The sequence below is a fragment of the Triticum urartu genome, chromosome 1A, assembly GCF_056163025.1.
Source record: "Triticum urartu cultivar PI428250 chromosome 1A, HENAU_Tu73, whole genome shotgun sequence".
NCBI lineage: Eukaryota > Viridiplantae > Streptophyta > Magnoliopsida > Poales > Poaceae > Triticum > Triticum urartu.
In genome coordinates this window covers 485535675-485679853 of record NC_141873.1, presented here as the reverse complement: position 1 = coordinate 485679853, position 144179 = coordinate 485535675, and positions in this window count along the sequence as shown.

Genomic DNA, 144179 nt, shown 5'->3' with positions numbered 1-144179 from the left:
TCACAGAGGAACCACTTCTGAACTACGCCCAGCCCGGACTTGGTGCTGAAAATAGGGAATTTTACTTCCCACCCGCCACCCACTTCATAGCCACTGTCGAGGATCTAACCGACATGCTTGACTACGCCTCCGAAGACATCGACGGTATGGACGATGATGCCGGAGAAGAGCAGGCCCAAAACCCGCCGTTCACCAGACGTTGGACGGCCACTTCCTCATATGATGTGTACATGGTGGGCACACCTAAAGAAGGCGACGGCGATGATGAGAAGTGTCCAGTCGAGGACAAACCTCCTAAGATACCACCAAAGCGTCGACATCAGCGGCGCCGCTCTAAATCGCGTCACGGAAAGGACAGCAATAACAGCACCAGAGATGATGGGACTCCGGAAAACACCGAAGACCAAGAAGACCCCATCGAACCAACATCCAAACAGGATGATCGGGACGACGGGCAAGTCGACCCTGACGAGCAAGCAAGGAACGAAGACTCGGAGGATAGCAACTATCTACCACTCTCCAAGGATGACATGAGCCTCGGCAACAAAGATTTTATCATGCTAGAAGAACCCCTCGAACAAGAGCGCTTTAAGCGCAGACTAATAGCCATGGCAAGAAGCCTAAAGAAAAAGCAGCAGAAGCTTTAAGATGACCAAGATCTGCTCAACGACAGATGGACTAATGTCCTGGCAACCGAAGAATACGACCTCGAACGTCCAATAAAGAGTTACCCAAAGCGCAAACTGCTACCCCAATTCGACGATGAGGCGCTAGAGCCAATACCACCCACGCGCAACGCGGCTGACGGACCAGACCGACCACCACATGGCCGGGACAGAATGGCAACTCAAGCCGAATACCAGCCCGCACCACCTCGCCGTAAAAGCAAAGAAACAACAGCTCGGGGATACACTTATGACCTACGTCAGGACCTGGACAATAGAGTCGGCCTGACTAGGTCAATCTATGGATCAAGGGGGAGTGCTCTGGCGCGAGAGGACGGTTATCAATCCTGGCGCGACAAGCACAACCACGCTCGGGCTGAAAACCGCATACGGACGCCATCCGAACTGCGTCGTGACATGGCCTGATATAGAGGCGCCACACACCCCCTATGCTTCACCGATGAGGTAATGGAGCACCAGTTCCCACAAGGGTTTAAACTTGTGAACATTGAATCATACAACGGCACAACAGATCCCGCAGTATGGATTGAAGATTTTCTTCTCCACATTCACATGGCCTACCGTGACGATCTACACGCCATCAAATACTGCTACGTCTTGAGCTTGCGTTGGTTTTCCCCGAAGAGGAAGGAATGATGTAGCAGAGTAGCGTAAGTATTTCCCTCAGTTTTTTAGAACCAAGGTATCAATCCAGTAGGAGCCCACACTCAAGTCCCTCGTACCTGCACAAAGCAATAGATACTCGCAACCAACCCGATTAGGGGTTGTTAAGCCCTTCACGGTCACTTACGAGAGTGAGATCTGATAGATAGAATATTTTTTGGTATTTTTGATATAAAGATGCAAAGTAAAAAGTAAAGGCAAAGTAAATAGCAAAGCAATATAAAAGTAATGGAGATTGATATGATGAGAATAGACCCGGGGGCCATAGGTTTCACTAGTGGCTTCTCTCAAGAGCATAAGTATTCTACGGTGGGTGAAAAAATTACTGTTGAGCAATTGATAGAATTGTGCATAATTATGAGAATATCTAGGCATGATCATGTATATAGGCATCACGTCTGTGACAAGTAGATCGAAACGATTCTACATCTACTACTATTACTCCACTCATCGACCGGTATCCAGCATGCATCTAGAGTATTAAGTTAAAAACAGAGTAACGCCTTAAGCAAGATGACATGATGTAGAGAGATAAATTCATGCAATATGAAATAAACCCCATCTTGTTATCCTCAATGGCAATGATACAATACGTGCCTTGCTGCCCCTTCTGTCACTGGGTAAGGACACCGCAAGATCGAACCCAAAGCTAAGCACTTCTCCCATGGCAAGAACTACCAATCTAGTTGGCCAAACCAAACGGATAATTCGAAGAGACTTGCAAAGATAACCAATCATGCATAAAAGAATTCAGAGAAGATTCAAATATTATTCATAGATAGACTTGATCATAAACCCACAATTCATCGGTCTCAACAAACACACCGCAAAAGAAGATTACATCGAATAGATCTCCACAAGAGAGGGGGAGAACTTTCTATGAGATTCAAAGAGAGAGAAGAATCCATCTAGCTACTAACTATGGACCCGAAGGTCTGGGGTAAACAACTCACACTTCATCGGAGGGGCTAGGATGATGTAGAAGCCCTCCGTGATGACGGCCCTCTTCCGGCGGAGCTCCGGAACAGGCCCCATGATGGGATCTCGTGGATACAGAAAGTTGCGGCGGTGGAATTAGGGTTTTGGCTCCCGTTCTGATCGTTTGGGGGTACGTGTGTATATATAGGAGGAAGGAGTACGTCGGTGGAGCACCGAGGGGCCCACAAGGCAGGGGGCACGCCCTAGGGGGGTGCCCCCCACCCTCGTGACCACCTCTTTGATCCCTTGCAGTAGGGTCCAAGTCTCCTGGATCACGTTCGGCGAGAAAATCACGTTTCCGAAGATTTTATTCCGTTTGGACTCCGTTTGATATTATGTTTATCCGAAACACTGAAATAGGCAAAAAAACAGCAATTCTGGGCTGGGCCTCCGGTTAATAGGTTAGTCCCAAAAATAATATAAAAGTGGAAAATAAAGCCCAATATAGTCCAAAACAGTAGATAATATAGCATGGAGCAATAAAAAATTATAGATACGTTGGAGACGTATCAGGCATCCCCAAGCTTAATTCCTGCTCGTCCTCGAGTAGGTAAATGATAAAAAGAGAATTTTTGATGCGGAGTGCTACTTCGCATAATTTCAATGCAAATCTTCTTAATTGTGGTATGAATATTAAGATTAGAAAGATTCAAGACAAAAGTTTATATTGTCATAGAAAATAATAATACTTCAAGCATACTAACAAAGCAATTATGTCTTCTCAAAATAACATGGCCAAAGAAAGTTATCCCTACAAAATCATATAGTCTGGCTATGCTCCATCTTCCCCACACAAAGTATTTAAATCATGCACAACCCCGATGACGAGCCAAGCAATTGTTTCATGCTCTAACTTTTTCAAAAAAAAAATTCAATCTTCACGCAATACATGAGCGTGAGCCATGGATATAGCACTATAGGTGGAATAGAATGGTGGTTGTGGAGAAGACAAAAAGGAGAAGATAGTCTCACATCGACTAGGCGTATCAACGGGCTATGGAGCTGCCCATCAATATATATCAATGTGAGTGAGTAGGGATTGCCATGCAATGGATGCACTAGAGCTATAAATGTATGAAAGCTCAACAAAAGAAACTAGTGGGTGTGCATCCAACTCGCTTGCTCACGAAGACCTAGGGCAATTTGAGGAAGCCCATCATTGGAATATACAAGCCAAGTTCTATAACGTAAAATTCCCACTAGTATATGAAAGTGACAACATATGAGACTCTCTATATGAAGAACATGGTGCTACTTTGAAGCACAATATATGAGACTCGCTATGTCATGGTGCTACTTTGAAGCACAAGTGTGGAAAAAGGATAGTAGCATTGCCCCTTTATTTATTTATATTTTTTGGGGCCTTCTTTTTTTCTTTGGCCTTTCTCTTTTTTTGGGGGGACAATGCTCTATTGAATGATGATCATCACACTTCTATTTATTTACAACTCAATGATTACAACTCAATACTAAAACAAAGTACGACTCTATATGAATGCCTCCGGCGGTGTACCGGGATGTGCAATGAATCAAGAGTGACAATTATGAAAGAATTATGAACGGTGGCTTTGCCACAAATACTATGTCAACTACATGATCATGCTAAGCAATATGACAATGATGGATGTGTCATGATGAACTAGATGCTGGAAAGTTGCATGACAATATATCTTGGAATGGCTATGGAAATGCCATAATAGGTAGGTATGGTGGCTGTTTTGAGGAAGGTATATGGTAGGTGTATGATACCGGCAAAAGTTGCGCGGTATTAGAGAGGCTAGCAAGGGTGGAAGGGTGGGAGTGCATATAATCCATGGACTCAACATTAGTCATAAAGAACTCATATACTTATTGCAAAAATTTAGAAGTTATCAAAGCAAAGTATTACGCGCATGATCCTAGGGGGATAGATTGGTAGGAAAATACCATCGCTCATCCCCGACCGCCACTCATAAGGAAGAAAATCAATAAATAAATCATGCTCCGACATCATCACATAACGGTTCACCATACGTGCATGCTATGGGAATCACAAACTTCAACACAAGTATTCTTTAAATTCACAACTACTCAACTAGCATGACTTTAATATTATCACCTCCATATCTCAAAACAATTATCATGCTTCAATCTTTTCTTAGTATTCAACACACTCAAAAGAAAGTTTCACAAATCTTGAATACCAAGCATATTGTTATTAGGCAAATTACCATGCTATTAAGAGACTCTCAAATTAATTTAAGTGAAGCATGAGAGATCAATAGCTTCTTTAAAATGAATCCACCAGCATTCTCTAAAAGATCTAAGTGAAGCACATAGAGCAAAATTATCTAGCTCAAAAGATATAAGTGAAGCACATAGAGCAAAATTATCTAGCTCAAAAGATATAAGTGAAGCACATAGAGCATTCTGTTAAATTTTAATTCATGTATGGCTCTCTCAAAAGGTGTGTACAGCAAGGATGATTGTGGCATACTAACAAAAAAATACACAAATAATACAAGACACTCCAAGCAAAACACATATCATGTTGGTGAATAAAAATATAGCTCCAAGTAAATTACCGATGGAAGTGGACGAAAGAGGGGATGCCTTCCGGGGGCATCCCCAAGCTTTGACTTTTTGGTGTCCTTGGATTATCTTGGGGGTGCCATGGGAATCCCCAAGATTAGGCTCTTGTCACTCCTTGTTCCATGATCCATCAAAAGAATTCACCCAAAACTTGAAAACTTCACAACACAAAACACAAAATAGAAAACTCGTGAGCTCCGTTAGCGAAAGAAAACAAAAGACCACTTCAAGGTACTGTAATGAACTAATTCTGTATTTATACTGGTGTTAAAACTACTTTATTCCAACTTCTCTATGGATTATAAACTATTTTACTAGCCATAGATTCATCAAAATAAGCAAACAACACACGAAAAACAGAATCTGTCAAAAACAGAACAGTCTGTAGTAATCTGTATCTAGCGCAAGATCTGGAACCCCAAAAATTCTAAAATAAATTGCTGGACGTGAGGTATTTATCTGTTAATCATCTGCAAAAAGAATTAACTAAATATCACTCTTCAAATAAAAATGACAGCAGTTCTCGTGAGCGCTAAAGTTTCTGTTTTTTACAGCAAGTTCAACAAGACTTTCCCCAAGTCTTCCCAACGGTTCTACTTGGCACAAACACTAATTAAACACAAAAAACGCAACCAAAATAGAGGCTAAATAATTTATTTATTGAATAAAATCAAGAATAAATATTGGGTTGACTCCCAACAAGAGCTTTTCTTTAAAGCCTTATAGCTAGGCATTGATAATTTTAATGATGCTCACATGAAAGACAAGAATTGAAGCACAAAGAGGGCATCATAAAACATGTGACAAACACATATAAGTCTAACATACTTCCTATGCATAGGCATCTTATAGGCAAACAAATTGTCAAGGCAAGCAAAAACTAGCAGATGCAAGGAAGCGGAAAGAAACAATAGCAATCTCAACATAACGAGAGGTAATTTAGTAACACGAAGATTTCTACAACCTCCTCTCTCATAGTAATTACATGTAGGATCATAAGCAAATTCAACAAAATAGCTATCACATAAAATATTTTCAACATGATCCACATGCATGCAAAGTGGACACTCTTCCAAAATAGTGGGATTAACATTAACTAAAGTCATGACTTCTCCAAACCCACTTTTATCAAGATTTTCATAAGATTGAACATTCTCCAAATATGTGGGATCTAAAGTTGACACTCTTCCAAACCCACTTTAAGTAATATTGCAAACACTATTATCAATCTCATATTCATCATGGGGTTTAAATAAATTTTCAAGATCATAAGAAGAATCACCCCAATCATAATCATTGCGACAAGTAGTAGACATAGCAAAACTAGCATCCCCAAGCTTAGGGTTTTGCATCTTATTAGCACAATTAACATCAAGAGAATTTATAATAAAATCATTGCAATCATTCTTTTTATTCAAATATTTATCATGAGTCACTTCATAAAGCACTTCATCACGATTTTCAGATTTACGGATTTCAGGCAAAAGCTTATAAAGATAATCTAGTGCATCCAAATCACTAGGGAATGGTTCATCATAATTGGATCCCTTAAAAAGATTGGCAAGAAGATGAGGATCCATAGATCTTAAGTTCTCTGTTTAGTAATAAATAAACAACTATTCCAACCATACGAGCAAACAAGAAACGGGCAAAAGGAGGCAAATAGAGAAAGAGAGGGAGGATAGAGAGAGAGAGCGAATAAAACGGCAAGGGTGAATTGGGGGAGAGAAAACAAGAGGCAAATGGCAAATAAAGTAATGCGAGAGATAGGGATTGTGATGGGTACTTGGTATATTGACTTTTTGCATAGACTCCCCGGTAACGGCGCCAGAAATCCTTCTTGCTACGTCTTGAGCTTGCGTTAGTTTTCCCCGAAGAGGAAGGGATGATGCAGCAGAGTAGCGTAAGTATTTCCCTCAGTTTTTGAGAACCAAGGTATCAATCCAGTAGGAGCCCACACTCAAGTCCCTCGTACCTGCACAAAGCGATAGCTACTCGCAACCAACGCGATTAGGGGTTGTCAAGCCCTTCACGGTCACTTACGAGAGTGAGATCTGATAGATAGAATATTTTTTGGTATTTTTGATATAAAGATGCAAAGTAAAAAGTAAAGGCAAAGTAAATAGCAGAGCAATATAAAAGTAATGGAGATTGATATGATGAGAATAGACTCGGGGGCCATAGGTTTCACTAGTGGCTTCTCTCAAGAGCATAAGTATTCTATGGTGGGTGAACAAATTACTATTGAGAAATTGATAGACTTGTGCATAATTATGAGAATATCTAGGCATGATCATGTATATAGGCATCACGTCCGTGACAAGTAGATCGAAACGATTCTGCATCTACTACTATTACTCCACTCATCGACCGCTATCCAGCATGCATCTAGAGTATTAAGTTAAAAACAGAGTAACGCCTTAAACAAGATGACATGATGTAGAGAGATAAATTCATGCAATATGAAATAAACCCCATCTTGTTATCCTCGATGGCAACGATACAATACGTGCTTTGCTGCCCCTTCTGTCACTGGGTAAGGACGCCGCAAGATCGAACCCAAAGCTAAGCACTTCTCCCATGGAAAGAACTACCAATCTAGTTGGCCAAACCAAACGGATAATTCGAAGAGACTTGCAAAGATAACCAATCATGCATAAAAGAATTCAGAGAAGATTCAAATATTATTCATAGATAGACTTGATCATAAACCCACAATTCATCGGTCTCAACAAACACACCGCAAAAAGAAGATTACATCGAATAGATCTCCACAAGAGAGGGGGAGAACTTTGTATTGAGATTCAAAGAGAGAGAAGAAGCCATCTAGCTACTAACTATGGACCCGAAGGTCTGAGGTAAACTACTCACACTTCATCGGAGGGGCTAGGATGATGTAGAAGCCCTCCGTGATGACGGCCCTCTTCCGGCGGAGCTCCGGAACAGGCCCCAAGATGGGATCTCGTGGATACAGAAATTTGCAGCGGTGGAATTAGGGTTTTGGCTCCCGTTCTGATCGTTTGGGGGTACGTGTGTATATATAGGAGGAAGGAGTACGTCGGTGGAGCACCGAGGGGCCCACGAGGCAGGGGCGCGCCCCCACCCTCGTGACCACCTCTTTGATCCCTTGCAGTAGGGTCCAAGTCTCCTGGATCACGTTCGGCGAGAAAATCACGTTTCCGAAGATTTTATTCCATTTGGACTCCGTTTGATATTCTGTTTATCTGAAACACTGAAATAGGCAAAAAAATAGCAATTCTGGGCTGGGCCTCTAGTTAATAGGTTAGTCCCAAAAATAATATAAGTGCAAAATAAATCCCAATATAGTCCAAAACAGTATATAATATAGCATGGAGCAATAAAAAATTATAGATACGTTGGAGACGTATCAAATACCTCCCCCTAAACCTTAAGGGGCCAACTCGGCACTGGTTAAACAGCCTCCCAGAAAACTCTATCGGAAGCTGGGAAGACCTGGAGGACGCCTTTAGAGATAACTTCCAAGGCACCTACATCCGGCCTCCAGATGCTGATGACCTCAGTCATATTGTCCAACAGCCTGGAGAGTCCGCCCGAAAATTCTAGACTAGGTTCCTCATTAAAAAGAACCAGACTGTCGATTGTCCAGACGCCAAAGCCCTAGCGGCCTTTAAGCATAGCATTCGCGACGAATGGCTCGCCCGACACCTCGGCTAAGAGAAGCCGAAGTCCATGGCAGCCCTCACGTCACTCATGACCCGCTTTTGCGTGGGCGACGACAGTTGGCTAGTCCATAGCAGTAATACACAAGCGAGCCTGGCACTTCTGAAGCTAAGGATAACAACAGGAGGCCCCGACACAACAGACACGACAGTCAATGCCGGATTCAGCGGCTCCAAGCCCAATCAGCAGAAGAAGCCATTCAAAAGAAATAGAGAGGGTTCATCTAGCTTGGACCGAATACTCGATCGACCCTGCCAGATCCACGGCACCTCCGACAAGCCTGCCAATCATACCAACTAAAGTTGTTGGGTCTTTAAATAGGCGTAAAGTTAAATATCGAGCATAAGGAGAAAGGGTCGCTGAGCGAGGATGATGACGAGGAGCCTCGTCAACCACACACAGGGGGCAGACAAAATCCCCCCCCTCCCGAGGTCAAAACGGTAAATATGATATACGTCACTCATATTCCCAAGAGGGAGCGCAAGCGCGCGCTAAGGGACGTTTATGCGATAGAGCCAGTCGTCCCAAAATTCAACCCATGGTCGGCTTGTCCGATCACCTTCGACTGTAGGGACCATCCGACCAATATCCGTCACAGAGGTTCAACCGCACTGGTCCTTGGCCCAATCATTGACGAATTCCACCTTACGCGAGTCCTCATGGACGGCGGTAGCAGCCTTAACCTGCTCTATCAGAACACAGTTTGCAAGATAGGTATTGATCCGTCAAGAATCAAGCCTACCAAAACTACCTTTAAAGGAGTAATACCCGGTGTAGAGGCCCGTTGCACGAGCTCAATCACATTGGAGGTTTTCTTTGGTTCGCCAGACAATTTCCGAAGCAAAGACTTGATCTTCGACATCGTCCCCTTCCGCAGTGGCTACCATGCACTGCTCGGACGAACCGCGTCCGCCCGCTTCAATGCGGTCCCACACTATGCCTATCTCAAACTCAAGATGCCCGGACCACGCGGTGTGATAACGGTCAACAGAAACATGGAGTGCTCCCTCCGCACTAAGGAGTACACCGCGGCCCTGGCAGCAGAAGTACAGGGCGGCCCTATCAAGCCGACCATGACATCGGCGGCCAAGTCACCGGACACTGCCAAACGAGTCCGGACTACCCCACAGTACGACAGTCCAGCTCGTCGAGAGCTCAATTAGCACATCGGCCTCCATCTCAGTCCCTATAAAATTGTGGCATATGTACCACGCATGCATAATTACGAACTAAAGATACCATGGGAAAGGATGGAGGCATAATAAAGATAAAGTCCACAATACGGCTAGACCCTATCAGGACACTCATATTTCCTTCTTTATTGTTATTTTTTCAGGTTCCTTACAACCCATGTCGCCTTTTTGACGGTACCAAGGCCTCCTTTTGAGGCCTATCATGAAAACACCGATCGATGATCCTCTCGAAGGACAATACACCAAAGGGAAAAAGCAGCGTAGACGCGTGGCAGAGTACCTACAAGGTCTTTGAAGATCACCTAGTCCGTTTTCAAGACATATACACAACTTTCCCCTGTGCTTGGCATGTAAAATAGCCTTGTTGCTTACTGCACTACTTGTACCAATACGTTTTGACATATCAATTAGACTATAATGGAAACAGTTTCTAGCCCAACCTATGCGGTATTGGCCTATTTCTTAATCTGTGTCTCCCTGTTTTTGTCCGATTGTCATGTATACCTTGGTACGATCTAAATCGCCAGGGGCTCTATTGAGCCACGTACGTTATTTTCAAAACTAGACAAAGTCCGAACACTTTCACAATGCAATTCGGCGTCCTGAATATAGCATTATATGCATCGGCTCCGAATCATGTCTTTGGTCAATAGTTGGGTTGCCCGGCTCCTATGGTTACTACCTCCGTTCCACTTGTTCGGCTAGAGTAGTAAAGGGAGAACTACCGTGATTGTGTTTCCGATTCATCTGGACAGACACCTCAGTAGAGAAAGCCGAAAACTGACTGTCATGATGTGGAGAAAGCTGGTCAGCTATTCGGTGACTAAGTATAAATCTCTTGCGATTTTTCCCCATTACACGATAGGCCGACCTTCAATCGGCCGGGCACCCATAGCACTCAAGTTCGGATCACCGAACAATACTAGGGGTTGTGCCTATACTGCCATTGTAAAACTCCTATGGCGATAAAGCCATATAGTCTGATTGCCTGGTTCGCTGCACTAGCACCTCCTTCACGGACCAAGACACTGGGTCAAGTGTGTTTAGGTGCTATCCTGAACACCCCCATACTACCTACGTGGGGGCTGAAGCCGACGATTGGCCAACTCTCAGATATCGTAAACGGCCGCACAAGAGGACAATATTTTGAAATAAAGCAAGCAACATATCATACATAAGCCTTGTTTCATAATACAGGATCAGACAACATAGGACTCATTCATTCAAAAATGATGTCCTTCAAACACTGGCCCTCTATAATGCGGGATCCTTCCAGGACATCAGCAAAATACCGCTCCGGCGTGCGGTGCTCCTTGCCTGCGGGTGGTCCCTCGGTTGCGAGCTTGACGGCGTCCATCTTCGCCCACTGCATTTTAACACAGGCGAAGGCCATCCGCGCACCTTCGATGCAGACTGACCGCTTCATGGCATCAAGCCGAGGGCAGGCACTAACTAATCGCTTCACGAGCCCGAAGTAGCTGCTGGGTATGGGTTCGGCAGGCCACAAGCGGGTTATAAAATCCCTCATGGCCAATCCAGCCACCCTATGCAGTTCGGCCAACTGCTTCAGCTAATCGCTAAGGGGTACAGGATGTTCGGGCGCAAGGTACTATGACTAGAATAACTTTTCCATCGAGCTCCCCTCTTCAGCTCGGAAGAACTCCGCAGCATCAGCAACACTCCGGGGCAGGTCTGCAAACGCTCCTGGAGAACTCCAAACCCGGGTTAGTAAGATGTATTTTTTCTTCACAAATATGCTCTGCATGTTAAAGGCCTTACCAGCCGCAATTTGCTTCACCTCCTAGATCTCCCAGCAGGCGTTTTGGGCCTTGGTCCGGGCCTCCTGAGCACTTTGGAGGGCCTTTGCAAGCTCGGATTTTTGATCCGACACTTTATGCTCTAAGGACTCACATTTGCTTATAGCATCCTTGAGCTCTTGCTGGACTTCCTCCACCCTTGAATCATGTCTTAGGCGGGCGGCTCGTTCCTCCTCCGCCTCTTTCTTGGCCTCGGCCAGCGCGCTCTTGAGGGTATCGACCTCAGACGCGTTAGCTATGAGCAAAATTATAAGACTCATTCAGATGGCAAACTATTGCTTATATTATTTTAAAAGCATTTTTGGTTTCACATACCTTGCTTTTCCGCTAACTTCCACCTCAGCTCAGACGCTTCGACGGCCTGGGTAGCTGACGCCTGCGTCACAGCCTGATTGGTTCAAATAGATATGTGCGTTAAACTCCTGATTGAGACATTAGATCCTCTGTTCGGCCTTTCCTTGTGAATACCGAACAGAGTCTTGATACGTCTCCATCGTATCTATAATTTTTGAATATTCCATGCCAATATTATTCAACTTTCATATACTTTTTGGCAACTTTTTATATTATTTTTGGGACTAACATATTGATCCAGTGCCCAGTGCCAGTTCCTGTCTGTTGCATGTTTTTGGTTTCGCAGAATATCCATATCAAACGGAGTCCAAACGGGATAAAAACGGACGGAGCTTATTTTTGGAAAATATGGAAAATTCGGAAGGAAAATCAACGCGAACCAGTGCCCGAGGTGGTCACGAGGCAAGGGGGCGCCCCCCCTTAGGGCGCGCCCCCTACCCTCATGTGCCCACCATAAAGGCAGTTGATGCTCTTCTTTTGCCACAAGAAATCTAATATTCGGAAAAACAAAATCACGGCGAAGGTTTCAGGCCAATCGGAGTTACGGATCTCCATATATATACGAAACGGGGAAACAGAGCCAGAAGGAATGTAGAACCAGAGAGAAACAGATAGATAGATCCAATTTCAGAGGGGCTCTCGCCCCTCCCATGCCATGGAGGCCAAGGACCAGAGGGGAAACCCTTCTCCCATCTAGGGAGGAGGTCAAGGAATAAGAAGAAGAAGGGGGCCCTCTCCCCCTTGCTTCCGGTGGCGCCGGAGTGCTGCCGGGGCCATCATCATCACCGCCATCTTCACCAACAACTTCACCGCCATCATCACCAACTCTCCCCCCCTATGCAGCGGTGTAACCTCTCTCTTACCTGCTGTAATCTCTACTTAAACATGGTGCTCAACGCTATATATTATTTCCCAATGATGTATGGCTATCCTATGATGTTTGAGTAGATCTGTTTTGTCCTAATGGCTATTTTGATGATCGTGATTGGTTTCAGTTGTATGTTTTATTATTGGTGCTGTCCTATGGTGCTCTCCGTGTCGCGCAAGCATGAGGGATTCCCGCTGTAGGGTTTGCAATATGCTTATGATTTGCTTATGGTGGGTGGCGTGAGTGACAGAAGCACAGACCCGAGTAAGTAGGTTATTTGCGTATGGGATAAAGGGGACTTGATGCTTTAATGCTATGGTTGGGTTTTACCTTAATGAATCTTTAGTAGTTGCGGATGCTTGCTAGAGTTCCAATCATAAGTGCGTATGATCCAAGTAGAGAAAGTATTTTAGCTTATGCCTCTCCCTCAAATAAAATTGCAATAATGATTACTAGTCTAGTTATCGATTGCCTAGGGACAAATAACTTTCTTATTGACAAAAGCTCTTTACTAAAACTAATTTAGTTGTGTCTTTATCTAAACAGCCCCTAGCCTTTATTTGCGTGCTCTTTGCTTTCTTGCAAGCTTACCCAAAAACACCTACAAAGTACTTCTAGTATCATACTTGTTTCCGGTAAAGCGAATGTCAAGCGTGCGTAGAGTTGTATCGGTGGTCGATAGAACTTGAGGGAATATTTGTTCTACCTTTAGCTCCTCGTTGGGTTCGACACTCTTACTTATCGAAAGGGGCTACAATTGATCCCCTATACTTGTGGGTTATCAAGACCTTTTTCTGGCGCCGTTGCCGGGGAGCAATAGCGTGGGGTGAATATTCTCGTGTGTGCTTGTTTGCTTTATCACTAAGTAATTTTTATTTGCCGTTCTTAGTTGTTTTCTATCTTTAGTTATGGTTAGGAAACACAAAATACCAAAAAAATTAGTTGTATCTACTAAACCAATGGTTGAAGAACCACTCAAAATCTATCACACTGCTGAAGCTTATTACTTGGATCATCTTCGATCCCTATGTGCTCGTGCTGAAACCCCAACTAGCTTAGTTGAGGGAAAATCTTTAGATGAGCATGCTTGTTTTGTGCGACACCGAATATCTGAAACAGGGAAAACTTTACTGGATCAAATTCATCGTTTGCAATGCTATGCTTGGAATTTATGTGAAATATATGATTATACTTGTTGTTCTGAAGACCCTAAGAAACACCTTCCCTACCAATGTTTGTTTAGTGATAATGGAATCGTATCTTCGTATGCTAAGGGTGTTTATAGTTACTATGATGTTGAACAAATTGAAGAATTTGTTGCTTTTAAGGGTGCTTATGAAATTGCTTATTTGATTGAAAAGTATGATGCTACTCTTTACCAATCTGAAAATTTTTCCATACTTAAATATTGCGTTGATAATTATGCTTCTAATGCTTATGTTAAACCATATATTGAGGAATACTCCGATGTCCAAGAAGAGACTAATATTTTGCAGGAGTCTATGGAAGAAGAAATTGATGAAACTATGAGCTCATTGGATGAAAAAGATGAGGAAGAGAGCGAAGAACAAAAGGAGGAAGAGCAGATTAGCTACCAGTGCCCACCTTCTAATGAGAGTAACTCCTCAACTCATACATTGTTTAATTCCCCTTCGTGCTTACCGAAGGATGATTGCTATGATGATTGTTATGATCCCGTTGATTCTCTTGAAATATCCCTTTTTGATGATGCTTGCTATGCTTGTGGCCAAGATGCCAATATGAATTATGCTTATGGAGATGAACTTGCTATAGTTCCTTATGTTAAACATGAAATTGTTGCTATTGCACCCACACATGATAGTCCTATTATCTTTTTGAATTCTCCTGACTACACTATATCGGAGAAGTTTGCCCTTATTAAGGATTACATTGATGGGTTGCTTTTTACCTTTGCACATGATGATTTTGATGAATACAATATGCATGTGCTTTCTTCTCCTACTTGCAATTATTATGAGAGAGGAACTATATCTCCACCTCTCTATGTTTCCAATACGATAAAATTGCAAGAAACTGTTTGTACTATGCATTGGCCTTTACTTTGTGTGCCTGAATTGTTCTTTTATGACATGCCGATGCATAGGAAGAGAGTTAGACTTCGTTGTTATATGATATATGTTACCTTGTGCTCACCACTAAATTACAAATCATTGTTAATTAAAATTGGCTTTGATATACCTTAGGATCCTGGTGGATTCACTACTTGAGCACTATATGCCTAGCTTAATGGCTTTAAAGAAAGCGCTGCTTGGGAGACAACCCGGAAGTTTTAGATAGTCATTTATTTCTGTTGAGTGCTTTCATATAGTTTAAAAACAACAAAAATAAAGAGGGGAACCCAAAACTTTTTCAAAAAGGAAAGCGAAAGTGAGAAAGACAAGCATTGTTGAAGTCGGAGAGCTCCTTGAACTTTGTTCATGCTCACGGCAACTTTGTGAATCTTGATTACAGAAACTTTTCAATAAAAATAATTATCCCCTTGTACAATTCCATTGTATTATAAAAATAATGTGCCAAGGTTTGCCTTTAGGATGGTTACAATGCTTGTTGGTTTGTGCGGTGCAGGACAGAAACTTTGGCTGTAGTGCGTGAATTTTTTTACTGGAACGTCAAATGGTTCTGATTCTTTTTGCACTGTCTTGCTGTACAAATTGTTTATTTTTCCTAATTTTGGCAGAATTTTTCAACTATCAGAAGTATGGTGAATGTTCAGATTGCTACAGACTGTTCTGCTTTAGACAGATTCTGTTTTTGATGCATAGTTTGCTTATTTTGATGAAACTATCAATTTATATCAGTGGATTAAGCCATGGAAAAGTTATATTACAGTAGACACAATGCAAAAACAAAATACGAATTGGTTTGCAATAGTACTTAGAGTAGTGATTTGCTTTATTATACTAACGGATCTTACCGAGTTTTCTGTTGAAGTTTTGTGTGGATGAAGTGTTCGATGATTGAGAAGGTCTCGATGTGAGACTAAGGAAGAGAGGCAAGAGCTCAAGCTTGGGGATGCCCGAGGCACCCCGAGTAAATATTCAAGGAGACTCAAGCGTCTAAGCTTCGGGATGCTGGGGAGGCATCCCCTCTTTCTTCAACAAATATCGCTATGTTTTCAGATTCGTTTCGTTCATGCGATATGTGCAAGTCTTGGAGCGTCTTTTGCATTTAGGTTTTTATTTTTATTTTTATGCACCATGCTGGTATGAGATAGTCCTTGGTTGATTTATAGAATGCTCATTGCACTTCACTTATATCTTTTGAGTATGGCTTTATAGAATGCTTCATGTGCTTCACTTATATCATTTGAAGTTTGGATTGCATGTTTCTCTTCACTTAGACAGCCGCCATTTGTAGGATGCTCTTTTGCTTCACTTATATTTGTTAGAGCATGGGCATATCTTTTGTAGAAAGAATTAAACTCTCGTGCTTCACTTATATCTATTTAGAGAGATGACAGGAACTGGTCATTCACATGGTTAGTCATAAAATCCTACATAAACTTGTAGATCACTGAACATGATATGTTTGATTCCTTGCAATAGTTTTGCGATATAAAGATGGTGATATTAGAGTCATGCTAGTCAAGTAATGGTGAAACTGAGAAATACTTGTGTTGAGGTTTGCAAGTCCCGTAGCATGCACGTATGGTGAACCGTTATGTAACGAAGTCGGAGCACGAGGTGTTTATTGATTGTCTTCCTTATGAGTGGCGGTCGGGGACGAGCGATGGTCTTTTCCTACCAATCTATCCCCCTAGGAGCATGTGCGTAGTACTTTGTTTCGATGACTAATATATTTTTGCAATAAGTATGCGAGTTCTTTATGACTAATGTTGAGTCCATGGATTATACGCACTCTCACCCTTCCATCATTGCTAGCCTCTTCGGTACCGTGCATTGCCCTTTCTCACCTCGAGAGTTGGTGCAAACTTCGGCGGTGCATCCAAACCCCGTGATATGATACGCTCTGTCACACATAAGCCTCATTATATCTTCCTCAAAACAACCACCATACCTACCTATCATGGCATTTCCATAGCCATTCCGAGATATATTGCCATGCAACTTCCATCATCATCATATACATGACTTGAGCATTTATTGTCATATTGCTTTGCATGACCGTAAGATAGCTAGCATGATGTTTTCATGGCTTGTCCGTTTTTTGATGTCATTGCTATGCTAGATCATTGCACATCCCGGTACACCACTGGAGGCATTCATATAGAGTCATATCTTTGTTCTAGTATCGAGTTGTAATATTGAGTTGTAAGTAAATAAAAGTGTGATGATCATCATTATTAGAGCATTGCCCAAAAAAAAGAGGCCAAAGAAGCCTAAAAAGGGGGGCAAAGAAGCCCGCAAAAAAGGGGGCAATGTTACTATCCTTTTACCACACTTGTGCTTCAAAGTAGCACCATGTTCTTCATATAGAGAGTCTCTTGAGTTAACACTTTCATATACTAGTGGGAATTTTCATTATAGAACTTGGCTTGTATATTCCGATGATGGGCTTCCTCAAATGCCCGAGGTCCTCATGAGCAAGCAAGTTGGATGCACACCCACTTAGTTTCCAGTTTGAGCTTTCATAAACTTATAGCTCTTAGTGCATCCGTTGCATGGCAATCCCTACTCCTCACATTGATATCTATTAATGGGCATCTCCATAGCCCGTTAATATGCCTAGTTGATGTGAGACTTTATCCCTTTTCGTCTTCTCCACATAGCCCCCATCATCATATTCTATTCCACCTATAGTGCTATGCCCATGGCTCACGCTCATGTATTGCGTGAAAGTTGAAAAGGTTTGAGAACGTCAAAAGTATGAAATAATTGCTCGCTTGTCATCGGGGTTGTGCATGATGTGAATATTTTGTGTGGTGAAGATGGAGCATAGCCAGACTATATGATTTTGTAGGGATGAGCTTTCTTTGGCTATGTTAATTCAATAAGACATAATTGCTTGGTTGGTATGCTTGAAGTATTATTATTTTTATGTCAAAGGATAGACTATTGCTTTGAATCACTCGTGTCTTAATATTCATGCCATGATTAGACATATGATCAAGATTATGGTAGGTAGCATTCCACATCAAAAATTATCTTTTTTATCATTGACCTACTCGAGGACGAGCAGGAATTAAGCTTGGGGATGCTGATACGTCTCCGTTGTATCTATAATTTTTTATTGTTCCATGCCAATATTATTCAACTTTCATATACTTTTTGGCAACTTTTTATATTATTTTTGGGACTAACATATTGATCCAGTGCCCAGTGCCAGTTCCTGTCTGTTGCATGTTTTTGGTTTCGCAGAATATCCATATCAAACGGAGTCCAAACGGGATAAAAATGGACGGAGCTTATTTTTGGAAAATATGGAAAATTCAGAAGGAAAATCAATGCGAACCAGTGCCCGAGGTGGTCACGAGGCAGGGGGGCACCCCCCCTTAGGGCGTGCCGCCTACCCTTGTGAGCCCACCGTAAGGCGGTTGACGCTCTTCTTTTGCCGCAAGAAAGCTAATATTCGGAAAAAAAATCACAGCGAAGGTTTCAGGCCAATCGGAGTTACGGATCTCCATATATATACGAAACGGTGAAACAGAGCCAGAAGGAACGCAGAACCAGAGAGAAACAGATAGATAGATCCAATCTCGGAGGGGCTCTCGCCCCTCCCATGCCATGGAGGCCAAGGACCAGAGGGGACCTTCTCCCATCTTGGGAGGAGGTCAAGGAAGAAGAAGAAGAAGGGGGGCCCTCTCCCCCTTGCTTCCGGTGGCGCCGGAGCGCTGCCGGGGCCATCATCATCACTGCCATCTTCACCAACAACTTCACCGCCATCATCACCAACTGTTCCCCCCACTATGCAGCAGTGTAACCTCTCTCTTACCCGCTTTAATCTCTACTTAAACATGGTGCTCAATGCTATATATTATTTCCCAATGATGTATGGCTATCCTATGGTGTTTGAGTAGATCTGTTTTGTCCTAATGGCTATTTGATGATCGTGATTGGTTTCAGTTGTATGTTTTATTATTGGTGCTGTCCTATGGTGCTCTCCGTGTCGCGCAAGCGTGAGGGATTCCCGCTGTAGGGTTTGCAATATGCTTATGATTTGCTTATGGTGGGTGGCGTGAGTGACAGAAGCACAGACCCGAGTAAGTAGGTTGTTTGCGTATGGGATAAAGGGGACTTGATGCTTTAATGCTATGGTTGGGTTTTACCTCAATGAATCTTTAGTAGTTGCGGATGCTTGCTAGAGTTCCAATCATAAGTGCATATGATCCAAGTAGAGAAAGTATGTTAGCTTATGCCTCTCCCTCAAATAAAATTACAATAATGATTACCGGTCTAGTTATCGATTGCCTAGGGACAAATAACTTTCTTGTTGACAAAAGCTCTTTACTAAAACTAATTTAGTTGTGTCTTTATCTAAACAGCCCCTAGCCTTTATTTACGTGCTCTTTACTTTCTTGCAAGCTTACCCAAAAACACCTACAAAGTACTTCTAGTTTCATACTTGTTTCTGGTAAAGCGAACATCAAGCGAGCGTAGAGTTGTATGGGTGGTCGATAGAACTTGAGGGAATATTTGTTCTACCTTTAGCTCCTCGTTGGGTTCGACACTCTTACTTATCGAAAGAGGCTACAATTGATCCCCTATACTTGTGGGTTATCAAGTCTCAGGGGCTACTATCTATACATAGACACTTTTTCTCATATAGCCAAAAGGTATTATATTACATACCGCAAAGCCTCTCAAAAGGCTAGTATAGGCCTCATTCAATCCTCTTTTGGCGAACCGAACACTTACAATCACCGTACCCATAAGGGTACGATGTTCTTCTACAATGATGGCACTTTGAAGTGCTTCCATCAGGGTATCCGGCGCCTCTAGATTGACAGAGGTTGCCGGTGGGATTTGCGCACCCCTTCTTTCGAAGGAGGTTGCCCGCCTGATTCCGGAGCCATATAGGTCTCCGGAATAACATTCAGTTGGGGCCCGAATTGTACATGGCCCCCGCCATCAGTCTCCATGGGGGATGATTCCCCCGTGTTTCTGGTAGCAAGTATATCGCCCTCTGGCGCCGCCGTGGCAGCTCCCCGCACCTTCCCCTGGCCCGGAAGGGTCCTTCGGGACAACACTTCGGCGTTATCTGTAACTTTAGGGGAGGATGCCAGCGGAGGTGACCCACTGTCCATCACTTTCGGATCCAGCGAATTCCCCGAAGATGAGGATTGTTGGGGGAGGATGCGGGCCGGACTGCAGCACGTAATACAGTACATTAAGATCACAAAGCGGAAAGCCGGATAGATATATAAGTACAAGTGCCATTGGGGGTACTTACGATCCGGCCAGGGGCTTCGGCCTGGGCGCCATTCATCGGCGTCCGATTCGGAGTCATCCGTGAGGGAGATTCTCCCTTTCTTGGACGCCTCCGCCTCCAGATCCACAGGAGCCCCCCTTTTCTTCTTTCCCCCTTAAGGGGAGATTTACTCTCTTCCTACTCCCCTTCATCTTCGTCAGGGGAGGAGTGGGTCTCGGTGTCTTCTGACACTACGTCCGAAGCACCTTTACGGCGGATGCCACTTTTGGCCTCCTTGCCCTTCGTCTTGGCCAACTTTTCCGGCGTCTGGTATGGCGCCGGAACCAGCATCCTCATTAGAAGAGGGATGGTTGGGTCTTCGGGTAGCGGAGCCGGACAGTGAATCGGCTCCGCCTTCTTTGTCCAGCCCTGTGAGAAGAATGGAAAGCTTAGCGAGCCCCTTGGATTTGCAAATAATAAAGTCATCATAAAAACTCACGGGAGACGATGCATGGGTATAGTCGAGGCCGAGATCTTCGGTCGTTTCTGGCCACGTCTTTTGTGCCTTGAACAATAGCTTCCACATATCTTCGTGCTACGTGCTGAAGAATCACCGCAGGGTCCGGGGACCGGCCGGGTCAAACTCCCACATGTGCTGAGTCTAGTTTTGGCAGGGGAGAATTCGGCGAAAGAGCATAACCTGGATTACGCTGGCCAGTCTGGTATCCTTGTCTACCATACTCTTGATGCGCTTCTGCAACATCGTCACCTCATCGGATGACGCCCAGTCCAGGCCCTTGTTGAGCCAGGATGTCAGCCGCAGTGGAGGCCCAGACTTGAACTCGGGAGGATCGGCCCATGTGGAGTCGTAGGGTTCCGTGACATAGAACCACCCCTTCTGCCACCCCTTCACGGTCTCCACAAAGGTGCCTTTTGGCTAGGTGACGTTGGGAAGTTTGCTCACCATGGCGCCACCGCACTCCGCATGTTGACCATCCACCACTTTTGGCTTCACATTGAAGACCTTGAGCCATAGGCCGAAGTGGGGAGGGATGCGGAGGAATGCTTCACATACGACGATGAACGCCAAAATGTTGAGGAAGGAATTCGGAGCTAGATCATGGAAATCTAGCCCATAGTAAAACATAAGGCCACGGACGAAAGGATGGAGGGGAAACCCTAATCCGTGGAGGAAATGGGGGATAAATACTACCCTCTTATGGGGCTTCGGAGTAGGGACGATCTGCTATTTGGTCGGGAGACGGCGGGTGATTTCCTTAGCCAAGTGTCCCACTTCCCGGAGCCCCTTGATGTCCTCCTTGACGGAGGAGGCCATCCACTTGCCCTGTGCTTCCGATCCGGACATGACTCGAATGTTCTCTAGGGACGGAAGGAATCGAAGCTTGGGCTCTAGAGCTTGAGGGCGGATGGGCTGAGCAACAAGAAGGCGTGGGGTGAAAAGGTGGATTCTTATCTCCTTATAAAGGCAGTGAATACAGAGCGTCGCCCCATGAGCCTTAAAACTCGCCTATTTCCAAGGGGTCGTGCGGACGGCACGGTTGGATTACCCAAGCCCGTATTGATGGAGATCCTGTGATAAGGGGCACGATCTCTGTTTTGACAAGATGTGTCACTGGAGACTGTGTCTCGAAATGCGAAACAGGAGATTGAAAAGTGATTCAAAATAATAAAGAGGCCAGACATAACATCTCGCCAGCAAAAGCTGTCAGTAAAGACATATTGTGTTTTTTGGATTAACTATTATGCCCTTGCGGCCGCGATATTGTGACTGTTAACCCGCCTTGCGATGCCCAAGACAATTTGTGCGCCGGATACATCATCATTGAAGCCTGGTCCAGGGGCTACTGAGGGAGTCCTGGATTAGGGGGTCCTCGGGCGTCTGGGCTATCTAACATGGGCCGGACTAATGGGTGGATACAAGATAGAAGACTTTCTCCCGTATCCGGGTGGGACTCTCCTTTGCGTGGATGGCAAGCTTGGCATTCGGATATGAAGATTCGTTTCTCTGTAAACCGACTTTGTATAACCCTAGTCCCCTCCGGTGTCTATATAAACCGGAGGGTTTAGTCCATAGAGGCATTCATAATCATACAGGCTAGACATCTAGGGTTTAGCCATTACGATCTCGTGGTAGATCAACTCTTGTAACCCCTATACTCATCAAAGTCAATCAAGCAGGACGTAGGGTTTTACCTCCATCAAGAGGTCCCAAACCTGGGTAAACACCGTGTCCCTTGCCTCATGTTACCCTCGATCCTTGGACACACAGTTCGGGACCCCCTACTCGATATCTGCCGATATTGACACCGACAATGGGAAATTCAGAAAATAGACATAACATGGCATTTTATTTTATTTAACTAATAAAAATAGAGAATAAAAAGTAGGGACACAAGGTAGTGCTTACTAAATTCATCAACTTCATACCGCTCAAAAATGATCCATTAATAAGGTTGATCAAGTCTTATTAACAACCACTTTCGATTAGCATGAAACCAAAGAACTTTTGTAAATCACTAAGTTACCTCAATGGGGATTTGAATGTCCCCAACAATAAGCATTTCATATTTCTTTTTTACAGTAGGTAGAGGTATTTGAAAACTTCCAATAGTGATTGTCGGAGATTTTTCAATAACATCAATACCATTCACTCGGAATTGTTTCTTCAGAAAGTGCACTGTATGCTCATTACCATTGATATGAAAAGTGATCGTGCTTTTATTGCAATCGATAACATCCCCTGCAGTATTCAAGAAGGGTCTACCAAGCATAATCGACATGTTGTCGTCCTCGGGCATCTCAAGTATAACAAAGTTAGTCAAAATAGTAACATTAGCAACAACAACGGGCACATCTTCACAGATACTGATAGGTATGGCAGTTGATTTATCAGTCATTTGCAAAGATATTTCAGTAGGTATGAGTTTATTCAAATCAAGTCTTTTATATAAAGAGAAAGGCATAACACTAACACCAGCTCCTAAATCACACAAAGAAGTTTTCACATAAGTCTTTTTGATGGAGCAAGGTATAGTTGGAATTCTCGGATCTCCAAGTTTTTAGGCACTCCATCTTTGAAAGTATAATTAGCAAGCATAGTGGAGATTTCAGCTTCTGGTATTTTCTCTTATTTCTGATGATGTCTTTCATATACTTTGCATAAGGAGGCATTTTCAAGATGGCAGTCAAGCGAGTACGCAAAAAGACTGGCCTTAGCATTTCAGCAAAGCGTTCAAATTCTTTATCATCATTCTTTTTAGTTGCGCGGTTCTCTTTCTTTACCATGTTTTCTTGCAATGAAGTCTCTTTTATCATACCTTTTATTCTTAGGTTGTGGGTTATCAAGATCAACAAGTGGTTCTATCTCAACGTCATTGTCTCGTTCTTTATTATTTGGTTGAGAGTCTTCATGAACATCAGCATTATCTTTTTCATTATCACTAGGTGAGTGTTCATTACCATACTGAGTTTCAGCATCAGAGATAGAAACTTCATTATCTATGTCAGGAGGTTTCTCTATTTCAGGTTCACTAGGAGCATGTGAAGTCCTATCAGTCTTCTTTTTCTTTTTAGAATAACTAGGTGCACTAGTGTTGCTCTATGAATCTTGTTCAATTCTTTTAGGGTGTCCCTCGGGATAAAGTGGTTCCTGAGTCATTTTACCTCCTCTAGTTGCAACTCTAACAACAAATTCATGCATATTATTATTCATTTCCTCAAGCAACTCTCTTTGAGATTTAACAACTTGTACTAACTAGGTTTGAACCATAGAAGCATGCTTTCCAACACCTATAACATCATTTGATATTCTAAATAACAAGTCACTCAAGCGAGCAATCATATCAGAATTGTATTTCAATTGTTTCATAACATTTGCATTGAAATGATCTTGTTTTCTAATGTAGTTTTTGAAGGAAATATGCCCTAGATGCAATAATAACGTTGTTATTTATATTTCCTTATATCATGATAAATGTTTATTATTCGTGCTAGAATTGTATTAACTAGAAACTTAGTACATGTGTGAATACATAGTCAAACAGAGTGTCACTAGTATGCCTCTACTTGACTAGCTCGTTAATCAAAGATGGTTAAGTTTCCTAGCCATGGACAAGAGTTGTCATTTGATGAATGGGATCACATCATTAGAGAATTATGTGATTGACTTGACCCATCCGTTAGCTTAGCACTATGATCGTTTAGTTTATTACTATTGCTTTCTCCATAACTTATACATCTTCCTATGACTATGACATTATGCAACTCCCGAATACCGGAGGAACACTTAGTGTGCTATCAAACGTCACAACATAACTGGGTGATTATAAATATGCTCTACAGGTGTCTCCGATGGTGTTTGTTGAGTTGGAATAGATTGAGATTAGGATTTGTCACTCAGATTGTCGGAGAGGTATCTCAGGGCCCTCTCGGTAATGCACATCACTATAAGCCTTGCAAGCAATGTGACTAATGAGTTAGTTACAGGATGTTGCATTACGGAACGAGTAAAGAGACTTGCCGGTAACGAGATTGAACTAGGTATTGAGATACCGACGATCGAATCTCGGGCAAGTAACATACCGATGACAAAGGGACCAACATATGTTGTTATGCGGTTTGACCGATAAAGATCTTCGTAGAATATGTAGGAACCAATATGAGCATCCAGGTTCCGCTATTGGTTATTGAACGGAAGTGAGTCTCGGTCATGTCTACATAGTTCTCGAACCCGTAGGGTCCGCATGCTTAACGTTCGATGACGATTGGTATTACGAGTTTATGTGTTTTGATGTACCGAAGGTAGTTCGGAGTCCCATATGTGATCACGGACATGAAGAGGAGTTTCAAAATGGTCGAGACATAAATATCGATATATTGGAAGGCTATGTTTGGACATCGAAATGGTTCCGGATGAGTTCGGGCATTTACCGGAGTACCGGGGGGTTACCGGAACCCCCCGGGGAGTCAATCGGCCTTAATGGGCCCTAGTGGAGAAAGAGGGCAGCAGGCAAGTGGTGAGGCGCGCCCCCCTAGGCCCAAACCAAATTGGTTTAGGGTTTGGGGATGACCCCCCCCCCTTTCCTTCTCCTCTCCTCCTCCTTCCTCCTTCTCCTAGTAGGAATAGGAAGGGGGCAAACCTACTTGGAGTAGGATTGCCCCCCCTTGGGCGCGCCTCCTCCTAATCCGGCCCTCTCCTCCTCCCCCCTTTATATACGGGGGAGGGGGCACCCCATAGACACACAAGTTGATTGTTTAACCATGTGCGGTGCCCCCTCCACGGATTTCCACCTCAGTCATATTGTTGTAGTGCTTAGGCAAAGCCCTGCGTCGGTAACTTCATCATCACCGTAATCACGCCGCCGTGCTGACGAAACTCTCCCTCGACCTCATCTGGATCTAGAGTTCGTGGGACGTCACCGAGCTAAACGTGTGCAGAGGTGTCGTACCTTCGGTGCTAGGATCGGTCGGATCGTGAAGACATACGACTACATCAACCACGTTGTCATAACGCTTCCGCTTTTGGTCTACGAGGGTACGTGGACAACACTCTGTTGGAAATATTCCCTAGAGGCAATAATAAATTAGTTATTATTATATTTCCTTGTTCATAATAATCATTTATTATCCATGCTAGAATTGTATTGATAGGAAACTCAGATACATGTGTGGATACATAGACAACACCATGTCCCTAGTAAGCCTCTAGTTGACTAGCTCGTTGATCAATAGATGGTTACAGTTTCCTGACCATGGACATTGGATGTCGTTGATGACGGGATCACATCATTAGGAGAATGATGTGATGGACAAGACCCAATCCTAAGCCTAGCACAAGATCGTGTAGTTCGTATGCTAAAGCTTTTCTAATGTCAAGTATCATTTCATTAAACCATGAGATTGTGCAACTCCCGAATATAGTAGGAATGCTTTGGGTGTACCAAACGTCACAACGTAACTGGGTGGCTATAAAGGTGCACTGCGGGTATCTTCGAAAAGTGTCTGTTGGGTTGGCACGAATCGAGACTGGGATTTGTCACTCCGTGTAACGGAGAGGTATCTCTGGGCCCACTCGGTAGGACATCATCATAATGTGCACAATGTGACAAAGGAGTTGATCACGGGATGATGTGTTACGGAACGAGTAAAGAGACTTGCCGGTAACGAGATTGAACGAGGTATCGGGATACCGACGATCGAATCTCGGGCAAGTATCATACAGATAGACAAAGGGAATTGTATACGGGATTGATTAAATCCTCGACATCATGGTTCATCCGATGAGATCATCGTGGAACATGTGGGAGCCAACATGGGTATCCAGATCCCGTTGTTGGTTATTGACCGGAGAGTTATCTTGGTCATGTCTGCGTGTCTCCCGAACCCGTAGGGTCTACACACTTAAGTTTCGGTGACGCTAGGGTTGTAGAGATATTAGTATGCGGAAACCTGAAAGTTGTTCGGAGTCCCAGATGAGATCCTGGACGTCACGAGGAGTTCCGAAATGGTCCGGAGGTGAAGATTTATATATAGGAAGTCCAGTTTCGGCCATCGGGAAAGTTTCAGGGGTAATCGGTATTGTACCGGGACCACCGAAAGGGTCCCGGGGGTTCACCGGGTGGGGCCACCTATCCCGGAGGGCCCCATGGGCTGAAGTGGGAGGGGAACCAGCCCCTGGTGGGCTGGTGCGCCCCCCATGGGCCTCCCCCTGCGCCTAGGGTTGGAAACCCTAGGGGTGGGGGGCGCCCACCTGACTTGGGGGGCAAGTCCCCCCCTTGGCCGCCCCCCCCTTGGAGATTGGATCTCCTAGGGCCTGTGCCCCCCTAGGGGTCCTATATATAGTGGGGGAGGGAGGGCAGCTGCACCCAGGTCCTTGGTGCCTCCCTCTCCCTCTGTGACACCTCTCCCTCTTGTTGGTGCTTGGCGAAGCCCTGCCGAGCCCGCTGCTTCCACCACCACGCCGTCGTGCTGCTGGATCTCCATCAACCTCTCCTCTCCCCTTGCTGGATCAAGAAGGAGGAGACGTCTCTTCGTTCCGTACGTGTGTTGAACACGGAGGTGTCGTCCCTTCGGCGCTAGGATCATCCGTGATTTGGATCACGACGAGTACGACTCCATCAACCCTGTTCTCTTGAACGCTTCCACTTAGCGATCTTCAAGGGTATGAAGATGCACTCCCTCTCTCTCGTTGCTAGTATCTCCTAGATTAATCTTGGTGACATGTAGGAAAATTTTGAATTATTGCTACGTTCCCCAACAGTGGCATCATGAGCTAGGTCTATGCGTAGATTCTATGCACGAGCAGAACACAAAGTAGTTGTGGGCGATGATCTATGTCGTTACTAGTCTTATCTTGATTCGGCGGCATTGAGGGATGAAGCGGCCCGTACTGACCTTACACGTACACTTACGTGAGACAGGTTCCACCGACTGACATGCACTTGATGCATAAGGTGGCTGGCGGGTGTCTGTCTCTCCCACTTTAGTCGGATCGGATTCGATGAAAAGGGTCCTTATGAAGGGTAAATAGCAATTGGCATATCACCATTGTGGTTTTGTGTAGGTAAGAAACGTTCTTGCTAGAAACCCATAGCAGCCACGTAAAACATGCAACAACTATTAGAGGACGTCTAACTTGTTTTTGCAGGGTTTGATATGTGATGGGATATGGCCAAAAGGATGTGATGAATGATATATGTGATGTATGAGATTGATCATGTTCTTGTAATAGGAATCACGACTTGCATGTCCATGAGTATGACAACCGGCAGGAGCCATAGGAGTTGTCTTAATTTATTTATGACCTACGTGTCAATGAAAATGCCATGTAATTACTTTACTTTATTGCTAACCGTTAGCCATAGTAGTAGAAGTAATAGTTGGCGAGGCAACTTCATGAAGACACGATGATGGAGATCATGGTGTCATGCCAGTGACGATGGTGTTCATGCCGCGCCTCCAAGATGGAGATCAAAGGCGCAAGATGATATTGGCCATATCATGTCACTTTATGATTTGCATGTGATGTTTGTCATGTTTTTGCATCTTATTTTCTTAGAACGACGGTATCATAAATAAGATGATCCCTCATTAAAATTTCAAGAAAGTGTTCCCCCTAACTGTGCACCGTTGCAAAGGTTTGTTGTTTCGAAGCACCACGTGATGATCGGGTGTGATAGATTCTAACGTTCGAATACAACGAGTGTAAGCCAGATTTACACACACAATACACTTAGGTTGACTTGACAAGCCTAGCATGTACAGACATGGCCTCGGAACACGGAAGACCGAAAGGTCGAACATGAGTCGTATAGAAGATACGATCAACATGAAGATGTTCACCGATGATGACTAGTCCGTCTCACATGATGATCGGACACGACCTAGTTGACTCGGATCATGTATCACTTAGATGACTAGAGGGATGTCTATCTGAGTGGGAGTTCATTAAATAACTTGATTAGATGAACTTAATTATCATGAACATAGTCAAAAGGTCTTTGCAAATTATGTCGTAGCTCACGCTTTGGTTCTGCTGTTTTAGATATGTTCCTAGAGAAAATTTAGTTGAGAGTTGACAGTAGCAATTATGCGGACTGGGTCCATGAACTGAGGATTGTCCTCATTGCTGCACAGAAGGGTTATGTCCTTAATGCACCGCTCAGTGTGTTGAACCTCGAGCATTGTCTGTAGATGTTGGGAAACATCTGACATACACGTTTTGATGACTACGTGATAGTTCAGTGCGTAATACTAACGGTTTAGAATTGTGGCACCAAAGACGTTTTTGAAACGTCGCAGAACATATGAGATGTTCCAAAGACTGAAATTGGGATTTCAGACTAGTGCCCACGTCAAGAGGTATGAGACCTCTGACAGGTTTCATAAGCCTGCAAACTAAGGGAGAAAAGCTCAATCGTTGAGCATGTGCTCAGATTGTCTAAGTACTACAATCGCTTGAATCGAGTGGGAGTTAATCTTCCAGATGAGATAGTGATAGTTCTCCATAGTCACTGCCACCAAGCTATTAGAGCTTAGTGATGAACTATAAAATATCAGGGATAGACATGATGATCCTTGAGCAATTTGCGATGATTTACACCGTGAAAGTAGAAATCAGGTAGGAGCATCAATTGTTGATCGTTAGTAAAACCACTAGTTTCAAGAAGGGCAAGGGAAAGAAGGGATACTTCATGAGACGGCAAATCAGTTGCTGCTCTGGTGAAGAAACCCAAGGTTGAACCAAACCCGAGACTAAGTGCTTCTATAATGAGGGGAACGGTCACTGAAGCAGAACTACCCTAGATACTTGGTAGATGAGAAGGCTGGCAAGGTCGGCAGAAGTATTTTGAATATACAGTATATTATTGTGTACTTTACTAGTACTCCTAGTAGCACCAGGGTAATAAATACCGGTTCGGTTGCTAAGTGTTAGTAACTCGAAATAAAAGGCTACGGAGACTAGCTAAAGGTGAGATGACGATATGTTGGAAGTGTTTCCAAGGTTGATGTGACCAAACATCGCACGCTGCCTCTACCATCGAGATTGGTGTTAAACCTAAATAATTGTTATTTGGTGTTTGCGTTGAGCATAGACAAGATTGGATTATGTTTATCGCCATACGGTTATTCATTTAAGGAGAATAATGGTTACTCTGTTTATTTGAATAATACCTTCAATGGTCTTGCACCTAAAATGAATGGTTTATTGAATCTCAATCGTCGTGATACACATGTTCATGCCAAAAGATATAAGATAGTAATTATAGTACCACATACTTGTGGCACTGCCATTTGAGTCATGTTGGTATAAAACGCATAAAGAAGCTCCATGTTGATGGATCTTTGGACTCACTCGTTTTGAAAAGATTGAGACATGCGAACCATGTCTATTGGTAGACATGCATGAAGAAACTCCATACAGATGGATCGTTTGGACTCACTTGATTTTGAATCACTTGAGACATGCAAATCATACCACATGGGCAAGATGACTGAAAGGCCTCATTTTCAGTAAGATGGAACAAGAAAGCAACTTGTTGGAAGTAATACATCTTGATGTGTGCAGTCCAATGAGTGCTGAGGCACGCAGTGGATATTGTTATGTTCTTACTTCACAGATGATTTGAGTAGATGTTGAGTATATTTACTTGATGAAACACAAGTTTGAATTATTGGAAGGTTTAAGTAATTTCAGAGTGAAGTTGAAGATCATAGTGACAAGATGATAAAATGTCTATGATATGATCATAGAGATGAATATCTGAGTTACGAGTTTGGCACACAATTAAGACATTGTGGAAATTGTTTCACAACTAATACCGCCTGGACCACCATAGTGTGATGGTGTGTCTGAACATCATAACTACACCCTATTGGATATGGTGCATACCATGATGTCTCTTATCGAATTACCACTATCATTTATGGGTTAGGCATTAGAGACAACCGCATTCACTTTAAATAGGGCACCACACAATTCCGTTGAGACGACACCGGATGAACTATAGGTTTAGAGAAACCTAAGTTGTCGTTTCTTAAAAGTTTGGGGCTGCGACACTTATGTGAAAAGTTTCAGGCTGATAAGCTCGAACCCAAAGCAGATAAATGCATCTTCATAGAATACCCAAAAATAGTTGGGTATACCTCCTATTTCAAATCCGGAAGCAAAAGTGATTGTTTCTAGAAGCGGGTCCTTTCTCGAGGAAAAGTTTCTCTCGAAAGAATTGAGTGGGAGGATGGTGGAGACTTGATGAGGTTATTGAACCGTCACTTCAACTAGTGTGTAGCAGGGCACAGGAAGTTGTTCCTATGGCACCTACACCAATTGAATTGGAAGCTTATAATAATGATCATGAAACTTCGGATCAAGTCACTACCAAACATCATAGGTCGACAAGGATGTGTACTACTTCAGAGTGGTATGTAATCCTGTCTTGGAAGTCATGTTGCTAGACAACAATGAACCTACGAGCTCTGGAGAAGTGATGGTGGGCCCGGATTCCGACGAATGGCTCGAGGCCATAAAATCCAAAAGAGGATCCATGTATAAAAACAAAGTATAGACTTTGGAAGAACTACTTAATGGTCGTAAGGTTGTTGGGTGCAGATGGATTTTAAAAGGAAGACGTACAATGATGGTAAATGTCACCATTAAGAAAGCTCGACTTGTCGTTAAGATGTTTTCCGACAAGTTCAAAGGAGTTGACTACGATGAGACTTTCTCACTCGTGGCGATGCTAAGAGTCTGTTGGAATTATGTTAGCAGTTACTGCATTATTTATGAAATCTTGCAGATAGGATGTCAAAACATTGTTTCCTCGACGTTTTTCTTGAGGAAAGGTTGTATGTGATACAACAAGAAGGTTTTGTCAATCCTGAAAGATGCTAACAAGTATGCAAAGCTCCAGCAATCCTTCTAAGGACTGGAGTAAGCATCTCGGAATTGGAATGTATGCTTTGATGAGATGATCAAAGGTTTTGGGTTTATACAAAGTTTATGAGAAACTTGTATTTCCAAAGAAGTGAGTGGGAGCACTATAGAATTTTTGATGAGTATATGTTGTTAACATATTGTTGATCAGAAATGATGTAGAATTTCTGGAAAGCATATAGGGTTATTTGAAAAGTGGTTTTTAATGGAAAACCTGGATTAAGCTGCTTGAACATTGAGCATCAAGATCTATAAGGACAGATCAAAATTGCTTAATAGTACTTTCAAACGAACACATACCATGACAAAATTTTGAAGGAGTTCAAAATAGATCGGCAAAGAAGGAGTTCTTGGTTGTGTTATAAGGTATGAGTATTGAGTAAAACTCAAGACCTAACCACGGCAGAATAGAGAGAAAGGACGAAGGTCGTCCCCTATGCTTTAGACGTAGGCTCTAAAGTATGCAATGTTGTGTACCACACCTGAAGCGTGCTAAGCCTTGAGTCAGTCAAGGGGTACAAGTGTGATCTAGGAATGGATCACAGGACAACGGTCAAGGTTATCTTTAGTAACTAGTGGACTAAGGAATTTTCTCAATTATGGAGGTGGTAAAAGAGTTCATCGTAAAGGGTTACGCCGATGCTATCTTTGACACTAATCTGGATGATTCTGAGTAGTAAACTGGATTCGTATAGTAGAACAGTTATTTGGAATAGCTCCAAAAAGAGCGTGGTAGCTGCATCTACAAGATGACATAGAGATTTGTAAAGCACACACGGATCTGAAAGGTTCAGACCCGTTCACTATAACATCTCTCACAAGCATAACATGATCAAACCCAGAACTCATTGAGTGTTAATCACATGGTAATGTGAACTAGATTATTGACTCTAGTAAACTCTTTGGGTATTAGTCACATGGGGATGTGACCTTGAGTGTTAATCCCATAGCGATGTGAACTGGATTATTGACTCTAGTGCAAGTGGGAGACTGTTGGAAATATGCCCTAGAGGCAATAATAAATTAGTTATTATTATATTTCCTTGTTCATAATAATCGTTTATTATCCATGCTAGAATTGTATTGATAGGAAACTCAGATACATGTGTGGATACATAGACACCACCATCTCCCTAGTAAGCCTCTAGTTGACTAGCTCGTTGATCAATAGATGGTTACGGTTTCCTGACCATGGACATTGGATGTCGTTGATGATGGGATCACATCATTAGGAGAATGATGTGATGGACAAGACCCAATCCTAAGCCTAGCACAAGATCGTGTAGTTCGTATGCTAAAGCTTTTCTAATGTCAAGTATCATTTCCTTAGACCATGAGATTGTGCAACTCCCGGATACCGTAGGAATGCTTTGGGTGTACCAAACATCACAACGTAACTGGGTGGCTATAAAGGTGCACTGCGGGTATCTCCGAAAGTGTCTGTTGGGTTGGCACGAATCGAGACTGGGATTTGTCACTCCGTGTAATGGAGACGTATCTCTGGGCCCACTCGGTAGGACATCATCATAATGTGCACAATGTGACCTAGGAGTTGATCACGGGATGATGTGTTACGGAACGAGTAAAGAGACTTGCCGGTAACGAGATTGAACGAGGTATCGGGATACCGACGATCGAATCTCGGGCAAGTATCGTACCGATAGACAAAGGGAATTGTATACGGGATTGGTTAAATCCTCGACATCGTGGTTCATCCGATGAGATCATCGTGGAACATGTGGGAGCCAACATGGGTATCCAGATCCTGCTATTGGTTATTGACCGGAGAGTCATCTCGGTCATGTCTGCGTGTCTCCCGAACCCGTAGGGTCTACACACTTAAGTTTCGGTGACGCTAGGGTTGTAGAGATATTAGTATGCGGTAACCCGAAAGTTGTTCGGAGTCCCGGATGAGATCCCGGACGTCACGAGGAGTTCCGGAATGGTTCGGAGGTGAAGATTTATATATAGGAAGTCCAGTTTCGGCCATCGGGAAAGTTTCGGGGGTAATCGGTATTGTACCGGGACCACTAGAAGGGTCCCGGGGGTCCACCGGGTGGGGCCACCTATCCCGGAGGGCCCCATGGGCTGAAGTGGGAGGGGAACCAGCCCCTGGTGGGCTGGTGCACCCCCCATGGGCCTCCCCCTGCGCCTAGGGTTGGAAACCCTAGGGGTGGGGGCGCCCACCTGACTTGGGGGGCAAGTCCCTCCCTTGGCCGCCGCCCCCCCTTGGAGATTGGATCTCCTAGGGCCAGCGCCCCCTAGGGGTCCTATATATAGTGGGGGGAGGGAGGGCAGCCGCTCCCAAGTCCCTGGCGCCTCCCTCTCCCTCCGTGACACCTCTCCCTCTCGTTGGTGCTTAGCGACGCCCTGCCGAGATCCCGCTGCTTCCACCACCATGCCGTCGTGCTGCTGGATCTCCATCAACCTCTCCTCTCCCCTTGCTGGATCAAGAAGGAGGAGACGTCTCTCTGTTCCGTACGTGTTTTGAATGCGGAGGTGCCATCCGTTCGGCACTAGGATCATCGGTGATTTGGATCACGACGAGTACGACTCCATCAACCCCGTTCTCTTGAACGCTTCCGCTTAGAGATCTTCAAGGGTATGAAGATGCACTCCCTCTCTCTCGTTGCTAGTATCTCCTAGATTGATCTTGGTGACACATAGGAAAATTTTGAATTATTGCTACGTTCCCCAACACACTCTCCCATCTCGTTGCTATACATCACCAAGATAGATCTTGCGTGTGCGTAGGAATTTTTTTGAAATTACTGCGTTCCCCAATAGTGGCATCCGAGCCAGGTCTATGCATGTATGTTATATGCACGAGTAGAACACAAAGGAGTTGTGGGCGTGAGTATATACATATTTCTTGCCATCACTAGTTGATTCTTGATTCAGCGGTATTGTTGGATGAAGCGGCTCAGACCAACATTACGCGTACGCTTACGCGAGACTGGTTCTACCGATGTGCTTCGCACACAGGTGGCTAGTGGGTGTCTGTTTCTCCAACTTTAGTTGAATCGGTTTCAATGAAGAGGGTTCTTTCTAAAGATCAAAAAGCAATCACGATACTACGTTGTGGTTTTGATGCGTAGGTAAGAACGGTTCTTGCTAGAAGCCCATAGCAGCCACGTAAAACTTGCAACAACAAAGTAGCGGACGTCTAACTTGTTTTTGCAGGGCATGTTGTGATGTGATATGGTCAAGATGTGATTATATGAATTGTTGTATGAGATGATCATGTTTTGTAACACAGTTATCGTCAACTGGCATGAGCCATATGGTTGTCGCTTTATTGTATGAAATGCAATCACCATGCAATTCCTTTACTTTATCACTAAGCGGTAGCATTAGTCGTAGCAACAATAGCTGGCGAGACGACAACGATGCTTCGATGGAGATCAAGGTGTCCAGCCGGTGATGGTGGTGATCATGATGGTGCTTTGGAGATGGAGATCAAAGGCACAAGATGATGATGGCCATATCATATCACTTATATTTGATTGCATGTGATGTTTATCCTTTATGCATCTTATTTTGCTTAGTTCGGCGGTAGCATTATAAGATGATCTCTCACTGAATTTCAAGGTACAAGTGTTCTCCCTGAGTATGCACCGTTGCTATAGTTCATCGTGCCGAGACACCACATGATGATCGGGTGTGATAAGCTCTACGTTCACATACAACGGGTGGAAGCTAGTTTTGCACACGCAGAATACTCGGGTTAAACTTGACGAGCCTAGCATATGCAGATATGGCCTCGAAACACTGAGACGGAAAGGTCGAGCGTGAATCATATAGTAGATATGATCAACATAGTGATGTTGACCATTGAAAACTACTCCATCTCACGTGATGATCGGACATGGTTTAGTTGATATGGATCACGTGATCACTTAGATGATTAGAGGGATGTCTATCTAAGTGGGAGTTCTTAAGTAGTATGATTAATTGAAATTTAATTTCTCATGAACTTAGTACCCGATAGTATTTTTCATGTCTATGTTGTTGTAGATAGATGGCCCGTGCTGTTGTTCCATTGAATTTTAATGCGTTCCTAGAGAAAGCTAAGTTGAAAGATGATTGTAGAAACTACACGGACTGGGTCCATAACTTGAGGAGTATCCTCATTGCTGCACATAAGAATTACTTCCTGGAAGCACCGCTGGGTGACAAGCCTGCTGCAGATGCTGATGACGACGTTAAGAACGTCTGGCAAAGCAAAGCTGATGACTACTCAATAGTTCAGTGTGCCATGCTTTATGGCTTAGAACCGAGACTTCAACGATGTTTTGAACGTCATGGAGCATATGAGATGTTCCAGGAGTTGAATTTAATATTTCAAGCAAATGCCCGCATTGAGAGATATGAAGTCTCCAATAAGTTATACAGCTGCAAAATGGAGGAGAATAGTTCTGTCGGTGAACATATACTCAGAATGTATGGGTACCACAACTACTTGACTCAGCTAGGAGTTAATCTTCCCGATGATAGTGTCATTGACAGAGTTCTTCAATCACTGCCACCAAGCTACAAGAGCTTCATGATGAACTATAATATGCAAGGGGTGGATAAGACAATTCCCGAGGTCTTCACAATGCTAAAGGTCGCGGAGGAAATCAAGAAGGAGAATCACATGTTGATGGTCAACAAGACCACCAGTTTCAAGAAGAAGGGAAAAGGGAAGAAGGAGAATTTCAAGAAGAACAACAAACAAGTTGCTTCTCAAGTGAAGAAGCACAAGTCTAGACCTAAGCTTGAGACTGAGTGCTTCTACTACAAAGGGACTGGTCACTGGAAGCGGAACTGCCCCAAGTATTTGGCGGATAAGAAGGATGGCAAGGTGAACAAAGATATATGTGATATACATGTTATTGATGTGTACCTTACTAATGCTTGCAGTAGTACTTGGGTATTTGATACTGGTTCTGTTGCTAATATTTGCAACTCGAAACAAGGGCTACGGATTAAGAGAATATTGGCTAAGGACGAGGTGATGATGCGCATGGGAAATGGTTCCAAAGTCGATGTGATCGCCGTCGGCACGCTACCTCTACGTCTACCTTCAGGATTAGTATTAGACCTGAATAATTGTTATTTGGTGTCAGCGTTAAGCAGGAACATTATATCTGGATCTTGTTTGATGCGAGACGGTTATTCATTTAAATCATAGAATAATGGTTGTTCTATTTATATGAGTAATATCTTTTATGGTCATGCACCCTTGATGAGTGGTCTATTTTTACTAAATCTCAATAGTAGTGATACACATATTCATAGTATTGAAGCCAAAAGATATAAGTTTAATAATGATAGTGCAAATTATTTCAGAGTGAAGTGGAAAATCATCGTAACAAGAAAATTAAGTTTCTACGATCTGATCGTGGAGGTGAATATTTTAGTTATGAGTTTGGTCTTCATTTGAAACAATGCGGAATAGTTTCGCAACTCACGCCACCTAGAACACCACAGCGTAATGGTGTGTCCGAACGTTGTAACCGCACTTTATTAGATATGGTGCAATCTATGATGTCGCTTACTGATTTACCGCTATCATTTTGGGGTTATGCTTTAGAGACAGTTGCATTCACGTCAAATAGGGCACCATTGAAATACGTTGAAATGACACCTTATGAACTATGGTTTGGCAAGAAACCCAAGTTGTTGTTTCTTAAAGTTTGGGGCTGCGATGCTTATGTGAAAAAGCTTCAACCTGATAAGCTCGAACCCAAATCTGAGAAATGTGTCTTCATAGGATACCCAAAGGAGACTGTTGGGTACACCTTCTATCATAGATCCGAAGGCAAGATATTTGTTGCTAAGAATGGATCCTTTCTAGAGAAGGAGTTTCTCTCGAAAGAAGTGAGTTGGAGGAAAGTCGAACTTGATGAGTGAGGGAGTCCTGGATTAAGGGGTCCTCAGGCGTCCGACCTGTATGACATGGGTCGGACTAATGGGCTATGAAGATACAAGACAGAAGACTCTCTCCCGTGTCTGGATGGGACTCTCCTTGGCGTGGATGGCAAGCCTGGCGTTTGGATATGAAGATTCCTTCCTCTATAATCGACTTTGTACAACCCTAGTCCCCTCCGGTGTTTATATAAACCGAAGGGTTTAGTCCGTAGAGGCAATCATAATCTGACAGTGTGACAGCCTGGTTTTTGCCCTCTCTAATTTGCTTGATTTTCATTTGAAAATTTTCTGAAACTTGGAGTTCTTGAATCTTTTCATAAGGACTTAAACCCTTGGGCATCCTTGGTTTGCACCCAAGTGCTTCACTTCCCTCCTAAATCATCATTTTCACTTCTGATCCACCCCAAAATAATCTTTGGAATATTTTTCTTAAATGAAAAATATTCATTTTCTCTCAGAAACCCTAGCCAGATCTGTTTGCTTCAAAACAAACCTCATTTTTATGGCTCAAAAAAATCTGAGATAATTCACAAATATTCTGTGAACCCTAGGGCACCTTCCTGAACAAAATTATTTCATCACTTTTTGGAATATTTTTGCTATAGAAAATATTTTCTGTTCTAGACAGAAATGGTGGTTTCTACAGCAACTACCATTTTACTTGCTCCATTTGACCTGAACTTTCTTGTGCATCTTTACCTTAGTAACTTATAACTAGCCTCCAAATCACAGCCTCAATCTCCCAGCCGTTTGACCACAGTAACTGTTCAAAGTTACTGATCAGAAGCTTACTTGGCCTGTAAAAACCTCTCTACTGCACCTGGATCCAAACCAATTCGTGGTAACACTCAAAACTACCACGAACATCATGCCAGACATCAAGTTTGTGCTTAGGTCGGCCTGATGTCATAGTTCACGCGGTGACCACGTTCGTCCAGGGGTGTTGGCATGCGTGTCGACGTGCTCTGAGCGTCGCCGAGCGCTCTGTTCGCGCATGCTCGCTTCCCTCGCCTGCCCGAGCGTGCCAAACCGCACCACCATCTTCGTCTCCAAGCCCTTAACCTCCCTCTGGCGCTCGCCGCAGCGAGCACGGGCTGTTGGGGAACGTAGTAATTTCAAAATTTTCCTACGCACACGCAAGATCATGGTGATGCATAGCAACGAGAGGGGAGAGTGTTGTCCACGTACCCTCGTAGACCGAAAGCGGAAGCGTTAGCACAACGCGGTTGATGTAGTCATACGTCTTCACAATCCGACCGATCAAGTACCGAACGCACGGCACCTCCGAGTTCTGCACACGTTCAACTCGATGACGTCCCTCGAACTCCGATCCAGCCGATTGTTGAGGGAGAGTTTCGTCAGCACGACGGCATGGTGACGATGATGATGTTCTACCGACACAGGGCTTCGCCTAAGCACCGCTACGATATGATCGAGGTGGATTATGGTGGAGGGGGGCACCGCACACGGCTAAGAGATCAATTGTTGTGCCTTTGGGGTGCCCCCTGCCCCCGTATATAAAGGAGTGGAGGAGGGGAGGGGCGGCCCTCTCTATGGCGCGTCCTAGGGGAGTCCTACTCCCACCGGGAGTAGGATTCCCCCTTTCCTAGTAGAACTAGGAGCCCTTCCAAGTATTAGGAGTAGGAGGGAAGGAAAGGGAAGGGAAAAGGAGAAGGAAGGAAGGGGGAGCCCCCCCTCCCTAGTCCAATTCGGACCAGCCCATGGGGAGGGGTGCGGCCACCCTTTGAGGCCTTTCTCTTCTTTCCCGTATGGCCCATTAAGGCCCAATATGAATTCCCGTAACTCCCCGGTACTCCCAAAAATACCCGAATCACTCGGAACCTTTCCGATGTCCAAATATAGTCGTCCAATATATCGATTTTTACGTCTCGACCATTTCGAGACTCCTCGTCATGTCCCCGATCTCATCAGGGACTCTGAACTCCTTCGGTACATCAAAACACATAAACTCATAATATAACCGTCATCGAACTTTAAGCGTGCGGACCCTACGGGTTCGAGAACTATGTAGACATGACCGAGACACGTCTCTGGTCAATAACCAATAGCGGAACCTAGATGCTCATATTGGCTCCTACATATTCTACGAAGATCTTTATCGGTCAAACTGCATAACAACATACGTTGTTCCCTTTGTCATCGGTATGTTACTTGCCCGAGATTCGATCGTCGGTATCTCAATACCTATTTCAATCTCATTACCGACAAGTCTCTTTACTCATTCCGTAACACATCATCCCGCAACTAACTCATTAGTTGCAATGCTTGCAAGGCTTATAGTGATGTGCATTACCGAGTGGGCCCAGAGATACCTCTCCGACAATCGGAGTAACAAATCCTAATCTCGAAATACGCCAACCCAACAAGTACCTTCGGAGACACCTGTAGAGCACCTTTATAATCACCTAGTTACATTGTGACGTTTGGTAGCACACAAAGTGTTCCTTCGGTAAACGGGAGTTGCATAATCTCATAGTCATAGGAACATGTATAAGTCATGAAGAAAGCAATAGCAACAAACTAAACGATCAAGTGCTATGCTAAGGGAATGGGTCAAGTCAATCACATCATTCTCTAAAGATGTGACCCCGTTTAATCAAATGACAACTCATGTCTATGGCTAGGAAACTTAACCATCTTTGATTCAACGAGCTAGTCAAGTAGAGGCATACTAGTGACATACTGTTTGTCTATGTATTCACACATGTATTATGTTTCCGGTTAATACAATTCTAGCATGAATAATAAACATTTATCATGATATAAGGAAATAAATAATAACTTTATTATTGCCTCTAGGGCATATTTCCTTCAGTCTCCCACTTGCACTAGAGTCAATAATCTAGTTCACATCGCCATGTGATTTAACATCAATAGTTCACATTACCATGTGATTAACACCCATAGTTCACATCGTCATGTGACCAACACCCAAAGGGTTTACTAGAGTCAATAATCTAGTTCACATCGCTATGTGATTAATACCCAAAGAGTACAAAGGTGTGATCATGTTTTGCTTGTGAGGGAAGTTTAGTCAACGGGTCTGCCATATTCAGATCCGTATGTATTTTTGCAAATTTCTATGTCAACAATGCTCTACACGGAGATACTCTAGCTAATTGCTCCCACTTTCAATATGTATCCAGATTGAGACTTTGAGTCATCTGGATCAGTGTCAAAACTTGCATCGACGTAACCCTTTACGACGAACCTTTTGTCACCTCCATAATCGAGAAACATATCCTTATTCCACGAAGGATAATTTTGACCAATGTCCAGTGATCTACTCCTAGATCACTATTGTACTCCCTTGCCAAACTCAGGGCAGGGTATACAATAGGTCTGGTACACAGCATGGCATACTTTATAGAACCTATCGCTGAGGCATAGGGAATGACTTTAATTCTCTCTCTATCTTCTGCCGTGGTCTGGTTTTGAGTCTTACTCAACTTCACACCTTGTAACACAGGCAAGAACTCCTTCATTGACTGTTCCATTTTGAACTACTTCAAAATCTTGTCAAGGTATGTACTCATTGAAAAAACTTATCAAGCGTCTTGATCTATCTCTATAGATCTTGATGCTCAATATGTAAGCAACTTCACCGAGGTCTTTCTTTGAAAAACTCCTTTCAAACACTCCTTTATGCTTTGCAGAATAATTCTACATTATCTCTGATCAACAATATGGCATTCACATATACTTATCAGAAATGTTGTAGTGCTCCCACTCACTTTCTTGTAAATACAGGCTTCACCGCAAGTCTGTATAAAACTATATGCTTTGATCAACTTATCAAACCGTATATTCCAACTCCGAGATGCTTGCACCAGTCCATAGATGGATCGCTGGAGCTTGCATATTTTGTTAGTACCTTTAGGATTGACAAAACCTTCTGGTTGCATCATATACAACTCTTCTTTAATAAATTCATTAAGGAATGCAGTTTTGTTTATCCATTTGCCAGATTTCATAAAATGTGGCAATTGTTAACATGATTCGGACAGACTTAAGCATAGATATGAGTGAGAAACTATCATCGTAGTCAACACCTTGAACTTGTCGAAAACCTTTTGCGACAATTCTAGCTTTGTAGATAGTACCACTACTATCAGCGTTCGTCTTCCTCTTGAAGATCCATTTAATCTCAATGGCTCGCCGATCTTTTGGGCAAGTCAATCAAAGTCCATACTTTGTTCTTATACATGGATCTCATCTCAGATTTCATGGCCTTAAGCCATTTCGCGGAATTTGGTCTCGTCATCGCTTCCTCATAGTTCGTAGGCTCGTCATGGTCAAGTTACATGACCTCCAGAACAGAATTACCGTACCACTCTGGTGCGGATATCACTCTGGTTTACCTACGAGGTTCGGTAGTAACTTGATCTGAAGTTACATGATCATCATCATTAGCTTCCTCACTAATTGGTGTAGTAGTCACAGGACCAGATTTCTGTGATGAACTACTTTCCAATAAGGGAGCGGGTACAGTTACCTCATCAAGTTCTACTTTCCTCCCACTCACTTCTTTCGAGAGAAACTCCTTCTCTAGAAAGGTTCCATTCTCAGCAACAAATATCTTGCCTTCGGATCTGTCATAGAAGGTGTACCCAACAGTTACTTTTGGGTATCCTATGAAGATGCACTTCTCCGACTTGGGTTTGAGCTTATCAAGATGAAACTTTTTCACATAAGCATCGCAACCCCAAACTTTAAGAAACGACAACTTTGGTTTCTTGCCCAACCACAGTTCATACGGTGTCGTCTCAACGGATTTAGATGGTGAAAGTGCGTTATATTGACTAGAGGGGGGGTGAATAGGCGATTTTTATGAAAGTCTACAAAACATGGAAGTTTCGAAGACAAACGACAGAAATAAACCTATTACCATGCAATGGAAGTTAGACTACACTAGATAAACCATCGTCATGTATTCAATGGAGTGAAAGGACAATGACTAATAGCAGCTAGGTAGTAAGGATCAGGCAGGAAGATATTAAGAATCCAAACAGATGACACAGTCACTCAGTGAAGACAAAAGATAGTGCAAACATACAATGACTTCACACAGAGTAATAGTAAGTAAAGAGAAGGGAGGGATGAAACCAGTGACCCATTGAAGACAAAGATTTGTTGGACCAGTTCCAGTTGCTGTGACAACTGTACGTCTGGTTAGGGCGGCTAGGTATTTAAACCAAAGGACACACAGTCCCGGACACCCAGTCCTGAACACGCAGCTCAAGACACCCAGTCCTCACCGTATTCCCCTTGAGCTAAGATCACACAGACCTCGCCCAATCACTCTGGTAAGTCTTCAAGGTAGACTCCCAAACCTTCACAGACTTCATTCACCGGCAATCCACAATGTCTCTTGGATGCTCAGAACGCGACGCCTAACCGGCTGGAGGATGCACAGTCCTCAAGTGTAATAAGTCTTCAGATCACTCAGACAAGAAGACTTAAGTGATGCCTAATTCTCTTTGGCTCTGGGTGGTTAGGGCTTTATCCTCGCAAGGAATTCTCTCTCAAAGGCTTCGAGGTGGGTTGCTCTCAAACGACAAAAGTCGTACTCTGAATCTGAGCAGCCAACCGTTTATGGTTGTAGGGGGTGGGCTATTTATAGCCACTAGGCAACCCGACCTGATTTGTCCGAAATGACCCTGGGTCACTAAGGAACTGACACGTGTTCCAACGGTCAGATTTCAAACTCACACGGCAACTTTACTTGGGCTACAAGCAAAGCTGACTTGTCCAACTCTGGACAAGATTTGCTCTCATAGTCTTCACTCGAAGACATAGGTTTTTGTTTAAGCATCACTTCAGTCATTCTGACTGGTTCTCTTGGACCCCACTTAACAGTACGGTGGTTCCTATGACTCAACACAGAAGAAAAAGAACTACGAAAGATCTAAGTCTTCGAGCTCCATAGGCTTCATGCGGTGTCTTCTCTTGTCATAGTCTTCAATGTGAATATCTTCATATACCACCTTTGACATCAATGTCTGCATACATTTTTAGGGGTCATCTCTGGAGGGAAAAACGAATCAATGAGGGACTTCTACCTGTGTTATCCTGCAATTCTCACAAACACATTAGTCCCTCAACTAGGTTTGTCGTCAATACTCCAAAACCAACTAGGGGTGGCACTAGATGCACTTACAATCTCCCCCTTTTTGGTGATTGATGAACAACTAGTTGAAGTTTTCAACGGGGAATATAATGTGTGAAATTGTAAAGGATAAGGAATTGTCTTCATAAGTTGCAAGGGCTCCCCCTGAAGATGTGCATATAAGTGATTTGCTTTTGGAATGCAAATGCACATGGCAGGTTGTGCTTGTGGAGATCCACTTCAACTTATGATGACAATCCACTATGCATGTGAAAGTATGTGAAGATAATGACATGCATAATGGAAAATGGACGTCTGCAAAATGATCTAAGTGCGGAATTTATCGTCACACATGCGGAATTTATCATCGCAACACAAGGTGGCAAATAAGTAGCAGACGACCATCAAGTTTAAGTGTTACAACTCAAAGAACCAAATGTTTCAAAACGAGAGTTGTAAGCACGAAGCAAAATATAAAACACCCGCCCATATGGACCCGCTTGAAGACTATCAAACTCATATGCTTCTCCCCCTTTTGTCAGTAAGGACCAAAAAGGTTTGAAGACATAGAGCGTCTACTCGTTCCCATGAGGAGTAGGTGAAGCAGCAGGGTCGTTGAGGATGTTTGGCGGTGCAGACGAACTTGGAGCAGTATCGACATGTGCTGAAGGAGGCGGCGATGAAGTAGCATCATCTTCATCCTCGATCACTCTGGCATTCACGGTTGCAGCAGAGGATGAGAACTTAGAGTCTTCTAGTGATGGAGTTCGTCGCAGCACAGCCCTTCAAGGAGGTGTGGAGTCAAACTTGAAGTGCTCAGTGAAGCCATCCTCTTGCAGATCATCTTCAGAACACAGTAGCGTTAGCCCTTTCCATGTGCGGCGAGAGGTTTCATGGGCAATGAAAGCATTCTTGGTGGCAAGATTGCGAATGCGATTAACATCCACCAAGAGGCTTTGCATCTGACGCTTCAGCCAGTCATGATGCATGTCTTGTTTCTGATGAAGAGCCACAAGAAGCTCTCGGTCGTTGAGAACACGAGTGCGCTTCTTGGGTCGTGGAGCAGTTGTGCTGTCAGTGGCTTCAGTGAGAGCAGGGGGTGGTGCACGTGTAGTGCCAGCCAAAGGATACACCCGAGCGACTGCTTCAACACCTTCAATGTTCTGAGTGAAACTCTGATGCTCTGCATTCTGAAGACTTAGAGGTTCCTTGGCAGGCTCAAGATATATGGCTTCAATAGACATATCCACATCAGGCAAAAAGATCCGATGATTGCGGGCAGATGGCTGATATGAGATAGCAGAGTGAAGTTTGATCAGCCGCATCACCCAAGGGGCGTAGAACTTCAATCCGAACAGATCAGAGCCAGATGCAGCAAGTTGGCGAATGAAGAAATCCTGTGTATTGAAGCATTTTCCATGAAGAATATAGAAGACCAAAGTCTTCATTGCACCTTCGAGCTTGGCATGGGGAGAATGTCCTTTGATTGGCCAGAGAGTTCGCCTTATGATATGATAAATGGTCCTTGTTAGATACTCAAGGTCTTCAACAAGGAACTCCGTGGGATAAGCAGCATCTTGGGGCAGTGGCTTCATCATATTGAGCATCTGACTCATATTGGGTTCAGTCTTCTGAAAGATGCTCTCAACAGCTTCACTGTGAAGCTGACAGCCATGCTCATAGAGATCGCCAGGAGTGGGCAAGCCAGTGAGCTCAGTGATGTCAAAGGCTTTGGCTTCGTGATGAACGTTTCCAGTCATCCACTCCAGGACCCAAGTCTTCGGATCTCTGCTATACCCGCGGATGTGAAGTGTGGCATAGAATTGAAGCAGCAGCTCTTCATTCCAATGCTTTTAGTCAGTAACGAACGGCAGCAGTCCAACTTCCTTGAAGCAATCCAAAGCTTCTTCCAGACAAGGCAGACCAGCTATAGCTTCAATGTCAAGGCGCTTGTGTGGGAAGATGCGACCTTGGTTGTAAAGAATGCATGAGTAATAGCTTCGCTGCTGATAGCTCCAGAACCGATCAGATGATATTCTTTCCCTAGAGTAGGGGTTCCTTGAGCTATTGAAGAATGTGTTGTCTGCTCTGAAGCCATTGATATTGAAGGAGCCAGGTGCTGATGCAGGACCTGGGAACCTTGGCAATCTTGGGATTGGCTTCTGTACCTGAGGCATGTGCTCAACATGATAGTCGAACTGTGGACCGGAAGCAGACTCAGGAACAGAAGCTGCGGGATCAGTGGCTTCGCCGTCTTCTGATGCTTTTGTTGGGGAGGGCTCCACATTAGCTTCAGCCATGACAGCGTCATTAGCTTCAGTGGTGTTGTTGGTGGCAGCCTCTAGATTTTCAACCTCCACTTGACGAGCTGGAGGGTCGGTCATGATCACGTTCTCCTCGAGAACCGCTTCTTGGTGGGGCAGGGGAGTATCAGCTTGTGGAACTTCTTCTTCCGCGGCTGATGCAGCCGGATTGTCTTCAGCAGAGACTTGAGGCCTTGGACCTTTGCGAAGCCTGCGCAATGCAGGCGACGCCTGTGTAGTTGGAGTTGGCTGGGCCTCGAAGTCTTCTTCCTCTTGTGGGTGATCCGCCCATGAAGCATCCTGAGCGATTGGCGTCAGAGGACGACCAATGCTGATGAGTTCGCTGTTCTCGAACTGAGGAAGGACTGCACCATCTTCTACATTATCATGTTGACCAATGTCTTCAGCAGCGATGGGATCAGCTGCTGGAAAGTCTTCAGCTTCATGAGCCTCTGTGAAAGCAGGCACATGGATTGTCAGTTGGCGTTCTTGGGGATTGGCGTCGGGGTGAACCATGGAAATGGGTTCAACAACCAAGGGCTCTGTGGGAGCAGCCCGATCTTTCTTGGTCTTTCTCTTTTTCTTGGAGGGGGCAGTAGGAGAGGCTTCAGGATGTTTCCTCTTCCTGGCTTCAGCCTCAGCAGTCCTTGTCTTCTTGAGCTCTGAAGCGGTTGATCGGCTTTTTGGCTTCGAGCCAGTCAGTCTAGTTGGGAAGACAATCGGAACTGCTTCCTGCCTTGGTGCGTCGGGTTCAGTCGTAGCAGGCTTCTTCTTCTTCTTTGCGGCCATCCTGGGGTCAATGCCAGGATGCCCAAGGGCCTTGCACTTCTCAGCCTCATTGTAGGCTTGCACACATCTGTCAGCCAGAGCCTTCATGCGCTCATGCGAACCCTGAGCTTCTGCACGTTTCTTCAGAAAGGCTTCCTTGAGCTCGTGCATCATGATCTTGAAGTTCTTCACTTCTTGCACACTGAGCTTGGCCATATGCTTCTTGAACTGAGCCTTTTCATAGTCAATCTTCTGCTTCAGTTCAACAACGTGCTGGGCGATGGCTAGCTCTAAAGCAATGGCGCCTTGGAAGGCGACACTGAGGCCAATGGGTAGCTGCAGATCATCAAAGCTGATGTTTGGCGTGTCAAACCACTCGTTAATGAAGTTGTGGATGATGGTTACATCAAAGAGAGGCAGATCATTGAAGATTTCTGCTTCTTCTTTGCTCTTGATGAGTTGTTCAAGAGCGTCATCTGCAAGATCTTCATCACTTGATAGATCGATGGCTTCATTGCGCAGAATGGCAGCAGCAGTTAGCTCCTGGCCAGTGTGTGTCAGAGGCATCTTGAACTTCTGGGGCTTGGAGACGCATGACAAGTCTTCATACTGCACACTGTCTTCAGGAGGTGCAGTTGCCAGTGGCTTCGCCCTTGAGATTTTTGGTGAAGGGGCAGGCTTTGAAGCTTTGGGCTTCTTCAACTTCTTTGGCGTCGGCGCTGCAGGCGCTTCATCTGATTCAGCGTCAGCTGCAGGCTCATTCACGCCTGTCCCTTGAACCAAGATATGGGTGATGAGACCCGCAAGGTTGTAGAAAGGACCGACGACATTGGGTTCTGCATCGCGTGTGCCGTCAGCCCTTGGAGCAGAAGGACCAGGGTTGAAGTCTAACCCAAAAGACTTCTTGTTCTGCTTCGCTGAGTTCTTGGCAAACTGGAAGTTGCGCTTGAACAGATTGTCATCATGACACCATAGTAGTGATGATGGGTGTGCATCTGCAGGCTGTGGCCCACAGACCATGCAAGGATAGAAGCCTTGTTCAATGGCTTCTTCTCTGGACCTAGGTTGAAGATTCTTGTATAGGATATCTCCCCACGGTCTCTTGACGGCATTTTTCTCAGCATATTCCTGGGTCACAAACCGATATTTGAACCATTGTTCTGCCCAATATCTTCGAATCCATTGGATTCGGGTCTTGCGCTGATTGTAATCCTCTTCAGGATCTGTCTTGTAGAGCTCTGAGAGGTCATCAGGCAAATCTCTTGATGTTCCCCCACGACGCTGTCTGCCACCCTTCCTTACTGATTTCTCTGCAGCCATGAACTTCAAACTGAAAGGCTTCAAAACGTTCAAAGGCTTCAAAGGTTTTCTCTTGCTGGACAAATAGGAACTGGCTTCGGGAGAATTTATATGATGCTGTAAGAATTCTACAAATGAATGCAGACTATGAGAACCAAGGGATTCTCCCACGGACATGTACCTGTGACAGCATTAAGGTGCGAGGGAAGGGGAAGAGGTCATATGCATTCTCAGAAGATTTTGAAGATAAATCAGTTTAGAAGACATTGACCTCATCGTGCGAAGACATTCACTCATAGATAAGGAGTTGGTTCCAGATTTGTACGAATCCAGAGATCAGTACAAGTGAGGAATCTAACTACTTGTGAAGCATAAGTGAATATACTAGGCATGTTATGAGATGCAGTATGAAAGAGATCCAACTTGTGTGAATAGAAACTTCTTGTGGTAGAAAGTGACAAATCCATAGGATCAAAAGGGGCCGTAAAAGGAAGTTTTATTTACCACACTGGGAACTGCTAGACGGAGTGGAAGAGGAGGCCGAGCAGTTCGATCTTCCATGCCCTAACTTGGCGACGGAGGACACCTACGGCGACGGCGGAGAGGACGATGTCCGTGGTCGGCGTGAAGACGACGTCGGAGAGGTTGTGGCAGTGAAGCGCTTCGTCGCCGGCGTCGTCGAGGGCTAGCGGTGGTGCTAGGGTTCGTGCGAGAGTGGAAGAAGAGATAATGACCGCTGTGAAGGGTGTATTTATAGGTACAGGGGCGGCACTGCGTTATTACATAGGTGCCCCTGGCGATTCACATCTGAGGAACATGTGGCCATCATGCAGTATATTGGGGTTTGTTCCACGTCCCACGCACGCCTGGATTGTCGGGTGGTCGTTCCTACTTCTCCGGGTTTCATGTGGAGGAATGAGCATTGAAAACGGACTTAATGTTTGTCTCTGTATCTTCTGCTGACAAGGACGCAGAGAAGACATTCGACAGTTTCAATAGAAGGCATATGATTTGGAGAGATATAGTTTGAGATAGAGAGCACAGAGAGGTTAGGGTCCGATCACATTCACTTAGATCAAAAGATTCAACAATAAGACATAACTATAAGTGAATGTTGTAGAGGAAAGAACACTAGTATATATATATAATCAACATAGTGAAGATAATCATGAAAACATGTTGAGATTGAAACCAAACAAATGTGAAGACATAGCAAGGTAACGCCATGAGTGAAACACTTCAAATAGAACATTTGGTGGTGGCATTACCCACCGTATAGGAAGTATTAGACCCAGACACGACGCACAATTATCGTGGCGCTCCGAAGTCAAATTCCATTTTAATGTATTCACACTTAGAATGTATGTCTTCATTGATTGAAGATATACTTTACTTCATGTGTTGCACATCTAAGTCATCAATATGCATAAGGGTTAGGATGTGTGCCTGATCACATGACATTTGAGGATTCCAGGATATTTTGCTCACACCGTAACTTGCAAAATCTCTTCTCATCCAAGGGCTTGGTGAAGATATGTGCCAATTGCTCTTCAGTGTTGACGTGTATGATATCAATATATTCCTTCACAACATGATCTCTGAGAAAGTGATGACGAATTTCAATGTGCTTTGTCTTCGAGTGCTGAACAGGGTTGTTGGCAATCTTGATGGCGCTTTCGTTGTCGCAGTAGAGTGGCACTTGCTTCAGATGAATGCCATAGTCCTTGAGGGTTTGCTTCATCCACAGAAGCTGAGCGCAGCAAGATCCAGCAGCAATGTATTCAGATTTAGCAGTGGAGAGAGATATACAGTTCTGCTTCTTTGAAGACCAACACACAAGTGATCGTCCCAGAAAATGACATGTGCCTGATGTAGACTTGCGATCCACCTTGTCACCAGCATAATCAGCATCCGAGAATCCAACCAGATCAAACTCTGAGCCCTTTGGATACCATAATCCTAGAGTTGGGGTGTGAGCCAAATATCGAAGAATTCGCTTCACAGCTAAGTGATGCGACTCCTTTGGTGCCGCTTGAAATCGAGCACACATGCAAACACTAAGCATAATATCTGGCCTAGATGCACATAGATAAAGCAAAGAACCAATCATGGAGCGGTATACCTTTTGATCGAACTCTTTACCATTGTCGTCAGGACCCAGATGATGCTTGGCTGGCATTGGCGTCGTGAACCCTTTGCAGTCTTGCATACCGAACTTCTTAAGGCAATCTTTGAGATACTTTTCTTGAGATATGAAGATGTCGTTGCATTGCTGTCGTATTTGAAGACCGAGGAAGAACTTCAGCTCTCCCATCATGGACATCTGATATTGCTCTTGCATCATATATCCAAACTCTTCACTGTACTTCTGATTGGTGCAGCCAGAGATAATGTCATCCACATATATTTGGCACACAAACAGTTCACCATCATATGTCTTCGTGAAGAGAGTGGGGTCGAGGGAACCAGGTATGAAGCCTTTGCTCTTTAGGAAGTATTTGAGTGTGTCATACCAGGCTCGAGGGGCTTGTTTGAGGCCATACAGTGCCTTGTTGAGCTTGTATACCATATCAGGATGTTTTGGATCTTCAAAGCCAGGTGGTTGTGCAACATACACTTCTTCTTCAATCTTTCCATTGAGAAAGGCGCTCTTCACATCCATTTGATAAAGAAGTATGTTGTGATGATTTGCATAGGCCAGCAGTATGCGTATGGCTTCAAGTCTAGCCACAGGAGCAAATGTTTCATCGAAGTCAATGCCTTCCACTTGAGTATATCCTTGAGCAACGAGACGAGCTTTGTTTTTGACAACTTGACCGTGCTCATCTTGCTTGTTGCGGTATATCCATTTTGTGCCTATTATGTTGTGCTTCCGAGGATCAGGATGCTTAACCAGTTCCCATACATTATTCAGCTCAAACTATTGAAGCTCTTCTTGCATAGCTTGAATCCATTCAGGTTCCATGAAGGCTTCTTCTACTTTCTTGGGTTCTGTTATTGAGACGAATGCGAAGTGCCCACAGAAATTTTCCAGCTGAGTTGCCCTTGATCGAGTGAGCGGACCAGGTGCATTGATGCTGTCAATTATTCTCTCAATCTGCACTTCATTGGCAACACGAGGATGACAGGGCAAAGACTTTGCTCTTGTTGATCATTGTCGTTTTTGGAGGGATTGTCTTCAGGTTGAGCATTGTCTTCAGGTTGATCTGGTGCGGAGATGATGAGTTCCTCTTCAGGATGAGCTTCAGAAGGTATGATTTCTCCAGTTCCCACTAGCTTGATTGATTCACTGGATGGAACTTCATCTAGCACATTTGGTAGGTGCTCTCTTTGTGAGCCGTTAGTCTCATCGAACCGCACATCCACGGTTTCAACCACTTTATAATGAAAGAGGTTGAAGACTCTGTAGGAGTGCGAATCCTTTCCATATCCAAGCATAAAACCCTCATGTGCTTTTGGGGCAAACTTTGAAGTGTGATGTGGGTCCTTGATCCAGCACCTTGTGCCAAATACTCTAAAGTAACTGACATTTGGCTTCTTGCCAGTGAGGAGCTCATATGATGTCTTGTTCAGAAGCTTGTGAAGATAAACACGATTGATTGTATGGCATGCAGTATCAATGGCTTCAGGCCAGAATTTTCTTGGAGTCTTGTATTCATCTAGCATTGTTCTGGCCATCTCAATGAGTGTTCTGTTCTTGCGTTCGACGATGCCATTCTGCTATGGCGTGTATGGGGCTGAGAATTCATGTGTGATGCCCAAGGTATCAAGATATGTATCAAGGCCAGTGTTCTTGAATTCAGTGCCATTGTCACTTCTGATGTGCTTTATCTTGGCGCCATAGTTGTTCATTGCTCGATTGGCGAAGCGTCTGAAGACATCCTGCACTTCAGTCTTGTAAAGGATTATATGCACCCAAGTGTATCTAGAATAATCATCAACAATGACGAAGCCATAGAGACAAGCAGTAGTAGTAAGAGTTGAGTAATGAGTGGGACCAAAAAGATCCATGTGAAGCAGTTCGAAGGGTCGAGTAGTAGTCATGATTGTCTTCGAGGGATGTTTGGCCCTCGTCATCTTTCCTGCTTCACAGGCACCGCAGAAGTGATCTTTCTTGAACTTGACGCCCTCGATGCCTATGACATGCTTCTTCTTTGCAAGGGTATGGAGGTTCCTCATGCCAGCATGCCCAAGCCTCCGATGCCAGAGCCAGCATTCTGAAGCTTTTGCTAGAAGACATACGGCAAGCTGTGGTCCTGCTGAGAAATCTACCACGTACAGATCATCTTTCCGATACCCTTCAAACACTAGAGACTTGTCAGATTCCATTAGAACAAGGCAATGATATTTTCCAAATATTACGATCATGTTCAAATCGCATAGCATTGAGACAGACATTAAGTTGAAACCAAGGGATTCAACAAGCATGACTTTATCCATGTGTTGATCCTTTGAGATTGCAACTCTACCTAGACCCAATACCTTACTTTTACCAGTGTCAGCAAATGTGATGTGGCTCTTGTCGGATGGACGTAAGGTTGAGTCCATCAGAAGGCTTCTTTTGCCAGTCATGTGATTTGTACACCCACTATCAATAATCCATTCTGTAGACGCTGGTGTCGTACCCTACAGTGCAGTTAGGGGGATAGGCTTCATGAAGAGAGTTGTGAAGCAAAAACATCTGACGAACCAGTGGGTTATGAAAGCTTAGATCCAGATTAGGACTGATAGGGAGAGTAGCAAGCGATTCAGGAACGAAGTACATAGTAAGACCATTCGGGCATTTGATCTTGCGCCCTATAAGATGTTTAAGGTCCCCAGCGATAGCGTCAGAAGATTTTGGTTTTCTGCTGGAGACATTTCCCTGCAAAAGAGAGTTAAGCCTTCTTAACCACCCACATCTTCAAGGGTGGCTTAGAAGCGATAAGTCTAAGTGCAGCATCTGAAAACTTTGGCTTTGGGGCTCTAGAAAAAAGTCTTGCAGGTGGACAATAATACTCATAAGAATAAGCAGAATAGTTTTTGGTCTTATGAACATGGCGGTTCGATGAACCGCGCTCATATTCATAGGCCTGAGTATGGTTTCCCTGCAAAACATTTGCATTAGTGCGAATCAGGTGAGTCCTCTGCCTGTATGAAGCCTTTGGGCCATATGAAGCCTGTGGTCTGGGGTTTGTCTTCTTCATCTGTGGTGTCATGATGACATTCACAGGAAGATTTTCCAAACACCGTTTGGGCACCCAGATCTTCTTCATAGGCGGCCCATTCCTGCAGTTAGTACCAATGTACCTGGCAAACACTTCACCATTCTGATTCTTAAATAGTTTATAGTTTGCATTAAAGGATTCATCAATGACAATGGGGTTAGCACAAGTGAAGCCAGATAGACTGGATGGATCTGCTGAAGGTTCCTTTGCCGCAACCCATGTGGTTTTGGGATACTGCTCGGGTTTCCAGTAAGAGCCATCAGCATTCATTTTCCTTATGAACCCAACACCCTCTTTCCTCGGGTTTCGGTTCAGAATCTGCCTTTTGAGGACATCACATAGTGTCTGATGCCCTTTAAGACTTTTGTACATCCCTGTTTCAAGCAATGTCTTCAACCTAGCATTCTCATCAGCAATTGCAGTAGTATCCTCAGAAGAGGGGTTAGTTACCACATCAACAGTTGAAGATATTGCAACAGTAGCAGCAGTAGAACATTCAGCAACAGAAGCAGCATTATCACGCTCAATGCATTTAAGACATGGTGGTTCAAATCCTTCCTGAGCAGAACTGATCTGTTCGGCGCGAAGTGACTCGTTTTCCTTTTGAAGATCTTCATGAGCCTCTCTCAATTTCTCAAGATCTTGCTTCCTTTGAAGATAATCATAGGAAAGCTTTTCATGAGTTGTTGAGAGTGTTTCATGATGACTTTCAAGTTCCTCATACTTAACGTGAAGATTTTTTATGTCTTCAATTAAGGATTCAGATCGAGTCATTTCAGCACCCAACAGATCATCGCTTTTGTCTAACAGTTTTTGAATATGTTCCATGGCTTTCTGTTTTTCAGTTGCAATTTTAGCAAGTGTTTTGTAGCTGGGTCTTGAATCACAATCAGAGTCATCGTCACTAGATGTTTGATAGTGAGTAGTGTGTGTGTTTACCTTGGCACCGCGTGCCATGAAGCAGTAGGTAGGAGCAGAGTCGTCCTTGTCATTTGCATCAGCGTCGGTGGTGAAGTCATTGTCTTCAGTGTTGAAGATGGACTTGGCAACGTATGCTGTAGCCAGACTTGCAACGCCAGAATCGGACTCCTCCTCAGACTCCACCTCCGCCTCCTCAGAAGTGGATTCCTCCTCTGAATCCATTTCCTTGCCAACAAATGCACGTGCCTTGCCAGATGAACTCTTCTTGTGTGATGAAGACTTTGAGGAAGACTTGGAAGAGGACTTTGAGTATTTCTTCTTCTTCTTGTCATCAGAGTCATATTCCTTGCTCTTCTTCTTCTTTTTGTTCTCATTGTCCCACTGCGGACACTCAGAGATCAAGTGGCCAGTTTTCTTGCACTTGTGACATGTTTTCTTCATGTAGTCATGAGCAGAAGCTTCATCATTCCTTGAGCTTGATCGTGAAGACTTTCTGAAGCCTTTCTTCTTGGTGAATCTTTGGAACTTCTTTACAAGCATAGCAAGTTCCTTTCCAATGTCTTCAGGATCGTCAGGGCTGCTGTCAGATTCTTCTTCAGATGAGGAGACAGCTTTTGCCTTCAGGGCACGAGTTCGCCCATAGTTTGGACCGTAGATATCTCTTTTCTCAGAAAGCTGAAACTCATGTGTGTTGAGCCTCTCAAGTATGTCAGACGGATTGAGTGTCTTGAAATCAGGTCGTTCTTGAATCATCAGGGCTAGGGTGTCAAACGAACTGTCAAGTGATCTCAATAGTGTCTTAACGACTTCATGCTTGCTGATCTCAGTGGCGCCGAGGGCTTTAAGCTCATTTGTGATGTCAGTGAGTCGGTCAAATGTGAGCTGGACATTCTCATTGTCATTTCTCTTGAAGCAGTTGAAGAGGTTGCGAAGAATGCTGATTCTCTGATCTCTCTGGGTTGAGACGCCTTCGTTGACCTTGGAGAGCCAGTCCCACACCAGCTTAGATGTTTCCAAAGCGCTCACATGGCCATACTGTCCTTTGGTCAGATGACCACAGATAATGTTCTTGGCAGTAGAGTCCAGTTGAACGAACTTCTTGACATCAGCAGCAGTGACACCTTCTCCAGCCTTGGGAATGCCGTTCTTGACGACATACCATAGGTCGACGTCAATGGCTTCAAGATGCATGCGCATCTTATTCTTCCAGTAGGGATATTCAGTTCCATCGAAGACGGGGCACGCAGCGGAGACTTTAATTATCCCTGCAGTCGACATAGCTAAAACTCCAGGTGGTTAAACCGAATCACACAGAACAAGGGAGCACCTTGCTCTGATACCAATTGAAAGTGCGTTATATCGACTAGAGGGGGGGTGAATAGGCGATTTTTATGAAAGTCTACAAAACATGGAAGTTTCGAAGACAAATGACAAAAATAAACCTATTACCATGCAGCGGAAGTTAGACTACACTAGATAAACCATCGTCATGTATTCAATGGAGTGAAAGGACAATGACTAATAGCAGCTAGGTAGTAAGGATCAGGTAGGAAGAATTAAGAAGCCAAACAGATCACACAGTCACTCAGTGAAGACAAAAGATAGTGCAAACATACAATGACTTCACACAGAGTAACACTAAGTAAAGAGAAGGGAGGGATGAAACCAGTGACCCGTTGAAGACAAAGATTTGTTGGACCAGTTCCAGTTGCTGTGACAACTGTACGTCTGGTTAGGGCGGCTAGGTATTTAAACTGAAGGACACACAGTCGCGGACACCCAGTCCTGAACATGCAGCTCAGGACACCCAGTCCTCACCGTATTCCCCTTGAGCTAAGGTCACACAGACCTCGCCCAATCACTCTGGTAAGTCTTCAAGGTAGACTCCCAAACCTTCACAGACTTCGTTCACCGGCAATATACAATGTCTCTTGGATTCTCAGAACGCGACGCCTAACCAGTTGGAGGATGCACAGTCCTCAAGTGTAATAAGTCTTCAGATCACTCAGACAAGAAGACTTAAGTGATGCCTAATTCTCTTTGGCTCTAGGTGGTTAGGGCTTTATCCTCGCAAGGAATTCTCTTTCAAAGGCTTCGAGGTGGGTTGCTCTCAAACGACAAAAGCCGTACTCTGAATCTGAGCAGCCAACTATTTATGGTTGTAGGGGGTGGGCTATTTATAGCCACTAGGCAACCCGACCTGATTTGTCCGAAATGACCCTGGGTCACTAAGGAACTGACACGTGTTCCAACGGTCAGATTTCAAACTCACACGACAACTTTACTTGGGCTACAAGCAAAGCTGACTTGTCCGACTCTGGACAAGATTTGCTCTCATAGTCTTCACTCGAAGACATAGGTTTTTGTTTAAGCATCACTTCAGTCATTCTGACTGGTTCTCTTGGACCCCAATTAACAGTACGGTGGTTCCTATGACTCAACACAGAAGAAAAAGAACTATGAAAGATCTAAGTCTTCGAGCTCCATAGGCTTCATGCGGTGTCTTCTCTTGTCATAGTCTTCAATGTGAATATCTTCATATACCACCTTTGACATCAATGTCTTCATACATTTTTAGGGGTCATCTCTGGAGGGAAAACCGAATCAATGAGGGACTTCTACCTGTGTTATCCTGCAATTCTCACAAACACATTAGTCCCTCAACTAGGTTTGTCATCAATACTCCAAAACCAACTAGGGGTGGCACTAGATGCACTTACAGATGGTGCCCTATTTAACGTGAATGTAGCTGTCTCTAATGCATAACCCCAAAACGATAGTGGTAAATTGGTAAGAGACATCATAGATCGTACCATATCTAATAAAGTACGGTTACGACGTTCGGACACACCATTACACTGTGGCGTTCCAGGTGGCGTGAGTAGTGAAACTCTTTCACGTTGTTTTAACTGAAGGCTAAACTCGTAACTCAAATATTTTACTTCTGCGATCATATCATAGAAACTTTTATTTTTGTTACGATGATTCTCCACTTCACTCTGAAATTCTTTGAACTTTTCAAATGTTTCAGACTTGTGTTTCATCAAGTAGATATACTCATATCTGCTCAGATCATCTATGAAGATCAGAAAATAATGATACCTGTCGCGAGCCTCAATATTCATCGGACCACATACATTAGTATGTATGATTTCCAACAAATCTGTTGCTCGCTCCATTGTTCCGGAGAACGGAGTCTTAGTCATCTTGCCCATGAGGCATGGTTCGCAAGCATCAACTGATTCATAATCAAGTGATTCCAAAAGCCCATCAGCATGGATTTTCTTCATGCGCTTTACACCAATATGACCTAAACGGCAGTGCCACAAATAAGTTGCACTATCATTATTAACTCTGCATCTTTTGGCTTCAATATTATAAAATGTGTATCACCACGATCAAGATCCAACAAACCATTTTCATTGGGTGTATGATCATACAAGGTTTTATTCATGTAAACAGAACAACAATTATTCACTAACTTACATGAATAATCGTATTGCAATAAACATGATCCAATCATATTCATGCTCAACGCAAACACTAAATAACATTTATTTTAGGTTTAACACTAATCCCGAAAGTATAGGGAGTGTGCGATGATGATCATATCGATCTTGGAACCATTTCCAATACACATCGTCACTTCATCCTCAACTAGTCTATGTTCATTCTGCAACTCCCGTTTCAAGTTACTATTCTTAGCAACTGAACTAGTATCAAATACTGAGGGGTTGCTATAAACACTAGTAAAGTACACATCAATAACATGTATATCAAATATACATATGTTCACTTTGCCATCCTTCTTATCTGCCAATTACTTGGGGTAGTTCCGCTTCCAGTGACCAGTCCCTTTGTAGTAGAAGCACTCAGTCTCAGGCTTAGGTCCAGACTTGGGCTTCTTCACATGAGCGGCAACTTGCTTGCCGTTCTTCTTGAAGTTCCCCTTCTTCCCTTTGCCCTTTTCTTGAAACTAGTGGTCTTTGTCAACCATCAACACTTGATGCTTTTCTTGATTTCTACCTTCGTCGATTTCAGCATCACGAAGAGCTTGGGAATTACTTTTGTCATCCCTTGCATATTATAGTTCATCACTAAGTTCTAGTAACTCAGTGATAGTGACTAGAGAACTTTGTCAATTACTCTCTTATCTGGAAGATTAACTCCCACTTGATTCAAGTAATTGTAGTACTCAGACAATCTGAGCACTTGCTCACTAGTTGAGCTATTCTCCTCCATCTTGTAGGCAAAGTACTGTCAGAGGTCTCATACCTCTCGACACGGGCATGAGTATGAAATACCAATTTCAACTGTTGGAACATCTTATATGCTCCATGGCGTTCAAAACGTCTTTGAAGCCCCGATTCTAACCCATTAAGCATGGTGCACTAAACTATCAAGTAGTCATTATATTGAGCTAGCCAAACGTTCATAACGTCTGCATCTGCTCCTGCAATAGGCCTGTCACCTAGCGGTGCATCAAGGACATAATTCTTCTATGCGGCAATGAGGATAAACCTCAGATCACGGATCCAATCCGCATCATTCCTACTAACACCTTTCAACTTAGTTTTCTCTAGGAACATATCAAAAATAAAACAGGGGAGCTAAATGCGAGCTATTGATCTACAACATAGATATGCTAATACTACCAGGACTAAGTTCATGATAAATTTAAGTTCCATTAATCATATTACTTAAGAACTCCCACTTAGATAGACATCCCTCTAATCCTTTAAGTGATCACGTGATCCATATAAACTAAACCATGTCCGATCATCACGTGAGATGGAGTAGTTTCAATGGTGAACATCACTATGTTGATCATATCTACTATATGATTCGTGCTCGACCTTTCGGTCTCAGTGTTCCGAGGCCATATCTATTATATGCTAGGCTCGTCAAGTTTAACCTGAGTATTCTGCGTGTGCAACTGTTTTGCACCCGTTGTATTTGAACGTAGAGCCTTTCACGCCCGATCATCACATGGTGTCTCAGCACGAAGAACTTTTGCAACGGTGCATACTCAGGGAGAACACTTGTACCTTGATAATTAGTGAGAGATCATCTTATAAAGCTACCATCGAACTAAGCAAAATAAGATGTATAAAAGATAAACATCACATGCAATCAAAATATGTGACATGATATGGCCATCATCATCTTGTGCCTTTGATCTCCATCTCCAAAGCATCATCATGATTTCCATCGTCACTGGCATGACACCATGATCTCCATCATCTTGATCTATATCAATGTGTCGTCACATGGTCGTCTCGCCAACTATTGCTCTTGCAACTATTGCTATCACATAACGATAAAGTAAAGCAATTATTTGGCTCTTGCATCTTATGCAATAAAGATACAACCATAAGGCTTCTGCCAGTTGCCGATAACTTCAACAAAACATGATCATCTTATACAACAACTTATATCTCATCACGTCTTGACCATATCACATCACAACATGCCCTGCAAAGACAAGTTAAACGTCCTATACTTTTTTGTTGCAAGTTTTACGTGGCTGCTATGGGCTGAGCAAGAACCGTTCTTACCTATGCATCAAAACCACAACGATAGTTTGTCAAGTTAGTGCTGTTTTAACCTTCTCAAGGACCGGGCGTAGACACACTCGGTTCAACTAAAGTTGGAGAAACTGACACCCGCTAGTCACCTGTGTGCATAGCACGGAGGTAAAACCAGTCTCGCGTAAGCGTACGCGTAATGTTGGTCCGGGCCGCTTCATCCAACAATACCGCCGAACCAAAGTGTGACATGCTGGTAAGCAGTATGACTTATATCGCCCACAACTCACTTGTGTTCTACTCGTGCATATGACATCTACACATAAAACCTGGCTCGGATGCCACTGTTGGGGAACGTAGTAATATCAAAATTTTCCTACGCACACGCAAGATCATGGTGATGCATAGCAACGAGAGGGGAGAGTGTTGTCCATGTACCCTCGTAGACCGAAAGCGGAAGCATTAGCACAACGCGGTTGATGTAGTCGTACGTCTTCACGATCCGACCGATCAAGTACCGAATGCACGGCACCTCCGAGTTCTGCACACGTTCAACTCGATGACGTCCCTCGAACTCCGATCCAGCCGAGTGTTGAGGGTGAGTTTCGTCAGCACGACGGCGTGGTGATGATGATGATGTTCTACCGACACAGGGCTTCGCCTAAGCACCGCTACGATACGATCGAGGTGGATTATGGTGGAGGGGGGACCGCACACGGCTAAGAGATCAAGAAATCAATTGTTGTGTCTTTGGGGTTCCCCCTGCCCCCGTATATAAAGGAGTGGAGGAGGGGAGGGCCGGCCCTCTCTATGGCGCACCCTAGGGGAGTCCTACTCCCACCGGGAGTAGGATTCCCCCTTTCCTAGTAGAACTAGGAGCCCTTCCAAGTATTAGGAGTAGGAGGGAAGGAAAGGGAAGGGAAAAGGAGAAGGAAGGAAGGGGGCCCCCCCCTCCCTAGTCCAATTCGGACCAGCCCATGGGGAGGGGTGCGGCCACCATTTGAGGCCTTTCTCTTCTTTCCCGTATGGCCCATTAAGGCCCAATATGAATTCCCGTAACTCCCCGGTACTCCGGAAAATACCCGAATCACTCGGAACCTTTCCGATGTCCGAATATAGTCGTCCAATACATCGATTTTTACGTCTCGACCATTTCGAGACTCCTCGTCATGTCCCGATCTCATCCGGGACTCTGAACTCCTTCGGTACATCAAAACACATAAACTCATAATATAACCGTCATCGAACTTTAAGCGTGCGGACCCTACGGGTTCGAGAACTATGTAGACATGACCGAGACACGTCTCTGGTCAATAACCAATAGCGGAACCTAGATGCTCATATTGGCTCCTACATATTCTACGAAGATCTTTATCGGTCAAACTGCATAACAACATACGTTGTTCCCTTTGTCATCGGTATGTTACTTGCCCGAGATTCGATCGTCGGTATCTCAATACCTATTTCAATCTCATTACCGACAAGTCTCTTTACTCATTCCGTAACACATCATCCCGCAACTAACTCATTAGTTGCAATGCTTGCAAGGCTTATAGTGATGTGCATTACCGAGTGGGCCCAGAGATACCTCTCCGACAATCGGAGTAACAAATCCTAATCTCGAAATACGCCAACCCAACAAGTACCTTCGGAGACACCTGTAGAGCACCTTTATAATCACCTAGTTACATTGTGACGTTTGGTAGCACACAAAGTGTTCCTTCGGTAAACGGGAGTTGCATAATCTCATAGTCATAGGAACATGTATAAGTCATGAAGAAAGCAATAGCAACAAACTATATGATCAAGTGCTATGCTAACGGAATGGGTCAAGTCAATCACATCATTCTATAATGATGTGACCCCGTTTAATCAAATGACAACTCATGTCTATGGCTAGGAAACTTAACCATCTTTGATTCAACGAGCTAGTCAAGTAGAGGCATAGTAGTGACATATTGTTTGTCCATGTATTCACACATGTATTATTTTTCCGGTTAATACAATTCTAGCATGAATAATAAACATTTATCATGCTATAAGGAAATAAATAATAACTTTATTATTGCCTCTAGGGCATATTTCCTTCACGGGCAAGGTCCGGCCAGCCCAACAGTGCCGAGCGCACTGTGCTCGTCGCCATCCTCTCGATCATGTGCTCGTCTCCCTTCGCCCACAGTTGTCGGGTTACCTCTGTCGCCTTCTCCCCCTCTCACTGACGCCGCTCGTCGTAGGGCGCCGTGGACATGTGTCCACCGGCGGAGCCCGAAGCCCCTTCGCCGCTTGCCTATAAATAGGGCCACCCCCAGCCTCCTCGAGCACCATCCAGCACTCCCACACACTCCACGACTGCGTAGGAAGCCGTAGCCCGGCCGGGCAGGCCTCGGGCCGCCGTCCCCGAGCTCGAGCTCGCCGGCGATCCCCTCTGTTCGCTGCAGAAGCTCTAGCCTCTCCCAGGCCAGGGCAACCCCTCCAGGGCTTCCGCCTCTCTCCGGTGAGGCCGTCTCGCCCGCTTGGAGCCCCTGGAGTGGCCTCCGTTCGCCGTCTTCCTCAACTCCGGCAACCTCCGTGTTCTGCCTCTGCTTGCGAGCTTGTTTCCGACGCCGTCCGACCACCCCTAGCCACGCTACGGGTACAGGCATGTGCGCCATCGTCCCCTCTCGTTTGGGCCAAGAAGCCCTCGTCGACGGCGAGAGCTCCGGCAAAGCCGCGGCCTTCACTGTTTCTTTCTCCCCCTTCCCCCACCTGACTAGCGGGGCCCGCTAGTCAGCCACCCTATACGTGCGTGAAGCGGTACGAGTGGTGGCGCCCTGAGGTTTTTCGCCTTCGACGTCACCCCCCCCCCACAGCTATTTATTTAAATTCAAAATCATTTATATTCCAGAGAACTTCAAACAGTTATAACTCTTCAACCATAAGTCCAAATGAATTGATTCTTTTTTGCATTGTGTTCTTTGAAAAGAAATCTAGCAACTCGCCAAAGATGAGATTTTTCTGAGTTGTTTAGAATTTCTGGTGATTTTCAGAAGTGTTCTTGATATTTGCTTTTTGTGTTTAAATTTATTTTTAGAGGGTGAGGCTTGTCTTGAGGATCACCAGAAGGCTTGTGAACCTCATCTGCACTAAGGCAAGACACAGCAACATCTTCATGGTGCCATTTCAATATTTGTGATTTTCTTACTTGAATGAAATGATTAATCCATGCATTTAAATAATTATTGTGTTATTTGTATTCTGTTAAATATTGGTTAGTTGTTATGCTTGATTTACATAATGATTGAAACTAGTTTAGTGGGTAAGGCAAGTTAAGGTTTATTTGTGGTGATATTAGAAATGATTTTGTTATGCATGTTAGAAATTTTTTAAAGCTTTGTTCTTGCCTAAATAAATTGATAAAATTTGCTAGAAAATATTCTGTTAAATACTTGTTTAATCATTTTACTTGTCTTACAGAATGCTTGAACTCAACTTAGTTGATAAAGAAATTAAGAGTTGTTGATAGTGAAATCTTTTGTCAAGCATATGAGAAATTTATCGGAGTTACTTTCTTGTGTGAGAAATTAATAAAACTTGTTGCAGAATATTTTGGTTAAGTTGTGAGTCATTTTGAGCGGTAAAGTGATATGAGTTGTTGATGTTTATTCTTGGTGTGTATATGGATGACCTCGGTCATTTTTTATTATTATGTGATGCATGTGTGGCTTTGCATTTCATGGCATGCTATGACACCGGTAATTTTCATTTTGAAGTTGAACCTGAATATAACTCAACTTGAATATACCGTTGACTGGGTCATGGTGTCGCTGAATCGAGTTTCTTTCCCAGTGCAACCACATTTGCCTTTTTGGGAAGGCCTTGATTCGGTCCATTGACATGGCCTCTAGTCGGTGCCTCCAACTAGGGAAGGTTATGCCGTGCTTGCCCTAGCCCGGTAAGCAGGCATAATCTTGTGTGCTCGTTGATGAGATTATGGTACCGAGTCCCCGAGTGGGATTGTTTTGACCACGATGGTGGTCGGGGTGTCTTTGGTAGACACGGGGCCACCCAGGACCAGCCCGTTGGGGAGTGGGTCGGAGTGGCCGGAAGAGTGCCATGGCAATGGGAGGGTTTTGTTGGAATGTCGTTGGTCCACCCGAATGGGAGTGTGAGGCCATGGGTTCCGTGGTGTGGGTACAGTGTGCTACCTGTGCAGAGTGTATAATCTATCGATAGCCGAGTCCACGGTCACGGACACCTCATAGTAGGTCCACCATGAGTCAACGTTTAATAAAAATTGCACCCTAAGCTATGAACTTTGCATTGGTGATGGATGGCAGGAAGACCATCGAGGCATTTGGGACCAGATGATGGTCGTGGTTGTGATCGCCGTAAGGATCACGAGTTGTTCTTGTGAAAGACCACGTTCTGGTTTGTTTGTGATCCAGGGACGATCACAGTTGGTAAGCTGTCCCGAGGGATGTTCGAGCATGATCACAGCATGTTGACATATAGTGTTGCATTATTAATAATTGGTTAAATACCATGATATTGTTTCCCATTATGATTATGCCTGTTGTGAGCTTGCAAGTACATTCAATGTACTGACCTGGCGTGTCATGCCAAATTTTAGGAATGTATCGTTGGAGAGGAGCACTGCTCGAGTCTAGATCGTGTCCACATCGGTGTCCCTGTGATATGGAGCTTCCGCCATGACGTTATTCCGCTGCCACGTAGTTGTTCGGATCGAGGCCCCTTTATGTTCACTAAATAATGTACATATTGTTCAGCCGCACCGGGTGTGCCGCTTGGCCTCGACAGTTGTTGTAGTGTAAACTCTGTTCCGCTAGCATCAATAAAGTGGTTGTTTTTCTATACCAAGATGTTGTGTGTTGCCAGAAGACATGGTCTCTAGGCTGGCAATGCATGGCAAACCGGTCGCTCTGAGTCGGGGTGCCACAACGCTTGGTATCAGAGCCGCGCTGACTATAGGCCACGTTAGACTGCGACGCGTTAACTGGACGTTAGATATGAGTTTAAGTTGAGTGCCGATAGTAATTTGTGTTGATTGCTGCATTGCATGCATTCGGTTTATATATTTTTATGCTAACCTGCTAATGGTTGTGGGTGTAGATGGTTCCGGTGCCGTATCCGTGCCAGTTGCAGCTGATGCCGTACACGTCACCGCACCTCCTTCGCAACGTGTGGCGTCGGCTGTACCCTCTCGGAGAAGACCCAGTCTATCGTGTGTACCGGGAGCATCTAGCTGATTCGGTGTATGAGTATCACGTAGTGGTCACTCTGCGCACTAGTTCTGATTCTAGCTCTCACACTCGCACTTCTCGGAGCGGCTACACCTCCACCGCTTCTCAGGCTGTCCAGTTTGCTGCATTCGAGGTCCTTGTCGAGCTTCGCTACAACGAGGTCCAAATGCAGAACCACCCAGGTTTCTACTACTACCCATCTCTACACGACAACGGTCGTGTTCGTTTCCCTCTCATTCATCCGGAGTCTGATAGTGTTGCTAGCCATCTTGCTCGTTATGTCACTGCTAGCTATCTCATGATCCACGAGCTGGCCCGAGAGCTGACTCGTACCCGTACTGCTCTAGCCGCTACTTTGGTCACTTCTAGATCCGCCTCTACTCCATCTTCACTGGGATTTATCCCTTATGTCCCTGTCAGCTCTAGCTCCCCTATTTCACCGGTTACTCCCCCGAGTAGCTCGGGCGTCTCGGCCGTGAACCCTCTCAGTACTCCTGCCGAGTGGGTCTCACTTCTCGCTACTCCTGTAGCCCCGATGCTTCATCCTACCCCTGCCCCTGAGGGAGAGCCCTCGAGGCAGCGCCGTCGTGTTACCTTTAACCCGGAGGTTTCCGTTAAACACGTCAGTTCGGGATCCGAGACCGCTTCAGGGGAGGATGCTGCAGCACCAGCAGAGCAGTAGTATCTTCGAGTATTCGCAGTTGTCTGGATGATGTATGGATGTAGTCGTATGAGTCATGATGTTTCGTTGCATGTATGATAGTAGTGAGCCAGTCATGTTGTTTACCTTTCATGTATGAGTTTATGTATAATTATGTTGAGACTTTATTCGCTGTGTTTTTCTTCGCTCTCCTGCTTTCTTCTGGGATTTGTCGCTGGCTTTTCCCCAATTTTATTCTTGGGTGTTTCTCATCTCGATTGTGTTGTCTTGGAAAAAATCCACAATAGGATGACGTGGGGAGGCAGCAGTAGCAACGTTCATGAGGGAACTCCTGTTCGTCGTTCCGCACGACAGGCAGGACATTCTTCCGAGCCATACGTTCAGCCACCACCTCCACCGCCTGATCCTCCCTCCGCTGAGCAAATTATGCGTATGTTCGAAGAAAGAAGGAACAATGAACTGATTGAAATATTGAGAAGTGTGCAAGCTATGGTTGGACAGAATGGAAATCAGAATGGTCATCACTCAAAGCTGTCAGATTTTCAGAGGACCAATCCACCCAGCTTCAGTCAGATTGTTGACCCATTGGATGCAGACGATTGGTTGCGCACAATGGAGAAAAAGCTTGCGATTGCTCGTACTGAAGGAAATGATAAAGTTCCCTTTGCCACCCATTATCTTGAGGGCACAGCTGCCATATGGTGGGAAAATACAAAGGCCAAGTGGCCGGCTGATGAGGAAATCACCTGGGAAAAGTTTAAGGATCGATTCCAAAAATATCATATCCCTACTGGAGTTATGAAGACTAAGCAGCATGAATTTCCTGCACTCGTCCAAGGAAATCAGTCTGTGGCAGAATATTTGCAAAAATTCAATCATCTGGCCCGTTACTCTCTTTATGACGTGGCCACCGAAGAAAGGAGAATTGACAGATTCCTTGGAGGTCTAAATCCACAACTCCGGTGTACTCTCAGTATGCTTGATTTCGTAGACTTCCAAACGCTGGTGAACAAGGCTTTCATTGTTGAACGGTAGCACAAGCTTATAGCGGATAACTGTTAACAACGACAACAAGCGTAAGTTTGAGCCAAAGAAGGAAGGGCAACCAGTGCAAAAGGCTCGTACCTGGCAGCAGACTCAGGTGGAATTCAAGCCAAATTGGCAGCAGAATGTTAACAAGACCACCACTCAAGTCAAGAATGTTGTGACCAACCCAACACATGAGGAGCGGCAGCACAATAATTCTTGTTTCAATTGCGGGCAGCACGGACATTATGCCAAACAGTGCCCCAAGAACAACAAGATGAATGCCCTAGGCAGGCCACAAGTCAACTTTATGGAGTCATGGCCAACCCCGCAAAACTTCACTAGGCACGTGCATCATATCTCCGCCGATGAAGTCCAAGAAAAGCCCGAAGTCGTCATTGGTATGTTTTTTGTTATTGACATACCTGCGTAATTTTATTTAACTCTAGGGCTTCCCATTCTTTTATTTCTCGGAGTTTTGCTACCCAAAACAATTTTCCTTGCACGATTTTGGGCAAAAATATGCTGGTACAGAACTCCGGGATCTATAATCAAGAGCAATCTGGTCTGCCATGATCTGGAGATCAATATCAACGGGGTCTACTTTCCAACATCTCTGATAATCATTGAGTCTGAAATGTTGGATATTATATTGGGTATGAATTGGTTGACCCGATATCAAGTTTGCATAAACTGCGCAACCCGGGAAGTCACTTTGACCAGTCTGAATGGGCAACTTACCAAGTTCTACGCTCGCAAGAATATACCCAAGCCAGAACTAGTTTGCACCGCTGTGGCTGAATTGGAATTTCTTCCTGTGGTCAGTGAATACCCTGATGTGTTTCCAGAAGAACTGCCAGGCATGTGTCGGTGTTCTGGGAACGGGGGTCCCCAGACATGGCTGCCTGCGACCTGCGGCGTGGCTCAAGTGGGGGCCCAGCGCGGCCCATCTTCATCAACACAAGACTCAAGACCCTCGCGAGGGGCCAAGCCTCGTCAGGCGGACGACACGGCGCATCCTCAGGCGGAGCCTCATCAGGCTGGCTCGTGAGGAGGCGGAGAGTTCAAGGCAGGGTACCTCGCGAGGTGCCCATGACATAATCCGTGACGACTCAGGGCACCTGGCGGGTGCCAGGGCGCGCAGCGTCCTTCTTTCCCCTTTGGTGCAAAGGGGGCAAGCGCAGCCGCGGAGTATCAAGGCATCAGGAAAAGGTTGCCACTTCGGTGCAACGAGACCAAGACCAGGAGGACTACGAGACGGAGGTCACCATGGAGCCCAGCGCGGCGTCATCACCAGAGCCTTTGGCAGGCGGAGACTGCTTTTGTCAGGATAAGTGTACTCGCTGTCCCCCTTCAAATTAGCCCGCCATTGTTGGCTCCCTTCCCGCTCAATATTTGGGAAGAGGACCAGGGCCTCTATAAATAGGACTAGCCACCCACATAGCAAGGGGTGTGTGTTTTTTTTGGGGAGGGGGGTCGGTTCGGTTGGTTCGGTTCCGAATCGTCGACAGAGAGAGAGAGAGAGAAGTGACTAGACTCATCCTTGCAGTTCATCACCCCAGACAAGAACAGGCCCTCGCGAGGCTGTTCTTCCTTGTACTATTCATCATCATCAGCCCCAGGAGGCAATCCACCAACCACACACTGGAGTAGGGTATTACACCACAACGGTGGCCTGAACCAGTATAAATCTTGTGTCTCTTGCGTAGTTCTTTTAGTAGTTTAGATCCTTACGAGACGGAGAGGTTGAGGGCGTGATCTCCGCGCGCACCCCAATGTTCGAACCTTAAGGGTCTGCCAGAACCCACGAATCCGACATTTGGCGCGCCAGGTAGGGGTACGCCGGAATTCGTCTTCCACCACTCCGCTCTCCTCCGACCGTCGCATCCATGTCCGACGCTCGTCGGGCCCGCGCCGAGCGCCGGGCCGCCATCGCTTCTCGCGTCGCCCAGACGGCCCCCGTCGGTGGGCGTCCTTGTCGTTCCCCATCGCCCGCCGTCAACGCCGCCACCGGCCCGGCCGGGGGCGAGCAGCAAGCATCGTCTCAGCACCCGTCCGTGCGGCAAGACGGCCGCACCGCTACTCCATCACTCGCACCAGCTGGCTCTTCGTCCCGCGCGCTCCGCGCACCTTTGGAGGCTCGAGCTGCGCTCATTGCGGCAAACAAGCTCCTGCGCTACCGCCCCGTCGACGACGTCTACGAGGAGTGGCTCGACCGCGTCGCCGAGCTCGTCCGCGCCGCAGGGGGCTCCCCTGCGCCGTCCGCTCCGCTGTGCCGCACTCCGCCCCGCGCGGGCAATGAAGCTCCGGGGGCGTACCAGCCGCCCCCTCTCCAAGAAGACGTCATGGCTCCAAGGCGCGTGGCCCCTGGATGGAACCCGCTCCGCCAGGTGCCAGCGCAGCCAGAACGGAGCTGCCAAGAAATCCCTCGCCCGAGGGGCTGCTCGGGCGCTCCCTGCTCCAGCTCCGGCACGCCAAGACCACGCTCTGCTCCTAGCTGTAGCGCGTGGGGTCCCTTAAGACCAAGCTCTCCACCAACCGAAGCCTTTTGTGGCCACCGCGGGCTGCCTCGCCTACACCACCGAGCTGCGCAGCGTCGCATGGCCCGGCAAGTTCAAGCCAGACCTGCCTCCGCGCTACGACGGCACAACTAACCCCGCGGAGTTCCTCCAGCTTTATGAGCTGGGCATCGAGGCTGCCAGCGGGGACGAGAAGGTCATGGAGAACTGGTTCCCCATGGCGCTGAAGGAAGGAGCTCGCACCTGGCTCCAGAATCTGGCTCCAGGAATGATCTCTTCCTGGGACCAGATGCGCACCCGCTTCATCGCCAACTTCCAAGGTACTCGCGACCGGCCACCCGAGGTGAGCGACATGCGCCGCATCAAGCAACAACCCGGAGAGACCCTGCAAAAGTACATCCAGCGCTTCAACAATGCGCGCCTCAAGATCCCCAGGGTGTCCGAGGAGGCCATCATCTCAGCCTTCTCCGATGGCGTGCGCGACGTCAAGATGAAGGAGGAGTTGGCGATGCATGAAGACCTCTGCACCTCCCTGGAGCTGTTCAACTTGGCAAACAAGTGCGCCAGGGCTGAGGAGGGACGTCTCTCCCTCCTCGAGCTGCCTGCCGCGGACCTAGAAGAGAAGAAGCCCAAGGCCAAGGACGTGAAGCGCAAGGGGGCTGCCGTACTCGCAGCCGAACCAGACACCAAGCGCGGCAAGGATCTGCCCAACTCCTCCGGAGGCAACCGGTACTGTGTGTACCACGACCTCCACACCCACAACACCAACGAATGTCAAGAACTCCGCGCCGTGCGAGAAGGAAGGATCGGCCGTCGCCCTGACCGGGGCTACGGCCGAGGAGGAGGAAGAAACCCAGGACGCTGGGAAGATCGCGGCCCGCGCCAGGGGTGGCGCGACCAACCTCGCGAGGACCGCTGGCGGGACCTGCCTCGCGAGGGAGACTGGAGGGATCAACCTCGTGAGGATCGCCCTCATGGCAACGCAGGCCTACCTCCGCTGCTGCCTCCGCCAAGAAGGAACGAAGACCGCCATCAAGACGAGGGGGCTGGGGGCTTCCAGGAGCCACGTGCAATCGCCTGCATCCTGGGCGGAGCTCAAGCCCCAGCCTCCCAACGTATCTTCAAGCTGTTTGCCCGCGAGGTGAATGCAGTTCTCCCCAAGCTCGAAGCAACGCACCCCCTCAGGTGGTCGGCGTGCGCCATCACATTCAGCTCAGCAGACCAGCTCAAGTGCTCGGCCACAGCCGGAGTCCTCCCGATGCTTTGCTCCCCAGTCATCAGCAACGTGCTGGTCACCAAGACCCTCATCAACGGAGGGGCAGGGCTCAACGTCCTGTCCGTGGAGACCTTCAACAACCTTCAAGTGCCCTATGACCAGCTTCAGCCAACCAAGCCTTTCTCCGGAGTCACCGACGGTTCCACAGTCCCGATCGGGCAGGTCCGCCTCCCTGTCACCTTCGGGGCCCGCAGCAACTACCGCACCGAGCTCATCGACTTCGACATCGCCCACATCCGCCTGTCGTACAACGCCATCCTCGGGTACCCAGCGCTGGCCAAGTTCATGGCCATGACTCACCGCGGCTACAACGTCCTCAAGATGCCAGGGAGTGACAGCGTCATCACGATGCCCTGCGAAGAGAGGGATGCAGTGTGTTCCCTGGAGCGAGCCTTTCAGGCCGCGTCACTAGAAGACCCAGATCGCGGAAGCAGGAGGCTTCCTGAAACCACTCCCAAGAAGAAGAAGACATCGTCAGGCTCAGCCCCTCAGGAGGCAGGCCCCTCAGGGCCCGTGTCTGCCCGGGAGGACCCTCCTTCCATCGCATAGGAAAGCGCGCCCGGCGCCCTCCTCAGGCAGGGCTCGGGGGATCTTACCCGGAGGGCCACCGACCTAGCCAGGGTCATGAGGGAGGCGCTTGGGCACCATGTGGAGGCGTGCTTCGAAGCACGTTTCCCTCGAGAAGGAGCCAGGCAAGGAAGGCCAGACCAGCAGGAGTTCGTCAGCAAGGCCATTCAAGAACTACAGGAGTTGAGGATCATGAGAGGTCGCCATCGTCCACCAGCTGTGGCCCCACATCCAGGCGAGGATGGTGGGCTGCGCGCCTGCGTCGACGTACCAGGGCTCAATCAGATCGCCACAACGGAGTGCCTCTGGCCCTCACGAGTGGGGCGCTGCGGAGGTCCACCCCACAGCTATGTTCGCATGCCCTACGGCCTGCCGAGCGTGGCTGCGGCGTACCAACGCCTCATGAGGGGCATCATGGGGGCTCAGGAAGGCAGGCGTTCTGCGGCTCTGGCGGAGATGAAGACAGCTCGCGAGGAGTCACCAGCGCCTCCGGAGCCTCCCGAGGCCCCGGGGCCTGGGGGCTCATGAGGATCGGCTTCTGCAACCCACCGAGCCTGCTGCACCAACACCACTTCGCCGACGACATCCTCAGGTGACATCTCTCAAGCCTCATTCCCAGCTGGGAGCGCCCTCCCAGGGTTGCATCACTCCCAGGCCGTGTGGGTCCGTCCCTGCGGCATGTATCTGCTTTTACCTTTCGGTCGATTAGTTTGCTTTGTTGGGGGCGCCCCTCGGGCTGCATCATCCCCAAGCCGCTGGGGCTAGGCCCAGTGGCGTGTATCTCCCTCGCGTTTATTTCCAACTATGCATTCGCCTATCACGCTTGATTGCTTGATGCCCGTTCGCGGCAGCCCTTCTTCTCCATGTCGACTACTTGCATGTTAAAGGGGGGTGCCTGAGCATCGCAACTCAGGGCTCTTACTGGCTCTCCAGCCCTCACCCTCTGGCCTTGTCCACGGCATCGCGACCTGGCATACCAGCGATGGCTGAGACAAGCTCGAGGGCCGGGACCCGAGGATGTAGAGTACCGGCATATAACCAAATTTTGCAGGGACACATCTCAAGATACGGCCCAGTGCCGGGCGCAACCCGCCCAGAGGTAGGGCCTCGTGAGTCCCGCGCTGGCTCACGGGTGCCCAGATACACCTCACCTAGCTCTACCGTGCCAGCCACGTGTCAGGGCGGGGCTGTACACGCCCCGGGGGCTCCTCCCGGAGGGGAGCCCCCTCCCACGTACCAGTGGAAGCACCATGCTCCGCGCTGGCTGACGACACTGCCGAGGAGCGGCTATGCCCGTACACATACGGAAGCGCTATGCTCCGCGCTGGTGATAAACAACTGAGGGTGGCCTCCGAGCCACATTAACCTCAGGGAGCCCAGAGCTCAGTGGCTGGCCTCATCGCAACGCCTCCCCTCGGGAATGCCGCGCGAGGGGGCTAGGCACGGGGGCTACGACTGGGTCACGCCCAGACGTACGCTGCCCAGCCAGGCCCCTCGGGCCTGGTTCGTCGCGCGTCTCTCCCCGAGCGGAGCCAAGGTACGAAGGCCGTTTGCGCGTCAAGGGGGACCCCTGAGCATCGCGACTCAGGAGCCTAACTGGCTCCGTAGCCCCTCACTCCTTAGTTCCAAAAGGCTATGCTGGGTGAGGTACGCGCGGAGTCAGGCTCTGCAGACGTAGAACGGAAGATACACCTACATCACGCTTCCCTACTTGTTCGCGCGCCAAGGGGGACTCCTGGGCATCGCGACTCAGGAGCCTAACTTGTCACGTGGCCCCTCACTCCTTTGGTCCCGTCCTGGTTTCCGGTCGGGCCTAATGCTGGGTGAGGCATGCGCGGGGCCGGGCTCTGCCGGTGTAGAACACAAGCAAGTAGGGAAGAAAAGCATAAAATCCAAGGAATTTAAAAGCAAATATTACAATCCATACTGTCGCCTTAGTACCAAACGCAAGTTTAAATGCCTCCCCGAGGCGTGATGCGTGTGCAGGAACTGAAAGAAGAGCAGGGATGGAACAGAGTCACTTGTCGGCAGTGGCTTCGCCTCGTGGAATGGCAGGGTCGGCCGCGCCTTGCCTTGGCTTGGTGCTGAAGGCCTGGAACCTCCTCAGCAGCGCCTCCGCGCGCCCCTTCACGGCTTCGACAGCGGCGGCAACACCATCGCCGCTCACTGGTTCCAGCAGGCCGTCGAGATCAGCGCTGGGATCGCGAAGGTAGATGTGGGCAAAGACCCGCGTCAGCGTAGCAGAAGACAGGACGTGCGCCTCGGCCTCGGCCGCGGGGCCGATGCCAAGGGCGACATCCCCAAGAGCCTTAACCAGGAAGAGAAGCAGCTTGGCGGGGCCGTCCCCGTCACCGGCTAGCGGGCTGTCCAAGCCGCTCTCGTAAAGCATCTTCAGCGAAGCGCGGGCATCTTTCTCCATGTCCGCGAAGGCCACGCGATCCTCAGCGAGGACCCGGGCCTTGGCGTCCAGCTCGATCTTCGTCACCTCCAGCTCCTTCTTCAACGCGCCTAGGTGGTCGCGGCGCTTCTTGAGCTTGTCCTCCAGGTCCTCGAGCACCACCTCACGCGCCTTCGCCCCCTTCTCCTGCTCTTGGCGAAGGCGGACCTCCACCGCAAGTTGGCCTCGCAGGCCTTACAGCTCGTCCTCCAACACCTTGCAACGATCGCGGACTTCGACCACTTCCCCGAGGGCTGCGTCCCGAGCAGCCTTCGCCTCGAGGACGGCCCGCCTCTCCTCATCACAGGCCGTCGAGGCCTGAACCAACGCCGCCCAGATCGAAGCATCAGAGCGAATCCACCCCGAAGCCAGCTCCAGGCGCCCGGCCACCAGGCGAGGGTCGGCGCCGAGAAGATCCTGCCGCAGCCGGTCCAGCTCAGCAGCGCCATGCTCCAGGATGGAAGAAGAAGGCGGAGAAACATCGGTGCGCCCCAAGACAACAGGAGGAGTTGGGGAAGCAACGGTCAGTAGCACGGGAGGAGAAGGTAGCGGCGGCGAGGCCGCCGTGTCCCGAGGCAGAGTCCGCTGCGTCTCCACAGCCGTAGCAATGGCGCCAGACGAGGGCACCTCAGGAGTCGCTCGGGCCATGGGGGCTGAGCTCGCCCCCGCCAGCACGGCCAGGCCTCCCGAGGGCGACCGGGCAGGAGAAGCCCGCGCGCCGCGGTCACCTCCCTCCGCAGGCGGAGGCGCTGCCGCGGATGGAGCCTCAGGAGCCCGCTTCGGCTTCTTCACCATGGGCGCCAGCCTATTCAAGAGAAGCAATCGTCAAGCCTCATCGGCGAAACGAGAAACAAAAGAACAAGGATCAAGCACTTACGGGTCATCGCTGGTGAGCTCGGGCAGCCTCCGGCCCAACTTCAAGCCAAACAGTCGGCTGGAAGGGTCGACCTTGGAGGCAGAAGGCGCGACTGCGGACTGCCTCGGGGTAGGGGCAGACCCGCGGGAGATCAGCCCGGTCCTGTCCTTCTTCGGGATCGGGGGCGAGCTCCCGCTACCCAGCACGTCATCATCATCATCATCATCATCATCGCTCGGTGAAAGGCGGAGAGTACGGGGCGAGCGCCGAGGGAGGGGAGCCCTCGACTCTCCGTCGGTCGCCCCAGAGTCGGGCCCCTCTCCCCGCTCCTCCTTGTCCTCCTCCTCGCTGGGGTCGCCGGAGGGCACGTCCACAGGTCCTCCAGAAGACGCCACGGGCACAAGCCTGTCCCCGTTGAAAACGGGCATGGACTCCACCACCCACTTCCAGTTGTCGCGAAGGAACAAGGGCTTGGGAGCGCCCTCCAACCTTGCCACCTCACCCCCGACCAGAGATTGAAGAACCGCGTTCACATCCTCTTCGTCCACAGCCTCGGGGCTCAGATGAGGCCTCCACATTGGAGGAGAGTACCGCCGGAGTGGAGCCAGCTGCTGCTCCAGGAACTCCTTCAGCAGTGATGCACCAGTCAACTTCGCCGTCGCCATGCAGGCTGGCCTCAAGTCCGCGTCCATCTTCTCTAACACCGGTCTCGCGCGGGGATCCGTGAGCTCCGCTCGGCACCAGTCACCGGAGCTCACGGGCTGCTCTGCGGGCAAGATCAGCCGAGGGTGGATGCGCCCGGCATCTACCAAGACCCACTTGCTCCGGAAGCCATCAGCCCTCTTCCCGGGACTCGAAATGGCAATGGTGCTGCCATACGCAACGAAGCTCGCGCACGCGGAAGGAGAACTGCCAGAGATCCGGAGGGAGAAGTAGTGGCGCAGCAAGGCCACCGAGGGCTGCACCCCTACGTGGGCCTCGCAGTAGTAAGCGAAGATCTCCAGGAGAAGGACAGAGTTGGGGTGAAGATGCAGAGCCTGCAAGTTGTAATGGCGGAGGACAGAGAAGAAGAACTCGGAGAAGGGAGGCACCAAGCCCGCAGCAATGGAGCTTACAAAGAGAGGATAGAAGGTGCTCCCTCGGCCCTCAGGGGTGGCGGAGCAGGCCTTGAACACCTCCGTCCCGTCAATGCCCTGCGCCGCCGCCATCCGGCATAGCCGGGCGAGGCTGGCCTTGGACACATTCGGCGGGTCTAGAGCAGGAGAGTACCAAGCTTCGGCCGGAGACTGACGAGGCGCCATGGCTTCCTGGGTCGCGCAGCCGGAGTAGATCTGGAAATTTGGAGGCAGAAAGAGGAGGCGCAAGGAAGGGGATCTAAGCAGCAACCGGAGGAAGCAAGGGCAAGGTCTGGGCAGATACCGCTCCCTTATCAGCCCGTGCAGTTGCTGAGGCACCCACGTCCAATCAACCGCCACGCAGCGCCCAAGGCCGCAGGCTGTTAGGGCCCGCGGCGCTTCACCCTTGCCCTATCGCCTCTCGGCACGGCCAAGTCCATGCGCGCCTTGGGCCCGGGGGCTACTGTCGGCGTTCTGGGAACGGGGGTCCCCAGACTTGCCTACCTGCGGCCTGCGGCGTGGCTCAAGTGGGGGCCCAGCGCGGCCCATCTTCATCAACACAAGACTCAAGACCCTCGCGAGGGGCCAAGCCTCGTGAGGCGGACGACACGGCGCATCCTCAGGCGGAGCCTCATCAGGCTGGCTCGCGAGGAGGCGGAGAGTTCAAGGCGGGGTACCTCGCGAGGTGCCCATGACATAAGCCGTGACGACTCAGGGCACCTGGCGGGTGCCAGCGCGCGCAGCGTCCTTCTTTCCCCTTTGGTGCAAAGGGGGCAAGCGCAGCCGCGGAGTACCGAGGCATCAGGCAAAGGTTTCCACTTCGGTGCAACGAGACCAAGACCAGGAGGACTACGAGATGGAGGTCACCATGGAGCCCAGCGCGGCGTCATCACCAGAGCCTTTGGCAGGCGGAGACTGCTTTTGTCAGGATAAGTGTACTCGCTGTCCCCCTTCAAATTAGCCCGCCATTGTTGGCTCCCTTCCCGCTCAATATTTGGGAAGAGGACCGGGTCCTCTATAAATAGGACTAGCCACCCACATAGCAAGGGGTGTGTGTTTTGGGGGGGGGGGGGTTCGGTTCGGTTGGTTCGGTTCCGAATCGTCGACAGAGAGAGAGAGAAGTGACTGGACTCATCCTTGCAGTTCATCACCCCAGCCAAGAACAGGCCCTCGCGAGGCTGTTCTTCCTTGTACTGTTCATCATCATCAGCCCCAGGAGGCAATCCACCAACCACACACTGGAGTAGGGTATTACACTACAACGGTGGCCCGAACCAGTATAAATCTTGTGTTTCTTGCGCAGTTCTTTTAGTAGTTTAGATCCTTACGAGACAGAGAGGTTGAGGGTGTGATCTCCGTGCGCACCCCAGTGTTCGAACCTTAAGGGTCTGCCGGAACCCACGAATCCGACAGCATGCCACCAGATCGGGAACTGGAGTTTGCAATAGATCTTGTGCCCGGAACTGCACCGCTATACAAGAAGTATTACCGGATGCCCTCATCAGAATTAGTGGAGCTAAAGAAACAACTTGGCGAATTACTCCAGAAAGGTTATATTCGTCCCGGCTCTTCACCATGGGGATCACCTGCTATTTTCGTGGGCAAAAAGGATGGTAGTCTCCGTATGTGCATAGATTACCGCCAACTGAATGAGGTCACCATCAAAAATAAGTATCCGCTGCCAAGGATTGATGATCTGTTTGATCAGCTCAGTGGGGCTAAGGTATTCTCTAAAATCTATTTACGGACCGGATATCATCAGCTCAAGATTAAAAAGGAAGATATTCCTAAGACATCATTCACTACTCGGAACGGTCTTTACGAATATACTGTGATGTCCTTTGGTCTCACTAATGCCCCTGCTTTCTTCATGCACATGATGAACAAAGTATTCATGGACTTCCTTGACAAATTCGTGGTAGTCTTCATCGATGACATCCTCATTTACTCCAAGGGTGAAGAAGAGCACAAGGATCACCTCCGAGCAGTACTACAACGGCTCCGTGACCATCAACTATACTCCAAGTTTAGTAAGTGCGAATTTTGGCTCAAGGAGGTTGGGTTTCTCGGACATGTACTATCCGCCGAAGGTATAGCCGTGAACCCGAGCAAAGTAAAGGATGTGCTCGATTGGGTACCACCCACGACTATGATGCAAATCCGGACTTTCCTCGGATTAGCTGGATACTATCCTCGTTTTATTGAGGGGTTTTCCAAAATTGCTAAACCCATGACGGAGCCGCTCAAAAAGGATAAGAAGTTTAAGTGGACGGAGGATTTTGAGAAGAGTTTTAATGAGCTAAAGATACGTCTGACAACCGCACCTGTATTGACTCTTCCAGACATTTATCACAATTTTGATGTGTACTGTGATGCCTCCAGACAAGGTATTGGTTCCATGCTTTTGCAAGACAGCAAGGTAGTAGCATATGCCTCGCGACAGCTATGACCCCATGAAGGAAATTATCCTACTCATGATTTGGAATTGGCTACGGTAGTTCATGCACTAAAAATTTGGAGACACTACCTCATTGGAAAAAGGTGCCAAATTTTTACCGACCACAAGAGTCTCAAGTATATCTTCACTCAGCCAGATTTAGATCTCCGTCAGCGAAGACGGCTAGAGTTGGTCAAGGATTATGACCTTGGAATAAATTACCATCCAGGCAAGGCCAACGTCGTTGCCGATGCCCTCAGTCGAAAGCCCGTCAGCTTAAATGCCATATTGAAATCATTGCCTACCAAACTCCAAGAGGAGATCACTCAGCTCAACTTGGTCGTCGTGGATACTGGCCTCTCAAATATTTTGGGAATTACCCCCACACTTGAGATGGAAATCCGTAAGGCCCAGCCAGCTGACGCCAAGCTAGAAAGACGTGCCAAGGGCCAGATGGCAAAGCAGGCCCCTGACTTCTCCAAGGACAAATTCGGTACCCTCCAATTCCGTGGACAAATTTGTGTGCCAAATCAACCGGACTTGAAGAAGGAAATCCTGTCAGAAGCACACGAATCCACATATTCCATTCACCCGGGAGGTACGAAAATGTATGAGGATCTCAGACAAATATTCTGGTGGGAGGGAATGAAGAAAGACATTGCCTATTTCGTGGCTTGTTGCGACATATGCAACAAGGTGAAGGCAGAGCATCAGAAGCCAGCTGGACTCCTCCAACCGCTGCCAGTTTCACAGTGGAAATGGGATGACGTTTGCATGGATTTCATCACAGGATTGCCTAGGACTCAGTGAGGCAAGGATGAAATCTGGGTTATAGTAGACACCCTAACCAAGGTTGCCCACTTCATTTCGATCAGCACCAGATACAGAGCAAATGAACTCGCACAGTTGTATGTATCCCACATAGTCAGTCTGCATGGAGTACCCCGAACTATCACTTCCGATCGAGGTTCCTTGTTTACCTCCGCTTTTTGGTCCCGTCTCCATCAAGCCTTGGGGACAGCACTGAAATATAGTACTGCCTATCACCCTCAGACAGATGGACAGACAGAGCGGCTAAATCAAATACTCAAAGATATGTTACGAGCCTGTGTGCTAGCCAAAGGAGTTAAATGGGAAGATTGCTTGCCATATGCCGAGTTCTCTTATAACAACAGTTTCCAGACCAGTCTAAGGATGTCACCATACGAAGCTCTGTATGGCCATAAGTGCCGCACTCCTCTAAATTGGTCTCGGACTGGAGATAGCCGTATCTTCGGAACGGATCTCATGATGGAAGCTGAAAAACAAGTTAGGAAAATCAGAGACAGACTGCAATTGGCAAAATCTCGACAGAAGAGTTATTATGATGCAAAGTATCGGCAGGTCAGTTTTGAACCCGGAGAACACGTATACCTCCGAGTCACTCGTATGAAAGGAGTCAAGAGATTACAGACTCGTGGAAAGCTGGCACCCAGATCTATTGGTCCATTCCTAATTATGTCTCGAGTGGGTACGGTTGCATATCAACTGGAACTACCCCCTGAATTGGCAGACGTACACAACGTGTTCCATGTTTCGCAATTGAGACGATGCATATCCCCGCCTGAGAAAAGGACTGCAATGGCTGAGATAGAGTTGGCAAAAGATTTAACTTATGAAGAGAGACCGTTCAAAATTTTGGACCAGATGGAAAGGGTCACTCGCAGTAAAGTCAGAAAATTTTACAAGGTTCAGTGGGAGTATCACACACAGTTAGAAGGGACCTGGGAGCGGGAAGAATTCCTTAGGGATCAGTATCCAGAGTGGTGTTCCCAAGCAACCGAATCTCGAGGACGAGATTCATTCTAAGTGGGGGAGGTTTGTGACAGCCTAGTTTTTGCCCTCTCTAATTTTCTTGATTTTCATTTGAAAATTTTCTGAAACTTGGAGTTCTTGAATCTTTTCATATTGACTTAAACCCTTGGGCATCCTTGGTTTGCACCCAAGTGCTTCACTTCCCTCCTAAATCATCATTTTCACTTCTGATCCACCCCAAAATAATCTTTGGAATATTTTTCTTAAATGAAAAATATTCATTTTCTCTCAGAAACCCTAGCCAGATCTGTTTGCTTCAAAACAACCCTAATTTTTATGGCTCAGAAAAATCTGAGATAATTCACAAATATTCTATGAACCCTAGGGCACCTTGCTGAGCAAAAATATTTCATCACTTTTTGGAATATTTTTGCTACAGAAAATATTTTCTGTTCTGGACAGAAATGGTGGTTTCTACAGCAACTACCATTTTACTTGCTCCATTTGACCTGAACTTTCTTGTGCATCTTTACCTTAGTAACTTATAACTAGCCTCCAAAGCACAGCCTCAATCTCCTAGCCATTTGACCACAGTAACTGTTCAAAGTTACTGATCAGAAGCTTACTTGGCCTGTAAAAACCTCTCTACTGCACCTGGATCCAAACCAATTCATGGTAACACTCAAAACTACCACGAACATCATGCTAGACCTCAAGTTTGTGCTTAGGTCGGCCTGATGTCATAGTTCACGTGGTGACCATGTTCGTCCAGGGGTGTTGGCATGCGTGTCGACACGCTCTGAGCGTCACCGAGCACTCTGTTCGCGCGTGCTCGCTTCCCTCGCCTGCCCGAGCGTGCCAAACCGCGCCACCATCTTCATGTCCAAGCCCTTAACCTCCCTCTGGCGCTCACCGATGCCGGAGCTCGCCGCAGCGAGCACGGGCAAGGTCCGGAAAGCCCAACAGTGTGGAGCGCACTGTGCTCATCACCATCCTCTTGATCATATGCTCGTCTCCGTTCGCCCACAGTTGCCGCGTGACCTCTTTCGCCTTCTCCCCCTCTCACTGACGCCGCTTGTCGCCGGGCGCCATGGACAGGTGTCCACCGTAGGATCCCGAAGCCCCTTCGCCGCTCGCTTATAAATAGGGCCACCCCTAGCCTCCTCAAGCACCATCCAGCACTCCCACACACTCCACGACTGCGTAGGAAGCCGTAGCCCGGCCGGGCAGGCCTCGAGCCGCCGTCCCTGAGCTCGAGCTTGCCGGCGATCCCCTCTGGTCGCCGCGGAAGCTCTAGCCTCTCCCAGGCCAGGGCAGCCCCTCCAGGGCTTCCGCCTCTCTCCGGTGAGGCCGTCTCGCCCGCTTGGAGCCCCTGGAGTGGCCTCCGTTCATCGTCTTCCTCAACTCCGGCAACCTCCGCGTTCTGCCTCCGCTTGCGAGCTTGTTTCCGATGCCGTCCGACCACCCCTAGCCACGCTACGGGTACGGGCAAGTGTGCCATCGTCCCCTCTCTAAATCCCTCCCTCTCGTTTGGGCCAAGAAGCCCTCGTCGCCGGTGAGAGCTCCAGCGAAGCCGCGGCCTTCTCTGTTTCTTTCTCCCCCTTCCCCCACCTGACTAGCGGGGCCTGCTAGTCAGCCACTCTGTACGCGCGCGAAGCGGTACGAGTGGTGGCGCCCTGAGGTTTTACGCCTTCGACGTCACCCCCCCCCCCTCAGCTGTTTATTTAAATTCAAAATCATTTATATTCCAGAGAACTTCAAACAGTTATAACTCTTCAACCATAAGTCCAAATGAATTGATACTTTTTGCATTGTGTTCTTTGAAAAGAAATCTAACAGCTCACCAAAGATGAGATTTTTCTGAGCTGTTTAGAATTTCTGGTGATTTTCAGAAGTGTTCTTGATATTTTATTTTTTGTTTAAATTTATTTTCAGAGGGTGAGGCTTGTCTTGAGGATCACCAGAAGGCTTGTGAACCTCATCTGCACTAAGGTAAGCCACAGCAACATCTTCATGGTGCCATTTCAATATTTGTGATTTTCTTACTTGAATGAAATGATTAATCCATGCATTTAAATAATTATTGTGTTATTTGTATTCTGTTAAATATTGGTTAGTTGTTATGCTTGATTTACATAATGATTGAAACTAGTTTAGTGGGTAAGGCAAGTTAAGGTTTATTTGTGGTGATATTAGAAATGATTTTGTTATGCATGTTAGAAATTTTTTAAAGCTTTGTTCTTGCCTACATAAATTGATAAAATTTGCTAGAAAATATTCTGTTAAATACTTGTTTAATCATTTTACTTGTCTTACAGAATGCTTGAACTCAACTTAGTTGATAAAGAAATTAAGAGTTGTTGATAGTGAAATCTTTTGTCAAGCATATGAGAAATTTATCGGAGTTACTTTCTTGCGTGAGAAATTAATAAAACTTGTTGCAAAATATTTTGGTTAAGTTGTGAGTCATTTTGAGCGGTAAAGTGATATGAGTTGTTGATGTTTATGCTTGGTGTGTATATGGATGACCTCGGTCATTTTTATTATTATGTGATGCATGTGTGGCTTTGCATTTCATGGCATGCTATGACACCGGTCATTTCCATTTTGAAGTTGAACCTGAATATAACTCAACTTGAATATACCGTTGACTGGGTCATGGTGTCGCTGAATCAAGTTTCTTTCCCAGTGCAACCACATTTACCTTTTTGGGAAGGCCTTGATTCGGTCCATTGACATGGCCTCTAGTCGGTGCCTCCAACTAGGGAAGGTTATGTCGTGCTTGCCCTGGCCCGGTAAGTAGGCATAATCTTGTGTGCTCGTTGATGAGATTATGGTACTGAGTCCCCGAGTGGGATTGTTTTGACCACGACGGTGGTCGGGGTGTCTTTGGTAGACACGAGGCCACCCAGGACCAGCCCATTGGGGAGTGGGTCGGAGTGGCCGGGAGAGTGTCGTGGCAATGGAAGGGTTTTGTCGGAATGCCGTTGGTCCACCCGAATGGGAGTGTGAGGCCATGGGTTCCGTGGTGTGGGTACAGTGTGCTACCTATGCAGAGTGTATAATCTATCGATAGCCGAGTCCACGGTCATGGACACCTCGTAATAGGTCCCACCATGAGTCAACGTTTAATGAAAATTGCACCCTAAGCTATGAACTTTGCATTGGTGATGGATGGCAGAAAGACCATCGAGGCATTTGGGACCAGATGATGGTCGTGGTTGTGATCGCAGTAAGGATCACGAGTTGTTCTTGTGAAAGACCACGTTGGTGGTTTGTTTGTGATTCAGGGATGATCATAGTTGGTAAGCTGTCCTGAGGAACATTCGAGCATGATCACAGCATGTTGACATATAGTATTGCATTATTAATAATTGGTTAAATATCATGATATTGTTTGCCATTATGATTATGCATGTTGTGATCTTGCAAGTACATTCAATGTACTGACCTGGCGTGTCATGCCAAATTTCAGGAAAGTATCATTGGAGAGGAGCGCTGCTCGAGTCTAGATCGTGTCCACATCGGTGTCCCTGTGATATGGAGCTTCCGCCATGACGTTATTCCGCTGCCACGTAGTTGTTCGGATCGAGACCCCTTTATGTTCACTAAATAATGTACATATTGTTCAGCCGCACCGGGTGTGCCGCTTGGCCTCTACAGCTGTTGTAATGTAAACTCTGTTCCACTAGCATCAATAAAGCAGTTGTTTTTCTGTACCAAGATGTTGTGTGTTGCCAGAAGACATGGTCTCTGGGCTGGCAATGCATGGCAAACCGGTCGCTCTGAGCCGGGCTGCCACAGATAGGCTAGACTTCTAGGGTTTAGCCATTATGATCTCGTGGTAGATCAACTCTTGTACCCCCATACTCATCAATATCAATCAAGAAGGATGTAGGGTATTACCTCCATCAAGAGGGCCTGAACCTGGGTAAAACTTCGTGTCCCATGTCTCCTGTTACCATCAACCTTAGACGCACAGTTTGGGACCCCCTACCCGAGATCCGCCGGTTTTGACACCGACATTGGTGCTTTCATTGAGAGTTCCACTGTGCCGCTGCCAAAAGGTTTGATGGCTCCATCCATCATCTGCAATGATACTGCCCTAGGGGAGGTTCTTCTCCCCGGCCAGATCTTCGTATTCGGCGGCTTCGCACTGTGGGCCAACTCGCTTGGCCATCTGGAGCAGATCGACAGCTACGCCCCAGGTCACCAGATTAGTATTGGAAACCTGGATTATGTCGCTGATATCCGAGGAGACTTGATCTTCCAAGGATTCACAAGCCCATCCTCCGCTCTGGCCTTAGAGCCAGAGAGCCTCGCCAGGATCGAAGATGGGATTTCTAAACCCGCCGGACTATCTGTGGCCACTAGTCCCAGTACGGGAGAGCCGCAGGAAGCAGTGTCGCATGCAACCATCACCAAGCCGGACTCTTCCCCGGACGCTGGCTCCGAACTCTGGGAGTTAGCATCGTGTGAGCTCAGCCGAGGAATTCCCTTCCTGCCATACTCCACATATTCTTTTCTCCCTCGACAAACCTCGCCTTTAAGCGAGGCTCTGGACTTGATGCAATCCCTCGTGATTACGGAGGAGCAACGTCCGTGCTACGCCCAGCCCATACTAGGGGCTGAGAGCGGGGAATTTTATGTCCCACCCACCACCCACTTCATTGCCATAGTAGAAGACTTAACTGACATGCTCGATTATGGATCCAAAGACATCGATGGTATGAACGATGATGCCAGAGAGGAGCAAGCCGAAAACCCGCCGTTTACCGGACACTGGACGACCACCTCTTCGTATGACATGTACATGGTGGATACACCCAAGGAGGGTGATAGTGATAATGAGAAAAATCTAGTAGAGGATAAACCTCCCGAGATACAACAAAAGCGCCGACGGCACCGCTCTAAATCACGCCGTAGCAAAGACAGGAATACCGGCACGAGAGACAACAACACTCTGGATGATGCCGAAGACCAAGAAAACCCTGTCGAGCAAAACTCTGAACAAGACGATCGGGAGGATGGGCAAGTTAGCCCTGATGAACAGGCCGCAAACGAAGACTCGGAGGACAGTAATTACCTTCCACCCTCCGAGGATGAGGTGAGCCTCGGCGATGAAGACTTTATCGTGCCTGAGGAACCTCTCGAGCAGGAGCGCTTTAAGCAACGGCTAATAGCCACTGCAAGGAGCCTGAAAAAGAAGCAGCAGCAGCTTCAAGCTGATCAAGATCTGCTCAATGATATATGGACTGATGTCCTGGCAGCCGAGGAATGCGGCCTCGAGCGCCCAACCAAAAGTTACCCGAAGCGTAAACTGCTACCTCAATTCGATGACGATGCACTTGAGCCCGTACCATCAGCGCGTAATGCGGCTGATCGACCACCACGTGGCCAGGACAAAACGGCAACTCAAGCCAAACACCAGCCCGTCCTACCTCGCCGTAAAGGCAGAGATAAAACAGCTCGGGGATACACGTATGACCTGTGGCAGGACCTGAAGAATAAAGCAGGCCCGGCCAGATCGATCTACGGATCGCGGGGGCATGCCCCGACACGCGACGACGGCTATCAAGATGAACATGGCAAGCACAATCACGTCTGGGCCGAAAACCACGGACTAACTCCATCCGAACTACGTCACGATCTGACCCGATATAGAGGCGCCGCACACACCCTCTGCTTCACTGATGAAGTAATGGAACATGAATTCCCAGAAGGGTTCAAACCCATGAATATCGAATCATATGATGGAACCACAGATCTCGCGGTATGGATTGAAGACTTTATTCTCCATATTCACATGGCCCGCGGCGATGATCTTCATGCCATCAAATACCTCCCCCTAAAACTCAAGGGACCAGCCCGGCACTGGCTGAACAGCCTGCCTGAAAACTCTATTGGCAGCTGGGAAGACCTAGAAGACGCCTTCCGCGACAACTTCCAAGGCACATACTGTAACGCCTTCGATGTGGGTATATCTCCTACGTGTCGAAGCACGACTTAGAGGCATAACCGCATTGAAATCAATGTCGCAAGTAAGGTAATCTTCACAACAACCCATGTAAATAGATAATAAGGGGAAAGGTACATAGTTGGCTTACACTCGCCACGTCACACAAAGTACATAAATAGCATTACATCAACCAATACACTCATGGTCCGACTACGGTACCAAAATAAAAGATCAACCCCAACATGCAACACGGTCCCGATCGCCCCAACTGGGCACCACTACTGATCATCAGGGAAAGACACATAGTAACGACGGGAGACTTCATCGAACTCCCACTTGAGCTCAAGCACATCATCTGGAACGGAGTCATCAGGCCCTGCATCTGGTTTGGAAGTAATCTGTGAGCCACGGGGACTCAGCAATCTCGCACCCTCGCGATCAAGACTATTTAAGCTTATAGGTAAGGCAAGGTAATATGTGGAGCTGCAGAAAGCGACTAGCATATATGGTGGCTATCCTGTTCGCAAAAGAGAGCGAGAAGAGAAGGCAAAGCACGAACGAAGAACTAAATAACAACCTACGGCAAACATTACTCCAACACCGTGTTCACTTCCCGGACTCCGCCGAGAAGAGACCATCATGGTAACACACGCGGTTGATTCATTTTAATTAAGTTAAAGTTCAAGTTATCTACAACCGGACATTAACAAATTCCCATCTGCCCATAACCGCGGGCACGGCTTTCGAAAGTTCAAATCCCTGCAGGGGAGTCCCAACTTAGCCCATCACAAGCTCTCACGGTTAACGAAGGATAAACCTTCTCCCGAGACATTCTGATCAGACTCGGTATCCCGGTTCTACAAGACAACTTCGACACAGATAAAACAAGTCCAGCAACACCGCCCGAATGTGCCGACAAATCCCGATAGGAGCTGCACATATCTCGTTCTCAGGGCACACTCAGATGAGACATCCTATGAGTAAAACCAAACCTCAAGTTGCCCCGAGGTGGCCCCGCAGTCTGCTCGGTCGGACCAACACTCAGAGGAGCATTGGCCCAGCGGGGTTTAAATAAAGATGACCCTCGGGCTCCGGAAACCCAAGGGAAAAAGAGGCTAGGTGGCAAATGGTAAAACCAAGGTTGGGCATTGCTGGAGGAGTTTTATTCAAGGCGAACTGTCAAGGGGTTCCCATTATCACCCAACCGCGTAAGGAATGCAAAAATCCGGGAACATAACACCGATATGACGGAAACTAGGGCGGCAAGAGTGGAACAAATCACTAGGCAAAAAGGCCGAGCCTTCCACCCTTTACCAAGTATATAGATGCATTAAGATAGCAAGATAATATAATGATATCCCAACAAATAAACAATGTTCCAACAAGGAACAATCTCCAATCTTCACCTGCAACTAGCAACGCTATAACAGGGGTTGAGCAAAGCGGTAACATAGCCAATCAACGGTTTGCTAGGACATGGTGGGTTAGAGGTTTGACATGGAAATTTGGGAGGCATGATAAGCAAGTGGTAGGCATCGTAGCATAGGCATAGCAAAAGAGCGAGCATCTAGCAAGCAAAGATAGAAGTGATTTCGAGGGTATGATCATCTTGCCTGCAAAGTTGTCAGAGTTGACTGGATCCTCGAAAGCAAACTCAACGGGCTCCTTGTTAGTGAACTTGTCTCCTGGCTCTACCCAAACAAGACAAACAAGCAAAAGGAACACAATCAACCACGTGCAAAGCTCAAGCAACATGAGGCAAACATGGTATGCTATGCGAGATGCGATATGTAATGCATATGCAAGATTTGACAAGGAATGAATGAACCTGGCCTCAACTTGGAAATCCAAGAGTGCCACTGGAAAGGTGAGGTGATTTCGGTTGAAATCGATATAAAGAACACCGGAATCGGATGCACGGTTTGGAAATGGCAAGCAAAACAAATATGGCACCGGTCTGCGATAAACAGCAAGTAGCCATCTAAATGCATCAAGATAATTATGCTACAGCACTCAAACATGGCAACACAATACATGAAAGGGGTCCACTCATGATGCTTGACAAAAGATGAACACTGAGCTATGGCCAATTCATCCATTAACAGGTTCAAACAAGCATGGCAAAAGTGCAAACGATAACAGGTTTCAGACTTAGTGAAATTAACACAAGTCTGGAATTTCAGATCAGGTAGCACACTTTGGAGCATGAAAACTATATGCTACAGGAACTTAACATGGCAAAGCAAGGCATGGAATGGAGCTACTCAAAGAGCTTAACAAAAGTCCCTTAGTGACCTTGAGCCAAAAGGGATCAGAAAATACAATTGCAAGCATGTGAACATGGCAAAAACATAATCAGATCTCAGACTTAGAGAAAAACTGGAGCATGCAAATCTGTTAACGAGTAGGCATGTTTACGAGCTCGATGCACTCACTACATAGAAAGGCATGACAATCTAAGCATACACCCATCAAGAATATATATTATATAAGCTAGACATTGCAAGAACAATAACATAGCATGCACGGATCAACAACAACATCCTCGGCAAAATCGCTAACAAGTAGACAATCTGCCAGGAACTATGAAATAGCAAAAGTAGAGCTCGATTGACTCAAGCCAGGGTGCTCCATAAATTCAAACAAGGACATGGATGGATACAGAACCACAAGATTAACAAATCATCCTTACTGATCATCCTTAAAAGAGGCACGAATCACTAGGAAACAACAAGAACATATGGCATATTGATAAAAACAGATCAAGGACTTATGATTCGGCCAGGGGCTTGTGCTAGTCACCACACATGTCACAAAAATATATTGTAAGCACCTCTGTAAAGATGGCATGGCAGATGGCAAAACACATGTAGAACTCAGGAGCATATCATGCACACATTAATCATGGCAAAAATGACAAATAGCTATTTGATGCAGTAGATCTGACAATTAACTCAAATAGCTCTCTTCCAACAGCATTTTGGGCATCAATATGATCTCAAATGAAAATGATGCAATGAGATGAAATGATGTACTCTCTGAGACGACCATTTTGATATGCTACACGCCCAAATCGGACTTACGGGTGCAAAGTTACGGCATGATAAAGAATGCTAAAATATCTGGGAGTTAGACGAAAAAGTCAATCGGGTGGATCTAGGGTTTCACTGTAGCTGACGCGCGCCCGATCCAATGCGGCGGCGGATCTCGCCGGAGAAGCTGCGCGGGGCCGCCGGAGTTGTCGGGGTGGCCGGATCCGGGCGAGGGGAAGGTGAGGGCGAGGCCGGTCGGCACCGGATGCGGAACGACGGCGAGCGGGGTCGGCGCCGGCGACGAGGGGCGTCGGGGCGCGGCGGGTCGCCGGCGATGGCGATGGTGGCCGGCGTGGGCTCCTCGCCGGAGCTGGAGGCGACGGGCGGGGCGAGCGCTGCAGAAGCGGCGGGGAAGACCCAGGCCGCGGGGGCCCGACGTGGGCTGTGGCGGGCCGCGGTGGGAGGCGCCGGCGGTTGCCACGTGGCAGCCTCCGGTTGGCGGCGGCGGCGGACGTGTCCGCCCGCGCGGAGAGGAGCGGGGCTAGGGTTAGGGGTGTTTTGATCCGGAAATTTCGGGGAAGGCCTTTATATAGGGGTAGAGGAGACTAGGAAGCTCCAAATGGAGTGCGGTTTTCGGCCACGCGATCGTGATCGAACACTCTAGATGATGGAGAGGGTTTTGGTGGGTTTTGGGCCAAAATGGAAGGGTGTTGGGCTGCAACACACACACGGCCTTCTCGGTCCCTCGGTTAACCGTTGGAGCATCAAACGAAGTCCAAATGGTACGAAACTTGACAGGCGGTCCACCGGTAGTAAACCAAGGCCGCTTGGCAAGTCTCGGTCCAATCCGGAAACGTTTAACCCCCACACACGAAAAGGAGGTAGAAAGGACCACCGGAGGAGATAGGAGCGTCGGAATGCGAAACGGACAACGGGGAAAATGCTCGGATGCATGAGACGAACACGTATGCAAATGCAATGCACATGATGACATGATATGAGATGCATGAAAATGACAACAACACACGAAGACAAAAACCTGAACCCGAGGAAATAAAATAACTTAGCGCCGGAAACGGCAAGAGTTGGAGATCATATAAGGTAAATTACATCCGGGGTGTTACACATACGTCAGACCTCCGAATGCCGATGACTTAAGTCACATAGTCCAACAGCCCAGAGAGTCAGCAAGGAAATTCTGGACTAGGTTCTTAACTAAAAAGAACCAAACCGTCGACTTTCCGGATGCCGAAGCCCTAGCGGCCTTCAAACACAGCATCCGCGACGAATGGCTCACCTGACACCTCGGCCAAGAAAAGCCGAAGTCCATGGCAGCCCTCACGGCACTCATGACCCGCTTTTGCACGGGCGAAGATAGCTGGCTAGCCCGCAGCAATAACAATGCAAGTGAACCTGGCACCTCGGAAGCCAGAAATAGCAACGGCAAGCCCTGACGCAATAGGCACAAGTGTCGAAACAATGGTGACAATACTGATGACACGGCGGTCAACGCGGGATTCAGTGGCTCCAAGTCCGGTCAGCGAAAGAAGCCATATAAAAGTAATAACCATGGCCCTTCCAGCCTGGACCGCATACTCGATCATCGATGTCAAATCCATGACATCCCTGATAAACCAGCCAATCATACCCACCAGAGTTGTTGGGTCTTCAAACAGGCCGACAAGTTAAATGCCGAAGACAAGGAGAAGGGGTCGCAAAGCGAGAATGACGATGAGGAGCCCCATCCACCGAACACAGAGGGACAGAAGAGGTTTGCCCCTCAGGTCAAAACGGTGAACATGATATACGCTACCCATATCCCCAAGAGGGAGCGCAAGCGCGCGCTCCAGGACGTCTATGCGATAGAGCCAGTCGCCCCAAAATTAAACCCATGGTCGTCCTGCCCGATCACCTTTGATAGCAGGGACCATCCAACTAGTATCCGTCATGGCAGTTCAGCCACACTGGTTCTCGACCCAATAATTGATGAATTCCACCTCACACAAGTCCTCATGGACGGTGGTAGTAGCCTCAACCTGCTCTATCAGGATACAATGCGCAAAATGGGAATCGATCCATCAAGGATCAAGCCCACCAAAACTACCTTTAAAGGAGTTATACCAAGTGTAGAGGCCCGTTGCTCGGGCTCAATCACATTGGAGGTCGTCTTCGGATCTCCGGACAAGTTCTGAAGCGAAGAGTTAATCTTCGATATCGTCCCCTTCTGCAGACTGCTCGGACAAACCATGTTTGCTTGATTCAATGTGGTGCCGCACTATTCTTATCTCAAGCTCAAGATGCCTGGACTACGTGGTGTCATAACAGTCAATGGAAACATGGAGCGCTCCCTCTGTACCGAGGAACATACTGCAAGCCCTGGCAGCGGAAGTACAGAGCGGCCTCTTAAGGCAGAACTTTGATTCAGCGGCCAAGCTCCCGGACACTGTCAAACGAGTCCGGACTACTCCGCAGCATCACAGTCCGGTTCGTCAGGAGTTAGACTAGCAATTCGACCTCCGTCTCAGTCCCGACCAAGTGGCAGCATACATAACGTGTGTACATAACTATGCACTAAAAATACCATGGGCAAAGACGGAGGCATAACCAGACTGTGGTCCACAATACGACTCGACCTTCCCGGGGCACACATACTTTTCTTTTCTTTTTATCCTTTTCAGGTTTCTTTTCCACAGGCCCCTCTCGACGGACTGATAATCGGTCCTTTCGAAGGACGGATATACCAAGGTGGCAAGTAGCACAGACATATGGGGGAATCTCTAGATGTTCTTTTTAACGATCATTCTACCTGTTTTCAGGACCCGTACGCAGCTCCCCCTTTGTCTGGGCATGTTAAATAGCCACTATTGCTTATCGCACTATTTTGTACAAATACGCTTCGACGTATTAATCAAAATTATAATGGAAACAGTTTGCGGCCCAACTTATGTGGCACTAGCTTACTACTTTGTTTCTATTTCGCTATTCTTATTGATTGCATCTGTACACTTTGGTACGTTGTAGTTCGCCAGGGGCTTTATTGCGCCCCATAATATGGCAACAAGTCCGAACACTTCTACAGTATAGTTCGGCCCCCGAATTTAGCATTATATGCATCGGCTCCAAATCATGTCTTTGGTCAATAGTTGGGTTGCCCGGCTACTGTGCTTACTACCTTACGTTCCGCTCTATTGGCTAGGGTAGTAAAGGGAGAACTACTGCGATCGTGTCCTGGTTTATCCAGATGAGCACCTTAGTAGAGAAAGCCAAAAAGTGACTGTCATGATGCGGCGTGAGCCGGTCAGCTCTTCGGAGGTTAAAATCTATTGCGATTTTTTCCGCATTATGCGACGAATCGGCCTTCACCCGATCAGGTGTCTACAGCACCCTAGTCCATACTAACGAATACTAGGGGCTGCGCCTACATTTCTATTGTCAAACTCCTATGGCTAAGTGAGGGTGATAAAGCCACATAGTCCGATTGCCTGGTTCGTTGCGCTAAACACCTCCTTCAAGGACCAATTTCTTGGATCAAGAGTGTTTAGATTCCACCCCGAACACCCCCGTACTACCTACGTGGGGGCTGAAGCCGACGACTGGCCAACTCTCAGATTTAATAAAAACGGCCGCACAGGAGGTAAAGTTCCAAAATAAACAGCAAACATTATATTACGCATCAGTCTTGTTTTCATCATACAGGGCGGGATAACATGAAGGTACTCATTCAAAGATAATGTATTTTGAGCACTGGCCCTCTACAATGCGGGATCCCTTGAGGGCATCATGAAAATACCGCTCCGGCGTGCGGTGCTTCTTGCCAGCGGACGGTCTCTCGGTCACGAGCTTGACGGCGTCCATCTTTGCCCACTGTATCTTGACACAGGAGAAGGCCATCCGCGCACCTTTGATGCAGACCGGCCGCTTGATGACGTCAAGCCGGGGGCAGGCATTGACTAGCCGCTTCACAAGCCCGAAGTAGCTACTGGGTATGACTTCGGTAGGCCATAGCCGGATTATTAAATCCTTCATGGCTAGTTCGGCCACCCTATGCAGTTCACCAGCTATTTTAACTGGTTGCTAAAGGGCACCGGATGTTCCGGTGCAAGGTATTGCGACCAGAACAACTTCTCCATCGAGCTCCCCTCTTCGGCTCAGAAGAACTCCGCAGCGTCGGCAACGCTACGCGGCAAATCCGCAAACGCTCCTGGAGAACTCCAAATCCGGGTCAGTAAGAGAAATCTTCTCTTCACATACTTGCTCTGCATAATAAAGGCCTTACCCGCTGCGATTTTCCTGGCCTCCTGGATTTCCTGGAGGGCGCCCTGGGCTTCAATCTGGGCATCGTGTGCGCTCTGGCGGGCCTTGGTAAGTTCGAACTCTTGATCCGCAATATTGCACTCTAAGGACTCGCATTTCCGCATAGCATCCTGGAGCTCCTGCTGGACCTCACCAACCCTGGCCTCGTGTTTCTCACGAGCGGCTTGTTCCTTTGCCGCTCTCTCTTGGGCTTCGGCCAGCGCCTTCTTGAGGGCCTCCACCTCGGTCGCCGCTCGTAACAAATATCATGGCACTATGGTCAGAACAAATCATTCATCCCTTCTGGATCTACAAAAGGTCATTGCATACCTTGATGATCCTCCAGCTGTTTTTTAACGCGGCCGAGCTCTTCCTCGGTCCGCTCCAGACTCTGCTTCAGTCCGGATACCTCAGCAGCATGAGAGGTCGTAGCCAGTAAAGACGCCTGCTTATTCACATAGACACGTATGGTTAGTCTCCTACGAAAATTAGTTGATCCTTTGTCCGACTTTTCTTTTCAAACACCGGACAGTGTCTTAGGGGCTACTGTCTACACTATGACATTCTTTTTATACGCTTACCTCAAAGCCTGCTAGAAGGCTTGTGCAGGCTTAGGTCAATCCGCTCTTGGCGGACTGAATCCTCTCAACCACCGTACCCATGAGGGTACGGTGTTCCTCAACAATGGAAGCACTTCACAGCGCTTCCAATAGAGTATCCGGAGCCTCTGGATGGACAGAGGTCACCAGTGGAATCGGTGCACCTCCTTCTTTCGAAGAAGCCTGCTCGCCGGATTCCGGATCCATATGGGTCTCCGGGATCGTATTCGGCTAGGGGCCGAATTGGATATGGCCCCCATCACTAGTCTCCATGGGGATCTACTCCCCCATGTGTCCGGCGGCCGAGGTATCATCCTTTGGCGCCACCGTGACGGCCTCCTGTGCCTCCCCCTGGGCCGGGAGTGTCCTTCGGGACAACACTTTGGCGTCCTCCGTAGCTTTGGGAGAGGAAGCCGCCGGAAGGGACCCGCTGTCCATCACCTTCGGTCCAGCAATTTCCCGAAGATGAGGATCGCTCGAGGTCGGAACGAGCCAGACTCCAAGTGCATGATTTAACCTGTTAAAGTTATGAAGTAAGGAGGCTAGGTCTTTGTGTGCATCTTCGAGTACTTATGATTCGGCCAGGGGCTTATCCCTGGGGTGCCACTCGGAGCTGCTATCAATCTCCCACGCGGAGTTGTCCGCGGCGGAGGCCTTCCCCTTGTTGGATGCCTCTGCCTCCAGATGCATGGAGGCCGCCCATTTATTCCTTCCCCCCTTAGGGGGAGAATTGCTTTCCTCCTCTTCCTCGTCGTCAGTGGCGGGAGGGGAGTGGGTGTCAGCGTCTTCGGACGTCATGTCCGAAGTGCCCTTATGGCGGAGACCACCCCTGGTCCCCTTGGCCTTCTTCTTGGCCTTCTTCTCCGGCGCTTGATAGGGCGCCAGAACCAGCATCTTCGTCAGAAGCGAGGTAGCTGGTTCTTCGGGCAGCGGAGACGGACACTGAATCCGCTCCACCTTCTTTGTCTAGCCCTGAAAAAACAAATAGAGAAGTTTAGACATCTTCCTTGAGTATTCAAGTAAAGGGTACACCTTGAAATACGGAAAACTTACCGCACTAGCGGGATGGGCACTGTGGATATATATAGTGTTTGTTTTATAAAGTTCGTGCAGAGAGGAAGAGGGCGTGGGTGAAAGAGGTGAATCCTTATCCCTTTATAAAGGCAGTGAATATCAAGTGCCTCCCCACTCGCCTTAAAACTCGCCTATTCCCCAAGGGTCGTGCAGGCGGCGCGGTTGGGTTACCCACGCCCGTATTGATGAGAATCCCGCAATAAAGGGACACGATCTTTGCGTTGACAAGACGTGCCAATAAAACCGCATCTTGAAACATGGAGCGGGAGGCTAAAAACGGTTTGAAATAGTGACCGGGCTATGACATGATGTCACGCTACAAAAGTTGTCAGTGGATGGGACTCATAAAATATTATACTCTGTGTGGATATATATATATAGTGTTTGTTTTACAGAGCCGAACACGTTCTCTGTGTTTGAGAGTTGTTTGGAGTATTCGGAGGAGGAACCCGCCTTGCAATGCCGAAGACGATCTGCGCGCCAGACACCTCACCATTGAAGCCTGGTTCAGGGGCTACTGAGGGAGTCCTGGATTAAGGGGTCCTCGGGTTTCCGGCGTGTGTGACATGGGCCGGACTAATGGGCTATGAAGATACAAGACAGAAGACTCTCTCCCGTGTCCGGATGGGACTCTCCTTGGCGTGGATGGCAAGCCTAGCATTCAGATATGAAGATTCCTTTCTCTGTAACCGACTTTTTACAACCCTAGTCCCCTCTGGTGTCTATATAAACCGAAGGGTTTAGTCCGTAGAGGCAATCATAATCTGACAGGCTAGACTTCTAGGGTTTAGCCATTACGATCTCATGGTAGATCAACTCTTGTAACCCCCATACTCATCAATATCAATCAAGCAGGATGTAGGGTATTACCTCCATCAAGACGGCCCGAACATGGGTAAAACTTCATGTCCCCTGTCTCCTGTTACCATCAACCTTAGACGCATAGTTCGGGACCCCCTACCCGAGATCCGCCGGTTTTGACACCGACAATGAGGTAACTGTACCTACTCCCTTATTGGAAAATAGTTCATCACAGAAATGAGTTCTAGTGATTCCTACACCAGTAAGTGAGGAAGCTAGTGATGATGATCATGAAACTTCTGATCAAGTTAGTACCAAACCTCGTAGGTCAACCAGAGTAAGATCCGCACCAGAGTGGTACGGTAATCCTGTTCTGGAGGTCATGTTACCTGACCATGACGAACCTACGAACTATAAGGAAGCGATGATGAGCCTAGATTCCGCAAAATGGCTTGAGGCCATGAAATCTGAGATGGAATCCATGTATGATAACAAATTGTGGACTTTGGTTGACTTGCCCGATGATCGGCAAGCCATAGAAAATAAATGGATCTTCAAGAAGAAGACAGGCGCTGATGGTAATGTTACCGTCCACAAAGCTTGAATTGTTGCAAAAGGTTTTCAACAAGTTCAAGGAGTTGACTACGATGATACCTTCTCACCCATAGCGATGCTTAAGTCCGTCTGAATCATGTTAGAAATTGCCGCATTTTATGATTATGAAATTTGGCAAATGGATGTCAAAACTGCATTCCTTCATGGATATCTTAAAGAAGAGTTGTATATGATGCAACCAGAAGGTTTTGTCGATCAAAAAGGTGCTAACAAAGTGTGGAAGCTCCAGCGATCGATTTATGGACTGGTGCAAGCCTCTCAGAGTTGGAATATACGCTTTGATAGTGTGATTAAAGCATATGTTTTGTACAGACTTTTGGAGAAGCCTATATTTACAAGAAAGTGAGTGGGAGCTCTATAGCATTTATGATATTATATGTGGATGACATATTGCTGATCAGAAATGATACTGAATTTTTTAATAGCATAAAAGGATACTTGAGTAAGAATTTTTCAATGAAAGACCTCAGTAAAGTTGCTTATATATATTATGCATCAAGATCTATAGAGATAGATCAAGACGCTTAATTGGACTTTCACAAAGCACATACCTTGATAAATTTTTGAAGAAGTTCAAAATGGATCAAGCAAAGAAGGGGTTCTTGCATGTGTTGCAAGGTGTGAAGTTGAGTCAGACTCAATGCCCGACCACTGCGGAAGATATAGAGAAAATGAAAGTCATTCCCTATGCTTCAGCCATAGGTTCTATCATGTATGCAATGCTGTGTACCAGACCTGATGTGTGCCTTACTATTAATTTAGCAGGGAGGTACCAAAGTAATCCAAGAGTGGATCACTGGACAGCGGTCAAGAACATCCTAAAATACCTGAAAATGACTAAGGATATGTTTCTCGTTTATGGAGGTGACAAAGAGCTCATCGTAAACGGTTACGTTGATGCAAGCTTTGACACAGATCCGGATGACTCTAAGTCACAAACCGGATACGTGTTTTTATTGAATGGTGGGGCTGTCAGTTGGTGTAGTTCCAAGCAAAGCGTCGTGGCGGGATCTAGATAAGCGGAGTACATAGCTGCTTCAGAAGCAGCAAATGAAGGAGTCTGGATGAAGGAGTTCATATCTGATCTAGGTGTCATACCGAGTGCATCGGGTCCAATGAAAATATTTTGTGACAATACTGGTGCAATTGCCTTGGCAAAGGAATCTAGATTTCACAAGAGAACCAAGCACATCAAGAGATGCTTCAATTCCATCAGCGATCAAGTCAAGGAGGGAGACATAGAGATTTGCAAGATACATACGGATCTGAATGTTGCAGACCCGTTAACTAAGCCTCTCTCACGAGTAAAACATGATCAGCACGAAGACTCCATGGGTGTTAGAATCATTACTGTGTAATCTAGATTATTGACTCTAGTGCAAGTGGGAAACTGAAGGAAATATGCCCTAGAGGCAATAATAAAATTGTTATTTATATTTCCTTATATCATGATAAATGTTTATTATTCATGCTAGAATTGTATTAACCGGAAACTTAGTACATGTGTGAATACATAGACAACAGAGTGTCACTAGTATGCCTCTACTTGACTAGCTCATTAATCAAAGATGGTTAAGTTTCCTAGCCATGGACAAGAGTTATCATTTTATGAACGGGATCACATCATTATAGAATGATGTGATTGACTTGACCCATCCGTTAGCTTAGCACTATGATCATTTAGTTTATTGCTATTGCTTTCTCCTTAACTTATACATGTTGCTATGACTATGAGATTATGCAACTCCCGAATACCGGAGGAACACTTAGTGTGCTATCAAACGTCACAACGTAACTGGGTGATTATAAAGATGCTCTACAGGTGTCTCCGATGGTGTTTGTTGAGTTGGCATAGATCAAGATTAGGATTTGTCACTCCGATTGTCGGAGAGGTATCTCTGGGCCCTCTCGGTAATGCACATCACTATAAGCCTTGCAAGCAATGTGACTAATGAGTTAGTTACAGGATGTTGCATTACAGAACGAGTAAAGAGACTTGCCGGTAATGAGATTGAACTAGGTATTGAGATACCGACGATCGAATCTTGGGCAAGTAACATACCGATGACAAAGGGAACAACGTATGTTGTTATGCGGTTTGTCCGATAAAGATCTTTGTAGAATATGTAGGAACCAATATGAGCATCTAGGTTCCTCTATTGGTTATTGACTAGAAGTGAGTCTCGGTCATGTCTACATAATTCTCGAACCCGTAGGGTCCGCACGCTTAACGTTCGATGACGATCGGTATTATGAGTTTATGTGTTTTGATGTACCGAAGGTAGTTCGGAGTCCCAGATGTGATCACGGACATGACGAGGAGTCTCAAAATGGTCGAGACATAAAGATCGATATATTTGAAGGCTATGTTTGGACATCGGAATGGTTCCGGATGAGTTCGGGCATTTACCGGAGTACCGGGGGATTACCGGACCCCCCCCCCCCGGGGAGTCAATGGGCCTTAATGAGCCCTAGTGGAGAAAGAGGGCATCCGGCAAGTGGTGGGACACGCCCCCCTAGGCCCAAACCGAATTGGTTTATGGTTTGGGGGGCCGGCCCCCCTTTCCTTCTCCTCTTGTCGGAGTAATCGACCACGGGTACCTCGAGGACGGCAAGACGATATTTCAAGACATCGGGGCTAGCAAAGCCCCTCAGTCCGACTGTCCGGCCGCTCCTGCCGGCTTCCCGCCCGACTGCTCTGCCCGGCTGACTACGCCAACCAGCCGGCTGCCGACTGCAGCCCGACCCGACACCGACAAGACACCGACGAGACAGCCATACCTCCGACGAGATGAGCGTGCCCGAGCACTATTCACATGTCATCTCAGCCATCATGTATAGTGTCACTTGTCCCCTGGCACTATTTATGAAGTGACCCAGGGGACAAGGATGACATGCACCATGCCTTGCCCATGCCACCACTTAGCTTAGACAGTAAGCTAGCCACACTATATATATGAGTATCCATCCATCCAGGGGAGGCTCACGGCCACGAGTGCCACTATGGCCTCTTGGCCATTCACTCTCATGCACACACCAATGGCCAAGTGCCATTCGGCCACTAGAGCTTGCATGATCATCCGGCCACCCGCATATATACGAGGCCAGATGCCTATGGCACTGACCTCAGATACAGCTCTAGGAGCAACTCTGTACCAGATATACCAGATACACTCAGACATGCAGCAGTAGGAGTATTATCTCTCCGGAGAGCTCCGAAGCTGGGTAAACCACTGCGTGCTACTCGCATACCCGCTCCCGGTCCTATCAGCAGCAGTCTTACCCACACACTAAGCCCTTGTGGCATCTGTCTACTCGCAAGCCTCCCGTGAGAATACCACGACAGTTGGCGCCCACCGTGGGGCGGTACTACTACTATGCTACCACGCTGCTGCTGGTTTCGCTGTCCGGGCGGGACCATCTTCGTCTTCATCGTCGCGGTGTCGCGCCGCCTCTCCGATAGCGGTCGGGGGCTCGACATCGACATGCCCCCGGAATGGCCATGAGGGGCGGCGTGACCTCGCCATCGGCCTTGCCTTCTTCACCACCACTGCAACGCAGACCGTCCGTCCGCGCGCATGCCGCGCGCGGGGCCTCGTTTCAGTCGGCCGTGGCCACCCACGTGCCGCTCGCGTTTGCTCCTCTCTGTGCTACGCCTTGCTCTGGCCGAAACGCGCATTAGCTTCTCCACATGCCATCTTTGCGAGCTAGCTAGATGCAAGTCAAAGTATGGTCAAACCATAGCCATGCATGCCTCATACACTTCCCATACATTGCTTGTTCAATAGCCAGATACTCCTTGTACATTGCCTGTACTCGAGTCAGACATCATCACCATCGCTCTGCCCAGTGCTCTGTCCGCTGCTCTGCCTCCAGCTCGTCTCCTAGTACGGTCATGCCACCGAGCTGCCTTGCCCGGGCCGCGCGGCGTCCGTGCCTCTGCGCCCCTCTCACACGCCCGCGGCCCCTGTCGCCAACTCCCTCGCCACTGCGCCGGCTGCTATCCCGCGCCCCTCTCGCAAGCTGCGCCCGCCCAGCTGGGCTCCTCCCCCTCGGGTGCTACTACACTACTCCAAGCCGGCTGTGCCGCCCCTGGCGCGGGCTCCGCCAAGCCTCATCCGGCTCCTGCGCCCCACCACGCCCGCGGGCCGCGCTCCTGGCCGCCTGCAACGCTGTCGCCGCCTAGCGCCCCCCTCCGTCACGCGGGGGCTGCCTGCTTGCGTCGCGCGCCTCCTCAGCATCGCCTGAGCTGCTGCCGGCCGCGTCCGCCTCGCCTCCGCCGGCGTCCACTCGCGCCCCGAGCTCGGCCTCCCGTCGCCGGCGCCGCTTGGCCCGCTTCCGGCCTCTCCGTGCCGGCTCCTCCCCGTCGGGTCCTGTGCGCCGGCTCTGGCTTCCCGCACCCGACCGGCCACCTCCCGCGCGACGGCTTCCCCCGTGTCCCGGACTCCTCTGTCTGCGTCAAGGCCGACTCCCGCGCACCTCTGCATCACACTGAGGACCGCACGCGCCTCTCCATCGCCGAGTCGAAGACCCCCCGCGCCGGCTTCCCGCCCCGGCCGGCTCCCTCCGTGTCCGCGAGCCCGGCCTGGGCCGGCTCCGAGTCGCCTCTGGCCGGCTCCAACCCCGGCTCCCCGGACGGCCGGCTCCGCCCGCGACCCAGCCGGGCCTGCCGCCTTCGGCCGCAACCCGGCCGGCCAGCTCCGCCAACGACCCGGGCGGGCCTGCCGCCTGCCATCTCCGCTCGGCGACCCTGCCGCTTGCCGGCCCCGCCCGCATCCCGGCTGGCCGGCTCGCCGCCCCCGTGTCGGCTCCGCCCGCACTTCTCCTGCGTCCCGGGCAGCTCCTCCACGCCCGGCCTCTGCTTCCTGTGGACCCCGCGCGCGGGTGCCCTCTGCTTCGCACTCGCCTCTGCCACTTCTACGCCTGACTGCGCGTCCCCATCGCTCCGTCTCCAACAGGCCGGCCTCGAACCCCTGCGCCGCCTCTACCCCGAGCCCGGCTGCGTCCGGTTCCTCCGCCGACTGCGCCTCGCTGCGCCGGCTGCCACCCCGCCGTGCCACTCGACCCGCGCTGACCACCGACTTCGGATCCGGCTACACCGGCTGCCGCTGCGCTGGGCCGACTCCGCTCGTGGCCGCCTACTCGCCGCTGTAGCCGGACCCGGCCGCGTCCCTGCTGCTGCCAGCTCCGCGCCGTCCGACCTCCGCGTACGCCGCCCTGCGGCTCCGTGACCCCGCGCCTGCGCCGGTCCGCCCGTGGTCGCCTGCCCTGCGCGCCTCCTCTACAGACGCGCCCCGCCTGTCGTCTTGCCTAGCCGACTGGTGCCGCGCGTGGCCGGCCGGCTCCCGCGTTGGCCGACTCCCCGGCCACCTGGCCGGTCCAGCTGCCTGGCGACTACATGCTCCCGCGCCGCCTTCCGCCGCTTGGCTGCTGCCGCCGGCTGCCCAAGAGAAAAAAGAAACATGAGGTCGGCTAATGAGAAAGTAAGGAAGAATAAGAGGCCGGTTGTCCAAGTCAACGGCCCACTACCAGTCGCCGGCTTGCTGGAAAAAAAAGAGAGAAAAGAAGTCGGCTGGGACAAAGAGCAGAAAAGGCAAACCTGCCCGGATGACCCGTCCGTCTACTTCGCCACTTGGACAGTCAGTCGTGACCCGCGCTGCCGGCTGTGCCAAGCCGGCTGGACTGCCTCCTGCTCCGATGACACACCCAGCGGGTGCGCTGACGCGCCCCCGCGAAGAAAGAGAAGACAAAGTAGTTGCCGGGAGATCCGGCCCGACTGCTCAGCAGTCGGCCCGAATCTCGGGGGCTACACCCAGCGGGTGCGCTGACGCGCCCCCGCGAAGATGAAGACAAAGTAGCTGCCGGAAGATCCGGCCCGACTGCTCAGCAGTCGGCCCGGATCTCGGGGGCTACACCCAGCGGGTGCGCTGACGCGCCCCCGCGAAGATGAAGACAAAGTAGCTGCCGAAAGATCTGGCCCAACTGCTCAGCAGTCGGCCCGGATCTCGGGGGCTACACCCAGTGGGTGCGCTGGCGCGCCCCCATGGAAGATTGCAGACAAGAGAAGAGTTTTGTCCGGCTCCCAATAGCCGGCAGAAGAGAAGAATAAAAGGGCGTTGCAAGACGCCTCGCCGCTTGGCCGTCGAGCCTGACCGGCCGGGACCCCCCCCCCTTCGAGCACCCGGGGCTGCACCCAGCGGGCGCGCCGACGTGCTCCGCGAGCACCGAGTCGCGCCGGCTGTCTTCGGCAACCGCGACTACACAAAAATCAATGTGAGCTCCTCACCTGCATATTTTTGCACCGCGAGAGCACGGATAAACCCGAGCGATGCTCGGGGGTTATCTCCGCATTTTATCACAGTTGCATCATTGTTCACCCCGGCGCCAGCCAGAGTTGGCCGGGGGCTGGCCGCTTGGCCTGAGACGTTAGTTCCCGCAGACGGCTTAGTAGCGTGCGCAGTACCAAAGATCCACTCTTAGACACAGACCGCAGAGCGGCTGTCCGGCTAGCAAGGGTGAACGCTGGAGGCCACCCATGTGAAAAACGTCCGGGAAGAAAAACAGTTCAGGCGACCCGGTCGTTTCTTTTATGAGTATCTACTCGGTTGAATCTGCTCCTAGACTCTGAGTACTGTACACTCCACTTCGCGGCCCACTCTCAGCCACAGACCGCAGAGCGGCTGTCCGGCAAGCAAGAGCACAAGCCAAAGAGTGGAGGGAACACGAAAAAGATTGAAGGGGGCTCGGACGAAACCGAGTCGGCACCCTCCGCATAAAACTTGCAATGCTAAAAGCAAGCAGTTGATATATCTGCGTGGACTAACTTTTTCTTTTTCATGATCATTTCCATGAACACTCCCAAAAAACCTCCGCCCGACTTTGCCAAGTTGCCCGGAGGCTTGGGGGCTACTGTCGGAGTAATCGACCACGGGTACCCCGAGGACGGCAAGACGATATTTCAAGACATCGGGGCTAGCAAAGCCCCTCAGTCCGACTGTCCGGCCGCTCCTGCCGGCTTCCCCCCCCCCCCCCCGACTGCTCTGCCCGGCCGACTGCGCCAACCAGCCGGCTGCCGACTGCAGCCCGACCCGACACCGACAAGACACCGACGAGACGGCCATACCTCCGACGAGACGAGCGTACCCGAGCACTATTCACGTGTCATCTCAGCCATCATGTATAGTGTCACTTGTCCCCTGGCACTATTTATGAAGTGACCCAGGGGACAAGGATGACATGCACCATGCCTTGCCCATGCCACCACTTAGCTTAGACAGTAAGCTAGCCACACTATATATATGAGTATCCATCCATCCAGGGGAGGCTCACGGCCACGAGCGCCACTATGGCCTCTTGGCCATTCACTCTCACGCACACACCCACGGCCAAGTGCCATTCGGCCACTAGAGCTTGCATGCTCATCCGGCCACCCGCATATATACGAGGACAGATGCCTATGGCACTAACCTCAGATACAGCTCTAGGAGCAACTCTGTACCAGATATACCAGATACACTCAGACATGCAGCAGTAGGAGTATTATCTCTCCGGAGAGCTCCGAAGCTGGGTAAACCACTGCGTGCTACTCGCATACCCGCTCCCGGTCCTATCAGCAGCAGTCTTACCCACACACTAAGACCTTGTGGCATCTGTCGACTCGCAAGCCCCCCGTGAGAATACCATGACACCTCTCCTCCTCCTTCCTCCTTCTCCTAGTAGGAATAGGAAAGGGGGGCAAACCTACTTGGAGTAGGATTGCCCCCCTTGGGCGCGCCTCCTCCTAGGTCGGCCCTCTCCTCCTCCCCCCCTTTATATACGGGGGAGGGGGCACCCCATAGACACACAAGTTTATTGTTTAGCCGTGTGTGGTGCCCCCCTCCACAGATTTCCACCTCGGTCATATCGTTGTAGTGCTTAGGCGAAGCCCTGCGTTGGTAACTTCATCATCACCGTCATCATGCTGTCATGCTGACGAAACTCTCCCTCGACCTGAGCTGGATCTAGAGTTCGTGGGACGTCACCGAGCTGAACGTGTGCAGATCGCGAAGGTGCCGTACCTTCGGTGCTAGGATCGGTCGAATCATGAACACATATGACTACATCAACCGCGTTGTCATAACGCTTCCGCTTTTGGTCTACGAGGGTACGTGGAAAACACTCTCCCCTCTCATTGCTATACATCACCTAGATAGATCTTGCGTCTGCGTAGGAATTTTTTTGAAATTACTGCGCTCCCCAACAGTTTCAAAACTCATAAAGGCATTGGCTAGTATGCATATTGTGAGGATTATCATTATCATTAAATTTCATAAGAGAATTTACCTCTACCACCTTAGGGAATGGCGGTGTATTAAGCCCATGTATTTCATGTATTAAGCCTATATTCTCTGACTTTTGTGAAAAGATTGTTGAGGTTTTCATGGATGACTTCTCTATTTATGGGAAGTCTTTTGATTATTGTTTAAGCAATCTTGATCGAGTTTTGCAGAGTTGTGAACAAACAAATTTTTTCTTGAATTGGGAGAAGTGCCACTTTATGGTTAATGAAGACATTGTCTTGGGTCATAAAATTTCTGAAAGAGGTATTGAAGTGGACAAAGCTAAGGTTGATGCAATTGAGAAAATGCCATGTCCTAAAGATATCAAAGTAGGTCATGCTGGTTTCTATAGGAGATTTATCAAAGACGTCTCTAAAATTTCTAGGCCTCTTATGAGTCTTTTGCAAAAGGATGTTCCTTTTGTTTTTTATGATGATTGTTTAGAAGCCTTCAAAACACTCAAGAAAGCCTTAATTTCTACACCTATTGTTCAAGCACCTAATTGGAACTTGCCTTTTGAAATTTCTAGGCCTCTTATGCTAGTGATTATGTGTTGGGGAACGTAGTAATTTCAAAAAAATCCTATGAACACGCAGGATCATGGTGATGCATAGCAATGAGAGGGGAGAGTGTCGCCCACGTACCCTCGTAGACCGTTAAGCGGAAGCGTTCTGACAACGCGGTTGATGTAGTTGTACGTCTTCACGATCGACCGATCCTCAGTACCGAACGTACGGCACCTCCGCGTTCAGCACACGTTCAGCTCAGTGACGTCCCGCGAACTCACGATCCAGTAGATCTCAGGGAAGAGTTTCGTCAGCACGACGGCTTGGTGACGATGTTGATGAAGCTACCGTGGCAGGGCTTCGCCTAAGCACCGCTACAGTATGACCGAGGTGGATTATGGTGGAGGGGGGCACCGCACATGGCTGTGGGAGATCTTTGTGATCAACTTGTGTGTCTAGAGGTGCCCCCTGCCCCTGTATATAAAGGATCAAGGGGGAGGCCGGCCGGCCCTTGTTGGTGCGCCAGGAGGAGGAATCCTCCTCCTAGTAGGAGTAGGATTCCCCTCTTCCCTACTCCTACTAGGAGGAGAAAGGAAGGGAGAGAAAGAGAAGGAAAGGGGGGCGCCCCCCCTCTCCTAGTCCAATTCAGACCAGAAGGGAGGGGGCACGCTGCCTGCCCTAGGACGGCCCCTCTCTCTCTTTCCCTTATGGCCCAACAAGGCCCATTAGCCCCCGGGGGGTTCCGGTAACCCCTCGGGCACTCCCGTAAAATCCTGATTTTACCCGGAACTCTTTCGATGTCCAAATGTAGGCTCCCAATATATCAATCTTCATGTCTCGACCATTTTGAGACTCCTCGTCATGTCCGTGATCATATCCGGGACTCCGAACTACCTTCGTTACATCAAAACATATAAACTCATAAAACCGATCGTCACAGAACTTTAAGCGTGCGGACCCTACGGGTTCGAGAACTATGTAGACATGACCGAGACATGTCTCCGGTCAATAACCAATAGCGGAACCTGGATGCTCATATTGGTTCCTACATATTCTACGAAGATCTTTATCGGTTAAACCGCATAACACTATATGTCGTTCTCTTTGTCATCGGTATGTTACTTGCCCGAGATTCGATCATCGGTATCCCAATACCGAGTTCAATCTCATTACCGGCAAGTCTCTTTACTCATTTCGTAATGCACTATCCCATAACTAACTCATTAGTTGCATTGCTTGCAAGGCTTATAGTGATGTGCATTACAGAGAGGGCCCAGAGATACCTCTCCGACAATCGGAGTGACAAATCCTAATCTTGATCTATGCCAACTCAACAAGTACCATCGAAGACACCTGTAGAGCACCTTTATAATCACCCAGTTACGTTGTGACGTTTGGTAGCACACAAAGTGTTCCTTCGGTATTCGGGAGTCGCATAATCTTATAGTTGTAAGAACATGTATAAGTCATGAAGAAAGCAATAGCAGTAAACAAAACGATCAAGTGCTAAGCTAACGGAATGGGTCAAGTCAATCACATCATTCTCCTAATGATGTGATCCCATTGATCAAATAACAACTCATATCTATGGTTAGGAAACTTAACCATCTTTGATCAATGAGCTAGTCAAGTAGAGGCATACTAGTGACACTATGTTTGTCTATGTATTCACACATGTATTATGTTTCCGGTTAATACAATTCTAGCCTTTATAATAAACATTTATCATGAAATAAGGAAATAAATAATAACTTTATTATTGCCTCTAGGGCATATTTCCTTCAGTCTCCCACTTGCACTAGAGTCAATAATCTAGATTACACAGTAATGATTTTAACACCCATGGAGCCTTGGTGTTGATCATGTTTTGCTCGTGGTAGAGGCTTAGTCAACGGGTCTGCAACATTCAGATCCGTATGTATCTTGCAAATCTCTATGTTTCCCACCTGGACTTGATCCCGGATGGAGTTGAAGCGTCTCTTGATGTGCTTGGTTCTTTTTTGAAATCTGGATTCCTTTGCCTAGGCAATTGCACCAGTATTGTCACAAAAGATTTTCATTGGACCCGATGGACTAGGTATGACACCTAGATCGGATATGAACTCCTTCATCCAGACTCCTTCATTTGATACTTCCGAAGCAGCAATGTACTCCGCTTCACATGTAGATTCCGCCACGATGCTATGTTTAGAACTGCTCCAACTGACAGCTCCACTATTCAATATAAACACGTATCCGGTTTGCAATTTAGAATCGTCCGGATCAGTGTCAAAGCTTGCATCAATGTAACCATTTACGATGAGCTCTTTGTCACCTCCATGAACAAGAAACATATCCTTGGTCCTTTTTAGGTACTTCAGGATGTTCTTAACCGCTGTCCAGTGATCCACTCCTGGATTACTTTGGTACCTCCATGCTAGACTAATAGCAAGGCAAACATCATGTCGGTTACATAGCATTGCATACATGATAGAGCCTATGGCTAAAGCATAGGGAATACTTTTCATTTCCTCTCTATCTTCTAAAGTGGTCAGGCATTGAGTCTTACTCAACTTCACACCTTGTAACACAGGCAAGAACCCTTTCTTAGCTTGATACATTTTGAACGTCTTCAAAACTTTATCAAGGTATGTGCTTTGTGAAAGTCCAATTAAGCGTCTTGATCTATCTCTATAGATCTTGATGCCCAATATATAAGCAGCTTCACCGAGGTCTTTCATTGAAAAACTCTTATTCATGTATCCTTTTATGCTATCCAGAAATTCTATATCATTTCCAATCAACAATATGTCATCCACGTATAATATTAGAAATGCTACAGAGCTCCCACTCACTTTCTTGTAAATACAGGCTTCTCCAAAAGTCTGTATAAAACCATATGCTTTGATAACACTATCAAAACATTTATTCCAACTCCGAGAGGCTTGCACCAGTCCATAAATGGATCGCTGGAGCTTGCACACTTTGTTAGTACCCTTTGGATCGATAAAACCTTCAGGTTGCATCATATACAACTCTTCTTCCAGAAATCCATTCAGGAATGCAGTCTTTACATCCATTTGCCAAATTTCATAATCATAAAATGCGGCAATTGCTAACATGATTCGGACGGACTTAAGCATCGCTACAGGTGAGAAGGTCTCATCATAGTCAACTCCTTGAACTTGTCGAAAACCTTTCGCAACAAGTCGAGCTTTATAGACAGTAACATTACCGTCAGTGTCATTCTTCTTCTTGAAGATCCACTTATTCTCAATGGTTTGCCGATCATCGAGCAAGTCAACCAAAGTCCACACTTTGTTCTCATACATGGATCCCATCTCAGATTTCATGGCCTCAAGCCATTTTGCAGAATCCGGGCTCATCATCGCTTCCTCATAGTTTGTAGGTTCGTCATGGTCAAGTAACATGACCTCCAGAACAGGATTACCGTACCACTCTGGTGCAGATCTTGCTCTGGTTGACCTACGAGGTTCGGTAGTAACTTGATCTGAAGTTTCATGATCATCATCATTAGCTTCCTCACTAATTGGTGTAGGTGTCTCAAGAACCGGTTTCTGTGACGAACTACTCTCCAATAAGGGAGCAGGTACAGTTACCTCATCAAGTTCTACTTTCCTCCCACTCACTTCTTTCGAGAGAAACTCCTTCTCTAGAAAGGATCCATTCTTAGCAACGAATGTCTTGCCTTCGGATCTGTGATAGAAGGTGTACCCAACAGTTTCCTTTGGGTATCCTATGAAGACACATTTATCCGATTTGGGTTCGAGCTTATCAGGTTGAAGCTTTTTCACATAAGCATCGCAGCCCCAAACCTTAAGAAACGACAACTTTGGTTTCTTGCCAAACCATAGTTCATAAGGCGTCGTCTCAACGGATTTTGATGGTGCCCTATTTAACGTGAATGCAGCCGTCTCTAAAGCATAACCCCAAAACGATAGCGGTAAATCAGTAAGAGACATCATAGATCGCACCATATCTAGTAAAGTACGATTACGACGTTCGGACACACCATTACGCTGTGGTGTTCCAGATGGCGTGAGTTGCGAAACTATTCTGGATTATTTCAAATGTAGACCAAACTCGTAACTCAAATATTCTCCTCCATGATCAGATTGTAGAAACTTTATTTTCTTATTACGATGATTTTCCACTTCACTCTGAAATTCTTTGAACTTTTCAAATGTTTCAGACTTATGTTTCATTAAGTAGATATACCCATATCTGCTCAAATCATCTGTGAAGGTGAGAAAATAACGATACCCGCCGCGAGCCTCAATATTCATTGGACCACATACATCAGTATGTATGATTTCCAACAAATCTGTTGCTCACTCCATAGTTCTGAAGAACGGCGTTTTAGTCATCTTGCCCATAAGGCATGGTTCGCAAGTACCAAGTGATTCATAATCAAGTGATTCCAAAAGTCCATCGGTATGGAGTTTCTTCATGCGCTTTATACCAATATGACCCAAACGACAGTGCCACAAATAAGTTGCACTATCATTATCAACTCTGCATCTTTTGGCTTCAACATTATGAATATGTGTATCACTACTATCGAGATTCAACAAAAATAGACCACTCCTCAAGGGTGCATGACCATAAAAGATATTACTCATATAAATAGAACAACCATTATTCTCAAATTTAAATGAATAACCGTATCGCATCAAACAAGATCCAGATAAAATGCTGATGCTTAACGCTGGCACCAAATAACAATTATTTAGGTCTAAAACTAATCCCGAAGGTAGATTAGAGGTAGCGTGCCGACGGCGATCACATCGACTTTGGAACCATTTCCCACGTGCATCGTCACCTTGTCCTTAGCCAGTCTTCGCTTAATCCATAGTCCCTGTTTCGAGTTGCAAATATTAGCCTCTTCCACGAGCAAAACATGATCAGCACCAAGGCTCCATGGGTGTTAGAATCATTACTGTGTAATCTAGATTATTGACTCTAGTGCAAGTGGGAGACTGAAGGAAATATGCCCTAGAGGCAATAATAAAGTTATTATTTATTTCCTCATAATCATGATAAATGTTTATTATTCATGCTAGAATTGTATTAACCGGAAACATAATACATGTGTGAATACATAGACAAACAAAGTGTCACTAGTATGCCTCTACTTGACTAGCTCGTTAATCAAAGATGGTTATGTTTCCTAACCATGAACAATGAGTTGTTATTTGATTAACGGGATCACATCATTGAGAGAATGATCTGATTGACATGACCCATTCCATTAGCTTAGCACCCGATCGTTTAGTATGTTGCTATTGCTTTCTTCATGACTTATACATGTTCCTATAACTATGAGATTATGCAACTCCCGTTTACCAGAGGAACACTTTGGGTACTACCAAACGTCACAATGTAACTGGGTGATTATAAAGGAGTACTACAGGTGTCTCCAAAGGTACATGTTGGGTTGGCGTATTTCGAGATTAGGTTTTGTCACTCCGATTGTCAGAGAGGTATCTCTGGGCCCTCTCGGTAATGCACATCACTTAAGCCTTGCAAGCATTGCAACTAAATGAGTTAGTTGCAGGATGATGTATTACAGAACGAGTAAAGAGACTTGCCGGCAACGAGATTGAACTAGGTATTGGAATACCGACGATCGAATCTCGGGCAAGTAACATACCGATGACAAAGGGAACGACGTATGTTGTTATGCGGTCTGACCGATAAAGATCTTCGTAGAATATGTAGGAGCCAATATGGGCATCCAGGTCCCGCTATTGGTTATTGACCGGAGACGTGTCTCGGTCATGTCTACATTGTTCTCAAACCCGTAGGGTCCGCACGCTTAAGGTTACGATGATAGTTATATTATGAGTTTATGCATTTTGATGTACCGAAGGTTGTTCAGAGTCTCGGATGTGATCACGGACATGACGAGGAGTCTCGAAATGGTCGAGACATAAAGATTGATATATTGGAAGCCTATGTTTGGATACCGGAAGTGTTCCGGGTGAAATCGGGATTTTACCGGAGTACCGGGAGGTTACCGGGACCCCCGGGGAGCTAAATGGGCCATGATGGGCCTTAGTGGAAAAGAGAAGAGGCAGCCCTACATGGGCCGCGCGCCCCTCCCCTCCCTTGGTCCGAATAGGACAAGGAGAGGGGGCCGGCCCCTCTCTCTCTTTTCCCCCCTCCGCGAATCCTATTCCAACTAGGATTGGGGGGGGTCCTACTCCCGGAGGGAGTAGGACTCTCCTGGCGCGCCCTCCTTGGCCGGCCAGCCTCCCCCCTTTGGTCCTTTATATACTGAGGCAGAGGGACCCTAGAACACACAAGTTGATCCACGTGATCTTTTCCTTAGCCGTGTGCAGCGCCCCAGCCACCATACTCCTCGATAATATTGTAGCGGAGTTTAGGCGAAGCCCTGCTGCAGTAGCACATCAAGATCGTCACCACGCCGTCGTGCTGACGGAACTCTTCCCCGAAACTTTGCTGGATCGGAGTCTGGGGATCTTCATCGAGCTGAACGTGTGCTAGAACTCGGAGGTGCCGTAGTTTCGGTGCTTGATCGGTCGGATCGTGAAGACGTACGACTACATCAACCAAACGCTTCCGTTGTTGATCTACTAGATATGTAGATCACACTCCCCCCTCTCGTTGCTATGCATCACATGATCTTGCGTGTGCGTAGGAAATTTTTTGAAATTACTACGAAACCCAACAACATTTTGAGTATATGCTCACTGACAGAACTATTCTCCTCCATCTTGCAGCTATAGAACTTATTGGAGACTTCATATCTCTCAATCCGGGCATTTGCTTGAAATATTAACTTCAACTCCTGGAACATCTCATATGCTCCATGACGTTCAAAACGTCATTGAAGTCCCGGTTCTAAGCCGTAAAGCATGGCACACTGAACTATCGAGTAGTCATCAGCTTTACTCTGCCAGACGTTCTTAACGTCATCAGCAGCAGGCCTGGCACCCAGCGGTGCTTCCAGAACATAATTCTTCTGTGCAGCAATGAGGATAATCCTCAAGTTACGGACCCGGTCTGTGTAATTGCTACCATCATCTTTCAACTTTGCTTTCTCAAGGAACGCATTAAAATTCAACGGAACAACAACACGGGCCATCTATCTACAACAACATAGATAAGCAAAATACTATCAGGTACTAAGTTGATGATAAATTTAAGTTCAATTAAGCATATTACTTAAGAACTCCCACTTAGATAAACATCCCTCTAATCATCTAAGTGATCACGTGATCCATATCAACTAAACCATAACCGATCATCACGTGAAATAGAGTAGTTTTCAGTGGTGAACATCATTATGTTGATCATATCTGTTGGCGTTCTGGGAACGGGGGTCCCCAGACTTGCCTGCATGCGGCCTACAGCATGGCTCAAAGGGGGCCCAGCACGGCTCGTCTTCATCAACACAGACCCAAGACCCTCGCGAGGGGCCAAGCCTCGCGGGGCGGACGATGCGGAGCTTCCCCAAGCACGGCCTCATCAGGCTGGCTCGCGAGGAGGCGGAGAGATCAAGGCGGGGTACCTCACGAGGTGCCCGTGACGCAAGCCATGACGACCAAGGGTGCTAGGCGGGCGCCAGTCCGCGCAGTGTCCTCTTTTCCTCTTTGGTGCAAAGGGAGCAAGCGCAGGCGAGAGCATCAAGCAAAGGCATCCGTTTCGGTGCAACGAGACCAAGACCAGTCCAACGGCAGGGAGGAAGTCATTGTGGAGCCCAAGCCAGCGTCACCACCAGAGCATTTGGCAGGCGAAGACCAACTTTAGTCAGGATAAGTGTACCAGATGTTCCCCTTCAAAATGGCCAATTGTTGGCGCCCTTCCCGCTCAATATTTGGGAAGAGGCCCAGGGCCTTTGCCTATAAATAGGACTAGCCACCCACAGGGTAGAGGGATGGGAATCAAGAAGAGAGAGAGAGAGAAGGGTGACTGAACTCCTCCTAGCAGTTCATCCCCTCAGCCAAGAACAGACCCTCGCGAGGCTGTTCTTCCTTGTATTGCTCATCATCATCAGCCCAAGAGGCAATCCACCACACCACACACTGGAGTAGGGTATTACACCACAAGGGTGGCCCGAACCAGTATAAACCCTGTGTCTCTTGTGTTGTTCTTTCCATAGCTTAGATCTTAGCGAGGCGGAGGGGTGCAGGTAGGTAGAAGGCGAAATCTCCACGCGCACCCCAGTGTTCGAACCTCAAGGGTCTGCCGGAACCCGAAATCCGACATTTGGCGCGCCAGGTAGGGGTGCGCCGGAATCCACCTTCTACCGCTTCGTGTCCCGTCGCGTCGTCATCACCATGTCCGGCGACCAGGCGGGCAACCCAGATCCATGGGCGGCGTGGCCCGCCCACGCAGAACCGCTCGCCTCGGGCGACCCCGTGCCCCAGGCAGCTCGTGGTCCGCAGGGCGCTGCGGGCCGCGGGCGACGCGAACAGGCTTCGACAGCTCTCACACCGCGGCAGGCGCGGTCGGCATCAAGGGCCTCCAATCATGCCGCGACCACGATACCGTACACCCGCCGGGAGCAGGCGAACTCGAGGGCCGCGCTCACGATGGCCCGAGAGCTGCTGCAATGCAGGCTGCTGGAGGGCGGCCGCGGCGTGCTGCTGGAGCAGGTGGCAGAGCTCCTGGGCTTCGCCGCCTCGGGGGCTCACCCCTTCTGCACCCAGCTCCCATCTCAAGCCCAGGGCGGCCCGCGCAGGGGCTCCGCGCGCGCCCGCGGGCTCCAAGGCTACTCCAACGCCAGCGAAGCTGTCGGCACCGGACCGACGGCGGCGCTGCCCCCGCTCCCGGTCCGCGAAGAAGAAGGACTCGACGCGACCCACGGCCCCAGTGGACAGCCGCGCTACCACCCCACAGTGGGTGCGTCAAGCAGAGCTGCATGGCACGCGGAGCACTACGGCATGGCCTTCGGGATGATGGCGCCAGAAGAATACGTGCCCCACATGATGGACCAAGGGCACCCTCACGAGGGCGAACAAGACTCGCTCCTCAGCCCAAGCTGGGGGACGAGGTGCCATAAGCTGAGCCCTTCCAGGAGCCCCGGGACGGTCCCACCGGCCATGCTGGAGGCAGCGATTATCGGGTACCGCTAATTCCTCAGGAGCAGGCATACGCTAATCATGGATTGCAGGAGGTGCAGGTCGCCACAGCGAGCAGCTGCCCCACTCCCACAGTCTCCTACCCCTCGGGAGGAGGGCGCAGGGGGCTGCAGGAGAGGGGCCGAGATCCGACATCACCACCGCGGCGTTCGGAGCAAGGTGTTCTCAGGAGGTAGGCCCTCTGCTGGGGAGGTGCCTCAGGGCCTGCCCCTGGCGGAGGACCCGTGGTCGTCGGGGGAACCGCTGGCGACCGCTCTACCCCATCGGCGGCATCCTGGTTTCCGGTCGTTGTTGATGGCACTAGAGTGTGGCGCAAGGCGGGGCCCTCGTCTGGCGATATGAAGCAAGGCCGGTACCTGTGAAGAAGGCCCAGTGCCTGTGAAGCTCGCCGCCCCGTGACACTCTCACGTAATGATGAGTGGGGCTGTACACGCCCCGGAGTCTCAGGGGTGCCGGCCTCAGGCCCTGGGGCTCCCTCCCACGCCCAGTGGCAGCACTTAGCTCCGCGTTGGTGAGAAGACGTCCAAGACTAGATTAGGTGCCGGACGCGGCCTTTTGTCTGCTTTCATTGCTTTTCCCTTTTGGTTGCCACTTTCCCCCGCTGGATTTAAGTTGGATTCGAATTTGAGATTTGCGTGTGTTCGGGGAAGGGGTGCTTAGTCTTGTTTGAGCAATTTCTCGCGTTTTGATTGCCGCTCCGCCTCAGCTGCCTCCCCTCGTGAGCCCCTCGCGAGCCGGGTCAGTCCCAGCTTGCGCGCAGCCCAGACTGTCGCCGCCGCGTCCTCTCGGGAGGGTTTTTTACTGCAGATCCTACGGATTCGATCAGGGAACACTCAGGACACCACAGCCTCCCACAGGCTACCTCAGGGCCCGCACGGGACAAAGGTAAACTAGCCGACCAGCGCGTCGCTTAAGCCAACCACTTGGCGTGGGCGCATGGGCAATGTAACGTCTACTAATATGATGAACACAAGTTTTACATGAGGGGCTCCCCCTCCAAAATGCTCTCACAGCCATCAGGCCAAAACCTGAGTTCTATTCAAGCAGGGTAAGGAAGCAGGAACGATGCACAATCAGTCAGATAAATCCCCCAATGCATCCTCAGGAGCACCACCCGAACCATTGCTGGCATCACTGGACTCGCCATCGCTGTCTGCGTCGCTGCCAGCGGCGGCAGGGCCGTTCACCACACTGCCCTCGTCGGCAGCCACGATCAAGACGTCGTTGTCTGAAGCGAAGGCCTTGACAAAAGCATCCACATTGTCTTCCACCCAGTGCGCCAGGTCGTCTCGGACGGCCTGGGGGACTGGGGCGATGGCGGCGTCGAAATCGAAGTGGGGATCCATGTTCTGGAGATGGCTGAAGACGCGAGAAAAGGCGCGCCCGAGCAGGGCGTGGCTCCTCTCCTCCACCAACCTGTCAGCCTTGACCGACCGCGCCTCCAGCTGCGTCACCACGTCAGTGAAGAACTGAAGGTTGCCGGCGTAGTTGACTGCGTGCGGCTCGCCAACAGCCGCCTCGCAGATGTTGCCCAAGGCTGTGTTGGCTCTCTCCCGGAGCGTGGTGAGCATGGGGCCGTGCTCATGCTCCAGGATCCACCGCTGACGTATCTCGTCCGCATTCTGGCGCGCGACGACCTCAGCCTCCTCCACCCGCTGGCGAAGAAGGAGCAACTCGGCCTGGGAGGTGGTTGACTCCCCTTGCGCTACCTCAAGGGCGTTCCGAAGAGCATCAGCACGCCGCGTCACTTCCTCCAGCTTGGCCCTCAAGGCAGCAGTCCTACCTTCAGCCTTGGCCCGGATCAACCCTAGCATCTCCTCGGACTCGTGCTCGAGGTCCAAGCGTGCCATCGCCACCCGACGTCCGACCTCCTCCAGGACACGGGCTTCCCGTGCAGCGACATCATCCTCCGCCTGCGTCACCAAGCGCTCCCTCGTCTCCAGACGCTCGTACTCGCGGGTACGTTCGGCGGCTTCCAGCATCAGCACCTCCTCACGCTTCTGGAGCTCTGCTGGGTCGCCAGAGGCCACCTCCATCGACGCGAGGGCTGCCTCGCGCAGCTCCGCTTGCTCCTCCAGTGAGTGGTGTTGGGGAACGTAGTAATTTCAAAAAAATTCCTACGCACACGCAAGATCATGGTGATGCATAGCAACGAGAGGGGAGAGTGTGATCTACGTACCCTTGTAGATTGACAACGGAAGCGTTTGGTTGATGTAGTCGTACGTCTCCACGGCTCGACCGATCAAAAACTACGGCACCTTCGAGTTCTAGCACACGTTCAGCTCGATGACGATCCCCGGACTCCGATCCAGCAAAGTGTCAGGGAAGAGTTCCGTCAGCACGATGGCGTGGTGACGATCTTGATGTACTACTGTCGCAGGGCTTCGCCTAAGCACCGCTACAATATTATCGAGGACTATGGTGGCAGGGGGCGCCGCACACGGCTAAGAATATGATCACGTGGATCAACTTGTGTTCCTCTGGGGTGCCCCTGCCTCCGTATATAAGGGCTCAAGGGGGGGTGCGGCCGGCCTAGGAGAGGCGCGCCAGGAGGAGTCCTACTCCCTCCGGGAGTAGGATTCCCCACCCCCCAAGCCTAGTTGGAATAGGATTCGCGGAGGAGGGAAAAGAGGAAAGGGGGCCGGCCCCCTCTCCTTGTCCTATTCGGACCAAGGGAGGGGAGGGGCGCGCGGACCATCTCTGGCTGCCTCTTCTCTTTTCCACTAAGGCCCACTAAGGCCCATATATCTCCCGGGGGGTTCCGGTAACCTCCCGGTACTCCGGTAAAATCCCGATTTCACCCGGAACACTTCCGATATCCAAACATAGGCTTCCAATATATCAATCTTTATGTCTCGACCATTTCGAGACTCCTCGTCATGTCCGTGATCACATCCGGGACTCCGAACAACCTTCGGTACATCAAAACGTATAAACTCATAATATAACTGTCATCGAAACCTTAAGCGTGCGGACCCTACGGGTTCGAGAACAATGTAGACATGACCGAGACACGTCTCCGGTCAATAACCAATAGCGGGACCTGGATGCCCATATTGGCTCCTACATATTCTACGAAGATCTTTATCGGTCAGACCGCATAACAACATACGTTGTTCCCTTTGTCATCGGTATGTTACTTGCCCGAGATTCGATCGTCGGTATCCAATACCTAGTTCAATCTCATTACCGGCAAGTCTCTTTACTCGTTCTGTAATACATCATCCCGCAACTAACTCATTAGTTGCAATGCTTGCAAGGCTTAAGTGATGTGCATTACCGAGAGGGCCCAGAGATACCTCTCCGACGATCGGAGTGACAAATCCTAATCTCGAAATACGCCAACCCAACATGTACCTTTGGAGACACCTGTAGTACTCCTTTATAATCACCCAGTTACGTTGTGACGTTTGGTAGCACACAAAGTGTTCCTCCGGCAAACGGGAGTTGCATAATCTCACAGTCATAGGAACATGTATAAGTCATGAAGAAAGCAATAGCAACATAATAAACGATCGGGTGCTAAGCTAATGGAATGGGTCATGTCAATCAGATCATTCAACTAATGATGTGATCCCGATAATCAAATAACAACTCTTTGTCCATGGTTAGGAAACATCACCATCTTTGATTAACGAGCTAGTCAAGTAGAGGCATACTAGTGACACTCTGTTTGTCTATGTATTCACACATGTATTATGTTTCCGGTTAATACAATTCTAGCATGAATAATAAACATTTATCATGATATAAGGAAATAAATAATAACTTTATTATTGCCTCTAGGGCATATTTCCTTCAATCTCCCACTTGCACTAGAGTCAATAATCTAGATCACATCGCCATGTGATTTAACATCAATAGTTCACATCTTTATGTGATTGGTTCACATCTCCATGTGACTAACACCCAAAGGTTTTACTAGATTCAATAATCTAGTTCACATTGCTATGTGATTAAGACCCAAAAAGTGATCATGTTTTGCTTGTGAGAGAAGTTTAGTCAATGGGTCTGCCACATTCAGATCCGCATGTATTTTGCAAATTTCTATATCAACAATGCTCTGCAAGGAGCTACTCTAGCTAATTGCTCCCACTTTCAATATGTATCCAGATTGAGACTTAGAGTCATCTGGATCAGTGTCAAAACTTGCATCGACGTACCCCTTTACGGCGAACCTTTTGTCACCTCCGTAATCGAGAAACATATCCTTATTCCAGTAAGGATAATTTTGACCGCTGTCCATTGATCTACTCCTAGATCACTATTGTACTCCCTCTCTTAACACAGTGTATGGTATACAATAGATCTGGTACACAGCATGGCATACTTTATAGAACCTATGACTGAGGCATAGAGAATGACTTTCATTCTCTTTCTATCTTCTGCCGTGGTCGGGCTTTGAGTCTTACTCAACTTCACACCTTGTAACACAGGCAAGAAACTTTTTCTTTGACTGTTCCATTTTGAACTACTTCAAAATCTTGTCAAGGTATGTACTCATTGAAAAAACTTATCAAGCGTCTTGATGTATCTCTATAGATCTTGATACTCAATATGTAAGCAGCTTCACCGAGGTCTTTCTTTGAAAAACTCCTTTCAAACACTCCTTTATGCTTTGCAAAATAATTCTACATTATTTCCGATCAACAATATGTCATTCACATATACTTATCAGAAATGTTGTAGTGCTCCCACTCACTTTCTTGTAAATACAGGCTTCACCGCAAGTCTGTATAAAACTATATGCTTTGATCAACTTATCAAAGCGTATATTCCAACTCCGAGATGCTTGCACCAGTCCATAGATGGATCGCTGGAGCTTGCATATTTTGTTAGCACCTTTAGGATTGACAAAAGCTTCTGGTTGCATCATATACAACTCTTCTTTAAATCCATTAACGAATGTAGTTTTGTTTATCCATTTGCCAGATTTCATAAAAATGCAGCAATCGCTAACATGACTTGGACAGACTTAAGCATCGCTACGAGTGAGAAAATTTCATCATAGTCAACACCTTGAACTTTGTCAGAAACCTTTTTCGACAAGTCTAGCTTTGTAGATAGTAACACTACTATCAGCGTCCGTCTTCCTCTTGAAGATCCATTTATTTTCTATGGCTTGCCGATCATCGGGCAAATCCATCAAAGTCCATACTTTGTTCTCATACATGGATCATATCTCAGATTTCATGGCCTCAAACCATTTCGCGGAATCTGGGCTCATCATCGCTTCCTCATAGTTTGCAAGTTCGTCATGGTCTAGTAACATGACTTCCAGAACAGGATTACCGTACCACTCTGGTGCGGATCTCACTCTGGTTAACCTACGAGATTCGGTAGTAACTTGATCTGAAGTTACATGATCATTATCATTAGCTTCCTCACTAATTGGTGTAGTAGTCACAGGAACAGATTTCTGTGATGAACTACTTTCCAATAAGGGAGAAGGTACAATTACCTTATCAAGTTCTACTTTCCTCCCACTCACTTCTTTCGAGAGAAACTCCTTCTCTAGAAAGGATCCATTCTCAGCAACGAACATCTTGCCTTCGGATCTGTGATAGAAGGTGTACCCAACATTTTTCTTTTGGGTATCCTATGAAGACGCACTTCTCCGATTTGGGTTTGAGCTTATCAGGTTGAAACTTTTTCACATAAGCATTGCAACCTCAAACTTTAAGAAACGACAACTTAGGTTTCTTGCCAAACCATAGTTCATACGGTGTCGTCTCAACGGATTTAGATGGTGCCCTATTTAACGTGAATGCAGCTGTCTCTAATGCATAATCCCAAAACGATAGTGGTAGATTGGTAAGAGACATCATAGTTCGCACCATATCTAATAAAGTACGGTTATGATGTTCGGACACACCATTATGCTGTGGTGTTCCAGGTGGCGTGAGTAGTGAAACTATTTCACATTGTTTTTAACTGAAGGCCAAACTCGTAACTCAAATATTTTACTTCTGCGATCATATCATAGAAACTTTTTATTTTTGTTACGATGATTCTCCACTTCACTCTGAAATTCTTTGAACTTTTCAAATGTTTCAGACTTGTGTTTCATCAAGTAGATATACCCATATCTGCTCAAATCAACTGTGAAGGTCAGAAAATAACGATACCCGCCGCGAGCCTCAACACTCATCGGATCACATACATCAGTATGTATTATTTCCAATAAGTCAGTTGCTCACTCCATTGTTCCGGAGAACGGAGTCTTAGTCATCTTGCCCATAAGGCATGGTTTGCAAGCATCAAGTGATTCATAATCAAGTGATTCCAAAATCCCATCAGCATGGAGTTTCTTCATGCGCTTTACACCAATATGACCTAAACGGCAGTGCCACAAATAAGTTGCACTATCATTATTAACTTTGCATCTTTTGTCTTCAATTATTATGAATATGTGTATCACTACGATCGAGATCCAATGAACCATTTTCATTGGGTGTGTAACCATATAAGGTTTTATTCATGTAAACAGAACAACAATTATTCTCTAACTTAAATGAATAACCGTATTGCAATAAACATGATCAAATCATATTCATGCTCAACGCAAACACCAAATAACACTTATTTAGGTTCAACACTAATCCCGAAAGTATAGGGAGTGTGCGATGATGATCATATCAATCTTGGAACTACTTCCAACACACATCGTCACTTCACCCTTAACTAGTCTCTGTTTATTCTGCAACTCCCATTTTGAGTTACTAATCTTAGCAACTGAACTAGTATCAAATACTAAGGGGTTGCTATAAACACTAGTAAAGTACACATCAATAACATGTACTTATGTTCACTTTGCCATCCTTCTTGTCCGCCAATCACTTGGGGTAGTTCCGCTTCCAGTGACCAGTCTCTTTGCATTAGAAGCACTTAGTCTCAGGCTTAGGACCAGACTTGGGCTTCTTCACTTGAGCAACAACTTGCTTGCTGTTCTTCTTGAAGTTCCCCTTCTTCCCTCTGCCCTTTTATTGAAACTAGTGGTCTTGTCTACCATCAACACTTGATGCTCTTTCTTGATTTCTACCTTCATCGATTTCATCATCATGAAAAGCTCGGGAGTCGTTTTCGTCATCCCTTGCATACTATTGTTCATCACTAAGTTCTACTAACTTGGTGATGGTGACTAGAGAATTCTGTCAATCACTATCTTATCTGGAAGATTAACTCCCACTTGATTCAAGCGATTGTAGTACCCAGACAATCTGAGCACATGCTCACTAATTGAGCGATTCTCCTCCATCTTTTGACTATAGAACTTGTTGTAGACTTCATATCTCTCAACTCGGGTATTTGCTTGAAATATTAACTTCAACTCCTGGAACATCTCATATGGTCCATGACGTTCAAAACGTCTTTGAAGTCCCGATTCTAAGCCGTTAAGCATGGTGCACTAAACTATCAAGTACTCATCATATTGAGCTAGCAAAACGTTCATAACGTCTGTATCTGCTCCTGCAATAGGTCTGTCACCTAGCGGTGCATCAAGGACATAATTCTTCTGTGCAGCAATGAGGATAAACCTCAGATCACGGATCCAATCCGCATCATTGCTACTAACATCTTTCAACATAATTTTTCTCTAGGAACATATCAAAACAAACATAGGGAAGCAACAACGCGAGCTATTGATCTACAACATAGATATGCTAATACTACCAGGACTAAGTTCATGATAAATTTAAGTTCAATTAATCATATTACTTAAGAACTCCCACTTAGATAGACATCCCTCTAATCATCTAAGTGACCACGTGATCCAAATCAACTAAACCATGTCCGATCATCACGTGAGATGGAGTAGTTTTCAATGGTGAACATCACTATGTTGATCATATCTACTATGTGATTCACGCTCGACCTTTCGGTCTCCAGTGTTCCGAGGCCATATCTGCATATGCTAGGCTCGTCAAGTTTAACCTGAGTATTCTGTGTGTGCAAAACTGGCTTGCACCCGTTGTAGATGGACGTAGAGCTTATCACACCCGATCATCACGTGGTGACTGGGCACGACGGACTTTGGCAATGGTGCATACTCAGGGAGAACACTTTTATCTTGAAATTTAGTGAGAGATCATCTTATAATGCTACCGTCAATCAAAGCAAGATAAGATGCATAAAAGATAAACATCACATGCAATCAATATAAGTGATATGATATGGCCATCATCATCTTGTGCTTGTGATCTCCATCTCCGAAGCACCGTCATGATCACCATCGTCACCGGTGTGACACCTTGATCTCCATCGTTGCATCATTGTCGTCTCGCCAATCTTATGCTTCCACGACTATCGCTACCGCTTAGTGATAAAGTAAAGCATTACAGCGCGATTGCATTGCATACAATAAAGCGACAACCATATGGCTCCTGCCAGTTGCCGATAACTCGGTTACAAAACATGATCATCTCATACAATAAAATTTAGCATCATGTCTTGACCATATCACATCACAACATGCCCTGCAAAAACAAGTTAGACGTCCTCTACTTTGTTGTTGCAAGTTTTATGTGGCTGCTACGGGCTTAAGCAAGAACCAATCTTACCTACGCATCAAAACCACAACGATAGTTTGTCAAGTTGGTGTTGTTTTAACCTTCGCAAGGACCGGGCGTAGCCACACTCGGTTCAACTAAAGTTGGAGAAACTGTCACCCGCAAGCCACCTATGTGCAAAGCACGTCGGGAGAACCGGTCTCGCGTAAGCGTACGCGTAATGTCGGTCCGGGCCGCTTCGTCCAACAATACCGCTGAACCAAAGTATGACATGCTGGTAAGCAGTATGACTTATATCGCCCACAACTCACTTGTGTTCTACTCGTGCATATAACATCAAACCATAAAACCTAGGCTCGGATGCCACTGTTGGGGAACGTAGTAATTTCAAAAAAATTCCTACGCACACACAAGATCATGGTGATGCATAGCAACGAGAGGGGAGAGTGTGATCTATGTACCCTTGTAGATTGACAACGGAAGCGTTTGGTTGATGTAGTCATACGTCTCCACGGCTCGGCCGATCAAGCACCAAAACTACGGCACCTCCGAGTTCTAGCACACGTTCAGCTCGATGACGATCCCCGGACTCCGATCCAGCAAAGTGTCAAGGAAGAGTTCCGTCAGCACGACGGCGTGGTGACGATCTTGATGTACTACTGTCGCAGGGCTTCGCCTAAGCACCGCTACAATATTATCGAGGACTATGGTGGCAGGGGGCGCCATACACAGCTAAGAATATGATCACGTGGATCAACTTGTGTTCCTCTGGGGTGCCCCTGCCTCCGTATATAAAGGCTCAAGGGGGGTGCGGCCGGCCTAGGAGAGGCGTGCCAGGAGGAGTCCTACTCCCTCCGGGAGTAGGATTCCCCCCCCCCCAATCCTAGTTGGAATAGGATTCGCGGAGGGGGAAAAGAGGAAAGGGGGCCGGCCCCCTCTCCTTGTCCTATTCAGACCAAGGGAGGGGAGGGGCGCGTGGCCCATCTCTGGCTGCCTCTTCTCTTTTCCACTAAGGCCCACTAAGGCCCATATATCTCCCGGGGGGTTCCGGTAACCTCCCGGTACTCCGGTAAAATCCCGATTTCACCCAGAACACTTCTGATATCCAAACATAGGCTTCCAATATATCAATCTTTGTGTCTCGACCATTTCGAGACTCCTCGTCATGTCCGTGATCACATCCGGGACTCCGAACAACCTTCAGTACATCAAAACATATAAACTCATAATATAACTGTCATCGAAACCTTAAGCGTGCAGACCCTACGGGTTCGAGAACAATGTAGACATGACCGAGACACGTCTCCAGTCAATAACCAATAGCGGGACCTGGATGCCCATATTGGCTCCTACATATTCTACGAAGATCTTTATCGGTCAGACCGCATAACAACATACGTTGTTCCCTTTGTCATCGGTATGTTACTTGCCCGAGATTCGATCGTCGGTATCCAATACCTAGTTCAATCTCGTTACTGGCAAGTCTCTTTACTCGTTCTGTAATACATCATCCCGCAACTAACTCATTAGTTGCAATGCTTGCAAGGCTTAAGTGATGTGCATTACCGAGAGGGCCCAGAGATACCTCTCCGACGATCGGAGTGACAAATCCTAATCTCGAAATACGTCAACCCAACATGTACCTTTGGAGACACTTGTAGAGTACCTTTATAATCACCCAGTTACGTTGTGACTTTTGGTAGCACACAAAGTGTTCCTCGGCAAACGGGAGTTGCATAATCTCACAGTCATAGGAACATGTATAAGTCATGAAGAAAGCAATAGCAACATACTAAACAATCGGGTGCTAAGCTAATGGAATGGGTCATGTCAATCAGATCATTCAACTAATGATGTGATCCCGTTAATCAAATAACAACTCTTTGTCCATGGTTAGGAAACATAACCATCTTTGATTAATGAGCTAGTCAAGTAGAGGCATACTAGTGACACTCTGTTTGTCTATGTATTCACACATGTATTATGTTTCCGGTTAATACAATTCTAGCATGAATAATAAACATTTATCATGATATAAGGAAATAAATAATAACTTTATTATTGCCTCTAGGGCATATTTCCTTCAAGTGGCACCAGGCCAGGAGCTCCCGAGCCCGCTCCTCCACCGCCTCTCGCCGCCGGTCAGCTTCCCGGGCCTCCTCAGCGGCCCAAGATCGGGCCTCCCGAGAGGCCGCCAGCGACGCCTTGGCCTTTGCGTCGTCAAGATCACGCTGATGGCGCGCAAGGGCGATGGCGCCCTCCAGCTCATGCCTCTCTGCAGCCAGGCGCAGGCCCTCGGCCTCAAGGCTCGCGTCTTCATCAGCAAGCTCCTCACCAAGCAGGCTCACCGCGTCAGCCGCCCTTCGAAGGAACCATTGGCGAAGAGCGCGACGCTCCCGGGCGCGCTCGAGCACGTCTTCCACACCATCATCTGCCCCAAGCAAGCGCCGGGGGCCACGAATCAGCACTTCCCCTCCGGGCAGGGGGCTGGGGTCTGGCGCCCTCGCGACGGCCGGGCACGCCACGCCAGAAGCCCGGCCTGGAGCCAGCCCGTCCCCAGATGAAGAGCGCAGGGAGCGCCTCAGCCAATCGCAGTCCACGACCAGGCGAGAAGCCCACTGCAGGCTGGCTATGCCACGAGAAGGCCCGCGAAGAAGGATCGCGAGGTGCGCAGGGCCACAATGCGCCTCGGGACGGTTCGCCTCTCTGATCGCCCTCATCACAAGGGCTCTGCTACTCGGAGCGCTTGAGGACGGTGGAGGGGGCAAAGCCAAGGGGGACGGCACCTCAGCCGTCTCCGCGAGCTCGGCTGGAAGGGGCCTGCGGAGCAAGGATCAGTAAAAGCAACAGAAGGATCGGGAGATGGGAAAGGAGAAGGCTTACTCATCAGTGGCGAAGTACTTCCTACGCTTCAGCAAGCGACAAGGGTAATCGTCGCCCAGGGCCTCCCTTCTCTTCCGGAGGGCCTCAAAGTCCACACGGAAGCGGCCCAAGAGTTGAGCGCAGGGATCAACCTGTGACGAAGACAGAGCGTCAAGGCGATCCGCGTCAGGGGCGCCTGCCTGATGCGCGCTGCCAATCGCCTCGCCAAGAGAAGCGGCTGGAGCCTCAGGGGCCTCAGTCGCAGGCGCTGAGGGCAGCTGCTTGCCTCCCTCAGCCTCAGCGGCACGGGCCCCAAGAGTTGCTCCTCATGAGCATCGCCCAGCGCTGTCACCCCGCCGGGAGCCCCCTCGGCCTCTGGCGCCTCATGCCTCCCTGCTCCGCCACTTGAGGAAGAGTCACCTTGGCCGACTGGAAGGGCAATCACCATCACTGGGTTCTCGCGAGGCCCCCGGAGGCCGGCGGGGCGCGGCCCCCACTCATCAAAGATAGGCATCTGATTCACAAAATCGCCCCTGTTCTGGCAGAGGTACAGCAAGGCCCCTCCCTGCTAGATGCTACCAGGGTTGGGGTCCCCAGTCAGGATCAAGAGCACTGTCCTCAGCACTTCAGGCGTCAGGTCCTCTTCCTGGAGCCTCAAACGATCATCACGCCCGCTGAAGGCCCACATCCGGAGGGAGTGGCGTTGGAGAGGAGCAATGCGGCGAAGCAGGAACTCCTTCACCACCTTGGGCACTGTCACGCCAAGCGACCTCAAGAACGCGAAGCGGTGCCAGACGAAGACGAGCCGGGGGCTCTCAAGCGTCTCCTGGCCCCAGCCCAAATTGGGGACAGCAGGCGAAGTTGGATCCGATAGCAGGGGGTTGGGCAGCCCTTCATCCACATACAGCCACCGCTCGCGGAACCCAGCCGCGGGCAGAGGGAGCCTGAAGTCAATCCCTGAGGCTGCTGTCTCAGACGCGGCAACGAAGCTCACGCACGCCCAGCATTGGGTAGGGTCGACAAGACGCAGAGAGAAGAAGTGGCGCAGCAAGGCAATCGAAGGAAGGATGCCCATCATTGCCTCGCAAACAAAGGCGAAGACCGAAACAAGGGTGATGGATTCAGGACCCAGATGCATCATGTGGATCCGATAGTGGGAAAGCACGGCATTGAAGAAATCAGAAAAGGGGGGAACCAGACCCGCCCGCAGGGCGTCGGTGAAATACTGGACCTTGATGACTATCATGTCGATGGAGAAGTGAGACGCGGGCCAGGTCGTCGTCCTCCCGCATTCATTGAAGATAGTGGCCAGAGCCGAGCTGACCTTGCCCAAGCCCTCGGCGGGGGCCGCCAACGGCGGCGAGCAAGGTGGAGGCATGGATTTCTTCCCTCTTCCCTTCTTCGTTGGAGCCATGGCGATGGGAAGGGGGGGGAAGGTTCGAGATTGGGTTGAAAACAGAAGCTGGAGTTCGAGCGGAGGAAGGACAGAGGGCGCTCGAGCAACAGAAAGGGGAGCGGCTGTGTGCGACTACGAGTCCGCCTAGCATGGCACAAAATAAGGGGGCGTGGGGGAACAGTGCCGCCCACGCCCAATCAACCGCCACGCGGCGCCCAAGGCCGCAGGCTGTTAGGGCCCGCGGCGCTTTGCCCTTGCCCTTTCGCCTCCCTGCACGGCCAAGTCCGGGCGCGCCTTGGGCCCGGGGGCAACTGTCGGCGTTCTGGGAACGGGGGTCCCCAGACTTGCCTGCCTGCGGCCTGCGGCGTGGCTCAAAGGGGGCCCAGCATGGCTCGTCTTCATCAACATAGACCCAAGACCCTCGCGAGGGGCCAAGCCTCGCGGGGCGGACGACGCGGAGCTTCCTCAGGCACGGCCTCATCAGGCTGGCTCGCGAGGAGGCGGAGAGATCAAGGCGGGGTACCTCACGAGGTGCCCGTGACGCAAGCCATGACGACCAAGGGTGCCAGGCGGGCGCCAGTCCGCGCATTGTCCTCCTTTCCTCTTTGGTGCAAAGGGAGCAAGCGCCGGCGAGAGCATCAAGCAAAGGCATCCGTTTCGGTGCAACGAGACCAAGACCAGTCCAACGGCAGGGAGGAAGTCATTGTGGAGCCCAAGCCAGCGTCACCACCAGAGCCTTTGGCAGGCGAAGACCAACTTTAGTCAGGATAAGTGTACCAGATGTTCCCCTTCAAAATGGCCAATTGTTGGCGCCCTTCCCGCTCAATATTTGGGAAGAGGCCCAGGGCCTTTGCCTATAAATAGGACTAGCCACCCACAGGGTAGAGGGATGGGAATCAAGAAGAGAGAGAGAGAGAAGGGTGACTGAACTCCTCCTAGCAGTTCATCCCCTCAGCCAAGAACAGACCCTCGCGAGGCTGTTCTTCCTTGTATTGCTCATCATCATCAGCCCAAGAGGCAATCCACCACACCACACACTGGAGTAGGGTATTACACCACAAGGGTGGCCCGAACCAGTATAAACCCTATGTCTCTTGTGCTATTCTTTCCATAGCTTAGATCTTAGCGAGGCGGAGGGGTGCAGGTAGGTAGAAGGCGAAATCTCCGCGCGCACCCCAGTGTTCGAACCTCAAGGGTCTGCCGGAACCCGAAATCCGACAATATCTACTATATGATTCACGCTCGACCTTTCGGTCTCATTGTTCCGAGGCCATATCTGCATATGCTAGGCTCGTCAAGTTTAACCCGAGTATTCTGCGTGTGCAAAACTGGCTTGCACCAGTTGTAGATGGACGTAGAGCTTATCACACCCGATCATCACATGGTGTCTCAGCACGACGAACTTTGGCAACAGTGCATACTCAGGGAGAACACTTTTATCTTGAAATTTAGTGAGAGATCATCTTATAATGCTACCTTCAATCAAAGCAAAATAAGATGCATAAAGGATAAACATCACATGCAATAAATATAAGTGATATGATATGGCCATCATCATCTTGTGCTTGTGATCTCCATCTCCGAAGCACCGTCATGATCACCATCATCACCGGCGCAACACCTTGATCTCCATCGTATCATCGTTGTCGTCTCGCCAACTATTGCTTCTACGACTATCACTACCGCTTAGTCATAAAGTAAAGCAATTATAGGGCGATTGCATTGCATACAATAAAGCGACAACCATATGGCTCCTACCAGTTGGCGATAACTCCGTTACAAAACCAGATGTTCCCCTTCAAAATGGCCAATTGTTGGCGCCCTTCCCGCTCAATATTTGGGAAGAGGCCCAGGGCCTTTGCCTATAAATAGGACTAGCCACCCATAGGGTAGAGGGATGGGAATCAAGAAGAGAGAGAGAGAGAGAAGGGTGACTGAACTCCTCCTAGCAGTTCATCCCCTCAGCCAAGAACAGACCCTCGCGAGGCTGTTCTTCCTTGTATTGCTCATCATCATCAGCCCAAGAGGCAATCCACCACACCACACACTGGAGTAGGGTATTACACCACAAGGGTGGCCCGAACCAGTATAAACCCTATGTCTCTTGTGCTATTCTTTCCATAGCTTAGATCTTAGCGAGGCGGAGGGGTGCAGGTAGGTAGAAGGCGAAATCTCCGCGCGCACCCCAGTGTTCGAACCTCAAGGGTCTGCCGAAACCCGAAATCCGACAATATCTACTATATGATTCACGCTCGACCTTCCGGTCTCATTGTTCCGAGGCCATATCTGCATATGCTAGGCTCGTCAAGTTTAACCTGAGTATTCTGCGTGTGCAAAACTGGCTTGCACCAGTTGTAGATGGACGTAGAGCTTATCACACCCGATCATCACATGGTGTCTCAGCACGACGAACTTTGGCAACAGTGCATACTCAGGGAGAACACTTTTATCTTGAAATTTAGTGAGAGATCATCTTATAATGCTACCTTCAATCAAAGCAAAATAAGATGCATAAAGGATAAACATCACATGCAATAAATATAAGTGATATGATATGGCCATCATCATCTTGTGCTTGTGATCTCCATCTCCGAAGCACCGTCATGATCACCATCATCACCGACGCGACACCTTGATCTCCATCGTATCGTCGTTGTCGTCTCGCCAACTATTGCTTCTACGACTATCACTACCGCTTAGTCATAAAGTAAAGCAATTATAGGGCGATTGCATTGCATACAATAAAGCGACAACCATATGGCTCCTGCCAGTTGGCGATAACTCCGTTACAAAACATGATCATCTCATACAATAAATATAGCATCATGTCTTGACCATATCACATCACAACATGCCCTGCAAAAACAAGTTAGACGTCCTCTACTTTGTTGTTGCAAGTTTTACGTGGCTGCTACGGGCTGAGCAAGGACTGTTCTTACCTACGCATCAAAACCACAACGATAGTTCGACAAGTTAGTGTTGTTTTAAGCTTCTCAAGGACCGGGCGTAGCCACACTCGGTTCAACTAAAGTTGGAGAAACTGACACCCGCCAGCCACCTATGTGCAAAGCACGTTGGTAGAACCAGGCTCGCGTAAGCGTACGCGTAATGTCGGTCCGGGCCGCTTCATCCAACAATACCGCCAAACCAAAGTATGACATGCTGGTAAGCAGTATGACTTGTATCGTCCACAACTCACTTGTGTTCTACTCGTGCATATAACATCTACGCATAAAACCTGGCTCGGATGCCACTGTTGGGGAACGTAGTAATTTCAAAAAAATTCCTACGCACATGCAGGATCATGGTGATGCATAGCAACGAGAGAGGAGAGTGTCGTCCACATACCCTCATAGATCGTTAAGCGGAAGCATTATGACAACGCAGTTGATGTAGTCGTACGTCTTCATGATCGACCGATCCTTAGTACCGAATGTACGGCACCTCCGCGTTCAGCACACGTTTAGCTCGGTGACGTCCTGCGAACTCACGATCCAGTAGTGCTCGGGGAAGAGTTTCGTTAGCACGACGGTGTGGTGATGATGTCGATGAAGCTACCGTGGCAGGGCTTCGCCTAAGCACCGCTACAGTATGACCGAGGTGGATTATGGTGGAGGGGGGCACCGCACACGGCTGGGAGAGATCTTTGTGATCAACTTGTGTGTTTAGAGGTACCCCCCTGCCCCTGTATATAAAGGAGCAAGGGGGAGGCCGGCCGGCCCTTGTTGGTGCGCCAGGAGGAGGAATCCTCCTCCTAGTAGGAGTAGGATCCCCCTCTTTCCAACTCCTACTAGGAGGGGGAAAGGAATGGAGAGAAGGAGAAGGAAAGGGGGGCGCCGCCCCCCCCCCCTCTCCTAGTCCAATTCGGACCAGAGGGGAGGGGCGCACTGCCTGCCATAGGCCGGCCCCTCTCTCTTTCCCTTATGGCCCAACAAGGCCCATTAGCCCCCGGGGGGTTCCGGTAACCCCTCCGGTACTCCGGTAAAATCCCGATTTTACCCGGAACTCTTCCGATGTCCAAATGTAGGCTTCCAATATATCAATCTTCATGTCTCGACCATTTCGAGACTCCTCGTCATGTCCGTGATCATATCCGGGACTCGGAACTACCTTCGGTACATCAAAACATATAAACTCATAAAACCGATCGTCACAAAACTTTAAGCGTGCGGACCCTACGGGTTCGAGAACTATGTAGACATGACCGAGACATGTCTCCGGTCAATAACCAATAGCGGAACCTGGATGCTCATATTGGTTCCTACATATTCTACGAAGATCTTTATCGGTCAAACCGCATAACACTATACGTTGTTCTCTTTGTCATCGGTATGTTACTTGCCCGAGATTCGATCGTTGGTATCCCAATACCTAGTTCAATCTCGTTACCGGCAAGTCTCTTTACTCGTTTCGTAATGCATTATCCCGCAACTAACTCATTAGTTGCATTGCTTGCAAGGCTTATAGTGATGTGCATTACCGAGAGGGCCCAGAGATACCTCTCCGACAATCAAAGTGACAAATCCTAATCTTGATCTATGCGAACTCAACAAGTAGGATCGGAGACACCTGTAGAGCACCTTTATAATCACCCAGTTACGTTGTGACGTTTGGTAGCACACAAAGTGTTCCTCTGGTGTTCGGGAGTTGCATAATCTCATAGTCGTAAGAACATGTATAAGTCATGAAGAAAGCAATAGCAGTAAACAAAATGATCAAGTGCTAAGCTAACAGAATGGGTCAAGTCAATCACATCATTCTCCTAATGATGTGACCCCATTGATCAAATAACAACTCATGTCTATGGTTAGGAAACTTAACCATCTTTGATCAATGAGCTAGTCAAGTGGAGGCATACTAGTGACACTATGTTTGTCTATGTATTCACACATGTATTATGTTTCTGGTTAATACAATTCTAGCATGAATAATAAACATTTATCATGAAATAAGGAAATAAATAATAACTTTATTATTGCCTCTAGGGCATATTTCCTTCATTATGTTGTTGGTGTTGTTCTAGGACAAAGAGTTGATAAGAAACTGAATGTTATTCATTATGATAGTAAAACTCTAGACAATGCTCAACGAAATTATGCAACTACTGAAAAAGAATTCTTAGCAGTGGTGTTTGCTTGTGATAAATTTAGATCTTACATTGTTGATTCAAAAGTAATTGTTCACACCGACCATGCTGCTATTAAATATCTTATGGAAAAGAAAGATGCTAAACCTAGACTTATTCGATGGGTTCTCTTGCTACAAGAATTTGATTTACATATCACTGATAGAAAATGAGCTGAGAACCCCGTAGCTGATAATTTGTCTAGGCTTGAAAATGTGTTTGATGACCCACTACCTATTGGTGATAGTTTTCCTGATGAGTAGTTAGCTGCAATAAATCTTGCTCATAATACTACTTGGTATGCTGACTATGCTAATTACATTGTTGCTAAATATTTACCGCATAGTTTCACATACCAACAAAAGAAAACATTCTTATATGATTTAAGACACTACTTTTGGGATGATCCACATCTTTATAAAGAAGGAGTAGATGGTATTATTAGACGTTGTGTACCTGAGCATGAATAGGGACAAATCCTACGGAAATGTCACTCTGAAGCTTATGGAGGGCATCATGCTGGAGATAGAACTGCTCACAAGGTATTGCAATCTGGGTTTTATTGGCCTACTCTCTTCAAGGATGATCGTATGTTCGTCTTATCTTGTGATGAATGCCAAAGAATAGGTAATATCGGTAAGCATCAAGAAAGGCCTATGAATTATTCACTTGTTGTTGAACCATTTGATGTTTGGGGATTTGATTCCATGGGACCTTTTCCTTCCTCTAATGGGTATACACATATTTTGGTTGTTGTTGATTATGTTACTAAATGGGTAGACGCTACTCCAACCAGTAGTGCTAATCACAACACCTCTATTAAAATGCTTAAGGAAGTTATTGGTTTGGAGTCCCTAGATATTTAATGACTGATGATGGTTCACACTTTATTCATGGTGCTTTTCGTAAAATGATTGCCAAGTATGATGTTAACCATAGAATTGCATCACCTTACCATCCTCAATCTAGTGGTCAAGTTGAACTTAGTAATAGAGAAATAAAATTAATTTTTCAAAAGAATGTCAATAGGCCCCGAAAGAATTGGTCTAGGAAATTAGATGATGCACTTTGGGCTTATAGAACAGCATATAAAAATCCTATGGGTATGCCTCCTTATAAAATGGTTTATGGAAAAGCTTGTCATTTGCCTCTTGAGTTTTGAACATAAAGCATATTGGGCAATCAAAGAACTCAACTATGATTTCAAACTTGCCGGTGAAAAGAGGTTATTTGATATTAGCTCATTAGATGAATGGAGAACCCAAGCTTAAGAAAATGCCAAGTTGTTTAAAGAAAAAGTAAAAAGATGGCATGATAAGATAATCCAAAAGCATGAGTTTAAAATCGGAGAATATGTTCTTTTGTACAACTCTCATTTCAGATTCTTTGCAGGAAAACTCCTCTCAAAACGGGAAGGACCCTATGTTATCGAGGAGGTTTATCGGCCCGGAGCGATCAAAATAAATAATGCCGAAGGCACTAACCTGAAGGTTGTTAACGGGCAACGAATAAAACATTATTTCTCAGGTACGCCCATTAATGTTGAAAGTAATATTATCAAAACTTTGACACCGGAGGAACATATAGAGGAGTCCTTCTGGAACACTCCAGAATCGTGAAAACAAGGAGGTACATGATACGGTAAGTAAACGGACTCCGGAAAAATCCACAATTTTTTTGTCAGTTTTGGAATATTTAGAAAATTAGGAAAATAAGAAACTTCCAGGAAGCGTACCCTGGTGGGCACGGTTGTGCCCACCTGGGGTACCTTCTGGACCCCGTTTTTCTTCCGCTTGCTTGTTTCCCAAGATAAAAAATCTTTATATACCCCCCGAACCTATTGACCACCGTATCACGTAGAAATCTTCTGTTTTCTTTCCTTGCTGTTTTTGTCAGGTCCCATCTACCATGGCCTCTTCAAGCTCCTCCGAGGACAAGTTCTTCAAGAACGTCATCAACCCATATTGGCGGGAGGTGGTGCAGCACCCTCAGGTCATCCAGATGCATGAGGGGGTGCTTCACCTCCGCGATGTGCCAGGTCACAAGGGGATGGGAACCATGGAGGCCAGGCTTGAAGCTATGGAGCAAGAGGTCTTTCGGTGCAAAGGGATGGTGGAGCGTGGACTCAATCCCAATCATCTCATGATCACAGACCTTTCCCGTGATGTCAAGGTGGATGGCAAGCCCATGAAGGACATTGTCTTCACTCTCAACGAGCATCAACTTCCTCCAAAGCCAGATCTACGATCTCCAAAACCAAGTCTTTGAATATGAGGCAAGGTTTAAAGGTATGAGTTTGGCTGCCGGTTGCAGGACCCGTGAGACTCACTCCTCCTCTTATGATGGTGGACCTCTGCTATGGAAACCCGAGGACAAGATATCTTATTCATCATCACCACATTCTTCTTCATCACCAAAAGAAAATTGAGTATCGGGTATGGGCACTCCCCTTGGCTTCAACCAAGCTTGGGGGAGGTGCCCCGGTATCGTATCATCCCCACTATCTTTTGCCTTTACTTATCTTAGTTCGGTCCATAGTTATCTTTTGTTTTAGATGAATAAAAGTTTAGTTCGATCCTTTCTTTTCGAGAGTTTGCTTAGTGATCTATCCTTATAAGCGTGTGTGAGATATATAATAAAGTTTAGTTTGAGTTTTTTATTTCTTTACTTTTGAGTTGCAATAAAAAGAAAGGAAATAAATAAGAAGAAAGGAAATAAATGAAAAGGGTCATATGCTAATCTTATGGTAGGTGATGACACCACATAAGGAAAAGTATAAGTAGGAAATTTTATTAGAGATTGACAAACATAGCATTGGTCAATGATGCAACTCATGAAAAAATTAATAAGGGAAGAGAAGATTCACATATAAATATACTATCCTAGAAATCTTTTTGTGATTGTGAGCCCCCATCAAAATATTATATGCCAAAATTGTTGATGTTGGACAAGGAAGACAACTTAATGATTTATGTTTGTTCATATTCACATAGAAGTCATATTGTCATAGATCCTTTAACATGTGGTGCTTGCCCCTATCTTTGCTAGCCAAAAATTCCGCACTAAGTAGAGATACTACTTGTGCATCCCAAAACCCTTAAACCCAAATCTTATTTTCAAGAGTCCACCATACCTACCTAGGGATTGAGCAAGATCCCTCAAGTAAGTTGTCATCGGTGCAAAAAGGCAATAAAAATTGCTTCTAAAAAAGTGAGATCATTTAGTGTAAGAGAAAATTGAGTGTTGTACGAACTTGTGATGGTGAAGAATAAAAGCGACAGACTGCATAATAAAGGTCGCTATCACAAGGGGCAATACAACGTTCTTTTGCACCAAGGGGTTGAGCATACAAACAAATGAGCGCATGGCAACCTCTGCTTCCCTCTGCGAAGGGCCTATTTTTTACTTTTATGTATTTACTTTTATGCAAAGAGTCAAAAGTTTTCCTCCCTATTCCTTTTTATTTTTCTCCTTTGGCAAGCATCATGTGGCGAGGAAATATGTAGGCACATATGTCCAGTTGAATATGGGTACCATGAGTTATATTGTTGCATCACCCTTGAGGTGGATACATTGGGAGGCGAAACTATAAACCCCTGTCTTTCTATGTGTCCGGTTGAAACGTTTTGCTCATGTGTATGCGGTGAGTGTTAGCAGTCATAGAAGACTATATGATGGTTGAGTACATGGACTTGCCTAAAGGCTCCGATACGTGACCCTTCCTGAAAAGATGATGAATTGTAGTTGCAAAGTTGACTGAGAACATAGTTTGTTGGTTTTTAATAGAGTTTTTGCTTTATACTTCAATCGCGTGATGAATTGTCACTTATTCATGGGAAGTATATGATAAAAGTTCTATGATAAGAGTCATATGTTTAAGTTTGTTGCTGTTATAATAATGAACATGATGCTTCTATGTCTGTATTTTGTTTTTATCGACACCTCTCTCTCTAAGCATGTGGACATGTTTTTTGATTTTGGTTTTCGCTTGAGGACAAGTGAGGTCTAAGCTTGGGGGAGTTGATACGTCCACTTTGCATCATGTTTTCCTACTGTTACTTATGATGTTTTATACATAATAATGCCTTTTGGAGTAATTCTAATGCCTTTTCTCTCATAATTTGCAAGGTACACACAAAGAGGGAGAATTCCGGCAGCTGGAAATCTGGACCTGAAAAAGCTACGCCAAGCTACCTGTTCTGCACAACTCCAAACACGGAGAATTTTTATGGAATATATGATGAATATTGGAGCAAATAAGTACCAGAGGTGGCCCACCAGGTGGGCACAACCCACCTGGGCGCGCCAGGGAGCCCAGGCGCGCCCTGGTGGGTTGTGCTGATCCAGGCCCACCTCCGGTGCCCATCTTCTGGTATATAAGTCATTTTGACCTAGAAAAAATAAGGAGATGACTTTCGGGACGGAGCGCCGCCGTCTTGAGGCGGAACTTGGGTAGGAGCACTTTTGCCCTCCGGCGGAGCGATTCCGCCAGGGGAACTTCCCTCCCGGAGGGGGAAATCATCGTCGTCGTCATCATCACCAACAAATATCCCATATTGGGGAGGGCAGTCTCCATTAACATATTCAAACAACACCATCTCATCTCAAACCCTAGTTCATCTCTTGTGTTCAGTCTTGTTACCGGAACTATAGATTGGTGCTTGTGGGTGACTAGTAGTGTTGATTACATCTTGTAGTTGATTACTATATGGTTTATTTGGTGGAAGATTACATGTTCAGATCTAATATGCTATTTAATACCCCTCTGATCTTGAGCATGATTATCATTTGTGAGTAGTTACTTTTCTTCTTGAGGTCACGGGAGAAATCATGTTGCAAGTAATCATGTGAACTTGATATGTGTTCGATATTTTGATAGTTATGTATGTTGTGATTCCCTTAGTGGTGTCATGTGAACGTCGACTACATGACACTTCACCATATTTGGGCCTAAGGGAATGCATTGTGGAGTAGCAATTAGATGATGGGTTGCGAGAGTGATAGAAGCTTAAACCTCAGTTTATGCGCTATACCGTAAGGGACCGATTGGATCCAAAAGTTTAATGCTATGGTTAGAATTTACTCTTAATACTTTTCGCGTAGTTGCGGATGCTTGCGGGAGGGTTAATCATAAGTAGGAGGTTTGTTCAAGTAAGAATAGCACCTAAGCACCAGTCCACCCACATATCAAATTATCAAAGTAGTGAACACAAATCGAACCAACATGGTGAAAGTGACTAGTTGAAATTCACGTGTACCCTCAAGAACACTTTGCTTATCTAAGAGACCATTTTGGCCTGTCCTTTGCCTCAAAAGTATTGGGCTACCTTGCTGCACTTTTGCTACTATCATCGTTACTTGCTCGTGACAAATTATCCTGCTATCAAACTACTCCGTTACTTACAATTTCAGCACTTGCAGACATTACCTTGCTAAAAACCACTTGTCATTTCATTCTGCTCCTCGTTGGGTTCGACACTCTTACTTATCGGAAAGAGCTACAATTGATCTCATATACTTGTGGGTCATCACAACACACATCGTCACCTTGTCCGTAACTAGTCTCTGTTAATTTTGCAACTCCTGTTTTGAGTTACTAATCTTAGCAACTGAACCAATATCAAATACCGAGGGGTTGCTATAAACACTAGTAAAGTACACATCAATAACATGTATATCAAATATACTTTCGTTCACTTTGCTTCTTATCCGCCAAGTATCCGGGGAAGTTCCACTTTCGGTGACCATTCCCTTTACAATAGAATCACTCAATTTCAGGCTTGGGTTCATCTTTGGGCTTCTTCCCGGGAGTGGAAACTTGCTTGTCATTCTTCTTGAAGTTCTGTTTCTTTCCTTTGCCCTTTTTCTTGAAACTAGTGGTCTTATTAACCATCAACACTTGATGCTCTTTCTTGATTTCTACCTTCAGTGATTTCAGCATCGCGAAGAGCTCGGGAATCATTTTCGTCATCCCTTGCATATTATAGTTCATCATGAAGTTCTAGTAGCTTGGTCATAGTGGCTAGAGAACTTTGTCAATCACTATCTTATTTGGAAGATTAACTCCCACTTGATTCAAGTGATTGTAGTACCCAGACATTTTGAGCACATGCTCACTGGCTGAGCTATTCTCCTCCATCTTGTAGGCAAAGTACTTGTCATAGGTCTCATACCTCTCGACATGGGCATGAGTCTGAAATACCAATTTCATCTCTTGGAACATCTCATATGCTCTGTGGCATTCAAAACATTTTTGAAGTCCCGGTTCTAATCCGTAAAGCATGGTGCACTAAACTATCAAGTAGTCGTCATATCGAGTTTGCCAAATACTCATAACGTCTGCATCTACTCCTGCAAAAGGTCTGTCACCTAGCGGTGCATCAAGGACATAATTCTTCTGTGCAGTAATGAGGATAATCCTCAGATCACGAACCCAGTCTGCATCATTGCTACTATCACCTTTCAACTTATTTTTCTCTAGGAACATATCAAAAATAAGGAAGCTATATCGCGAGCTATTGATCTACAACATAGATATGCAAATACTATCAGGACTAAGTTCATAATAAATTAAGTTCAATTAATCAAATTACTTAAGAACTCCCACTTAGATAGACATCCCTCGAGTCATCTAAATGATACGTGATCCAAATCAACTAAACCATGTACGATCATCACGTGAGATGGAGTAGTCATCAATGGTGCACATCTCTATGTTGATCATATCTACTATATGATTCATGTTCGACCTTTCGGTCTCCAGTGTTCCGAGGCCATGTTTGTACATGCCAGGCTCGTCAAGTTTAACCCGAGTATTCCGCATGTGCAAAACCGTCTTGCACATGTTGTATGTGAACGTAGAGTCTATCACACTCAATCATCACATGGTGTCTCAACACGACGAACTATCGCAATGGTGCATACTCAGGGAGAACACTTATACCTTGAAATTTAGTTAAGGGATCATCTTATAATGCTACCGCCATACTAAGCAAAATAAGATGCATAAAATATAAACATCACATTCAATCAAAATATGTGACATGATATAGCCATCATCATCTTGTGCTTTTGATCTCCATCTCCAAAGCATCATCATGATCTCCATCGTCACCGGCTCGACACTTTGATCTCCATCGTAGCGTTGTGGTCGTCTCACCAACTATTGCTTCTACAACTATTGCTAACGCGTAGTGATAAAGTAAAACAATTACATGGTGTTTGTATTTCATACAATAAAGAGACAACCATAAGTGTGACGCCCTGAGACCGATGTGCCAGTTGTCGTCCAGTTATTCGCCGTCGTTGCCATGTCATTTGCTTGCGTGTTGCATCTTATCATGTCATCATGTGCATTGCATCATCATGTTTTCAAAACTTGCATCCGTCCGGGTTCCCCCAGTTCCGTCCGTTGCCCGTTCCGAGTCCAGACACTTGCACGCGCCCGCGGCATGTCCGAAATAGTATTTTATAAGTGGCCGGAATATGTTCTCGGAATGGGATGAGAGTTGACGTGCGGTCTTATTATAGTGTAGATAGACCGCCTGTCAAATTTCATCGCATTCGGAGTTCGTTAGATAGCCCAACCGTTAAACTATAGCGGCAGTATAGCCAGTCTTTTCGTCGGACGTTTTCGGTCTCCGAAAACCCTGCCGGGCTGTATCTCTCCCCTCTTCTCTCAGACCAACCCGCTCTTCACAATCCGCCAGACCCCAACCTAACCTCTCTCGTCAGCCCGCGGCCCTCCTCGCGCGCGCGTCCGAAAGTTATCCCGAACCCGACCTGGACAGTCGTTACCGTTGTGTCCGGATCATCCCCAAACGTCTACAAAACGTCATCGTTTTCCTATTTGGACTTCCTAGTGTTTTATTCTCGACCGCTCGATTTTAATTGGAGGGACGGATTAGCCCCTAAACTTCCCTCTTTGCCATATATATAGTCCACTCCTAGACTATTTTGGACAAATCCCTAATTTCTAGGGATCCTCTAGCCGCCGCCCCGTCTCATCACCCAGCTCGGGATCCCCATCCCACCAACCACCGAGCCCGAGCTCCACCTCGTTTTTCCCCACCGGACCAATCCATCGATCCACCTCCCTCCATCGATCCCCGAGCGCCCCTGCAGCCTCCCGCGTCTGATCCAGGGAGAGCAGCACCCTCCCGTGCTCCTCCACGACGTGCTCCTCACGCGAGCCTGCTCCCTCCTCTGCTCCTTTCCTTTCCCTCGTTTCCTGCTCCGTCCTCTCACTTTTGTCTCTCTCTGAACCAGGCCGCCGCCGCCAAGGCCTCAAGCTCCGTCGCTGCAGGGAACCAGGAGCCCGCCACCCCGATGCAAGGACCCCGCGGCCGGATCCCGCCATTCCCGGCGAACTCCACCTCCCGTTCCCATCGCGTCACCATCGCCAGGAGCTCCTGCCGCCTCCGTTAACCTGCGCCCCTGCCTCTCCCGCTGCTGCCTGCGTCACGTGGTCGAGCGTGCGAGCGACCCCGTGGGCTGCTGGTGCCGCCAAGGCCCATCGGCGCCTTCCCTTTGCCAGATCCAGCCAGCGCCAGGCCTCCTCTGCTTCCAGTCGGGCCTTGGCCCATGGTGAGGAACCCCCCCACCGCCTGTTCCTGTTAGGCCCGCAGCCAGATTCAGCCCGTTGATGTTTTTTTCAGGATCCGTGAATTTGTCTATTTATCCTAAGACTGCAGTTTTACAGAAAAGACCCTCATGTTCATGCATATAATAACTCACAATTCGTGCATCGGTTTAAAATGATTTATATATGAAACTTGCTTCGAATTTTGTCTAGTTTAATAATATGTCACTTTCATCCATGTTTAAAATGTCTAAAATGATGTTTCTTTAAATTTGCTCCTATGCCATGCTAAAATGCTTTATTTCATAACTAAATAACCGTAACTCGGTTTTTAACAATCTTTATATGTAAATGGGGTAGAAAAATGCCTACTTTAACATGGTGACCTTTATTTGCATGTTAAACAACTCTAAAATTGTGTTTAGGGCAGAACAGTACCAAACCTAATATATGCATATGAGGCATTTCCGGAATTGTTGTTCGTTGTTTCCGGCCTCATTTAAACTTGACTAGATAGGTAGTTTTATTTGCTTCACCCTCTTGCCATGTTTATCAACATTTAATATTGTTGAGTACATAACCGGGAGAGAACTAAATAATTGATGTGGCGTTTCGTCGATATGCAACGGAGTTGCATATTGACCTCCACTTAATTTGTAGGATTGTTTGTGCACTTTGCCATGTCATGCTTCATTAAACCGGACATGCAGCATACTTGATTGTGCATCATGCCATGATTATGTGGTGGTTGTTTACTATGTTGTTTGCTCTTTTCCGGTGTTGCTTCTTTGGGTTGGTTCCGATAACGTTGTGTTTGTGAGGATCCATTCGTCTACGTCCGTTTATCTTCTTCATGGACTCGTTCTTCTTCTTTGCGGGATTTCAGGCAAGATGATCATACCCTCGAAATCACTTCTATCTTTGCTTTGCTAGATGCTCGCTCTTTTGCTATGCCTATGCTGCGATACCTACCACTTGCTTATCATGCCTCCCATATTGTTGAACCAAGCCTCTAACCCACCTTGTCCTAGCAAACCGTTGTTTGGCTATGTTACCGCTTTGCTCAGCCCCTCTTATAGCGTTGTTAGTTGCAGGTGAAGATTGAAGTTTGTTCCTTGTTGAAACATGGAGATGTTGTTCCTTGTTGGAACATGTTTACTTGTTGGGATATCACAATATATTTTATTTAATTAATGCATCTATATACTTGGTAAAGGGTGGAAGGCTCAGCCTTATGCCTGGTGTTTTGTTCCACTCTTGCCGCCTTAGTTTCCATCATATCGGTGTTATGTTCCCGGATTTTGCGTTCCTTACGCGGTTGGGTTATAATGGGAACCCCTTGACAGTTCGCCTTGAATAAAACTCCTCCAGCATGGCCCAACATTTGTTTTACCATTCGCCACCTAGCCTTTTCTTTCCCTTGGGTTCTACAGACTCAAGGGTCATCTTTATTTAAACCCCGGGCCAGTGCTCCTCTGAGTGTTGGTCCAACTTGTCAGCCGCCGGTGGCCACCAGGGGCAACTCTGGGCTGGCCTACCGGAAGTTTGGACGATCCGGTGTGCCCTGAGAACGAGATATGTGCAGCTCCTATCGGGATTTGTCGGCACATTCGGGTGGCTTTGCTGGTCTTGTTTTACCATTGTCGAAATGTCTTGTAACCGGGATTCCGAGTCTGATCGGGTCTTCCCGCCAGGAGGTCTATTCCTTCGTTGACCGTGAGAGCTTGTCATGGGCTAAGTTGGGACTCCCCTGCAGGGATTTGAACTTTCGAAAGCCGTGCCCGCGGTTATGGGCAGATGGGAATTTGTTAACGTCCGGTTGTAGAAAACCTGAAGTTGACCTTAATTAAAATGCATCAACCGCGTGTGTAACCATGATGGTCTCTTTCCGGCGGAGTCCGGGAAGTGAACACGGTGTTGGAGTTATGCTTGACGTAGGTTGCTATAGGATCACTTCTTGATCATACTTTTATCGATCGTGCTTTGCCTTCTCTTCTCGCTCTCATTTGCGTATGTTAGCCACCATATATGCTAGTCGCTTGCTGCAGCTCCACCTCATACCTTTTACCTTACCCATAAGCTTAAATAGTCTTGATCGCGAGGGTGCGAGATTGCTGAGTCCCCATGACTCACAGATACTTCAAAAACCAGCTTGCAGGTGCCGAGGTTACCGTGCAGATGACGCAACCAAGCTCAAGGAGGAGCTCGATGAAGATCTTGTCCTTTATGTTGTTTCGTTCTAGTTGTTCAGTAGTGGAGCCCAGTTGGGGTCGATCGGGGACCGTGTCGCATTTGGGGTTCTTCTTTTATTTTGGTTCCGTAGTCGGACCTTGATTGTATCTGTTTGATGTAATGCTTTATTCATGTAATTGTGTGAAGTGGCGATTGTAAGCCAACTATGTATCTCTTTCCCTTATGTATTACATGGGTTGTGTGAAGATTACCTCACTTGCGACATTGCTTTCAATGCGGTTATGCCTCTAAGTCGTGCTTCGACACGTGGGAGATATAGCCGCATCGAGGGCGTTATAATAAGGCTCCTGCCGGTTGTTAGTAACTTTTACAAAACATGATCATCTCATACAATAACATATATCACATCATGTCTTGACCATAACACATCACAACATGCCCTGCAAAAACAAGTTAGACGTCCTCTACTTTGTTGTTGCAAGTTTTACGTGGCTGCTACGGGCTTCTACTAAGAACCGTTCTTACCTCACATCAAAACCACAACAATGATTCATCAAGTTTGTTGTTTTAACCTTCAACAAGGACCGGCCGCAGTCAAATTCGATTCAACTAAAGTAGAAGAAACAGACACCCGCCAGCCACCTTTATGCAAAACTAGTTGCATGTCTGTCAGTGGAACCGGTCTCATGAACGTGGTCATGTAAGGTTGGTCCGGGCCGCTTCATCAAACAATACTGCTGAATCAAAATAAGACATTGGTGGTAAGCAGTATGACAATCACCGCCCACAACTCTTTGTGTTCTACTCATGCATATCATCTACGCATAGACCTGGCTCTGATGCCACTGTTGGTAAATGTAGCATGCAACTTCAAAAATTTCCTACACTCACGCAAGATCTATCTAGGATATGCGTAGCAACGAGAGGGGGAGAGTGTGTCTACATACCCTCGTAGACCGAAAGCGGAAGCGTTTGACAATGCAGTTGATGTAGTCAAACTTCTTCTCGTTCCGACCGATCAAGTACCGAACGTACGACACCTCCGAGTTCTGCACACGTTCAGCTCGATGACGTCCCCTCGAACTCTTGATCCAGCAAAGTGTCGAGGAAGTAGATAAGTTCTGTCAGCACGAAGGCGTGGTGACGGTGATGGTGAAGTGATCCGCGCAGGGCTTTGCCTAAGCACCGTGAGAATATGACCGAGGGTGTAATCTGTGGAGGGGGCGCCGCACACGGCTAACAGATGTTGTTGTGTGTTCTAGCGGTGCCCCCACATATATATAAGTTGGAGGGGAGGAGAGGTAGCCAAGGGGGTGCCCCAAGTAGGAGGAATCCTACTTGGAGTCCCTCCCAAGCCGCGCGCCCCCCTGCCATATATAACCGAGGGGGAAGGAAAGAGGGGGGAGAGGGGAGGAAGTAGGAATCCTAATCCACACTTTCCTTGCCCTCCCCTCTTTCATTCTCCTCCTCATAGGGCTGGCCTCTGTAGGGGCGCACCAGGCTGGTGTGTTCCCTCACTTGGCCCATAAGGCCCATATCTTTGCCAGGGGTGCCCGAAACTCCTTTCCGGT